This window comes from Elephas maximus, chromosome 9 (assembly GCF_024166365.1).
Source record: "Elephas maximus indicus isolate mEleMax1 chromosome 9, mEleMax1 primary haplotype, whole genome shotgun sequence".
Lineage (NCBI taxonomy): Eukaryota > Metazoa > Chordata > Mammalia > Proboscidea > Elephantidae > Elephas > Elephas maximus.
Genome location: NC_064827.1, coordinates 112,104,794 through 112,248,539, shown reverse-complemented (window position 1 = coordinate 112,248,539; position 143,746 = coordinate 112,104,794). Strand labels below are relative to the sequence as shown.

At 51.5% G+C, this 143,746-nt stretch overlaps 1 protein-coding gene across 2 annotated transcripts; it reads right to left on the bottom strand.

Moving 5' to 3' along the window:
* Nucleotides 1–51,128: 51,128 nt before the first annotated feature.
* PHF2 (PHD finger protein 2) lies at nt 51,129–138,486 on the bottom strand. Of its 2 annotated transcripts, none has more exons than XM_049896570.1 (22): nt 138,322–138,486; nt 94,088–94,173; nt 89,458–89,572; nt 83,413–83,573; nt 78,855–78,996; nt 77,372–77,558; nt 76,256–76,418; nt 75,088–75,175; nt 74,521–74,627; nt 72,496–72,587; nt 71,282–71,371; nt 70,700–71,065; nt 69,879–69,998; nt 69,049–69,167; nt 66,274–66,452; nt 66,066–66,136; nt 64,552–64,715; nt 58,592–58,863; nt 55,847–55,942; nt 55,185–55,294; nt 53,978–54,389; nt 51,129–53,087 (listed from the first exon to the last, which is right to left on the bottom strand). In XM_049896570.1, the coding sequence occupies exons 1-22, from the start codon at nt 138,417–138,419 to the stop codon at nt 52,999–53,001; spliced, it is 3,327 nt and encodes a 1,108-aa protein (XP_049752527.1). In that variant the 5' UTR covers nt 138,420–138,486; the 3' UTR covers nt 51,129–52,998. The 2 variants fall into 2 exon arrangements, with proteins under 2 accessions (XP_049752527.1, XP_049752528.1); XM_049896571.1 differs by having other exon boundaries at nt 64,552–64,712.
* Between the last annotated feature and the right edge of the window lie 5,260 nt (nt 138,487–143,746).

The window sequence follows — 143,746 nt, the reverse complement described above, 5'->3', positions numbered from 1 at the left end:
CAGAGGTGCAAGTCAAAACCACAATGAGATACAATTTCACTCCTACTAGGAGAGCTAAGATTAAAATAATAGAAAATAACAAATGTTGGTGAGATGTGGGGAAATTAGAACCCATAACCATTGCTGGTGGGAATGCAAAGTGGTGCAGCCGTTGGAGAAAACAGTGTGATGATTCCTCAAAAAACTAAAAATAGAACTACCATATAACCCAGAAATTCCACTCCTAGCTATATACTCAAAAGACTTGAGACTCAAAAAGAGACTTGTAAACCAATGTTCATTGCCTCACTATTCACAATATCCAAAAGGTGGAAACAACCTAAATGCCCACCAACGGAGGAACTGATAAACAAAATGTGGTACATACATACAATGGAATACTACTCAGCCAGTAGGAGAAATGAAGTCTTGATACATGCTACAATAAGGACGGAGCTGAAAGACATTACACAGAGCAAAATAAGCCAGTCACAAAAAGATATATATTGTATGACCTTACTTACTTGAAAAGGCAAACATATAGAGAATAAAGTTTACAGTGCTTACCAGGGGTGGGAGGGAGGGGTAAAAGGGGGTTAATGATGGTGGAAAAATCGCATTGATTAAGGGTTGGGTTACACAGCCAATTATTGTGATTGCTTCAATAAGTTGTGCACCTGTAAAAAGTTGAATTGACAAAAGTGTTATAGATATATTTACAATGACAAAAAAAAAAAAGAGTAGCTGCTGAGGCTGCTTATGTACAACCAAAAGCCTTCTGGGATTTGTTCCTTGGTTTGGAAGTTTAGGGTCATGGTTTCATGGGATATCCTAGTTAATTGGCCTAATAACATGTTTAGTGCTTCTGTTCTACCTCCTACTTTCTTTTGTAGTGCCCGGGCTCTTAAACGATTGCAAACAGCCACCCAAGTCATGACAATTAGTCTCTATTCACCTGGAGCAACACAGCAAGAAGGAAAGTCAGGGATAGGAGGAGGAGATGGAATGTGTGGCTAATTGTCTCCATGAACAACTGCCTCCCTAGCCATGAAACTCCTTGGCCATGAAACTAGAAGAACTGGACGGTGTCCGGCTACCATTACTGAACGTTTTGATCAAGAATTCTATAGAAGAATTCTGATCAAAAGGGGTAAAATGTAGAATAGAATTTCAAATTCTCATGGATTCCAGATTTCCTGGAGCCATGGAGGCTGTATGAACCCTGAAAATATTGCCCTGAGATAATCTTCAAACCTTAAACCAAAAATATCCCCTGAAGTCTTCTTAAAACCAAACAGTTTAGCTTAATTAGTAAAAGAAATTTAAAAAAGTCTGCCTTGAGCATTATGCCCTTTTAAGAAATATTTATGTAGGGTCAAACTGATAATACCAACTGGAAAGATTAGATAAAAACCTCAGGGGGGATCCATTGAGAATGAAAACACTTCCTATCAGAACCTTTGGGACACAGCTAACGCAGTCCTCAGAGGTCTATTTATATCAATAAATGCACACACACAAAGAGAAGAAAGGGCCAAAATCAAAGAATTATCCCTACAACTTGAACAAATAGAAAGAGAGCAACAAAAGAAACCCTCAGGCACCAGAAGAAAACAAATAATAAAAATTAGAGCTGAACTAAATGAAATAGTAAACAGAAAGACAATTGAAAGAATTAACAAGACCAAAAGCTGGTTCTTTGAAAAAATTAACAAAATCGATAAACCATTGGCCAAACTGACAAAAGAAAAACAGAAGACAAAGCAAATAACCCAAATAAGAGATGAGATGGGTGAAATCACAACGGACCTAACTGAAATTAAAAGAATCATATCAGATTACTATGAAAAATTGTACTATAACAAATTTGAAAACCTGGAAGAAACGGACAAATTTCTAGAAACACACTACCTACCTAAACTAACACGAACAGAGGTAGAACAACTAAAAAAACCCATAAAAAAAAAAAAAAAGAAGAGATTGAAGAGGTAATTTAAAAACTCCCAACAAAAAAAAAAACACCCTGGCCCCGACAGCTTCACTGGAGAATTCTACCAAACATTCAGAGAAGAGTTAATGCCACTACTACTAAAGCTATTTCAGAGCATATAAAAGGATGGAATACTCCCAAACTCATTCTATGAAGCCAGCATATTCCTAATACCAAAACCAGGTAAAGACACCACACAAAAAAAAAAAAAAAATTACTGACCTATATCCCTCACGAACTAAGATGCAAAAAGCTTCAATAAAATTCTAGCCAACAGAATTCAACAACATACCAAAAAATAATAATAATAATTTACCATGACCAAGTGCAATTCATACCAGGTATGCAGGGATGGTTCAACATGAGAAAAGCAATCAATGTAATCCATCATATAAATAAAACAAAAGAACCACAGGATCTTACCGATTGATACAGAAAAGGCATTTGAAAAAGTCCACCACCCATTCATGATAAAAACTCTCAGCAAAATAGGAATAGAAGGAAATTCCTCACCATAATAAAGGACATTTATCCAAAGCCAACAGCCCACATCATCCTAAATGAAGAGAGTCTGAAAGCATTCCCCTTGAGAACGGGAACCAGACAAGGATGCCCTTTATCACCACTCTTATTCAACATTTTGCTGGAGGTCCCAGCCAGAGCAATTAGGCTAGATGAAGAAATAAAAAGCATCCAGACTGGTAAGGAAGAAGTAAAAGTATCTTTATTTGCAGATGACATGATCTTATACACAGAAAACCTTAAAGAATCCTCAAGAAAACTAGTGAAACTCATAGAAGAGTTCAGCAGATTATCAGGATACAAGATAAACATACAAAAATCAGCTGGATTCCTCTACACCAACAAAGAGAACATCAAAGAGGAAATCACTAAATCAATACCATTTACAATAGTCCCTAAGAAGATAAAATACTTAGGAATAAATCTAATCAGAGATGGAAAAGACCTATACAAAGAAAGCTACAAGACATTACTGCAAGAAAACAAAAAAAGGCCTACATAAGTGGAAAAACTTACCTTGCTCATGGATAGGAAGACTCCACATTGTAAAAATGTCTATTCCACCAAAGCTATCTACAGATACAATGCAATTTTGATACAAATTCCAACGGCATTTTTTTAATGAGATGGAGAAAGAAATCACCAACTTCATATGGAAGAGAAAGAGGCCCCAGATAAGTAAAGCATTGCTGAAAAAGAAGAACAAACTGGGAGGTCTCACACTACCTGATTTTAGAACATATTATACTGCCACAGTAGGCAAAACAGCCTGGTACTGGTACAACAACAGATACATAGACCAATGGAACAGAATTGAGAATCCAGACATAAATCCATCCACATATGAGCAACTGATATTTGACAAAGGCCCAAAGTCTGTTGAATAGGGAAAAGACAGTCTCTTTAACAAATGGTGCTGGCATAACTGGATAATCCATCTGCAAAAAAATGAAACAAGACCCATTCCTCACACCATGTGCGAAAACTAACTTAAGATGGATAAAGACCTAAATATAAAATCTAAAATAATAAAGATAATGGAAGAAAAAATAGGGACAACACTAGGAGCCCTAATACATGGCATAAACAATATACAAAACATTACTAACAATGCACAAACACCAGAAGAGAAACTCGATAGCTGGGAGCTCCTAAAAATCAACCACTTGAGCTCATCCAAAGACTTCACCAAAAGAGTAAAAGGATTTCCTCCAGACCCGGACAAAATTTTTAGCTAAGACAATTCTGACTGGTGTCTGATCTCTAAAATCTACACGATACTACAAAAACTCAACAACAAAAAGACAACCCAATTAAAAAATGGGCAAAGAATATGAACAGGCACTTCACTAAAGAAGACGTTCAGGCAGCTAACAGATACATGAGGAAATGCTCTCGATCGTTAGCCATTAGAGAAATGCAAATCAAAACTACAGTGAGATACCATCTCACTCCAACAACAACAACAAAAAAAACACAAAATAATAAGCATTGGAGAGGTTGTGGAGAAGCTGGAACACTTATACACTGTTGGTGGGAATGTAAAATTGTACAATCACTTTGGAAATCAATATGGCACTTCCTTAAAAAGCTAGAAATAGAGAACTACCATAGGATCCAGCAATCCCACTTCTCGAAATATATCCTAGAGAAATAACATCCTTCACACGAACACATATATGTGCACCCATGTCCATTGCAGCACTGTTTACAATAGCAAAAGAGATGGAGGCAACCAAGGTGCCCATCAACAGATGAATGGATAAATAAATTATGTTATATTCACATAATTGAATACTACGCAATGATAAAGAACAACGATGAATCTGTGAAACACTTCATAACATGGAGGAATCTGGAAGGCATTATGCTGAGTGAAATTAGTCAATTGCAAAAGGACAAATCACTACTATAAGAACTCAAGAAATAGTCTAAACACAGAAGAAAATATTCTTTGATGGTTACAGAGTGGAGAGGGAGGGAGAAGGGTATTCACTAATTAGATAGCCCAAAACCCAGTACCCAGTGACAAGAGCTATTTTAGGTGAAGGGAAAGGCAACACGCGATACAGGAGAGGTCAGCGCAACTGTACTAAATCAAAAGCAAAGAAGTTTCCTGAATACAAATGAACACTTCAAAGGCCAGAGTAGCACGATGGGTGTCTGGGAACCATGGTTTCAGGGGACATCTAGGTCAATTGGCATAACAAAACATACTAAGAAAACATTCTGCATCCCACTTTGGTGAGTGGCGTCTGGGGTCTTAAGCGCTAGCAAGTGGCTATCTAAGATGCATCAATTGGTCTCGACCCATCTGGAGCAAAAGAGAATGAAGAACACCAAAGACACAAGGTAATTATGAGCCCAAGAGACAGAAAGGGCCACATAAACCAGAGACTCCATCAGCCTGAGACCAGAAGAACTAGATGGTGCCAGGCTACGACTGATGATGGCCCTGACAGGGTACACAACAGAGAATCCCCGATGGAGGAAAACAGTGGGATGCAGACCTCAAACATTCTTAAAAAGACCAGACTTAATGGTCTGACTGAGCCTGGAGGGACCCCTGAGGCCATAGTCCCTGGACCTTCTGTTAGCCCAAGACTGGAACCATTCCCAAAGCCAACTCTTCAGACAGGGATTGGATTAGACAGAAAATGATACTGGTGAGGAGGGAGTTTCTTGGCTCAAATACACACATGAGACAATGTAGGCAGCTTTTTGTTTCTGTCTGGAGGAGAGATGAGAAGGCAGAGGGGGACAGGAGCTGGCTGAATGGACACAAGGAATACAGGGTGGAGAGGAGGAGTGTACTGCCTCATTAGGGGGAGAGCTACTAGGAGTACATAGCAAGGTGTATATAAATTTTTGAATGAGAGACTGACTTCATTCATAAACTTTCACTTAAAGCACCTTCAAAAACACAAACAACAACAAAAAAAATCTTAGGGGGCAGTGAGTTTACTTTAATGGAGGAAGAATGACCCAGAAAAGGAGGGTGAGAACGGCTGCTGTCTGGGATTGAACTGTGTCTCCCCAAAATGTGTGTCAACTTGGGTAGGCCATGATTCCCAGTAATGTGTTATTGCCAACTATTTTGCCATCTGATGTGATTTTCCTATATGTTGTAAATCCTAACCTCTATGATGTTAATGAGGCAGGATTAGAGGCAGTTATGTTAATGAGGCAGGACTCAATCTACAAGAGTAGGTTGTCTCTCCAGTCAATTTCTTTTGCAATATAAAGGAGAAAAGCAAGCAGAGAAACAGGGGAACCTCATACCATCAAGAAAGTAGTGCCAGGAGCAGAGCTTGTCCTTTGGACCTGGTGTTCCTGTGCTGAGAAGCTCCTAGACCAGGGGAAGATTGATAACAAGGACCTTCCCCCAGAACTGACAGAGAGAGAAAGCCTTCCCCTGGAGCTGGCACTCTGAATTCAGACTACAAGCCTCCTAGATTGTGAGAGAATAAATCTGTTTGCTAAAGCCATCCACTTGTGGTATTTCTGTTATAGCAGCACCAGATAACTAAGACAGTTGCACAACTCGAAGGATGTAATCAATGTCACTGAATGTTATATGTAGAAACTTTTGAATTGTATGTTTTGCTGTGTATATTCTCAACAACAAAATAAATAAAATTTTTTAAAAAACAGAATTTCACCATAAATGTGTGCAGCCCTAAAAAGGGTATTGTTTGGTTTTGCATACAGAAGCACGTGTGACATGCTCTTCTGTGACTTGTCTCTAAGCCCAGCACCGTGTTCTTGAGATTCAGGGTGGACATGTGTGTAGCTGTAATTAGCTCATTCTCCACGTTCTGCAGTTTTCCGTTGTACAAACACATACAACCTGTCCTCCCTACCACTAATAGGCCCTTGAGCTGCTCCGCTCCTTTGCTGTTAGAACTAGGCTCCTAGGATCATTCTCCAGTCTGTCTCCTGTGGCCTGTGTGGGGACTTGCTCAAGAGTGGGGTCACCAGGGTGTAAGGTAAGCATCTGTGCAGCTTCACGAGAGGGTGCCACACTGCTGTTCCAGGTGGTTCCCATGTCCAGCCACAGGTGCCCATGCTGCTCCATATTCTCACTGATTCTTGACACCATCAGACTTTCAGTTATATTTCTCATAATTTTCAGAATTGTCAGGATATTATTAACACATTCCAAAACATAACCAAGGGAAAAAGACAAATTATAATTAAAAAGAAAAAAAGGGAGAATGAAAAATAGGAGAAAAATATTTTGAAAGGGGGAGAAACGTGGCCCTCCTTGGAGGCAGCGGGTACTCTAGATGGAGCACAGTTGCGATGGTCTGAGGGGAGATCCATTCAAGGCCTCAGCAGTGAGGAAACAAGAGTATACTTTTCATGTCTGTTTGTTCTTTCCATAATAATCCAGGCCCAGATGTTCCTCAGGAACTGCAGCTTTATTCTTTGTGACTCCGTCCACATCCCAGTCAAGTGGTTACCTCACCCCAGCCCTGGGCTCCCCTGTCTGTAGTGATGCCCGGAGCTGGCTCAGCTGACCCAGTCAGTATTCCATCTTACAGATGAGGAAGCTGGGTCTAAGGTACACAGTGTAGGGGCTGGAACTGGGTAACACTCCAGAGGCCACAGGGTGGAACGATAGGGAGGTTTGGGGTGTTAGGCTGAGGCTGATGTGGGGGTTCTGTGTCATTGTCTCCTGGAAGAGACAGTGAGCTTTGAGCTCTCAGGACTCAAGTTGGTCCACCCAGCCCTGGAAATGTGGCCGGCACAGAGTAGGTGCTCAAAAAATATTGTTGGATCAGTAATCAGATTCTCTTATGGTCTTTGCTTGGCTCCAAGGAGCCACTGTTGTCACCGTCTGGCTATGTGACATGGGGAATCTTTTGGCCTCTGTGCCCTCAGGGTGCTCCATCTGCGCAGTGGGGATGACCCCATGTGCTGTGGGATTGGAGTGGAAGTGGAAGTCGACCCCCTAAGGCTGCCTGGCATCAGTGGGAGTGCTCTGAGCATGACCTAGGCCTCACTGGGGGCAAGCTGCCAACCCACAGCTTTCCCTCCCCAAGGGGGAAACCACCATGCAGGTCTCATGGCACCCAGGGCAGCAGTGTGAATCATGTTGTGAAGGGGGAGCAGGAGGAAGACACAGGGAGAGAAATAAGCTGGGGACTCAGGCATGAAGAGCCCTGGGCTGGGGATCGGGAGGCATCAGGGAGCCAGGGCCTCTGTGGAGGCGGGCAGGACATGCAGAAGGAGCGGAGAGCATGGAGCGGGGAGAGGGGGGAATGGAGTGCAGCCCAGAGCGCTCCTGCCGGCATCCTGCCCTCTCTGCTTGTAGCAGGGAACCAGGCAGTCCTCAGGAACAGACACCAGCAGGGCCAGGTGTGCAGAAGCTTGTTGCACAGAGGTACCTGTCAAAGCTAAGGGAGAGGAAGCAGGATGCTGCAGGCAGGGCCTCAGACCAGAATGTGGATCTAGTGAGGTCTCCAAGGCCACAGGGCACCTGAGGAGGAGCCCAGGCAGGGTGCCAGGGAGAATGTGGCCTGACTCAGGTGCTGCTGCAGCCTGCAGGGATCCGGGTTCGCACCCTGGGGTCGGCCCCTGGGACCCATGGGAACCTGGCCTGGCCGCCATACTTGCCTGCCTGGTAGCCCACCCCCACACCCAGGGAAATTCTCCCAACCTTCCAGCCACCCTGAGGGCATCATAGCACAGAGCAGAACTCACACCCTAATGTCTGACCCGGCACTACCCCTCCCTGGGCCTCAGAGTCCTCGTCCCAGAGAGGGGCAACACATCCCTCTGCGTGGGCCTGCTGTGACAGGAGTGAGGGCACGTGGTTGGTGCTCAGGCGGCGGCACTGTCACAAGAACCTGCTGGGCTGCTCCCCAGCGTCATGGCAGTAAGCCCCCACCAGGTACTCCTCAGGTGTCAAGGACCCCTGGCCACCCCACCTAGAGGGCGTCTGCTTGTCACAGATAGCAGAGGCAAGCAGGGCTTGATGAAACAGGCCTGCCTTCCAATCTTGATTCTGTTTCTCACAGGCCACGAGACCTCTGAACATCTCTTGTTGGAGGATGGTTTGCCTGGCCCTGGGGAGGGATGGTCTCGGGTCTCATCGGCCGCCTCTCTCATCTGCTGACCCAGGACTCATAGATCAGACACTGCCACCTGGCGCTTTGCTGGTACCAGGACCCTGGCCCCTGCTAGAAACACTTCCTTTCTTACCTGTTATCATTCCACGTGGCATTGTCAAGTATTCTGAGACGAGAGAGATTATATGCTTGCTACAATCGCCCAGCCTGAATCTTGCCCTCTTCGTGGGCACTAGGACCTATAAGTGATTCCAACAGTGTCTGCTTTGGTTCTCTGAGGATGCGGCTGCAGGTGAATGTCAGGGTGGCCCCAGCCCACCCCCAGCTCAAGCCACAAATACTCAACAACACACCCTTAAATCAGCCTGAGCCCCCTCCCTCCCCCTCCTTGGGCAGAGCCATGTGCCCTTGAAGGGGTGGTCTTCCTAGTGTCCATCAGCAGGGGGAAGAGGAGGCTTAGGAAGAAGGTGGGTCTTCTGGGAGACAGAGAAGGAAAAGGGACCACTTTCTCTTGGTCTAGGGGTCTAGGTGCATATCACCAGGTGCTGGGACCAAATGCTACAAGGCAAGTGTTACTATTACTCCCAGAAGGAGACCCTGAGCTTTCAGCAGCTGCTTCTCTCCAGCTGTAAGCCTGGGATTGAGGGAGAGATGCCAAGACCCCAGCCTTCTCGGGAAATCAAACCCGCGTGCATGTTCTAGGAAATTACTGATAATGCCAGGTAGCGCCAAATGAGGGGGCAGAAAGAAAGCAAAGGGAAGCAGCCATTCTGGGCCCCTTTCAAAGTGTTGGGTCCCCTCACAAAATGGGGCCACCACTTTGGGAGGAAGCAAAAAGGGATAACATTGATGCTGACACCCCAGTACTCCCTATTCCAGAAGCCTTCTGGAGTCTTCACATGTCTATTCAGTAAACCTGAGACAAGTGCAGAAATTCTCCTTTTTTGATGGGGAAACTGAGTCTCTGAGAGCTCATAAGGCAGGACTGGACTTAAGAGCTACAAGTGTCTCACTGTAAACTTCTGACCTCCAGTCCAAGCATCCTACTTACTAGTGACCTTCACCTAGGCACTGCCCAACTCTGCACCTTTGATTTTTAACAGGGAAGAGGATAACAGGACACAATGAGTCCAGGGACTATGAAGAAGCAGACTCACGGGTGGAAGTGACTAAACCACCCCAGCACGTGAGCTCTTGGCACTAGCATCCTCTCCCCAGGTCCTTCCACCCGATCAGGTCTCTAACCTCAGCCTCCTAACTGATTATCCTCAACCTCATGAAGAAGTCATAAACCATGGAGCCTTTCCAGCTATTTATTTTAGTTAGTAAAAATGCCTTGGACTTTGCCAAGAGCCATTTGACTTTAATTGGAAACTTTTGAGGCATTAAGAAAGCGCCGAGGTTTAAAATGTGTCTGAAGGCTCTGGAATCATCGATCATGTGAGTGATGCTTTGGACCAGGTGGAACAGAGGCAACCTTTTAGCAAATCCACCTCCCTTAATAGACTCATTTATAACTCTCTGCAGCACTGGGCAGCTTTTCTCTCCCAGAACTCTATGAGTACAGCCAGACGTTTAAAAGCAGCTAACATCTGGTGACTGTAAACGAGAAACCCAGAAAAAACAAAACACGGTATAAACAGAAGGCAGCATGGAGAGGAGAATGGGGCGTCCCCCATTTTGTGGTCAAGGCAGACATTCCCCTACAATGCGCAGGAAGCTAGAGGAGAGGCACCATCTGCAGTTTGTCTGAGAAACTCCATCCTAACAGCCTTGCTTATGGTGGGCCCCCTGGGTGCCAGCCCCGGGCAGAAAGGCTCCCAGGCCACAGCCATCACATCTGGCCTCATGTCATGATGTGTTCCCACTGGCCTTTGCACAGGCCCCGCCCACCTCACAAGGCCTTTGCTTACGCTCTTCCTTGTGCCTGGAACACTCTTCCTCCCTTTGTTCATCTATGTTAGCTCTCTATTACTGTGTAACAACTTATCCCAAAACTTAGCAAATTAAAGTGTCAAACATTTATTATCACACAGTTTCTGAGCATCAGAAATCCAGGAGCAGCTTAGCTGGGTGGTTCTGGTTTAGGGTCTCTAAAGAGGTTGCAATCGAGGGGTCAGCCAGGGCTGCAGTTTCATCTGAAAGTTTGATTGGGGCTGGAGAATCTGCTTTCAACCTCACTCATGTGGTTGCTGGCAGGCCTGGGTTCCTTGCTTGCTGTTGGCTAGAGGCCTAAGTTCGTTCCACGTGAGCTACCTGAGTCTCCTTGCAACATGGCAGCTGGCTCTGAGAGAGTCAAGTCTTTTAGAACCTAATTTTGGAAGTTACATACCATTACCTCTGCCATATTCTGTCAGTCACACATACAACTTTGGTACCTATAGGAGGGGATTACATGAGGGTGTGACTACAAGGAAACAAGGTCATGGGGACCATCTTTTTACTCTAAACTGTTGCATTCATTCTTCAGGCTTCAGCTGCTGTAGCTTCTTCTAGGAGCCATTCCCTGATCCTTAGGCTAGGTCATGTACCCTACAGCAGGCTCCTGGAGCACCTGGCACTTCTTCCTAACACCATTCTACTTGTGATTTTTTTTTTTCCAACCTCTTTCTGCCCTACTGGATTGCAAGCTCTGTAAGGCAAGGATAGGCTCTATCTCGCCTGCCATTTGCTTACTCCTCTCCCTGGTGACAAGGACATGCCTGGCATAGAGTAGATGCTCATCAAATGCAGGAGTGAATGTGTTGTACATCTATTTCCTAACACCCTCCATTGCCAATAATTTCACCTGAATTTTATAGGTGAAGAAGCTGAGGCTCAGAGAGCTCATAGAGCTCACCAAGTAAGAATTCACAGTAAGTGGCAGAGCTAAAATTCACACTCAGTTCTGTCAAATCCTGGGCTTTTCCCGCAGTACCAACACCATCTCGCAAACAGTTGCCAGCATTGGGGTGGTGGTTGGGTTTCAGAAAGGCCTGTCTTTTACAGGGTGGCTCTGGAGAGAGGACTCTCCTCACAGCGGGATATGGCTGGGCCATGAGCCTTTTCCCAGAGAATCCTTCATTAATTACCCCTGCTCCATCTGCTGAGCTCAGGGGTCTATTCCCTCTCTACCTGTCTTGCCCAATCTGGGGCTCAGGAGATTTTCCTTTATTCCCCCAAGCACAGTGGAGACCAACCAGAACAAATGAGAACAAATTTATTAATGCCTCAGGATTTTTTCCCCCCCTAAGGAATGACAACAGCGAAACAAGCACAGTGACTAAAGGACCCATAACTCACCCAGACTGCAAAGGTGGCAGAGATGGCTATGTGTCCCCTGCAATCCACTCTCCCTTTCATCCTTACTCATAGAGATGCTGGGTGCATGAACAGACTACACTGCCCAGCCTGCTGTGCACCTAAGCATGGCAATATAGAATGATAGCACAGCTATCATGTGGGACTTTGTGGAGGTGACTTAGGGAAATGAGGCCTTCTTTGCCCCTTGTACTACTTCCAACTCACTGGGATGGCAGACGTGGTGGCTGGAGCTCAAGCAGCCATCTTTGATCTTGGGATAGAAGCTGTATGTTGAGGATGGCTGAGCAGAAAGAAGGGCTTGAGTCCCTGACAGTCGTGGTGCCTTCATATCATCCCAGCCTGGCTAGCTCTGAGCTTTTCATATGACCGAGAAATACACATCTACCTCTCTTAAAAAAAAACCAAAAACTGTTGCCATTGAATTGATTCTAACTCATAGCAACCCTATAGGATAGAGTAGAACCGCCCCATAGAGTTTCCAAGGCGTGACTAGTGGATTCGAACTGCCAACCTTTTGGTTAACAGTCAAGTTTTCAACCACAGTGCCTCCCCCATCCAAGGGCTACTGTAATTTTGGCTTTCCCGTCAATTATAGCTGAACTTAATCCCAATTTAAGGAGATTTACCTTTTTTTTTTTTTTTGCCTTTAGCCAAAGGTCTTCTGTCAGGTCCCCACTTCCTCACATTGCTCTGAGCACTTTGTAAGTTGTGCAAGGACTGCTGAAATGAAGCCTTAATTGTGGTTCTGATGACTTCTCACCCCCATTCTTCCTAGGAACAAGGAGGGCAGAGGTGGATTATGTCAGCCCTGCTGGTAGGCTCCAACACACACCCACTGCCCCCTACCTCTATCTCCTCCTGGGACTCAGCTTCTCCATTTATACCCCGGGGAGGGCAAAGGAAAGTGCAGTTATTGAGCACCAACTGTGTGCCAGGTCTGTCGCTGAGCCCCTCACATCAGTTATCTCATGTAGCTCTCACCACTACACCCTAAATGGCTGTATGACTCTACAGATGAAGAAGCTGAGAGTCAGAGGTGTGGAGCCACATACCTGCATCCTCATGATGAGCATATTAGTCATATTCCTTATGCTGCACGTAATAGAGACCAGACTGGATCCTGCCCAGCATCTAAGGGGGCTCATTGCCAAGGACATCTGGAAGGCCTGGCTTCAGGACTCCAGGAATGCAGGGCTTCAAACGTGGATGTGATGATCCATGCCTCCTCCATGTTCCAACTATTCTATGACAGACATTCCTGTCAGGTCACAAGATGAACACCTTCCCAATCCTGAGGTGCATGCTGACTGGACTAGCTTAGGTCATATGCCTGTCCTGAACCAGTTACTCAGGCATGGCTCATGCAATGCATGGACTGGCCCAGACTTAATCAATGCTTTCACTTTAGAGCTGGGGGTGGAGCTCTGCTCTCACCATGTGGGCTGAGAGTGGGAGACAGGTAGATCCCCAGAAGAAAATAGGCACGGTGGCCAGAAAAAGGGAATCTGGCGGGGAGGAGACAAAGCTAGTGCTAGCCAAATTCGCCAGCAGATTTAAGCTGATAGAAGAAAGAATCAGTGAACTTGAAGATAGAACAATGGAAATGATTCACTCAGAGGAACAGAAAGAATAAAGAAAAATGAAAAGACTTGTGGGACTTGTGGGACACCAACATACATATTAAGGGAATCTCAGGGGAAGAAGGAGAGAAAAGGGCAGAAAGAATATCTAAGAAATAATTACTGAAAACCTCCTATATTTGATGAAAGACAGAATCTACACATCCAAGAAACTCAACAAAACCCCAAGTAGAATAAACCCAAAGAGATCTACACTGAGACACTTTATGATCAAACTCTCAAAACCCAGTGATGACGAGAAAATCTTGAAAGTAGCAAGAGAAAGGTGAATCATCACACACAAAGGATCCCCAATAAGATTAAATGCTGATTTTTTTCCTCAGAAACCATGGAGGTGAGAAGGCAATGGAATTACATATTTAAAATGCTCAAAGAAAAAATTGTGAACCAAGAATTCTGTACCTGGCAAAACTGTTCTTCAAAAATGGGGGTGAAATTTAGACTTTCCGAGATTAAAAAAAAAAAAAATCTGAAGGAATTTGTTACCCCTGACCTGACCCACAAGAAATGTGAATGGCAGTCCTTCAGGTTTAAATAAGAAGGCACTAGATAGCAACTCAAAGCTGTATGAAGAAATAAAGATCGCCAGTAAAGGTCATTTCGTTTGTGAATATAAAGGCCAGTTTTAACATATTTTGCTTTTTACTTGTTATTTCCTACATGATGTAAAAGACAAATGCTTAAAAATAATGATAAATTTATGTTATTGGGCACAAAAGGAATAAAGATGCAATTTGTGACAATGACATTAAGGGGGTACAGAGATGTACAAGAACAGAATTTTTTTTTTATAAAACTTAAATTGGTATCAATTAAAACTAGATTGTTATAAATTTAGAATGATGAGAGTAATCCCCATGATAACCAAAATGGTTTACTAAAAATAATAATAATAAATAACCATGAAGGACGGCATTATTGGAGGAAGTGAGAGACAAAAACGTACAATAAAATGGCAGAAGTAAATCATTATTCAATACTTTAAAAGTAAATGTATTGAACTGTCCAACCAAAAGGTGGATATTGGAAAAAGGGATAAAAAATGAATTCAACTATATGCTGTCTACAAGAGACTAACTTTAGAAACAAAGACACGAGGAGGTGAAAGTAAAAGGATGGAAAAAGATATTCTATGCTGGTAGTAACCAAAACAGCCCTGGAGTGGTTATAACAGCGCTGGGGTAGTTATATTAATATCAGACAAAATAAACTTCAAGTCAAAATCTGTAACAAGAAATAAAGAAGAACATTGCATAATGATAAAAGGGTCAGTTCATCAAGACTTTGTAACAGTTGTAAATATATACATGAGCCCTGGTGGTGCAGTGGTTAAGAACTTGGCTGCTAACCAAAAAGGCCGACAATTTGAATCCACCAGCTGCTCCTTGGAAGCCCTATGGGACAGTTGTACTGTGTCCCATAGGGCCATTATGAGTTGGAATCAACTCAGCAGCAATGGATTTGGGTTTTGTTTTAATAATGTTGCTGTTGTTAGGTGCCATCGTGTTGGTTTCAACGCATAACAATTCCATGTACAAATGGGCAAAATGCATGAATAGACATTCACTGAACGTGATACACAGATGACACATAAGCACATGAAAAGATGCTCACCATCATTAGCCATCAGGAAAATGCAAATTAAAACCACAATCCGATATCATTACACACCTATTAACACCAAAGGATAGTGAGGATATAGAGAAATGGGTTACTCATGCATTCCTGGTGGGAATGTAAAATGGTACAACCACTCAGGAAAATACTTTGGTAGTGCCTTTTAAACCTAAAAATGGAATTACCAGAAGACTCAACGATTGCACTCTTGGGAAGTTCCCAGAGAAGCGAAAACTTATGTCTACACAAAAACATGTACATGAATGTTCATAGCAGCTTTATTTGTAATAGACCAAAACTGGAAATAGCCCAGACATTCTTCAGTAGGTGAAGAGTTAAATGAGCTACTTAGCAATAAAAAGGAACAAACTATTGATGCACACATACAAGTGGCTGAGGATGAGTGCAAAAAGCCAATCCCAAAGGCTTGCACACTGTATTATTCCATTTACATGTTGTTGCTGTTGTTAGGTGCTGTCGAGTCAAAACATAACAAAACACTGCCGGTCCCCCACCATCCTCACAATCATTACTATACTTGAGCCCATCTTTGCAGCTACTGCATCAATCCATCACTTTGACGGTCTTTCTCTCTTTACCAAACATGATCCTTCCTGATAACATGTCCAAAGTATGTGAGACGAAGTCTCGCAATCATGGCTTCTAAGGAGCATTCTGGTTTGTAATTCTTCCAAGACAGATACTTTCTAGCACCCCATGGTATATTCAATATTCTTCTCAAACACCATAAATCAAAGGCATCAATTCTTTTTCAATCTTCCTTGTTCATAGTCCAGCTTTTTCATGCATATGAGGAGACTGAAAATACCATGGCTTGGGTCAGGCACGCCTTAGTCCTCAAAGTGACATCTTTGCTCTTTAACACTTGAAAGAGGTCTTTTGCAGCAGATTTGTCCAATGCAATACATCGTTTGATTTCTTGATTGCTGTTTCCATGGGCGTTGATTGTGGGTCCAAGTAAAATGAAATTCTTGACAATTTTAATCTTTTGTCTGTTTATCATGATGTTGCTTATTGGTCCAATTGTGAAGATTTTTGTTTTCTTTATGTTGAGGTATAATACATACTGAAGACTGTGTCTTTGATCTTCATCAGTAAGTGCTCAAAGTCCTCTTCACTTTCAGCAAGCAAAGTTGTTCACCTGTATATTGCAGGTTGTTAATGAGTATTCCTCCAATCACATAGTCCAGTTTCTCAGATTATTTGCTCAGCATACAGATTGAATAAGTGTGATGAAAGGATACAACCCTGATTCAAACCTTTCCTGATTTTAAACCACACAATATCCTCTTGTTCTGTTTGAACAACTGCTTCTTGGTCTATGTACAGGTTCTGTACAAGCACGATTTCCATTCTTCACTATGTTATCCATAATTTATGATCCACACAGTCAAATGCCTTTGCATAGTCAATAAAATACAGGTAAACAGCTTTCTGGTATTCTCTGCTTCCAACTAAGATCCATCAAACATCAGCAGCGATATTCCTCATTCCACATCCTCTTCGAATCCAGTGTGAATTTCTGGCAGTTGCCTGTCGAGGTACTGCTGCAACCACTTTTGAATTATCTTCAGCAAAAATTTTACTTGGGTGTGATATTAATGATAAAACCAAAAAAAGCCAAACCCAGTGCCATCGAGTTGATTCTGACTCATAGCAACCCTATAGGGCAGAGTAGAACTGCCCCATAGAGTTTCCAAGGAATGCCTGGCGGATTCGAACTGCCAACCTTTTGGTTCGCAGCCGTAGCACTTAACCACTACGCCACCAGGGTTTCCAATATTAATGATACTGTTTGATAATTTCCACATTCCCTTGGATCCCGTTTCTTTGGAATGGGCACATATATGGATCTCTTCAAGTCAGTTGATCAGGTAGCTGTCTTCCAAGTTTCTTGGCATAGAACAGTGAGTGTTTCCAGAGCTGTATCAATTTGTAGAAACATCTCAATTTATATTTCATCAATTCCTGGAGCCTTGTTTTTCACTAATGATTCAGTGCAGCTTGGACTTCTTCCTCCAGTGCAATCAGTTCTTCATCATATGCTGTCTCCTGAAATGGTTGAGTGTCGACAAACTCTTTTTGGTAAAGTGACTGTGTATTCCTTCCATCATCTTTTCATGTGCACTGCGTCATTCAATGTTTTGCCCAGAATCCTTCAGTATTGCAATTCAAGGCTTGAATTTTTTCTTCAGTTTTTTCAGCTTAAGAAAAACCAAGTATGTTCTTCCTTTTTGGTTTTCTAACTCCAGGTCTTTGCACATTTCATTATGATACTTAATTTTGTTTTCTTGAGCCACCCTTAGAAATATTTTGTTCAACTTTTTTACCTTATTGTCTCTTCCATTCACTTTAGCTACTCGACATTCAAGAGCAAGTTTCAGAGTCCCTCCTGGTGTTCATTTTGGACTTTTCTTTCTTTACTGTTTTTTTAAATAACCTTTTACTTTCTTCATGTATAATGTCCTTGATGTCATTCCAAAACTTGTCATTAGACAACTAATGGTCTTCAGTCATTAGTGTTCAATGCATCAAATCTATTCATGAGATGGTCTCTAAATTCAGGTGGAATATACTCAAAGTCATACTTGGGTTCTTGTGGACTTGTTTTAATTTTCTCCAGCTTTAACTTAAATTTGTACACGAGCAATTGATGGTCTATTCTGAAGTCTGTCCCTGGCCTTGTTCTGACTGATGATATTGAGCTTCTCCATTGTCTCTTTCCATAGATGTAGTCAATCTAATGCCTGTGTATTCCACCTGCTGAGGTCCACGTGTATAGTCGCCATTTATGTTGTTGAAAAAAGGTTTTTGCAATGAATAATTTGTTGGTCTTGCAAAATTCTATCGTGTGATCTCTGGCATCATTTCTATCACCAAGGCCATATTTTCCAACTACTGACCCTTCTTCTTTGTTTCAAGTTTTCGAATTCCAATCACCAGTAATTATCAATGCATCTTGACTGCATGTTTGATCAATTTCAAACTGCAGAAGTTGGTAAAAATCTCCAATTTCTTCATCTTTGGCATTAGTGGTTGGCACGTAAATGTGAACAGTAGTCTTATTAACTGGTCTGCCTTGTAGGGTTATGGATATTATCCCACACTGACAGTGTTGTACTTCAGGATAGATCATGGAATGTTCTTTTTGATGATGAATGCAATGCCATTCCTCTTCAATTCCTGGCATAGTAGACCATATGATTGTCTGATTCAGAATGGCCAATACCAGTCCATTTCAACTCACTAATGCCTAGGATATAGATGTTTATGCGTTCCATTTCATTTTTGGCGACCTCCAATTTTCCTAGACTCATACTTTGTACATTCCACATTCTGATTTTTAATGGATGTTTGCAGCTGTTTCTTCTCATTTTGGGTCATGCCATGTCAGCAAATGAAGGTCCCTAAAGCTTGACTCCATCCATGTCATTAAGGCTGAATCTAGTTTGAGGAGGCAGCTCTTTGCCAGTTGTATTTTGAGTGTCTTGCAACCTGGGGGGCTCATGTTCTGGCACTGTATCAGACAATATTCTGCTGCTATTCGTAAGATTTTCACTGGCCAATTTTTTTCAGAAGTAGACTGCCAGGTCCTTCTTCCTAGTTTGTCTTAGTCTGAAATCTCTGCTGAAACCTGTCCACCATGGGCGACCCTGCTGGTATTTGAAATATCAGTGGCATAGCTTCCAGCATCGCAGTAACCTGCAAGCCACTGTATGACAAACTGACAGACAAGTGGTGGCCCATGCATATAACATGCATGAAATGAAAAAAATTAATTGAAAAAGAGAACAGATTAGTGATTGCCATGTTCAGTGATAGGGTGGGTGGGGGAAGGTGGGTGTGGCTATAAAACATGAAGGATCTTTGTGATGATGTTCTGTATCTTGACTATGTCGGTGTTAACATCCTGGCTGTGCTATCATACCATGTGTTCTCAAGCTTTAGTACTGGGGGAAACTGGGCGAAGTGTACACGGGATCTCTCAGTATTAGTTCTTATGATGGCACATGAGCCTGCAATTATCTCAAAATTAAAAAAGTAATTTAAAAGTCCCTTCCTCCAGTCTAACAGCATGAGACAGTGTCCTCAGGAGCTGGGGTGCCCTTCTCCCCCACACTTCACACCTTCACAACAGCCCTGGGGTAGGGAGGAGTCCAAGCTGCCCCTAGTGCCATGGCTGGTCTGGAGAAGAGCCAGGGTTTGAACTCTGTCCATCTGTTGCCGCAGCCTGAGCCCTTCTTATCAGACCCCCAAGACGGCATCCAGACCACCACGTCTAGTTGCAGAGTCTAGTCAGGAGGTCAAGGCTGGCCCTGGGGTGAGCCGCAGGGGAGGCCAAGAGGTGGTGGCAATAGAGGAGGGGCCAAGAGGCCGGCAGGCCCCATAATGGTTGCTCACAGCTAGCTGGGTCTGTGTGTTTGAGTGGTGGGTGAGCTGGGGTAGAATCCAAACTGAGCTCAAGAAATACCAGCAGGGAGCATCCAACCATTCCCTCTGACCAGCAGAGGGTAGGACATAGCCCCCACCCAGGGCCCGTGGGGTCCTGAGAGCCCGAGGCCAGCTTGGCACTGTCCACTGAGGTACACTGGCCAAAAACTCCACTTCTTAGGCCTTGCTGGCCCCTCCGCTGTGCCTACCCATGCTGCGGGACTAAATGAGAGTGCTCTGTGAAGCTGACCACGTGAAGGCGAGGGCTCCCCCTGCTCTCCCTGGGGCTGCGTGTCACCCACTGCGGACAGGTCCCAGGGCACAGAAACTTCTTGTCACGGGGACATGGCTTCTGCAGCTCCAGGCGGCCTCCTGCAGTCCCTTCCTTACCCAAGGACCTGGACTGTCCAGTCCTGCCTCTTTGGGGCCCAGACCACCTCCCCAGATCCCCCACCTGGCCTTCAGTCAGAAGAAGCAGGCAGGCCTGGGCCTGCGGGGGGAGCATTACAGTTTGCACTGCGCCCTCCGAGTGCCCTCTGCACTGGCCGCTGGCACCTAGTCAGAGGCTCACTTCACCATTGTATCCAGTTTCAGAGGCTGGGATTCTAAGGTTTCCCAGCAAGCCTCCTCAGGCAGGGGTGCAGGGGGAGAGACAGAGACACTCCAGCATGGCCCCAGCGCTGCTCCCCGGGGCTGGCGGGGTGGGTGGGCAGCACCAGGCCGAGACAACAGCAGGAGAAAACCCTCACATCCCCTTAACCCTTGGAAGAGGAAACCGAGGCTCAAGGTTAAGCGGCCAGGCTCACCGGCGGCTGGACCTGGGGTGCCTCCTCTTCAGAGCAGCCCCCCAGCCCAGAAGCCAGAGATGCCTTTGTCACGGGCAGCCAGAGCTTGCAGGGCTAACTAAGGGCCAGCAGCTGGGGAAGCTGAGACACAGAGGGAGCTAGAGAAAGCAGGTCCCAAGGTGTGGCCAGTGTGCAGGGGGACCCCAGACTTATTCGGCCACATTCTTTTTCTCCCTATTTTCAGAACACGTCTAGAGGGCCCGATAATTAATGATGATAATACATGCTCACTGTATCCCAGGCACTGGTCTCGTCCCACGACGCTGTTACCCTACCCACACCCCCGGTGTTAGATGGAAGGTGTTTGGCACGTTAAAAAAAAAAAAAAAAGCACAGTTTCTGATGAGTTGATTCTGATGCTTGGCAATCACGTGTGTTTCAGAGTAGAACTGTGCTCCACACGATTTTTAAGGCTATGACCCTTCAGGAGCAGATCACCAGGCCTTTTTCAGTGTTGCCTCCAGGTGGGTTCAAACTGCCAGGCTTTCTGTTAGTAGCTGTGCATGTAACCATCAGTGCCACCAGGGCACAGAGTAGGTGTCCTCAGTGTCCTCAAGGTGCTCTCTGGCTTTGCATTAAGGAAGGGCCTTCGCACTACCTCCTGGAGTTGCCTGGTGACTGAGGGCACCTATGTGCTGCAGGGGGTCTGAGGCTTCGCATTTAAGCTCAGAGCCCTGATGGTGCTGGAGGTGGGGTTTTTGCCTTTGGTGATCCAGCCTCCACACAAATCGTCCTGTCAGCTGCGTTCACTTCCAGAGTGAACAGAGGGTATTTTAATTCCCAAAGAAGGAAAGAGAAGGAGGAGGAAAGCATCTCCAGTTTCCATAGGCTGAATTCTTCCAATGAAGGGGAAATTCTCATTCTATTTCCATATGGGAATCCCGCCATTTCACAAGGGGAATATCTACTTCCTACACGGAGTAGCTCTAGAAATAATCCAGGGGCTGTGAGTGGGTAATCAAACTAACCTTTTTTGCCGGGAGCCTCACACAATTTTCACTAATCCTCACACAATCATGAATGGGGCATGTATGCCCTGTTTCCCTTATAAACCGAGCCTCAGAGAGGCAACGGGGTTTGCTCAAGTCTTCATAGCTGTAATGCACAGCAGAGTCTAGAACTGAATCCAGTTCCGCCTAAATATGTCCCCATTTTCTAGGCACGGATGGGAGGCTTCCACAGGCCAGAGGCAGAAGAAATGCTGAATTTGGAAGCAGAAGTTTTAGCTCTGGTCTTTGCCTGCCCCCTCCTCCCCTCACTGTATACCTTTGGTCAAGTCATTTCATCCCTTGGAGCCTTGCTTTCCTCATCAGTAAAAGAAGGATCAGAACCCTGCCTCACAGTGGCTTGCCGCTGAGCTCTGCTCGCAGGCAAGGACTTGAGTCCCTGTGATGTGTAGCCTATGACACTCCTCTGGGGAAATTTCTGGTGGCAGGCTCAATTCAGGCATGCTTGAGGTAGGCACCCTAAGAAAAATAGGTTCTCTTGGTTTCATATATTTTTCTTCCAGAAATGTGTAATAGGGGTGTAACGAAGAGAGCTCCACAAAGTGGAGCAAACATCCAAGAAGGAAGGTGTGGGACTAGTGTCTGGGCAGATGCCACTTGGTGACAGCATGCAGAGGCAATTTCTGTTCTAAAAAGGGCTCAGACTAAGTATCCTCTGAGGACCTTAGGAAGCTTAATGGCCTTTGAGGAGAGGAACAGGAGAGGCAGGAGAGCAGGGATCAGCATGAAGGAGATTGTATAAGCAATATAAGCATTAGCATTGGGCCCGCCTCTCTCCCCTCATGAGCTATGTGCTCTCCATCTGATCACTCTATTCTCTGAACCTCTCTGTCCTCTTACTCCTGGTGCCCACCACCTTCTGAGCCCTTAGAATAAAATCTTTCTGGCCTAGCAAACAGAAGCAGAGGCGATGGTTATGTATGTACTCAGACTTCTATGTGGTTAAAGCTCCCACCCACTAAATATGGCTGGGAATTCCACTATTAAAGTTTTATTCCTTTAGTCTAAGGAATTGTTAGTCAAGAAATATATTTTGAACACCCACTGCACAGAAAGCTCAAGGCCAAGCATTGGATATAAACATCCCCAGGAGAACAACAGTCTTCAGGCACTGAGGGCCTCTTGTCCATCCAGGGTTTCAGATCCTTTCCTGGGAGCACGGTTTAAGAGTGATGGGGAAACTCAGAGAGTGACAGAGGCCCTGAGGGATCCTCGGGTTCCAGAGACAGTTCAGGGGCAGCAAATGCCAATGTCCACATGGGACTGAGGCAAAGGGGAGAGGCCCCATCCCCTATAAAGCTGCCACCCAGGTCAACCACTTGTTACCACGTGGGAACTTGGGATTGGTGTGGCTAGACCTCTTGGTTGTTTAAGAAAATCCAGAGGTCCAGATATTTATGTGAAATCACCTGCATCAGTCAGGCTCCTCTAGGTTATGCTACAGTAACAAACAACCTCCAAATCTCAGTGGCTTAAAACAACCAAGATTTTTTCTTGCTGGTACACTGTGTCCCACATGGTCTGCAGGGGACTCTGACCATCAGAGTCACTCACTGTGATGAAGGTCCCATGTAACTCCTTTGGGGAGAGATACTAGCAGAAGGAGCAGCCCCCATCTCAGATGTCCTTGTGCCAAAAGGGAGAGAGTACTCCAGAGGGCCTCGCAAGTGCAATTCAATGCTCCATCCCAGAAAGGACATGTCTGTCTGCTCGCAACTCATTGGTAAGGCTACTCACAGCCCCAGAAGGCCATGGGGGCAGGAAGTGCAATCTTACCACGGCCTGCTAAGGGAGGAATTCTCAGCTAATCATACTATATAGCGACCCCATCTCCTGATTTCTAAAAATGTTGGCAATTGATACAAAAATATTTTTAATCAGCCTGTAGACTCGACAGCACCGGGGTAGACTAAGCAGAACACGGCTGCAGGAAGGATGTGGTCCAGGAGGACCTGGGATGTAACCTGGGTAACTAGTGCTTAGGGAGCCAGAACCAACCAGATATACAAGAAAAAAAGCTAGGCAGACACACACTCAAGGCCAGGTCCAGCCCGACACTGACCCCTGGCCTTTCCCAGCCACCCTTCACCTCTTCCACATTGCCTGACTTCAGGAAGCCTATGTGACTGGTGCCCCAGAGGTGAATAGTGTTCAACTTGCACATCTGTGCCAGGTGTCTGTCGGCACGGAAAGCCCCTGAGGAGCTGCAAGCACCGGCTGGGCACGGCTGTCATCATCAGCCCTCTCACCTGCAGTGTCTGCAACAACCCTTCAAGACAACGGAGCAGGGGCACATGGGGAGCCAGGCGAGCCCAGGAGAAGAGGGAGCCTGGGTTCCGTCCCATGTGGCCTTTTCACTCTCAACCCCCCCATTGTCCGCCACCATGAAATGTGGAGCTCTGTGTGCCTGCGACCACGCTCTGCCTCAGCCCTGTGCCCATGCCTCACCATCCCCAGCACCAGGCGCACTAGCCCGGAGCTCCCTGCCACATGCCAGCGGCACAGACAGTCGCTGGACAGGGGACCCAGTCAGGGACTCCGCCACAGGCTGAGGCGGTCCAGAGGCGACCCCTGGGCTGGACTCTTCCTTGATAACTTGGCAGTTCACATCACCTGGCCTTCACCATGCCCTCCCTTCTGCCTGCCAGCTTCACCTCATCCTTGAGGCTGCCCTCTTCATAAAAGTTTTCCTGGCTCCTGATTGGCCAGTGTCCCCTCAACATGTTCTTAGGGGCCTCCTTCTGTCCTCTGTCCCTCTGGCTGGTGGAGTTTGACCTCCCTGCCTGTGGTAACTCCATTACATCTGTCTCCTCCTGTGCCATGAGGAGGCCTGCCTGTCCTCATCGCCTGGCCCTCAGTAAATTATTTTGGAAGAAACCAATGAATGAGGGCATCTGGCCCCAGTTTACAGCTAACAGTAATCATTGCCAGCATTTACTGATCATTTAGCACTTGTCAAGTGCTGGGCAGGCACCTCACCTGATGAAACACGGCCCTTTTGCATGGCGCTTCTTGTGCTCCAGAAACTGCTGTCCCTCCATCTGTACAACAGATAGGGGAACTGAGGCACAGAGAAGTGAGGAATTTGCCCAAGGGCACCACCCTGGACCTGTAACCACCTGGAGGAGCACTGGTCCTCTGCCTGTTTCCAGGTGCAGACACTGGGCAGTGGAGAGAGAGGGCTTGGCTGAGGTGACATCTCTCCACAGTGGGTGCTTCCACCTCTGGGGGCTACACCCTTCCCAGAGGGCCAGGCCTCCTCCTTCTCATGGTCAAGAGTCTCATCTGGGGTCCAGTGTCCTTCTGCCCTCCCTTGAAAGTTTCTGATAACCTGGGGGCTCCCCAAAGAGAACTGCGCCAGGAAGCCCAGACCTGCCCTGAGAAGCCCGTCAGCATCCTGCCTGCCCAGTAGATTTCCATAACAGTTACTGCATCCTGAACACCAGCTGCACTGGGCACGCTTCACCTTTTCCTGTGCATCCTGCTGGGAAAAGGCACTGTCCCATTTTACAGATTAGGAAACATGACCACAGAGTTGACATGTGTGGAAGCCACATTCACACCAGGTCTGCTGGCTTCTGAACTGTGGCCCAGGGAGCTGCTTGTTCATCCTCCCAGAAGACCCAGCCCCCAGAGAAGACAGTTCATTTGGTGGGGGAGGGGAACACAGATCTATTAGATTTTTAAAGTTATTTTTTTAGCAATCCATATTCATTGTAGAGAAGTGGAAAAAATATAGTCAAGACAAAAGAAGAAAAAATGACTATTATTCCAACTTTGCAGGAAAAGCCAGCTGTTAACAAGTGTGGCACCTCGCTGTGGTGTTAACACTGTCCCTCCACCCTTTCACACTCCTAGGCCATGTCTTTCTTGCTGGAGTCCTCAGAGATGGGGCCAGCCCCACTGGTGGACATCTAGCAGAGCACCCTGTGACATTTTCCCAGAAGGATCGGGGGTCAAAGGACCCGCACAAACACCCTGACCAGAGGACAAGCCATCTGACACGGCCACAAGTCCAAAGGGCCTCATCCCAGCTACCCTGACCCCAGCTTCTCCTGCCCTCTGCCCCTCCCCACCACCCACCCCAGGCCAGGCACCAGATCCAGCTGCCAGTGCAGGTGCTCAGGGAGCCCCAACCTCCTCGGCCCCCGCGGCTCCAGAGTCAACTAGAGAACATACTCAAGCTGTTGTGTGGGGTTGAGTTTCATTTGGCAAACTCTAGAGAGACTGACAAAAATATTCACGTCAAAACATTTCTGGTGCAAGATTTTGAAAGCATTTGAATTTGGCCTGGGCATTTTTTTCCTTTTTCCCTCTCCCCACCCCCTCCCTTGTCCTGACTTGGAGGGTGGGGAGGAGAGATAGAGTCCAGATGTCCCTTTCCTCCCCCAGGCCCCTCTGGCCCTAGAAGCCCAGGAATCAATGGCCGCTGTGTGTCCTCCTGAGCACAAAGGCCCTGTCCAGTTGAGCTCTGGCCGCCCGGCGTTCAGGCCCCGAGGAAGCAGCCGTGGCCTGGAGTCTGCCCCCTAACCCCGGGGTCTGGGGTAATTGTCTGCAGAGGTGACCCATGGCCTGGCGGGCCGTAATGATTTAGGCAGGATCGATTTCACTTCAAGCCTTTTCTACTCCGAAGAGGCCTAATCGAAAGTAATCTGAAAATTAGGGAAAATAAAAACCATGTCCACCGTTACATAAATACCTATTTCCTCGCATCGGCTGCTTGAAATCACCTCATTCCAGAGCACCGTGACGTTTCCCTGATGGGCAAGGCTGAGCCCTCAGGGGCCTTTTGATCAGGCCGAAGCCGTCAAGGTCCCGGGCAATACAGTCTCACCCCTGAGAAAGAGAGGTGGGGACAGGGAGAAGGAGGAGGAGTGTAGGCAGGGCCGGCCGCCACGGGCCTGACCTTGGCACTGACAGACGCTGTTCTCAGTGGGGTCAGGCCATGCAGGCCTCAGCATGAGGCCTGGGGGTGGGACTGCCCACCTGGAAACCCCACCAGAACTGAGTCATTCACTGACTCATCCATCCCAATTCCTCGATGCAACCTGCAAGGCCCTAATAACAGTCCCCTGGTGACCTCTCTGATCACAGACCTCTGCTCCTGAGTCTCTCAGACACTCCAAGCTGAATCCCACCTCAGGGCCCTTGCATATGCTGTTGCCGCTGGCTGGAGTGCTCTTCCCTGAGTGTGCACACAGCTCAGACCTCCTCTCTATTGTGGTGCCGGGAGGAAAATCACTTCCTCAGAGATGCCTTCCCTGGCTCCTCCTGGCTAGACCTCATCACCACCTGCACCCTGTCCCCTCACCCCGCCTGAGACCTGGTGCTTCCCGTTGGTTTCCTGTCCATTGCACTGCATCTGTGAACTCCAGTATGCAGGGACCATGTCCAGTCTGCTTGCCATGGAGTTCTCAAAAAAATTTTTTTCGTTCAATGTTAGAATGCAGTCGTTTAAAAGAGGGGAAGGGCTTGGGAACAGAGAGACCTAGGGTCAAGTCTTGTCTCCATCACCCACCTGGTGTGACCTGGAGCACACCTGCCTCCTCCTGTGGAGCCCTGGGACAGCACTATCTGACAAACAGCGCCGTTCTGGGGCTGGGAGGGGAGAGTAGAGGCCCAGCCTGTGCCAGCAGAGCACATCCTCAGTAAATGGCCATTAGTACCATTACCTGTGGTGATTTTAAACACCGCTGCATATTCTTCGACATTCCTTCCATTGAGACATGGAGTCTATGTTGCTTCCCCTTGAACATGGAGGGGCTATGACTGCTTTGATCAGGAGAGCAGGGGAAGGGGACACAGTGTGACTTCTGCGCTAGGTCATAAAAGGTCATGCAGCTCCTACTTTATTCACTGGAACACTTGTGGCTGAGTTCTGGGCCCCCATGTAGAAGCCCACCACCCTGAGGCCACCATGCTGTGAGGTAGCACAAGCTACTTGGAGAGGACATATTGACAGTGCCAGCTGGGCCTAGCCTTGGAGTCATCCCAGCCCAGATACTCTCTCTGGGTCCAGCTAGTGCTGGGCCTGGTAGACGTGACAAGGAGCAAGAGTCTGCCCTTAAGGAGATGACTCACTCACCCTGTGTCCTTTACCAGGCATTGTGGGTACTCACCCCTCAGTCATATCCCTCAGCACCCACTGCTTCTGCCAGCACTGGATTCAACTCCAGCACCTGGGATTCTCTGTGTGGGGACTTCATCCAGCCGCCAGAGCCCAAGTCCATGCAGTGTAGGTCAGGAGCACCCAGATATGCACGCCTTGGGAGCAGCCCCCTCCAGTGACCAGCAGGAATGGCAGACCCTCCCCCAGCTCCCTTGGTCCCTGGGACAACTGAGGTTCACATTCTACATAGGCTGCCAGGGTTCCCACAGTGGTAACTAGCTTCCTAACACCCCCTTTGCTCGGTGCCTTCCCTTCTCACTCGCTTCTCACTCCCAATTCAACAACTGCCTCAGGCTATGCTTCCAGGGGGCCCAGCCTCCAATTCTTCATTGGTGACTAGGGGACCAGCAGGCCACCCTGCCACCTCTGGGGTCACTGTGCTGCTCAAACGACATGCTGGTGGGCCTCTGCTGACCCAGGTGAGCATAGGGATGGCCACACCACATTTTGCCTGCAGAGCCAGGAAGTCGGGTATCCTTCCCCAATGCCAACAGTTCATTTTCTGGCCCCAGAGGAGCTGTCTTTGTGCCTTCCCTCAGCCTGCCCAGTCCAGACCCCTTTGTGTGCAAGAAGCATAAAGTGCCCAGGAAGGAGCAGGTTCTGTCCCTGGGTGTCTGGGCAGGGTAGGTGGGAGGACAATGGAGTCCAAGGGAGTCGACAAGGTGGCCCATGCTTCTAGTGAGTGTCCTGGCTACGTGCCCCACGGAGCGGGGGAGACTCAGAGGGCTCCTTCCCAGCCATGTGCAGCCCCACACCTGTGGGCATCCGTGGCTGTGGGGCCTCCTGGGCTTGGCCAGGGGTACCTCTAAGCCTGGCAGCCCTGGGTTCTGAGTGGCTGCTGTATTTCCTGGTCTGCCTCCCCCACCAGGCCAGGTCCCAGAATTTGTGGCTGGTAAGCACGTCACCCTGCTTGGGGCCTGGCTCACAGCAGTTGCTGGGTGAGGCATGAAGAGACTGAAGTATGAGCTGCTACTTGGTTGGGTACACATGCACGTTCTCTGGGTCTGGACATCCCAATCCTCCCAGTGTGTGACCGGTGGGCGCACATGATCCCAGGAGGCTACATGAGCACACTCGTTCTGGTCTCTGCCATCCTTGTGAAATGCGGTCAGTGGGGGCTACCCTCCTCTACCCCAGATGGAGACCTGACAGGTCCCATGGCTTTTCTATGTTCCCGAAGAAGTGAGCCAACCTACACTGACTCTCAGTTTCAGCTGAAGAACCAGCTACCATCCTGTGATCAGTGAGTGGTGGCCGCTGCCTCTAGGGCAGGGAGGGGGAAGGGTGCATTTTTGGCCCTCTGCTCACCTCCTGATGCCTCCAGTGGCTCAAGGTGAGGGGCAACACAGGTCTCATCTAGAGGGGGCATGAACTCCAACCCTCAGTGTCCCCCCTAGAGGGGGCATGAGCTCTGACCCCCATGGTGTCCCACCTAGAGAAGGTGTAGCCTCTGACACCACAGTGTCCTATTTCGCAGATGCTGGCCTTGCTGTCTGGGGCTTGGGAAATGTCCCTTGCAGACCCCAGGCTAGCAGCCCAGAGCAGGGTGTCAGAGGGTGGCCATGGTCTGCAGGGCGAAGTGGGCTCCCTGTGCCAGCCTCTAGTACTGCTCCAGGGCCCCTCTCTGCCCTCCCTCAGCCCCTCCAGGAGGTTGGCCTCCCAGCTACAGAGGAAGGGCCTTGCGGGTCCCTCAGGGCGTCCCATGGTGGGCCCCTCAACGAGTTCGAAGCAAGGAGGTAGCAACTCCCCAGCTTTCTCCAAGGAAGCCTCCTCACAAAACCCTCCCTGGCCCCTTTCCACTGACATGGCTGGGCTGAGAGGTCAGTGCAGGGGACACGCCTCACATGTTTTGTGTCAATTCTGGACCTGGCTTAGAAATTTCCCATCTCGGGTATTTGGGAGCTTAGGTGGGAACTTGCATTTAAACGCCCTGCCACACAGGCAAATACTCCCCTTCCCTCCAAGATCACCTGGTTCTCACTGGAAGGAACCATGTGAGAAAGCCCGGGCTGGTGGTGTCACAGAAAGGCTGCTGCAGGTTTGGGGCAGAGGGCCGAGCTGTCCTTGGAGGTGAGGCCAGCAGCCCAAATGTGGCAGGGGAAGGAGTTCTGGCTGGTGGGGCCCGAGGGAGGGTCTGAAGCAGGAACGTGACCTGAGCAGTTGGGCCTCAGGACTGCAGGCAATACTAGGGTGGGCTCTGGGAGAGTCCGCAGGAGCTAGCCATTAGAAGTTTTCGGGCCTGAACTGAGCCAGGGAAAGGTCCCCAAGGAAGACTTTGAAGATCAAATAGAGGATGAACAAGAATTAACAGAAGGGTTGGGACAGGGCCTACAAAGGCCTTAGGGAACAGAACATACAAAGGCCTTAGGGGACAGGACGTACAAAGGCCTTAGGTGGGAGGAAGCTGTCAGCTAGCTCTCTTCTCTCAGAGAGAAAGTCCCTTCCATAAACCTGGCCTGTCTGCATGGGGTAGAAGCCTAGTTGGCAGCTTTGAGACCCTCGAAGCTTTGGGTGGTGGGTGCCTCGGGGACGGGCGAGACTCCCAGGGCCATGCCCATGTTTACCCGCAGTAGTCGAGGAGGAAATTGCATGTGAAAGCCTTGGAGTGGAAATGGTGTTTTGTTGCAATTATCCGTAAGCCTGGTGTTTACATGGGGGTTTTACAGAGAATTCAAAGCATATCTTCCTGTTGCTTTGGCAGCGAAGGCGTATCAAGTGAGTGTTCAAAAGGGCCGAACCGCTTTTGCAAAAATAAAAACCAAATGGCTGAGTAATTTCCACCAGAGAAGAACTTACTCTTGCAATTGCACGGTCTATTTAGCATGCTTTCATAAAAACCTTTTAACGAATCAGTCTCGAACCCCTGCATACAAGGCCCACCCCACCTGTCAGGCTTGGGTTTCCAAACACAGGTACCATGGCTCCCGAGATTGGATGCAGGCTTCTTTCTCCTGCACAGAGCAAAGTCCAAGGTGCCTTCCAGGACCAGGCCTGGAAAGATGAGGGGATGGAGCCCCCTGCCCCAGAGGAAACCCCAGAGGAGAGGGAGATGTGCTTTCCAGAAAGACGGAACAGCAGACCAGTCCTGGGACACCAGGCCCACAGGAGGCCCTGCTTAGCCTGGGGGGTCAGGAAAAGCTTTCTGGAGGTGAAAATGCCTCAAAAAGAGCCTGGAAGAGAAAACTGGGAGTGGGACAAAGAGCAGAGGTCAGGGTCCCTGGGTGGAGAGCTTGAGCAAAGGCGGGGCAGCGGTGACAGAGGTTCTGTAAGTTTGGGGCATATCGTCCAAAGAACGGGGCGAGGAGGGAACGGTGCTTCCACAGGGAAAAGATTCCATCCTGGAAGAGGCTGCCTGGGCCGCGCCATGCAACTGCAGGGCTGTTAAGGTTATTAACAGGACTGGACTTTAGCCTTAGGCAACGGGGAGACCCAAGAAGGGGTTTATAAGTCAACCTTGTTGAGGCGTGATTTACACACCATGAAATCATTCATTTTAAGTGCACAGTTGGGTTTGATTTGACCGCCGCCAGAGCAAAGACATGGGTCATTTCTATCACCCTGAAAAGTTCCCTTCAGGCCCCTTTTTAGTAAACCCTCACGCCACCCCTCACCAGGTGATGACCCATTTTGTCACAACTAGGTTAGTTTTGCCTGTTCGAGAATTTGACATAAATGGAATCATTATCATGCCTACTGTTTTACGTTGGGCTTCTTTCACTCAGCATAATGATTTCGAGATTCATCCCTGTCGCTGTGTGTATCAGTAGTTCATTCCTTTTGATTTCTCAATAGTATTCATGGATGTGAAAACTACCTTTAAGCCCTTGGCTACTAACCAAAAAGTTGATGGTTCGAATCCACCTGGTTACACTTTGGTAGCAAGGCCTGGTGATCTGCCTCCAAAACCCTCTGGAGCCCCGTTCTAGACTCAACAGAACATGTTTGTTTTCATATTCCATGGTATGGATGTTCCAGGGTTTGTTTATCCATTTCTTTGTTGCTGATCCTTGGAATGTTTCCAGTTCAAGTGCACTATAAATCAAGCTGCTATGGACGTTCAAGTACAGGTCTTTGTTTGGACACAGGTTATCATTTCTCTGGGGAAAATACCTACGAATGACTTGGAAGCGTGTGTTTAACTTAACGAGAAACTAGGAACACGTTTTACAAAGTTGCGCCCATTTTATACTGCTATCTGCAATGTCTGAGAGTTCCAGTTACTCGGCGTTTGCCTCAGCACAAGGTATTGTTAATCATTTTCATCTTAGCCAATCTATGAATACGTGTTGTTGTTGCTGTTGTTAGGTGCCACTGAGTCGTTTCGGACTCATAGCGACCCTATGTAAAACAGAACAAAAAGCTGCCCGGTCCCGCGCCATCCTCACAATCCTTGAGCCCATTGTTGTAGCCACTTGGTCAGTCCATCTCATTGAGGGTCTTCCTCTTTTTCGCTGACCCTCTATGTAGTGAGTGGTATCTCGTTATGGTTTAATTTGCATTTTCTTTGAGAATAATACTACACATCTTTTTATGTACTTATTGGCCATTCGAATATCTTCTTCTGAGAAGAGTCTTGCAAATCTTTTAGCCATATTTATTGTGTTGTTTGCCTTCTTATTATTGAGTTATGTATTTTGGGTATGAAAGTGTTATTTAGGTATATTTTGTGTATTTATGTAATTTGGGATATAAAAGTGCTATTTAGATATTTTTTTTTTTCCCTGAACTATGGCTTGCCTTTCTTTTTAACTTTTATTCTAAAATAATTGTGGATTTGAAGCAAGCTGCCAAAGGATGTATGGAGAAGTCCTCTATACCTTTCACTAAGCCTCCACCAAGGTTAACATCTTGCATAGCAGCAGTACAAGGTCTAACCAGGAAACTGACATCGGCACAGTGCATAGAACTTAATCAGATGTCATCAGTTATACAAGCAGGCCTCACTAGAGGATTATCAATTGTAACGATTTTTTTTTTCAAATAACCACCTTTTTCTCATTAATTTTCTGTATTGTTTTCCTGCTTTCAATTTCATCAATATCTGAACTTATCTTTATTATTTCCTTCCTTCTTCTAGCTTTTGATTTATTTTTGCTCTTTTTCTAGTTTCTTGAGTTATAAATGTAAATTATTGTTTTGAGACGTTTTCTCACTTTTAATGTAAGTATCTAGTGCTATAAATTTCCCTGTCAGCCTGGCTTTTGGCAGCATCCCGCAAATTTTTATATTTGATATGTTTGAAATGAGTTGTAGACGACACCAGATACTTGAAACAATTTTTATTCACTCTACCAATCTCTTTAAATTGGGGTATTTACACTATGTGCTAGGTACATTTAAAGCAATTATTGATATGTTAGGGTTTAAGTCAGTCATTTTATTATTGTATTCTATTAGTTCTTTTTGTTTCACATTCCTGTTTCTTTTTTCTCACCTTCCTGTGGGTTATTTGAACATTTTGAAAGTTTCATTTTGATTCGTTTATAATAACTTCGAGTATATAACTTTGTACAGTTTTCTTAGTGGCTGATCTAGGTATTAGCATACATTACTTACCACAGACTACTTGTGTAGATGTTTTACTAAATTGAGTGACGTGTGGAAACCCTACATCCATTTAGACTTTCTCTACCCTCTCAGCTTTTTTCTTTCCTTTTTTTTGTATTGTGGTGAAAATATACCTGACAAAATATATGCCATATCAATAATTTCTACATCTACAATTCAGTGACACTGATGACATTCTTCAAGTTGTACGCCCATTCTATCATTTTCCAAATCATTCTACCACTATTAACATAAGCTCAATGCTTCCTAAACAAAAACTTCCCCTTTCCACCTCCCTCCCACCCCTGGTAACCGTTAACAGTCTTTGGTTTCTATGTATTTGCGTATTTCATATAAGTGAGATCACGCAGTATTTATCCTTTTGAGACTGAAGTATTTCCCTCAGCATGGTGTTTTCAAGGTTCATCCACGCTGTGGTATGCATCAGGACTTCACTTCTCTTCATGGCTGAGTAGTATTCCATTGTGTGTGTATACCACATTTTGTTTATCCATTGGTCTGGTGATGGACACTTCAGTTGTTTTCACCTTTTGGCTACTGTGAAAGGTGCTGCAATGAACACTGGCGTACAGATTTCTGATTGCATTTCAGATTTCACTTCTTCTGAGTATATACCTAGGATTGGAATTGGGGGGTCATATGAGTCGGAACCGACTCGACAGCACTGGGTCTGGGTTTTTTATGGTGATTCTATGTTCAACTCTTTGAGGAACTGCCAAACGATTTTCTATAGCGGCTGTACCATTTTATATTCCCAGCAAAAATGGATGAGGGTTCCAGTTTCTCCACAACCTTGCCAACACCTGTTGTTTTCCTTTTTTTTGTTACTTCCATTCTAAACACAATGACAATTCTGCTCTGTCCTATAGGGTTGCTACGAGTCAGAATCAACTTGATGGCAATGGTTTTTTTTTTTTTTTTTTTTTTTAATGGAAGTGAGGAAACCCTGGTGGCATGTGGTTATGAGCTACAGCTGCTAACCAAAAGGTCAGCAGTTTGAATCCATCAGACGCTCCTTGGAAACTCTATGGGGCAGTTCTACTCTGTCCTATAGGGTCACTATGAGTCAGAATCAGTTCAATGGCAATGGGTTTTGCTTTGTTGTGTTTGGAATGGGATTAAGGCAGTATATCTTTGTGGTTTTGATTTTCATCTTCCTAATTTTTTTAATGGCTAGTGTCATTGAGCACCTTCTCATGTGCCAATTGGATACCCTCTTTGGTGAAATGTCTGTTCAAGTCCTTTGCCTGTTTTTTGATTGGGTTGTTGATTTTTTTATGGTTAGCCTCCCAACTTTTAAAATATAATTTTCCTAAGTATTTCCTCTACGTGCACTGAGCACCAAATCCTAGGATATTACTTTTGCTTCAACCACAAAAGATAAAGAAACTTTTGAAGTAAAAGATAGTTTATTATGTTTACTTCTATTTTCACCTATTTTGTTGTTCAAAAAGCCTTTGAAGGCCCCAGTGCTTTTCAGTTATCATTTTCTTTCTGTTGGAGAGCTTCCTTTAGCTATTTTTAAAGGGTAGGTTTGCTAGCAACAAATTCTCTTCGTATTCCATTGTCTGAGGATGTCTTTATTTCCCCTTCATTAATGAATAATATTTTTGCCAAATATAGGATTTAGAGATGACAGCTTTTTTTTCTCATCACTTGGAGAAATGTTGTGCCACTTTCTTCTGACCTCCATGGTCTCAGATAAAGACTCTGCTGTCATTTGAATTGGTGCACTTTGGTAGGTAATATTTCTCTCTGGCTTTTTTTTTTTTTCTTTAGCTTTTAGAAGTTTAATTATGATGTCTTTTTAAAAACTTTTTTCTTTTTTTATTGTACTTTAGATGAAGGTTTGCAAAACAAACTAGCTTCTTATTAAACAATTAGTACACGTATTGTTTTGTGACATTGGTTGCCAACCCCATGATATGTCAACACTCTTCTCAGCTGTGGGTTTCCTATTACCAGCTTTCTTGTCCCCTCCTGGCCTCTCACCCTTGCCCCTGGGCTGGTGTGCCCATTTAGTTTTGTTTTGTTTTATGGGTCTATAAGCCCTGGTGGCATAGTGGTTAAGTACTACAGCTGCTAACGAAAAGGTCAGCAGTTTGAATCTACCAGGCGCTCCTTGGAAACTTTATGGGGCAGTTCTATTCTGTCCTATAGGGTCACTATGGTTTTTTGTTTTAATCTTTGGCTGAAGGGTGAACCTCAGGAGTGACTTCATTACTGAGCTAAAAGGGTGTCCAGCAGCCATACTCTCAGGTTTTCTCCATTCTCTGTCAGACCAGTAAGTCTGTTTTTTTGTTTGTTCGTTTTTTGTTTTTGTGAGTTAGAATTTTGTTCTATGTTTTTCTCCAGCCCTGTCCAGGACCCTCTGTTGTGATCCCTGTCAGAGCTGTTGGTGGTGGTAGCTAGGTACCATCTAGTTGTTCTGGACTAATTACGATGTGTTTTAATGTGGATATTTTGGGGTTTAATCTATTTGGAGTTCATTCAGCTTCTTGACTCTGTAAGTTTATGTCTTTTAATTTTCTTATTAGGAACTTTCAAAGAGCAAAATATTTTTATTTTGATGAAATCTAATTTGTCAATTATTTATTTTATATTACATTCTTTTTGTGTCTAAGAAATCTGCTACACAAGTTCATGAAGATTTTATCCTATGTTTTCTTGTAGGATTTGTGTAGTTTGAGCTACTACGTTTAGGTGTATGATCTCCTTGGACTTAATTTTTGTGTGTGGGGTGAGGTAAGGATCAAGGTTTATTTTTCTTTTAAGGAGATAGCTAGTTCTTCCAGTACTATTTGTTGAAATATTTTCCTTTCCATATTGAATTGCCTTGGTACTTTTTTTAAATCAGTTTACCATATGCAAATGGGTTAATTTCCGAACATTCTACCAGTCTCATTTTTCTATATCTTCTGCATTGTCATTGGAAAGGTACCCCATCATGAGTCAGAGACTGTCTGTCTTGCCTTTTATTATCAGTATCTTTTAAATCTGATCTTTATTTGGCTTTGGGGGTTAAAAACATTACATATAAACATAGATATATTTTAATACATACATATGTACATACATAAAAAATATACAAAATATGCACACATTATGCAAGCCAAATCTATGTTTCAAGTTATGAAACTAGCCCTTCCTAGCATTAAAGTACTCACAGTAGTCTCCTCCTTGCTGTTCCTTTAGGTTTTCAAAGAGGCTGTGTGCTTTCGTTTGAGTTTTCAGTAAACTCATAGGAATCCTTTTCTGGATTTGGTCTTCTATCCAAATTGTCGACAGGTTCTCCATCTTGTGGATTGGCCCTTGTCTTTTCTTTGTTAAAATTTCTGATCTTATGCCAATTGCTCCTTTAACTGCCTTTGAAATCCTATCCTTATCCTTAATGATTGTTGAAATAGTCGAATGAGATTGTCCTTCCCCCCAAGGGATTTCACTGACTTTCTTTCCATTATCATAGCCCTTAATGATCTTCATCTTTACATCCATGTCTAGAGTCTTCCTCACCTTATTTTTTGGATTAGAACTTTCAGCGGCATGACTTCTTTTGCTGGACGTATTGTTGGGGGTATAAGCAGTGAAGGTGTTACAGTTAGAGAAACTTGAACAACTCAGCTTCGAATTAACAACGGATGCTTCTTACAGTACAGTATGCCGAATAAGATCATGCTATAGTCCTGGTCTACAATGAAGTCTTTTTTATTATAGGCCTGGTCTACAATGAAGTCAGCATCAGTGTTGTAACAATGAAGGCAGAATATTAATGGCTGTCAGGCACACATGCAGTTCAACTGCCAAAGGTCGTTAGAATTGAACATTGCCCGACTTTCTGTTATGACTCCCAGCACCCACACCAACACTGAATTCATTCTAGACCATGCCTAGCCTGCTTTATGGAAGTGTTTTGAACAGTAAGTCATAAAATCGAACATCTGATAATGAACATCTGAGAATAACATCAGCAAGTTACGCACTGCAACATTGTATGTAGTGTGTATTACTAACAAAAATATGTACAAAAAATAGACAGTCAAAAGTGCAGTTTTTTTGTAACTCTAATATGTCCAAAGTCAGGGACTACCTGTAATGCCATTTTTGAATGTTGTCTAATCTATTTAACTTTTATTTTCTTGCCTTATTGCATTGGCTAAGACCTCCAATATAACATTGAATGGAAGTGCTAAGAGAGGATATCCTTACTTCAATTTTATTCTCAGGGAAAAACATTCAGTCTTCTCACAGTTGGGTATGCATAGATGTCCTCTATTTTATTTCCAGTTTTCTGAAAGTTTTTCTCTTGAATAGATGCAGAATTTTATCAAGTGGTTTTTTTTTCTTTAAGTCTATTGAAATGATCATACAGTTTTGTTCTTTATTCTCTAAATATGATGAGTTACGTTGATTCGTTTTAGAATGTTAAACCAACCTTTTCTTCCTGGGATGAACCCCCACTTAAACATGATGTATTATCCTTTTTTACATATTGCTGGATTTTATTTGCTAATTTTTTGGGAGAATCTTTGTGTCTGTATTCAAAAGGGATATAAGCTTTCTTCGTAATGTCTCTAGTTTTGATATCTAGTTTTGTAACATCTTGTAATGCTGACCTCATAAAATTACAAGTGTTACTTTTCCCTGTATTTTCTGAAAGAGCTTACATCATGGATTGAATTATAAAAAAAATGCTCCCCTGAAAATGTGTATCAGCTTGGTTAGGCCATGATTCCCAGTATTGTGTGGTTGTCCTGCATTTTGTGATTGTAATTTTATGTTTAAGATGATTAGGGTTGGATTGTAACACCACGGTTGCTCAGGTCACCTCTCTAATCCAACGTAAAGGGAGTTTCCCTGGGGTGTGGCCTGCACCACCTTTTATCTCTCAAGAGATAAAAGGAGAGGGAAGCAAGCAGAGAGTTGGGGACTTCATACCACCAAGGAAGCAGCACAGGGAGCAGAGCGTGTCCTTTGGAACTGAGGTTCCTGCGCTGAGATGGTCCCATACCAAGAGAAGACTGATGACAAGGACCTTCCTCCAGAGCCGACAGAGACAGAAAGCCTTCCCCTGGAGGCGACACCCTGAATTTGGACTTGTAGCCTACTCGACTGTGAGAGAATGAACTTTTCTTTGTTAAAGCCATCCACTTGTGGTATTTCCATTATAGCAGCACCAGATGACTAAGACAGTTTACTTGTTATTTCTTTATAAACTGTTTGCTTGAATTCACTAGTGAAGCCATCTAGCCTGGGATTTTCTTTGTGGTAAGTCTTTTTAATTTTGAATTAAGTTTCTTTAATAAATAGAGGACTAGTAAGATTTTACATTTCTTCTTGCATCAGTTTTGGTTATTTGTGTCAAGGAATTTGTTCATTTCATGTAAGCTGTCAAATTTATTTGCTTACAGTTGATCATAATATGCCCTTATTATTCTTTTAACGTCTGCAGGATCTGTAGTAATGACCACTCCTCCGTTTATGATATTGGTGATTTGTATCTTCTCCATTTTTTTTCTTTGTCTAGCTAGAGGTTTATCAATGTTATTTATCTTTTCAAATTTTTTGTTTCATTGATTTTCTCTATTATTTTTCTTTTTTTATTTCATCGATATTTGCTCTTATTATTCTTTTCCTTTTTTCTAGCTTCTTCAGGTGAGACTTCGGCCATTGATTTTTGACCTCTCTTCTTTCGTATTATAAATCTTTGTAGCTGTTTTTTCCTCTATCTACTGCTACACAGGAGCTTTGTCTTACGTATTTTGTTACGTTGTGTTTCCATTACCATTCAGTTTGAAATATTTTTCTAATTTTCCTTGTGACTTTTTTTTTGCCTCATGGATTATTTAGAAGTCTGTTGTTTAATTTAAAATGTTTGGGAATTTTTCTGATATCTTTATGTTAGTGATTTCTAATTTAATTTTATTGCAGTCAGAGATCATACTCTGTCTCATTTCAATTTTTAAAAATTCACTAAAACTTGTTTATGGCCAGCATATGGTTTATCTTGGGTACATCCTATGTATACTTAAAAAGAATGTTTATTCTGTTGTCGTTGGTATTCCCACTGCTGTCGAGTCCCACAGGGTTTCTAAGGCTGTAAATCTTTATGCAAGCAGACTGTCACATCTTTCTCCTGTGTGTTGTTGGTATAGTGATCTATAAATGCCAATTAATTTATGTTGATTAATAGTGTTGTTTATGTTTTTTATATCCTCAGTGATTTCCTGCCTACTTGTTCTATCAATTACTGAGGGAAGAGTGTAGAAATTTTTAACTGGAGAGGAGCTAGATTTGTCTATTTCTCTTTTCAGTTCTGTCCATTTTTGATTCAGATATTTTGGAACATTTATTGGGGACTTACTTACTGAGGATTGTCATGTCTTCTTGGTAAACTGATCCTCTTAATATTATGAAATGTCCTACTTTATTTCTGGTAATATTCCTTGACCTGAAGTCTATTAATATGGCCATTCTAGATTTCTTGATCAGTGTTTGCATGATGAATCTTTTTTCATTATCCTGACTTATCTGTGTCTTTATTTTTTTTATATAAAATATACTTCTTATAGACAGTATATCTGTCTATAAGTTACAGTAGATAGTTGGCACTTGCCTTTTTATCCAGTCTGACAATATCTGCCTTCTTATGGGAATTTTTAGACTATTTACATTTAATGTGATTATCTGTATGGTTGGATTTAAGATTACTATTTTGCTGTTTGTTTTCTATTTGTCCCACTTGTACTTTTTTTTCCCTCTTATCTTGCCTTCTTTTGATTTACGTATTTTATGATTGATTCATTTTTATTCACAGCTCTACCTCATGGTTTTACTTTTTCAGAGTTTGCTCTAGGGTTTACAATATGCATCTGTAACACAGTATTACCATAGTCCACCTTCAAATAATATTATATAACTTCGGGTCTAAAAGCTCAAACAGTATCCTTTTATTTCTACTTTCCTATAATTTTACTCCTACTAAAACTCCCAGAGGAGCTGACCCAAGTGGGAAGGAGTGAAGACCCCATCCTGGGAAGGCCGGGACTGCTCAGCCTCAACAAAAGCAGCCTCAGTGACCCAGGCATCCTCCCAAAGACCTCAGGTTGAGAGGAACAAGCAGGGTTTGGAGAACCAGAGCAGAGGTGAACTCCATGCTGGGGACCATAGGGAGGCAGATCCCAGCTCTGTGTGGGGAAGAGGTTTCCCACACTTAGAGCCTTCAAGAGATGGGAAATGTAAGGAGCGAGCTCCCTTCTTGAGGGTATACAAGCAAGGCCTCAATTTCTCGATTCACTAGGGGGCAGGAGGGATTCAAGGATTCTCTAGCACAGAGCTGTCCAATATGTGGCTGTTTAAAAATAAAGTTAAAATTAAATCGAATTAAAAATTCAGGACTCAGTTGCACTAGGTGTATTCCAAGTGCTCAATAGCACTATCTGAATATTGCAAACAGTTGCATTAGATGACCGTGCTCTGGGGAGTGGGAGGTCTCTTGAATCCATCCTATCCTCTCCACAACCCTGGCCTTGGCCCCAGCTCGGGACTATTGCCACCTCCCTTTTTCGTGGTCCTTCTCCCCCTTCCAGTCTTTCCTGTCTGTTCCCCATCCCTGCTTCTAGAGGGAGTTTTCCAACCCAGTAATCTGCAACACCTTGCTCAACATCTCCCCATACTCCTGGGGCTTCCCTAATCTGGGGGGATGATCAACCCTCCCTACAAGTCTGCACACGGTTGCTGGGAGCAACCCCAGTTTTTAGGTGGGACCCTGAGAACACCTACATTTCTTGCACAGTGTCTCTTGGCAGACAGCTGGGGGCAAAGGCCACAGCCCCAGAGTTAATGCCCTTGGGGAACCTTCTCTCCAGGCCGCCCCAGGAGTCGATCCAGGAAAACAGGCTCCAGCTCTCTAAGTCCAGCTGCATTTGGGGATGAGACAGAATGTCCAGGAAGAGTGTGGGATGGAGGGCTAAACTGCTGCTTGCCTGGAGTGGGGTTGAAAGGATGACATTTGAGGCTCTGTGTTTGGGGACTGGGAGCCTTAGCCCTTCCCATCTGGCTATGCCACTTTCACTTCTGCTCTGGGTAGGCCCTGTTGTACCAGGACCTGGGCAGACAGCCATGGTTCTGCCCAGTCTCTCCCAGGTGGATGGTCTGACTCCCACCCTCTTTGCCTGGCCTGGCCATGCCCCTATCCACCCACCACCCTCAGGCCATAAATCAGCCCCAAGCCAACCATTGGCCTCAGGGCCTCAGCATATCTGCCCTCAGGCTGACTGAGTCAAAGGAAACCTGATAACTCAAGACCCCAGAAGGGGCCATCCCAGCTAGCTTGTCTGTCAGCTGGGCCTAACCCACCCCTGCCAAGGCTCAGTGCAGGCTCCTCTCTCACCCAGGACACTTGCATGGCCCCAGGAGTACAGACCCCTGGCCCCAGAGATGCCTCACGTACCAAGGAGCCCCAGCCTGAGACCTAACAGCCGTTATTTCCTTCATATCCCCACTCCTGTGCTAGTCCCTCCACCTGGAGCTCCTTTCTCCCTACCCTTCCCCAGCTCTCTGGGGGCCATGCTCCCTTCCCACAAGACTCCATTCAAGCATCTCTTTGTTTAAAAGCCCCTGCTTCCCCTACTTGGCCTTCCAAAGGATGTCAACCCCTTCTTCCTCCAGGGTCCCTAGCCATTCAGTCCATTTGCCCAACCCATGAGCCATGAGGCCAGGGCTGATTGGCCCAGGGGCCCAGCACTGCCCAGTGTAGGACCGAGGACAGAGAGTGGCCTCGGTGGTGACATGTCCTGGGAGTTGAGGCACAAGAGGATAAAGCGCAGGGAATGTTGGGATCTGGTAGGCAATGGGGAGCCAGAGAAAGTGGTTGAGCTGAGAGTGACCAGAGGAAATGGTGTTTCAAAGTACGGGTAGGTTTGAGAGCAGGATGAGCTCAAAGGCCTTGGGGGCACCCAAGTACACCCCTGCTCCCAATAGCTCTTGCTTCACTGAGAGAGGGTTGGGCCTGGGAAAGGATTCCAACCCAGGTAACCCTGGATCCCTCACTCTACCCCAGGCCTGGTCACTCTCCACTGAAGAAAGGGATCTAGTGACAAGCTATTCTGGTTTGTCCAGTACAGAGGCAATTCCGGGATGCAGGATATTCAATGCTAAAACCGAGACAGCCAGCCTCAACCAGGATGTCTGGACACTCCAAATTGAACTAAACCAGTTGCCAAGACTGTCTCTGAGAGCCCCTAGGAAGTGCTCCCTCCCCTGGGTCCTCCCGAGACCTCACCAGGACCCTCTTGGAGTCTCCTTTCTGCCCCTATACCCCACAGGCCCCAAATCTCAGGCAGCCTATGTCTGCAGAGCCAGGATCCCAGGCTTGGCCTGCAAGGCCCCAAGAACTGGGCAGCTGAGGTTCCTGCTCTACCCACCACCCCCTCCCACCATATCCCGTGTGCTCCAGCTCCATTCCTCTGCAGTGCTCTTCCCTCCTGGAGCACCCTCTCGCCTCTGACTGCTATGTCTCCTTATAAGTCAGCCCTTCTGATGCCACCTGCCTTGTTTCCCTCTCCTTTTGGCTCCCTCTCCCTGCATCTTCAATACCCAAGTTTTTCCTTTCTCCATGTGCTGAAGTCACACAAACACACTCAGTGCACTGCAATTGTTCTGTGCAACCTGGACCTGGTGCCAACCAAAAACTGTCACCACACTGTGATCACCTCACACCAGGCCTGATCCTCTGGAAAGTCCTAGAGTCCTGATGATGGGAGGGCAAGGTGTGGGCAGACAGGAGACCAAGGCCCTCCCAGTGGGAAGTGACTGTGGGGGGAGCCTGAATAGGAAACATCGTGAGGCGACTGTCTTAAGGCTGTATGGTGCTGGATTTGCAAAGCAGGATCTCCTTCCTGCTAAGAGCCTTCTCATCTGCACCTGCTGAGTGCCAGTGTCCCCTCCTCACCGCCATTGCTCCTAGAAACCCCACAGGAGCCAAGTGCTGAGAAACTGATTGAAACTCTTACAAGTGGTTAACACAAGATCAGCAGGAGTAACCCACCAATGTTGTTGTTGGGAGCATATCTCCAGACTTTCCTCCTACGGAGCAGCAGGTAGATTCAGACCACCAACCGTTCAGTTAGCAGCCAAGCACTTAACCATTGTGTCACTAGGGCTTCTTAACCCGCCAATAAGCCAAACCCATTGCTGTTGAGGCGATTCCGACTCGTAGGGAACCTACAGGACAGAGTAGAACTGCCCCATAGAATTCCAAGGCTGTGAATCTTTACAGAAGCAGACTGCCACATCTTTCTCTTGCGGAGCTGGTAGTAGGTTCGAACCACTGAACTTTCAGTTAGCAGCAGAGCGTTTAACCACTGCACTTCTAGGGCTCCTTTAACCCACCAACAGGGAGAACAAATTTCCACTTGATACACACCACAGATACCTGGATACTGATGGGGCCCAGCTTATGGGGATCCCAGCCCTCAAGCATGACTTACAGTGGACTGAGTCAAATGGCCTAAGAAATAAACAATAAGGAATAAGAAGTCAAAGTAAATAATGAGGAACTACCAGTGGGTTTTTCCCTAGATGGAGTCCCTGAGTGGTGCAAATGGTTAGCACACTTGCTGCTAACCAAATGGTTGGAGGTTTGAGTTCATCCAGAGGCACCGCGGAAGAAAGTCCTGGCAACCTGCTTCTGAAAACTCGGCCTTTGAAACCCTGTGGAGCACAGTTCTGCTCTGACACACATGGGGCCGCCAGGAGTAGATGCTGACTTGACAGCGGCTGGTTGTTGTTTTTTTTTTTAAGGTGAAATAAATTACCTTTTTGAGGACAATTAATGATACCAGTGAATATTGTGCAGGTACCTCGATGAGCCAGGTGTCCCTTCATCTCTTTAATCCTGTCAGCACCGGGGAGGTAAGAGGAGGCCCCTGTTACAGAGGAGGAATCAAGAGCGAGAGCACAGTCAGGCAGTTTTCCTAAACCGGAAAAGGAATGGACCAAGAAAGGAAGGAAAGAAAGACGCAGGAAATCCAAATGTGGGAAGTAGCAGCTGGAAGCTTACTCTGCAAAATGTGGGAGACCTGCTGCCCGGTCACAGAGCTTCTCTTGACGAAAAGACACGGGGATTAACTGCGTCCACATGAGCTACTACTGATCCGAGACAACACACAAGCAAAATTCTCCCTCTTCGTGGTAAAAGGACACACGCTGTAACAATTTAGAGGTGGCCTCACACGCTTACTAAATCCACCAAAATAAGTGAAAACACTAAAGTGTGGAGCGGGCAGTGCTATCGGGCTGCTGTGTGAGCACCACACGCCTCCCGGCAGGGCTGTTTCCTTTCACCACCTGCACCCCAAGGAAGTTGTCCAAGAGAATTTTAATCAGGGCAAAGACACTGGCCGGCTGAGTGTGCATTGTTCCCGCGTGTGCCAGGCCCCAGCGCTTCAGGCACCCCCTGTTGGGCTTCACCTCACTCTCATGGCCGCCTCAGGGGGTCACAGTGACCCTACCACATTGCAGCAGGAAGTCGAGGCCCAACATCACACAGTTACCACCCCACCATCAGCCCTGGAGGCTCCTTATCCAGTTCCGGGTGCCCCACATGCGGAAACGGGGCATACCCCCCTCTTCTGTTCCTAAAAGCCCAGGACAGATCCGCTGTTTGGTAAACACAGTTTGCGGGGGGCGAGGAGGGATTCCAACTTTGAAATAACACTGGCTGGGCTGTGGGGCCGTGGGCCGGCTGGGCCGGCAGCGGACAATTAATGACAAGAAGGCTGCTTTGGGGCTGGGCGAGGGCCCAGCCGTGGCCGAGTGTTTACACGCACACTAGTCTGTTTGGGGCCTGCAAATCCGTGTCAGATGTTAATGGAAAAGCATCATTTTTCTGCCGAGGTGGCACCCCTGGCGTTGTTTGGATGAGGCGGCCAGCAGGACTCAGCCTGGGAAAGGCCTCGCAGCAGGCGGCTGACGAGGCCAAGGCTTTATGGAGGCCATTTGTCAGGCTTTCTGACAGCCTGGCCTGGGCTCACCTCCGCCGTCCTCTTGCCTGCTGGCCACTGCCCGCCCAGGGTCCAAACGCCACAGCCCAGCCCTCTGTCCTTCCTGTCCTCAGGCTCTGGGAACATGTCATGGGCTGAGCCCAGCCTGCAAACATGCAAGTCACAAAAAAGGATCCACTCTGAAAAACAAAAGGAGACACACACTGGAAGCTTCATTGGCTTTGGTACAGTTGAGTGTATACTGGGACAGACGCCTGGCTCAAGCCCTGACTGGTGGGCACACATGGCAACTTGCCCAGGGTCTGGCCTCCACCTGCAGCTCCACCTCAGCCCACTGCACTGGGGGCGGCCCTGGGGGGTGTGTTCCTGCAGAAGCTCTAGGACAAGCCTGACCTCCCTGGGCTGGACAGTGTCCTGGGACATCTGCCCTTATATGTAAGCTGTTCTCTGCAGGCTGCCATGGTGTGGCCCCTCAGTATGTTCGAGAGGACACAGGGCAGGGCCCTGGGGTAGGAACACATCTCCTGCCCCAGTGCCATCAGGAAGCCAACTGGAAATGACCATAGGGGGACATGACCCACTCACACATCAAACCAGGCCCTCGGGGAGGGTGAGGGGAGGTGAGAGGCCATCCTGGCTCCATGTTGCTCACCCAGCAGAGTGTGGGAACGAGGGCCCATGGGAAGGAGAGGAGAAGGGACCTGCGTGGAGTCTGGCCGTCGCTCTCTGAGATCACACAGGCAGGGTAGGCTAGGACCCACCCAAGGCCCTTTGACCAGCGATCAAGCCTCGGAGTCAGGAGATAGCCTGGGTCAAGGCTCTGAGGGACAGGGCCTCACCCTAACCCTGGCCCTCTCCGTCATGCCCCTTCCCACGCTGCTTCCCAGCTCTCCCCAGGCATTCAACACTGACTTCTGCCTCAGGGCCTTTGCACTGGTTATTCCCTCTGCCTGGAACACCCTTCCCTCCGGCCTTTTCGTACCAGACTGTTCAGGGCTGTGTTCAAAGGTCTTCTCAGAGGCCTCCCAGCCCGGACTGGCCAGTGGCCCACAGCCCCAAGTCCATAGCATCGCCCCTTTGTCACCCATTGGCAGAGGTTTGGGGACTTGACAGTGACTTGCATGTGAAAGCACATAGCAGGTGCTCAGGAGATGTGGACGTGTTAAAACCTGGTATGTCACACTGGCGCATGGTGTGTCTGACTGCATGTTTTGTCTCGTCATCACCATTGGGAATTAGCATTAAGGGGACAGGGCTTTGTGAGGGCCGGGGCACAGGTTATGTTTGTCAATCTGCATCATCGTTGTTGTTGGCCCTGGGTACCTTTCGACTCTCTCTCCCACCTCTCCCTCTCACAGCACCTGCAGCATCTAGAGGTCATGGGCACAGAGTCCAGAGACCCTCTGTAGCCATGTGTCATGGACAAGGTTTGCCCCCTGGCTAGTCTTAGTGTCCCCACCCTTGAAGCAGACTCCTTGCTCAGAGCTGCGTGGCGGGCCAGGAGCAGAGGTGGAGGGCTCCTTCAGAAAGACTCTTGGCCTGGGGGTGGGCCCGCACCAGGGCTCTTTAGATAAACTTTAAGCCCGCCTCGCAGCCTGGCCTGCTACCCTTACCCAACCCCCTCTCCTCCCCCTCTCCTGGCTGGGCCCCACCCAGCTCCAGCCCTCTCCAAGGCATCACCTGAGGTCCCTCTGCCCCCCTCCTGGCAGCCCCCACCCCCACCGCCTTAGTGCAGCTTCTTGTCCTGCAGGCCCGCGGGACCTCCCCACTCTCTCCCTCCACCAGCCGTGACTCTGCATCTCCATTTCCTCATCTGTAAAGCAGAGACAGTCACAGGACCTGCCTCAGGGTGACTGTGAGGCTGTCGTGAGACACGGGGGTTTAAAGCAGTCCTTGGCACATGGTTTCAGCACTCAGCTGATCACGACTGCTCCCTCTCTCTCAGCACCAACAACACATGCATCACTTGTTCCTACCTGTGGGTATGTGCCCCTCGCCCCTCGGATGCCACGCCAGCCCATATCCTTGTGTGGTGCCCCCCACTGGCTCCAGCCCATAGGCACTGGGCGTTGAACAAGCCAGGAACAGGCCCTGGTCCACAGGCGCCTGGCGTTCCTGGCCCTCGTCTGCCCCCTGGTGGTTGCATGGGCATTATAACCAGTTGTGTTCCAGTGGATTGTGACTCGTGGAGTCTACATTGGACCCTATATCTGCAACTGCAGGTTCGGGCAGAAAGGTCTGGACACCTAGACAGGAGGAACTGTGCCAAGTAGCCGGTGTTTAGAGGTGCTGAGCTCCCCACCACTGTGAGATGATGGGAACACGTGCCTGATGGGGCATAGGGTTCAGGGAAAGGCTGTGCTCTCCCGCCTGGAGTGGCCCCAGGCCCTTCCCTGAGCCGGCCCCAGCCCCACCTCTGGCTTTGCCTGTGGGGCCCCATCCTGGTCACTCCCAGGTCAGGCTGCTGGCCTGTCCCAGGCCTTTGCTTTTTTGGTTGAAAGTGTCTCCATCCCCCATGGCTAGAACCCAGGAACCTCCCAGACGTGCGCTTTCCGCCTGGAGGTGTGAAGGATGGTTTTGATCCCTGCCACTGCCCACCTATGGTGTAAGGGAGCTGGTGATAGAGTGGGCCCTGAGCTGGCTTGAGCCCTGGCCCAGCTGTGCCCAGCCATAGAGCTCCAGGGCAGTCAGCCCCCTCCTCTGAGTCTTGGTGTCCTCCTCAGTATGTGGGCTAAGACAACACCTCCTTCTGGGTTGTAGTCGGCCTTGGGGCAGGGGGAGGCTCCAGGGACACAGCACAGCGCCCAGCAACACAGGGCGTGACTGTGGAGTCCCGCTGTGCTTTGGAGAAGTGGGGTTAGGGCAGTGTGTTTATTTATGCTGTGTTTACTGGGCAGGCCCCTGGCTGCACCTGCCGAGCCGCCCGGTACCATTTAACGGTGTCTCAGGCTTTTTTTTTTTTTTCTCAGTCTAAGCCAGGGTACGCTGCAGGTACAAAAAGCCCCAGAAGCCCAGAGGCTTACCACAGGAGTTCCTGGTTTGCTTTTGCAAATTCTGTTGCTGGTCAGACAGCTCTCTGAGGCAGCCTTCTTACTCAAGGGTCAAGGGTGCTGATCTCAAGGGCTTCAGGGCTGCCACACAGGCAAAGGGAGAGCTGGGTAGTGGTGGTGGTGCACAAGTTCGTGAATGTCCCAGCCCCTCACAGCTCATAGGTCAGAAGGGCTGAGCAGTGATAATGAGTGGTCAGGTCACCTGCAGAGAGCTCCCCTGGCACTGTGTCATTAGCGTGCAAGCTGAGGCTGGGTTAGGCAGGGCCTGGGAGGGTCTTCTCTGAGTCCTCTAGGCCTCTTGCCCACGTTATGCCATCTGCACTTCATAGAGTTGCAGTGTTGGAGGCCACGGCTCGGGGTCTGGGCCCAGACCCAAGAATAGCCATCCTGGCTGCCCATGCTGTGAGTCCTCAATGCCTGATGCAGGCTGAGGACAGGGCAAAGGTGAGGGGAGGGTGCCCCACGGCCATTCAGGTAATCAGGGAGAGAAAAGCCCAGACAAAAAGCACCCTGGCTGAGGCCACACTGGATAGTCTGTAAAAATGGACCACACTGCTGGTGGGGGGAGACAAGCCAGGTCACAGAATCCCTGTGGACCCCAGAGCTGACCCTCCTGGCCTACCCTGGGGAGGGACAGTGCCCCGTCTGTTCACCTGCTAGGTGAGGGCCAGGTCCGTGGGCCTGTTTCTGAGCCCCACGGTCCTCTCTACCAGGCCACAGACAAGGTCCCAGAGTGGAGGAGAGAGGGGCCTGAGGACTCCTGTCCTGGGCTGCCTGACAGCACTGAGCAGGGAAGAAGAGCAGCAGACTCCCCTGCCCAAGGTGTCTACCAGCTGTGCAGCACACCCAGCAGCAGAGGCATTACAGATATCACCCTAAAGGGCATGCCCACAGGCCCGTGCACAGACACACGCACAGAGGACCCAGCCAGGGAGAGCAAGACGCCCGCCCAGGCCACCACTTCCACAGGAGGCACTAAAGGGCAGCACAGCCAGCTCAGTGAGGGCGGCCCTCCCTGCCTAGAAGTCCTCAGGTCCTCACCTCTCCACGGCCCTTGAGGAGGTCCCAGTTCTGACAGCACAGCCTCAAGGACACTAGGCCCAGGGGGCTTGACCAAGCGGAGCATGGTGGGGGATTTAGGGCCCCAGTCTGCAGAGACTGTTCTAGGGCTACCACCCCAGTACACCTGTGGAGCTGAGGGTGAGGCGACCCCTGGAGAGTCACAGGGCAGAACCTAGCTGGATCTGGGCAGGCCAGCACTGCTGCCCAGAAAGGCGTGAGCCCCCATCCTGGGAAGCTACCCACCTCTTGCTGAGACCCAACAATGCCAGAGACACTCGGCCACCTGGCAGGCCAACTTGGGCCTAGGACGCCCCCTGGTGGCAGCTGCCTTCTGGGCATGGAGCCCAGACCCACCCCACCCCACTAACCTCAGTCTTCAGTCCTGGAGGGCCTCCTCCTGGGGCTCAGCCTCAGTGCAGGAGTGTCTACCCCTGAGCATCCTACAGAGTGGCAATGAAACCAGGGCTCAGAGAGAAGGGGCCTGTCCAAGGCCACACAGAGCTCTGCTCAGCATCTCCGCTGGGCTCCCACAGGGGGCTCCAGGCTCAGTCAGGGTGTCCATAGGGCAGCCTCCACCCACCTCTGCCCACATGGGGCTCCAGGCTCAGTCACGGTGTCCATGGCAGGTTCCACCCACTTCTACCCACAGGGGGCTCCAGGCTCCGCCAGAGTGTCCATGGCAGCCACCACCCACCTCTACCCACAGGGGGCTCCAGCCCCAGTCAAGGTGCCCATGGCGGGGCTCTACCCACCTCTACCCACAGGGGGCTCCAGACCCAGTCAGGGTGTCCATGGCAGGTTCCACCCACTTCTATCCACAGGGGATCCAGGCTCGGCCAGAGTGTCCGTGGCAGCCTCCACCCACCTCTACCCACAGGGGGCTCCAGGTTCAGTCAGGTTGTCCATGGCAGGTTCCCCCGACTTCTACCCACAGGGGGCTCCAGGCTCGGTCAGGATGTCCATGGGGGCTCCACCCACCTCTACCCATGGGGGCGCAGCTCCAGGCTCCGTCAGGGTGCCCACGGCGGGCTCCACCCACCTCTACCTACAAACTGGGTGCCCTTGTCTGGCCCTTTAGTCTCCAGCCGCTTACTGTAGTAACTGGGAGGGGGGGCACTTTCAGCTCATGAGATGACTTGAGGACCCTTCCCAATGCCCACCTACCTCCCTGTTACATGCTCAGACCCCACCCACCTCCAGGGCCAGGATCTGCATCAGGACCTGCACCTGGTGCGGGAGGCCCGCAGCCAGTCTCTGTGGTATTAACCTAATTCCCGGTCTCACTGCACTCTCGGCGCTCAGAGTGGCTGCCTGTAGGTAGTTAACCAGTTGTCTCTGATGTTGTGTCTGTCCCCCTACTGTGGCCCTGCCACCACCCGCCATGGGTGCACTGAGTGCCCCTCATTGTCCTCGTGTTGCCCCAATGCCTCTGTAAGGGGCTCCAAGTTTTTGTTTGTTTGCTGGTTTTAAGTAGGTGTAGACTGAAGCCCTGAGCGCACTTGCTGAGTGCCTTCTCTGTGCCAGGTCCCACCCTGGGGTGCACACAGGTGTGCCCACTGAACTCAGACCATACCTGTGCCTGTGAAGTTCTGAGGAGGCCTAGGGGCTCAAAGACTACCCTCCCCCGGGCCCACCAAGAGCCTCTGCCCCCTCCAGCAGCCTAGCTGAGGGTGGCTCCAGCCCTAGAGTGCCCAACAGGCAAGGCCAGACTGCCCACTACTCACAGCCAGCCCCATGATACCCAGCCACCTGCCCACCAGGCCATCTGCCCTCTCCTGGAAGAAACCCCACCACACTCACCGTCAAGATGAATGACACAAAGGCCACAAACATGGTTCTGTACAAAACCTGAAATATTTTTACTTTTTTAAAACTTTGATCTAAGTTGTCTTAGACCTCATGGACTTGATACAAGAGTAATATGAATTGGGAAATAAAACACTTTAACAGCCACGATAAACTTTGTTAGAAATGTACATGTTGCCAAAATAATAATAATAATAAAATTAAAAAAAGAGAACAGCTGGATGTCCAGGTTAAGTTATATAAATGCTCAACAAGGACAGGGGCAAAGAAACTTTAAAAACACCAGTTCTGAGTAAGTCTGGGACCCCATGAGGCTCCTCCTCCCCCAGCCTCATGGTTCTTGGGACCACGTCCCTCCTAACAGGACACATGGGCGTTAATAAGGCCTCCGCGAAGCTGTTTCTTGTGGATGTAACATCCGGATAATGGGTATATAAACAAAGCTCTTAAGAAATGTACAAATATAAAAAGCTACAAACATTAATAAATTACATCATCACAAAACACAGAAACACTTCACAAGGTGCTAGTAAAATAACTGTAGCCCAACCCCCTCATCATACAAGGAAAACAAAGAGCTGGTATTAAAGTTGAAGACTCGTCTTTAAAACGTGTCTGCAACACATCTTGTGTGTAGGATTCGCTTCTGTGGAGACAGAGGATAAGGCTGCACAAACATCACTTGTTTTTCAGGCAATACCTTAGTTCCTAAAAGGAAAAAGTAAAGCTAATAAAAAGAAAGAAGGAAAAGAAAAGCATTGGAACCCAAATGTTTTATAATACTCGGCAAAAAACTCGTATAAATGTTAATGAAGGACTCTATAGAAAGAAATCTCTAAAGATACTTTGACTCTTATAAAAAAGAAGTTATTTAAAAAGCTATTTACACGCTACATTCTATGAAAAATATGTTTCAGGAAATACATCTAAAATTAAAATCCAGGATTGCCTGAGAAACAAATCCAGCCTCTCTGTGCCGATGGGTGGACACACCTTTCAGGTAGGATCCACGCACTCGACACCAGACGCTAGCACACAGAGACAGAGCAGTGTCTAATCCATTCGTCCTCGGCCCACCCCGTCCACTATCCTGGCCAAGCCAGTCCCAGGGTGGGGGTGCCATGGCTGAGAGTGCTTCTCCAGGAGTGTGGGCCACCGGGCTGGGCCAGGCCCACCCATGTGGCTTAGCCTGGGGCCCCGGACCCCGAGACGTGGCTGAGCCCGCGCCTTCCCAGGGCCCCCACAGCGGCTCCTGTCCGCTAACACCCCGACCTTGCTGCCCGTCCTGGTGCCCTTGTGCTTTCCCCGAGAACTGCTCCTGTGCATTCAGGGCACGGCCCCCCATCCCTCCTGCCACCCACCCACTGGGAGGATGCTCTCTGGACTTGTCTGAGAACCACTCTGGAAGAGAAGGGGGCACATTCACATGCCTCTTTCTCTCTTTCTCTCTCTCTCTCTGGTGTCCTTTGCCTTTTTTTAAGCCTCTGGAGGCTACCAGACTGTGACCAGCTCAGACTTTGGGCCTGGTGAGCTTTGGCTCACACATCCTTCCTCGAAGGACTCATGCTCCCCACAGGGCTGCAGAAGCCCTGCAATCACACCCACATTCAAGGGGTGCCTAGAGACTCTCCGGAACCTTGAATGGTCCTCAAACTAACAGGGCAGCTTTTGGGGAGCTGGTCACTCTAAGCAACTGGAGATAGGACGTCTCTATTCAAAACGAGGGACAACTGTGCTCGGCACGGTCCTCCTGCTCCAGGTAGGAACACTCGTGTGTGGGGGATGGTGGCCAGGAAAAAGCGAGCCCTCCCTGGGTGAGGTGGTGCAGCCACAGTCCTAGGGGGGCAGATGCTTTAGCGGGGCTCCAGGGGGTCCTGAGCGGAGCAGAAGAATCCTGGCTTTCCAAACTTTAAAGGAGCAGTTTTCCATTCCGATGGATTTTCAAAATTTTCCCCAGCCTTTGCTTGGCGGTGGCCATGCCTTTTTTTGTACGTTTACCTAAAGGGATGGGGGGAGGGGGACACAAAAAGAAAGATGAGTACAATGGCCAGAGAAGCAGTATCTAGCCCTGCCAAGGCCAACAAACAGGGCAGCCCTGGGCACTCACGATCCCTTCTGGAGCCCTTCCCCCATAAAACGGGCTGTGAGGCCCTTGCTCTGGGGTCCCAGTCTGCCTCAGAAATCACACACTACTGACAAAGCACCCAGCTCACAGGCTGGGCCAGAGAGGGGCAATGGCAGTGGGGCCAGCAGGCTGGTGATATGCAAAAGCCCAGATATCCCCAGAGGCTTTCACCCCAGGCCATGGTGGGGGTCAAGGGTCTGGCTCCAGGACAGCACCATCCTTGTGATGTGGGGCTACTGCCCCACCTGTTGGCAACACAGTGGCCATCTCAAGCCACTGCAAGCCAGCATTCTACACAGTCATACACGGATGACCTGGCCAGCTACCTGACCTCCCACTCCACACAGAGCAGCCACCTACCCTGGGACTTTGCTTTCCCATACCAGCCTCGCCCGAGTGCCATTCCCTGTCCCTGACAGACCCCCATCCCATACCGCCTCCAGCCCACCCCACAGTGAGGACGGGGTTCTGAGGAGCTGGACCGAACTTCTAGGCACCCAAAAAGCCCCTTTCCTGGCTCCAAGCCCAGTGAGGGCCTGTGTCTCTGCATCTCTAGAGATCACGTCTTCCACACACTGGCTGGCTACATCCTCCGTGTGTTCCCCTGCATGCCTGGATGCCCTGGGGGCAGCACTTCAAATGAGGGGGATCAGCACCAGGTCTCAGTGCTCTGCGATGCTGGCCAGCGCACTCCGCTTGCCCCTGACGCTGTGACCTACACAGACAGAAGCCCGGCCAGGGCCATCCCCCAGTAGGCACGTACCTTTGGCAGCGGTATTGTTGTTGGGAGATGAGGCAGAGGGCCGCCTCTGCGTGAGGAAGACCCCCGGGGCCATGGGCTGGGAGGCACGGCCAGCCAGGGCCCCTGCAAAGGTGCCTGCCCCCGCCGTGTACTCGTGGTCCGCCAGGCTGCTGCTGGGCACCTCCGGCAGGGGCTCGGGCGAGCTGCTCTCCTGGGATGCCTGGCTGCTGGCCGTGCTGGTGCTGGCTGGTGTGGTGGAGACCAAGGAGGCAGAGGTGGAGGCTGAGGAGGTGGAGGCTGAGGCGGTGGAGGCCAGGGAGGCGGAGGCTGAGGAGGCAGTGCTGGCGGGAGTGGTGGAGGAGGTGGAGGGGGAGGTGGTAGTTGGAGTCAGCTTCTTTTTGGTGTTCTTTTTCTTCCTGCTTTTCTGCTCCTCCTTTGAACAAAATACGCCCGTGACCCAGTGCATTCTCAGTCCTCAAAGGATGATGCAGCCCTAACAAGCCTCGGCCCAGATGCCAGCAGCGCCAGGAGCCCCAGCTGGGGAGCCTAAGCAAGGGGCCCTGAGGACCAGGAGAGGCCAGCTGTGCCTGCACACCAGCCCAGGGCTCCCCAGGGCCACACAGAGGCTGCAGAGTGTCTGAAGGACTGACGCCCCGCTGTCCGCCTCTTTCCCTGTGCATGGCGCACCTCACTGCAGGGATTGAGGTCAGACACAGAAGGCACCAGGATGCACTGTCATCACTGGGAGGTGGCTGGAGGGGCTTCACAATGGGGCTTCACCTGAGGGGTGGGCAGGTAGGACAGGCACTCCACCTAGTCACCTATTCTGGGCCCCTGTAACTCAAAGGGATGACCCTGATGACTCAGCGTGAGAACACTCACCTTGATTCTATCAGTTCCCTTGGCCCTAAACCAGACACACCACTCAGGTACCAGGGAGTCAGTGAGGGGCTGGGCTGGAGGAGTGGGGCGGGCACGAGATGGCCACTCCTCCCTGCTCTGAGGGGACAGCGCCCCCAGGAGCAGAAGGGTCTCTGCACAAAGACACCTCCATGCCCAGTCGTGGGTCCTGGCTTCCCTGCCACCTCACAGCAGTTTTCAAGGAGAAAAGTGCCATCCCAGTGGCTGGGGCAGAGCGGCCCCTCTCCTCTTCCCATGGGTCCCCAAGCCCCTGACGTCTAGGGGCCCAGGGGGTCTGTTCACAGGACTGACAGAGCCCTGTCCTCACCTGCTGGGAGAGCTTGGCCGCAGCAGCCGCCAGTCCAGTCTCAATGGAGGCCACTCTGGTCCCCTCACGCACAGGCCTGTCCTGCCGTGGCACTGATGGGCCAACCCTCGCTGCAGGGAGAGAAGGGTCAGCCACCTTGGCCATGCACTGTGGCCCATCCTCCCTCTGTTGGGTGGAGCCCCTCCTGCCCCTGCTGAGTGAGCCTGGGGTACCAGGTTTCCAGGAGTTCAAGCCACCTCAAAACAGGGGGTCACACGGCAGACCTGGACAGGAAACTGAAACCCCAGAGCCCATAACAACATCAGGGGTCAGGTGCAGCTGAGCGGGGGCTGTGTGGGCTGAGGCCCCTACCTGTCACCTGCCCACCTGCCCTGGGCAAGTGACCCACAGCCACCAAAGAACAGAGAGTGAGAAACCAGGGAGGGGGTAGTGCCCCACCACAGGGAAGGGGACTGTGGGGGTGGGGAGGCTCTCCATGAGGGCTGGTAGAAAAGAGCAGCACCCTCCCTGCACTGGGGGCCAGGGTGGGCACAACCTGCAGGGACAGTTGGCTGCACGGCCTGGGCACACCTCCTCAGAGGGCAAGAAGTGCAGTCCCTAGCTCACATTCCTCCCCATCCTTCCAGGCTGCCACTGGCCTGCTTTACAGAAGGAAGGACTACCTGTGGGGCTGTAGGGAGCGTCGTCTGAGCCTTTCCTTTTCTTTGACCGGGACTTGAAGACAGGGTTGTCTTCGTCTGACTCCAGAGAGGGATACACTGCGAGGAGCAAAGGGAAGGAGAGGCCCGCTAAGCACCAACAGTGCGCCCGTGACAGTGCACCAGGGGACAGGGCACTTGGAGCATCCCCATCAGCAAGGGAGTGGGCAGAGGGCTGCCACCTCCCAGCATGGCTGCCTGCAGTAGGCGGGTGCAAGGTGGTCGCCTGAGTCATGGAGTCCAAGACCCTTTGATGAGGGGTTAAGTGGGGCCCAGAGGGGGACAGGTGCCTGCCAGACAAGAGGCCTCACCTCCATGGCCCAGATCTCTGGGTCAGACTTTCGGCCTCAGGACAATGAAGCCCTGGCTCTCTGGTCTGAGGTCCCCTCAGGCCTTGTTCAGTCCCATGGGCACCAGCCGCACCCAACTCCCATGGCCCCTAGACCCACTTGGCCAGTGATGGTCCCACTTAGTCCCGGCCACACTGCCCACTCAAGGCCCCATCCTTTACAGACCACCCTTCCTCCTCCTGCCAGATCAGGCTGCACCGAGTGAGGACAGGGACACTGTGGGCCAGCAGGGTCACCAAGGGCTCTGGCCATTCCATGGGACAAGGAGCTGGGGCCACCTGGTCAGACCCAGGCAACAGAGTTGGGGGGTGCTAAGGAAGGAAAGCTGAGGACCCCTACCAGGCCTGGGGCCTCGCATCCCTTCTCAGAGCCTCGCCCCACAGCCACAGAGTGGAGAGTGTGGCCTGCCCCAGTGCCCCCGGATGCGCTGCCCAAGTCCAGGGAGTGAGGTGGAGTCCCAGAGCAGTGCTGCTGCCTGGTGGCACATACAACGGGACACAACGGCACACAACGGCCTTCTCCCAAACCACATCCCTGCCTGCATCTGAGGCTCCCTGCCCCACCAGAAGCCCTGGGCAGGGCCCCAGGCCCCAGCCTGGCCTTGGCACCTCTCTGGGCTCCTGCTCTCTGCCTGGACACAGGCGAGGCTACTGGACCAGCCTTTCTGCACTCTGCATCCTTGCCCACAGCTGCTCAGCAGAGCCCAGGAGACTGCAGGCCCCACAGTGTAGGTGCAGCAGCGAATGGGGAGACCAGGACAGGCAGCCCCATCCAGCGAGGTGGCTGGGCTCCCAGCAGGGTGAGCGCTCCCAGCCCCTGGATATCTGCCTCGCAGGGTCCCCGCAGACAGTGCCCCACGCTGCAGACTGGCCACTGTGAGGACCTGCCCCAAATGCATCCCCATTCCACAGCCCCACTCTGCCTGAATCACAGGAGCTCTTATAGGCCTGGAATCCCCACCAGTGCTACAGGGCGTGGATGTTGAACCTGCACGGCTGCTAAGGCCAAAATCGCAGGACCCACGATTCTAGGGGAGGTAGCAGGGACCGGCACCCCACCCAAGGAAGCCCAGGAAGAGGGGTCCTCCTGCACTGTCAATATGCTTGTCAACTGAGGCCCCAGGCTCAGCCCAAATCTGCCCTCCAGATGTGGGCAGCTGGCCTGCTCGCACGGAAGGGCTCCAGGAACAGTAGCACAAACACAGTGCTCTCAGTCACCACCCACCAGGCCCCACACAACCGCCTGGCCCTTCATTACACAAAGCTAGTGTGGAGGAAGGCCCTGCCCAAGTGTATACAGGCACCACAAGGGAAGGGACAGCGTGCCTGGCCAGCACACCGCCTGGCCCCAGGGTACCAGATCATCCCTGGGCAGCAGCCCAGGTGTGGAGCAGACACAGCCCTGGTCCAGGGACTGGCAAGCGGCACCATGCTTACAGCTTCTCAGCGCAGCTCATCGAGCAGGCCCTTCAGAGCTCTGGCCTGAGCCCAGTACTGCTCGGCCAGGAGAGGCCCACAGTGGGATCCTGGAGGCTGAGCAGTCACTAACTCACTGCGTGACCTCAGGGACTGGCCACAGAGCCACTCTGGGCCTCAGTTTCTCCATCTACACAGAGGCAGACAGGGTGGATGTGAGGATCTCAGAAGTGCCTGTAAGCACGGTGGAAAACAGTGTGCAGTCGCTCCAAGAGTTCATACATGTGACCCAGCAATTCCACTTCTAGGTGTATACCCAAGAGAACTGAAAACATACAACCACGCCAGACTTGCACAGAAATGCTCACAGCATTATTTCTGATACTCTAAAATTGGAAAACCCAGATGCCCATCGACAGAAGACTAGATAATCACGACATGGTCCATCCTTACAAAGGAACATTATTGTCATAAAGAGGAATGAAGTGCTAATACAGGCCATGAAACGATGAACCTTGAAAACATCAGGCTGAGCGAAACAGATCAGTCACAAAAAGATAAATACCGTATAATCCCACCCACATGAAACGTCCAGAATAGGCAAATGCATCAAGACAGAAAACAGGATGGTGGGTTTTGGGGGCTGGGGAAAGGCAATGCGGAGTGACTGCTAATGAGTAGGGGGCCCTCCTTTTGGGGAGCAGAAAACGTTCAAGTGCTGCACAGGGGTGCTGGTTGTACAACTTCATGACTACACTAAAAACCACTCAACTGTACACTTAAAGGGTGAATTGCATGAATTCCATTTTAAAAAAATGATGCCCAGGATCCCCAATGATATTTGTTCTTGGAGAGGACCCAGTGTGAGCTCCTATGCCGAGGAGGGGGTGGGCAGGCGGGCGGGTGGACAGGTGGGCCGGCAGGTAGGTGCGGGCAGCACTCACCATAGTCCGAGTCCTTGAAGCAGGCATCTAGGTGGTCCTGCTCCTCGTACTCGTCCAGATCCACGCTGTTCTTGGCGGTCCTCTTCAGCAGCCGCTTCCCTGCACTTTTGCCGCCAGCCCCATTCTTCCGGGCGCCGTGGGCCGCCAGGGAGTTGCCCTTGGCCTGTCCGGCGCCCCAGGCCGTCTGCAGGCAGGAGTCGGAGGCCTGCAGGTTGGCCATGGACAGCATTCCCTGGATGGCTTCCTGCGTGCTAGGCGAGGCTGGGGGCTGGCTGGGGTCACAGACAGAGACAGGCATCAGCCCTGCGGCCACACCCATGGGACGGCCAGGCCACCTCCCCTCCCCACTGGGCTTGTGGCAGAGAGGGGGCCAGAAGCCTCAGGCAGGGCGGGCTGGGGGCCTGACACACGGAGGGCCAGGAGAGGAGACACTCAGAGGGAGGAGGAGGAAGAGGAGGGAAGGGGAGCCCAGAGGGAGGGGGAGGGTGGTAGACGCTGTGGCTGTGCACGCCCTGCAGCCTCTGCTCCTCCCTTTCAGCACATAATCATGCCTAAGTCTCTCCTGTCTTAAAACCAACAAATGAACTCAACCTGGGGGCTCCCTCACCCAGATGTCCACCCCCATGCTGCCCTCTCCTGGCCTCTCCCACCTCCCAGTGGCGGCCTCCATGAAGCCCCTGGCTTCTGCCCTGCAGTCTGGGCTGGATGCCCGGGTGCAGCAGGAGGGCAAGCCCTGCCCTGGTCAACACAGCTCCCCACAAGGCGCAGACACACCAGCCAAGAGCTCAGAGACGGCTGGCCAGGTAGGCACCCGCAGTCCTATTCTAGTCCCACCCCTACCTGCAGCCCTGAGGCCTGAAGCCCCACCCAACCCGAGGGCAGCACAGCCTGGCTACACCAGTCGGTCCATGCTTCCAGGTACTCCTGGGTCCAGGCCGAGGGCACCGCTGTCCCCTGTCTGCCCCTTCCTCCCCTCCCCAGCCACTGGAGGCAGGGCCAGGAGGTGAGTGTGGGCTCACAGAGTGGCCTCCGCCACCCTCCTCTTCATCAACACTCAGCCTGTGCGTGTCCACCTGTCACCAGGTATTTGTGAGAGTTCATCATCTCTACCCTGCTCCACGCAGCAAGACACAACACGCTCCTTATGCCCAGAGGAAGAAGCAGGCCAGGGAGTTCCTGCCAGCAAAGCTGCCCTTCCCACTCTCACCAGCCCCTGCTGGGCCTCTGCTGAGCACTCCACAGGTGCCACAAGCAGCAACCCCAACCAGGGACACAATGGGGGACCATGAGGCCACACAAGCCACCTGCTTGGAAGGGAACGGATTCTAGTCTGAGGCCAGGTAGGCCAGGGGTGCTATGAGGGGAAACCCAGAGGAGGAGTTCCCTGTGTGGTCCTGGGACCCACCAAGGCAAGAAGGGACAAAAGTCATCTGGGCCGTGGAGAAGCCCCTGCTCTCTGGGGGCCCAGCTCACTTTGGAAGGATGCCACCTCCACCTCTGTCCCGGTGCTCCCCATCACTGCTTCTCCTGCTGTGCTCCAGCACGAGCGAGCACGGAGGTCACAAAGCCAGGGAACCATGTGAAAATCAAAGTCTCCCTGGAAAATCCCTTAGGCAGGTGCCACCTCACTGCCCACAGGCATCTCTGGAGGGCCCGCAGCCCACTCCGGTCCCTGCACAGGCCAGCAGTTCCTCACCTGCCATGGGCATTTTGACAGCCATTAGTATTGGCACTGGCGCTGCCATCATCATGTATGTTCTTTGAGCAAGGACAGACCTTCCCAAGCCCAGAATGGGGGCCAATAAGAGCAAAGCACCTCCCCCCTCTGGAAAAAGCATTCCCAGGTGGCCCAGGCACTCCACCCCCCACACTGGGCACAGAAGGGTCTCTCCAAGGTGGCTGTCACCTCACGCAGCCTCGGGGGCATGTGGAGGTGGGCATGCCGGGTGCCTGCAGCCCCAGTCTAGACAGACTCCTGGAGCCACTGGTGGGCCCCTCAGCAGCCCAGAGCCTGTGGGGGCCCTGGACCCAGAGTGAGTGAGCTTCCACCCAGACTGCGTGGCTGCCCGGGGGATGTGGCTCCATCCGTGCAGCACAAAAGGCGGGAGCTCTGAGCGAGGCCAGTGTTCACAGGTTAACCAGTCAGCAGGGAGAGGAAGACTGTAATCCTCCAATTAGCATTCCAAATCTGCGCCTTCCCCCTAGCAGTAAACCCTAAGCAAACCATCTCCGAGAAATTAACATGTTTCCCTCTGTACTTCTCAGCCCTTTTTCCAACCAGTGCATCCTTGCAACAGCGCAAATGGACCATCAAAAGCTGACTGGCCTCCCCACAGCAGGCGGGGAGGAACTGCCGGGGGCGGCGGGCAGTGAGCATGGAGGGCCAGCTCCGTGTCTGCAGCGCCGCTCTGAGAGGTGGGCGCTGGTGGCTCCGTGTTTCTCATTATCGGGCCTCCCAGACGCCCCACCCCCATTGAGAGCAGGACCCAAAACAAGAAACCACTTGCAGGACACAAAGCCAGAGCACCTCCTCTTGGACCCCAGCACAGGGCCCCCTCATCCTCCTTGGCTTCCAGGGGTCACCTGGCTGGCTCCCCCACCTGTTTCCCATCATCCCAGGGCCCTAGGCCCACCTGTCCCTGGCCCCTCCAACCTTTCCATGGACCTCATGGGGACCCAGGGGTATCTGGAGAGCTTCTCCAGGGACTGAGCTGCACAGGGGGCTCACGACCAGTCAAATATGGTATCAGCTGTCACACAGTTCTTTCCACAATAGTGGCACTCCCCACCCCATCCTCGGCTATGAGAAGGAGCCCCAGCACAGGCAACAGTCCCCTCGGCAAATGCCAAGGCAGACAGGGCTGAGGAAGAGGGCAACAAGGTCCAGCCCCCTCCCAGCCAGCCCTGCTAGGCACGGGCCCCACGCAGGTCTGAGGTGCACTTCTGTCCTGAGGGGCTCCAGTCTAAGACACACAAGGACCTTGAGGAGAGCCAACAGGAGATGCCCTGCCCCCACAGTTGAACCCCAAAGCACCGCAAACACCTCAAGTCACGTTTCACTCCGTGAAAGAAGGCGTACTATGGCTGTCTGTGAATGGAATGCTGTGTACACAATAGTCATCTATGAAAGGAAATACAGTAATTGGATTCGCAAAGGCTCTTTTCAATCAAGCTCTTAATCCGCCTCACCAAAGCCCTGTCTGTTCGTTCGAAAGCAGCCTGCTTGCCAGCCCGCACCACCCACAAGCACGGCCATCTCCTTCCCCCCACTCACACCGTCCAAAGCTGGGCTTCATGCTGGGCCACAGACAGTGTGGCCACTGGACTTTGATTTTAGAAAACACAGAGGCTTGGTAGGAGGGAACAGGAGGAGGGCAGATCTGGGAGGCATAGGCCTGGGCCAGCAAGGCCACACCGCCTTTCCCGGCCAGTGGGTCAGAATGCGTCCAGGATGAAAACGTCTCTGGCCACACAGAGGCCTCAGAGAGCTGCAGGCTAGAGGCAGCCGGACCATCCAGCACACTGCACTGCCCTCTACTCCCACCATCCCTCCCATCTCAGGCTGCTCCTCCTTCTGGAAGCCCTCCCTCCTGGTCCTCCACCCCTAGGGCCCGACCCCCATGACTTCACTTAGGGACTCTCATGCCCATGGGGTGGCTGCTCCCTCCTCACCGCCCAGTTTCTGGGGCCTGCACCCCCATGTGGGCAGGGAATGCCTCTCTCAAAATCATGGGAGGGGACAGGTGAGCACAGCTGAGCTCAGCTTCCAGAATCAGACAGAGGGGAATGCTGGCCCCGGCTCTGCCACTTTATGGCACACTGTGCTGAGCAAGACGCCCAAGCTCCCCGGGCCTCAGTCTTCCCATCTAAGCAGTGGGGATCTGCTGCTGTCACAAGCACTAGAGGGGACTGTGGCTAGGGAGGTCCTGAGGGACCGTCACTCCCCACATGTGCTGGTGTGGGGCTGGGGGCTGCAGGCCCTTCCCCTCTGCTATCGCTCTTATGCACACATGGAAATCCTCATAAGGTTTCCACTTGAAGAAAAAATAGTCCCCCTGCTGAAAACCAAATTGAAAGCCTGTGATTTAGAGAAAATTTAACTGAGGGACCATCGTGAGAGAAATGAGCAAAGCCCAAATGGGATTAATCCATTTCTCTCTAATCAGATGACTGAGGCTGGGCAGGCCTATGGCTGAGCAGGCCCAGGTCCTGGGCACCCACCCACACCTCCTTCAGGCCCCGTTCACACTTGGAACAGACAGAGCCGCCAGGCAAGAGCAGCAGCCACAGCCCAGAGTGCTTTCTGACCAGCCCAGTGGCTGAGGGTCTCGGATCTCACAGGTCACCATCCTCCAGGCTCCCTGCACAGTGTCAGTGCCCCTCTCCAAGGCCAGGTCAGAACTGGACACCACAGTTCATGTGTGGTCAGATGGACACACAGGGCGTGGGGTGGGGGGGGGACCATCACCTCCCAGCACTGGGCACGTTGCCTCTATTAATGCAACCTATGACAAAACCATGGGGTGGGCCAGTGGGTCCCAGCCAGGGGCACTCTGAGCCCTCTCTCACCCTGCCAGTCCCATCTCCTGCCCTCTAACTCCGAGCTTGGGTTTTGCGCCATGTCTTGCCATAATTGCTGGTTGTGGCTGTCAAGTCCTTGTGATTGAAGCCAAAATGAAAGGACGCTTTGAGGGCCATAGTGGGCATTTCAAGGTACAGGCTGGCTTGGTCCCAAATGCCCCAAATAGGGGCGGTGATCAGGGACCTTCACAAGGTCCATCCTGTGGGCTGTGGGGTGGGGTCTCTGCAGAGAAGCCAGCCTCCAGGGTCCTAGAGGCCCCAAGCCCTGTGGGCCCATCTGAGCCAAACATTCCACTGCACCAGATACCCTCAGCCCAGAAGCAGAGCACACAATGGCAGGGTCCTCACGTTAGTCTCAAAGGAGAGCACACACTAGCAGGCTCCTCACATTAGTCTCAAGGCACCTGGGAAATGACAGCAGAGTGGCTGACCCTCCAGGCCTGGGGGCCTACAGGCCTGCAGGAGCCTCTGCCTGGCCCTGCCTCTTGCTGTGCCCTGCTCCAGGTGTGGTCGCCCCTCAGACTCCACCCATCCATGGCCCCACGAGGAGTTACCCCTTAATCCTGCACCCTTTGCCCCCACCCCCACCCCCATATGGCTGGGACCACATCAGGGAGGGGCGTGTTCTCCTGCTCTGTGCCCAAATGCTCCAAAGGGCCCACCTCAGCCAGCTCCAGACCCCCACAATCAGTGCCGGTACACAACCTGGTTCACCTGGCACCACCCCTGCCGGGCTCAGCTTGGCTGCTGGCCTCCCTGGGCAGCCTGCCTGGTCTCTGTGACACAGGGCCTCTGCTCGCCCACCACCAGGGGTCTCTCCACATGCCCAAAACAGCCCAGCCCCAGCCAGGCAGGGCTCCAGGGCCCACCTCTACGGAAGCACTGCTTGCCCCTGACCCCACATCCCCGTGTGTCTCTACCCACAGACCAGAGATGAACAGCCAGCTCCTGCCAGGCTCACGTTCCCTTGATGAGGGGAAAAAGGGAGGAGGACAACCCTTCTCCCTGGTCTGGCTCCATCCTCTTGATGAAAGAGCAGGGCCACTCTTCCCAAACCCTGACACTGTGCCCAGTGGACATGTCCATGCTCCAGGCCCAGCCCCAAGCTCTACCAGCTGGAGCCCCCACACCTGTGCCCATAGCTGGCAGGAAGACTCCAGCTCCATAGGCACCCAGCGGCCTGCCCTCCTCCCACACCCACGCCCACCTGCATCCAGGAATCACCCCTGCTCAGGCTCCCAGCATGGCCTCACACCCCTCACACCACACTGTGCAGCCCAGTCAAGGGAAAGAAAAGCCCAAGGCAGGCACTGTGTGAAGAGCAGTGGCCAAGTGGGTGGCCGACCCAACCTCAAAGCCAGTGGCCACGTGGGGTCTACCTGTTAGGGTTGTATTCGAGCGCGCCGACCTCCTCGCTGGCCTGCAGCAGGTCCAGGATGCCTGCCGCCGAGCTCCCGCTCTCCTTCTTGGCTTTTGCGTTGCGACTGGGCTTGGCGTCCGTGTCGATGTGCAGAGAGTCCTCATCAGAGGAGTCGTCACTCTGCTGTGAACACCAACAAAGGGACAAACACCGGGTCAGAGATGGAACCAACCCAGAGAAGGGGCTTGGGACAAGGGGGTTGTTTATTCCCTTCAGGGAGAAAAAGATATTTGTAAAGTTTTTAAAGAAGCACCGCTGGGTTCTGACAAGGCCTGGAGCCAATGCTGACCAAGCTGACCTGGCAGGGTGGATGGCCAACACACACTGGGACAAGGCCACCGGCCAGAGGTGTTCAGGGATGGTGGAGGGCAAGGCCAGAGAGAACGCCACTGTCATCACACCTATATTGCTCATAGCAGAGGAACCCTGGGCTCGAAGACACCCTCACACTGTGTGTTGTTGTTAGCTGCTGTTGAGCCAGCCCCCGACACATAGTGACCCCGTGCACAACAGGATAAAATGCTGCCTAGTGCTGCACCATCCCCACGGTCAGCTGTGGATCAGGCTGTTGTGATTCACAGGTTTTCACCAGCTGGTTTTTGGAAGTGGATCACCAGGCCTTTCTTGCTAGTCTGGAAGCTCCACTGAAACCTGTTCAGCATCACAGCAACATGCAAGCCTCCATGAGGTGCAGAGCCCCAATATTTAAAACAGGCCAAGGAAAGCTGGCATGGTGACTGGGGAGAGGGAAGTGTTCCTGAAGGCCCTTGAGGAGCCCCAAGCTCCAAGGACCCTCGTTTGACAAGCCCCCATCTAGATAACCCCCCTCCCAGAGCTTGACAGCCCTTCCAGAACCCTCCAGGTGGCCCTGCTGGAACATCCCTCCTCCAGGGCTCCCCAGGGAGCGTGACCCTGACCAAAGGACAGCAGTCTTTGCCCTGGCCATCTTAGCGACAGTCACCGAATCTCGGGTTGGAAGTGCTTAGAGGTTGTCATGCACATCTGTAACACAAACCCCCCAACATGCCTGGCTTCTGCTTTCCTTCTAGCCCCGACCTATGGGCAGGGTTTCTTGCTGCATTTGTCACCTGCATTGCAGACCTTTATGTAGTACCTACGGACTGGCCTCTCAGCAGCTGCGGGGGCGGTCTGCAGGCCTGCCACACTGTCCGAGGCAGCTCACCCCTGTTACGGGCCTACTCAGGATCATGATGGCCGAAATCCAAGGGGACACACAGGGCGACAGGGGCTGTCCACCCCAAATCCAGAGCGGGTGCCACAGCCCTCCCCCACGGAGAAGTGTAGGGCAAGGATGAGGATACCCTCCCTCCCCACATGTCATGTCCTTTATACAGAACACCTAATCGGAGACCATCAGGCAGGTGAGGCCCACAAGCCTGACAGAGCTGTAGGGCAGGCACCCAGAGGGCCTGCTCCCAGCAGGGCCGCACACACCTGTGATCAACAACCCACCTTATAAAACACTGAGTCGAGCTTTGGCTTCTTAACAGATGTGTGGAGCATCTCTTTCTTATCCAATAGAACTGCAACAAGAGCAGACAGGAACCTAGCGGCACGGCTCGGGAGAGGGCAGGCTGTTGCAGAGCTGAGGCTGCCACACCTGACCCAACACTAGTTAGTCCCCACAAGGCTGGCACATGGCAGAGCAGGCACAACTCACAAGACAAGTCCCTCTTGGTAGTGTTCCTCCTCCTCCTGATGGGGAACTCGTCGATCTTGAGCTCGCCGTCATCCGACACGTACTCGTACTCGTCACGCACGGGCTTGGGCTTGTCCTCCTTCAAGTTCTGCAGGGCCCCAAACACGCTGGGGCTCGTCTGCGGCTTGAGGCCTTTGGAGCTACGGCAGCAAAGGTCGGCAGGGGTCAGCTGGGCGTCCCAGGGGATCATCCTGTCCAACCCTGGCTCAAGAGGTCAGGGAATGCAACCCACAGGGACGGCGAGCTCATGGCCAGAGGACCACAGAGAGCCAGGACAGGGCTGGGACCTACATACCCTGCAGCCCCTCCCCGGTGCTGTGGCCCCAGGCGAGGACAAGACACACTGCTAGCAGAGCCTGCTTAGGCCGTCTAAGCACCTAAGTGAGGGTCCTCCCAGCTGTCCTGGGGCCCCACGAGGCTTAGCGAGGCCTGGCCTCTGCTGACATCAGGTGAAACAGAACCAGCGCCAACATGCATGAGCTTTCTACCCAGCTATTTTGGAAAACAAATCCAGGGCCACAGTGCAGACACTCCTTCCTGGGGAGGTGGGGGGCCACTGCAGACCGGGGGGCACACACCCCCTCCTGTGCTTGCTCCAGCCACGAGCAGCCCCACCTGCGCATCCCACATCTCAGGAAGGCAGCTTCCTTCTCCATGGAGCAGAGGGAAAGGCTTTTTCACTAGGGTGGCAGGCTCTGCAGAAATGTCTGGGATTTCAAATGGGTATGGCTCCAGTTTTGAGCAATCAGAAAAGCGGAACACAGTCAGAAGAGGGTGCCCGGCTGGGCTGCCTCCAGCGCTTTCAAAGAGAAGGGCCCGGAAGCATGCGTTGTGGCACTGCAGTCCTGAGAGATGTGTGCACATGCACGTACAAACTGCTGGACTGCTGTATGGACTGTCCTCTCCTCTCTTTTCTAGACTCTCTACAGCACAGTACGTGGCTGATACAGTTTAAAGGCTCGCCAGGACTTAGACGCTGGAGAAATCCAGCAACAGGCTCAAGGCTCTGAAGTTAGCGGCAACAGGATGTTAGACCATGCAGACCACATACCCCACTCTGCCATCAGCTCAGATGGTGATGCCTGCTTTCCGCCACCACTCAGGCCCTGCCACACCCACTCACGTCCACTACAAAAAGGGGTGCCTGCCGCACCTGCCCCCGTGCCTGTGGGGCACGTGCGTGCACTGGCCAGCCCGACACCCGAGGTCAGCTCCATGGGCCACAGGCCAGCCAGGGCCCGCACACCCCTCTCTAGGGGCTGCACTGCACTTGTTAACAGACGCAGACCCATTCTGCAGCTTCCCGTCCTCTGCGAGGCTCGGCCCACTCACGAGCCCTCACCAGCCTCTCTCACCTCTCCCCGGATAAGGTCTCTGGCCTCTCCAGCTCTGCCATGCCTTCCAGGCCCCTCATGCACGCGCAGGCTCCCAGGCTGGCCCCTCCTAGCCCAGGTCCCCCGTGCACTGCCCTCTGCCAGCTGACCCCCCCGCCCCTTAACCTCTCAGTGCTTCACCACCTCCTCCAGAAGCCCTTCGTGACTCACAGATGCGCCAGGCCCTGGGCACACAGTCTCAGGGTGCCCATCACCGTCATCCCTCTACGTGGGTTTATGAGAGCAGTGGGTCAACACCAGCTCTTCCCACTAGCCACAGGGCTCCCTCCCCCACTCAGTTCATAGCCCCAGAGTCAATGAACGCCCCACCCTTGCTGGCTCCTCTCCGCTGGCCTCAGCTACATCCTGAGGTGCCCCACCCCAGCTACATCCTGCTGTACCCTCCAGACTTCCACCTCGCTGTCTGTCCAGACTCCCACGCTCTCCAGACCATACTCTTCCTGAGGGCAGGGCCCAGGATGAAGTGTGCGCCCAGCACAGTGGAGCATGCAGTGACTGCCAGCTGGGACAGGAGTGAGGGGCCTCATCCAGGAACTCCTCTGTGAGGGTGTGTCAGCCAGAGTCTCCACACGTGTGTGTGCATGCTGTGTGTGCGGGGGGGGGGTGTGATGTGTACACAGTGTGCACGTGAGTGGTGTGCACGTGTGTGTTGTGTACGGTGTGCACGTGTGTGTTGTGTACGGTGTGCACGTGAGTGGTGTGCACGTGTGTGTTGTGTACGGTGTGCACGTGAGTGGTGTGCACGTGTGTGTTGTGTACGGTGTGCACGTGAGTGGTGTGCACGTGTGTGATGTGTACACAGTGTGCACGTGAGTGGTGTGCAAGTGTGTGATGTGTACACAGGGTGCACGTGAGCGGTGTCTGTGTGTGTGATGTGTACACAGTGTGCATGTGAGTGTGATAGGTCCATGATGTGTATGTGGGGGACGTGTGTACATGCATGGTATGTAGGTTTGTGGTGTCTGTGGTACATGTGATATGAGCATGGTGTGTACACGTGTGGTGTGTAGATATACGTGATACATGCACAGTGTGTAGGTGTGGGGTATGTGTGTGGTATGGTGTATGTGACAGGTGCGTGGTGTTTCTATGCGTGGTGTGTACGTTTGTGTGGCATGTGTATAGTGCACATGTGTGACACGTACATGGTGTTTGTGTGGTGTATGTGGTATGTGTACGGTGTGTAAGTGTGATACGTGCACAGTGTATATGTATGGGGTGTATGGTGTGTGTGGTATGTGTGGGAGTGATGTGTGTACAAGATGTGTGTGTGGTACGTGTCTGTAGGGTGTGCATGTGGTGTTTACGTGACCCACCTTTCCTAGTCCGTGCATTTACATACCCCAGGAGCTTCTTGTTAGAGAAGGAAAATGAAAATTTGTTGTCCTTATTTCCTGACAGAAGAGGCTTCTCCAGTTTCTGCTCTTCCTCCATTTTCAGCAAGGAGTCTGGTTTGCTGTTCTGGAAAGTAAAACCAGGAGCATCACTGAGCCCCACACAGCAGTGGGCTGGGTGATATAGAGTCTGGGGCTCAGGAAGAGCCGTGAGAGACACAGCCCAGGGGCAAAGGCACCGGGCCACGCCACCCCATACGGTGCTGCTGCAGCCAGAACACACCTCAGGAAGGTTCCTGACACCTGCTAGGCAGCACATGAGGGGCCTGTGTGCAGACACCTCCCCCTACCCGGCACCCGCCACAGCCCACGGGGCCTGTCCCCCCAGCACAATGTAAGCTCGGCCGGGGAGATGGAGATTTAAGGAAAGTTGCCATTAACTTAGTGGAGGTGGCATGCTCAGCGTCTACACACCGTGATGAGCTCATGCGGAACCCACAGCAAGTCAGAACCAGAAGACAGGAGGCCTATAGAGGTCCGCATGACTCCCCTACACCACACACACTCTCACCGACCCATTCATACACACACCCGCACACTCCCGAGCTTCCACACACACATGCACAACCTCACAGGCACACATCTCTCACACTCCCATAGCCCACACATTCACACACACCACCACACACCCACCCTCCCACCCCATCACACACCTACCCTCCCACCCCCTCACACACCTGCCTTCCCTCACAAATGCACCCCTTCACATAAGTGTGGATTCATCCACATGTGTGTACTCACACATGCACAAGCACACACGCATGCACACGCTTGTCACCTTGTACTTCCACTTGGCCTCCGACTTGCTCTTGGTTTGTTCTCGGATTTCCAACCTGTCCACGTCGTTTTGCTTATTAGCCACATCCTTGTTGGGCACACTCAGGACACTCTTTGTAGCCTAGAGAACAGAGCAGCCATGACACAGAGGCGGACGCTAGAGCTAAAAGGCTGCCCAGCATCCTGACCCCATGACCCCTGCACCAGAGTCCTTGACCACGCCGCTTGCCCAAGGCCTGGCAGTCCACTCACTCATTCACGTGTGCACCTGTCATTCATCCCCCTTGGCTTGAAAAAGAGAAAGCAATGTGCCCACTGCAGCTCTGTGGAGTGTGTCCTGGGGGAGCCATCGGTCCCTGGTGAGGGGATAACAGCCTCCTCCCGGAGGAGATGGCCCTTCTACCTTGAGCCATCTCGGCCACCCCTGTTGTCTCAGTCCAAGGCCTCTTCCACAGACACCTTCTCTTTGTCCCTGGCTACTTTCTACTCAGTTGTGAAGACTTGGCTAGGTAACCCCTCTGTGGAGACCACCATCCATCCACCCTACTCCTCCTACTGCAGGCCTTTCTGGCCAGGTCACCTGTTTCTCCTCAGTGCTCACTGCTCTGCAGCTCAGTGTGGCCAGAAATGAGCTGCTCTGGGCTGGGCCTCAACACAGCTGTGTTGGCAGGACAGTGCCTTTGCAGGGCAGACCGCCCCCCACCCAAAGCTCTTCTGTGCCCCACACCTCCCCAAGGGCCCTCGCCCCACCACTTGCACTCCAGAGGGCCACACCCAGCCTCCCACCCTGTTTAGCACCTGGAAGCCCAGCCCTGCGCCCACCTTGCCCTTCTTGGGCGTCTCGATCTTGGTCAGAGCCTCCTTGGTGTGGGCCTCGAGCAGGTCCAGGTTCGGGATGGTTGGGGAGCCTGTCTCCTTGCACTTCTTCCCTTTCTTCTTGCCACTATCCTTGATCCTCAGCGTCTTGGGAGGTTTTGGGGGCTTGGGGAGCTTTGAGGGCTTGGGGATTTTGGATGGCTTGGGCATCACAGTTTTGGGAGTCTTTTTTTTAGACACTTTCTCCAGGAGGGACTGAGATGGGGTGATCTCAACGGGAGACAGGGGCTCTTCCTTCCCTCTGTCTGTGTCACAGACCTCGTCCGAGGACACCACAGCATTCACTTCTGGTCGGGCAGCTTTGGAGGCATTCTGGGGGCGGTGGAAGAGGTCAGCCCCTCCCTTGCCACCTGCCCCACCTGGTGTTAAGTGCAGACCATCTGTTCTGTGCACCACAGCCGGGAGACCGTGCTGAAGGTCATGGGGGGAGGGGCTGTCCTGGGCACTAGGGGCTCCCTGAGCTGGGGCACTGGGACAAGGAGCCAGGCCTCCCCCCATCCTGGGGCCGCCACCCAGGAAGGGCCTTACCTCACTGAGCCTGATCTCTTTGGCAAGGTCTTTGATGAGCTGAGAAGGCTTGAAGTGCTCTGGGAGCTCATCCTCATGCTCCGCCAAAGCCTGGAACACAGCCAGCAGTGAGCCCCGCGAGCTAGGGGGGTGCCCACACCCACCAGGCCACACCCTCCCGTGGGGGTCCACATGCCTGGCCCACGTGCCTGCTGAGCGCCAGCTCCGGAATAACCAGAGCAGCCCTGGCCGAGCTCTCACAGAGCCTGCTTGTCCTCCAACAGCCCTGGAGAAGGCATTCCTATCACACTGCCCAGGTGAGAAAATGGAGCCCAGAGAGGTTCAGTGACCGTGCCAAGGTCGCACAGCTGGGGAGATGCAGCAACATTCCAGCCTCATGACCTAGCCCAGGGCCTGTGCTTTTGGCCCCTCAGCAGGGACTCAGGCCTCACTGGGTTACAGATGGCCAAGGGGCCCAGTCAAGCTCAGCCCAGGCTAGGCCCTGTTTCTCACGGCAAGATGGAGATCTTGGCCATAATGACTCTGGCCCAGGCCATCAAGACCCTCCCATCCCCTCTGTGAAAAACATCCTTTTCCAGACGGTGAACAGGGGCCAGGCTGCCCTCTGAGCCCTCATGGGAAGCTGGGTCAGGCACTGTCGCCCAGGAAATGGCCCGCTCCACCAGACATTGTCCCCAAGGAGAAGGCACTGCTATGACCTCCGCTGCACAGGTGGAGAACCTGAGTCCCAGGGACATGAGGCCTGCACAGCTCCCCCAGAAGGCTGTGAGCAGCAGCCAGCCCCATCCCTTCTTCTTAGGCACAAAATTGCTCCAGCGGACTTTGTGGCTGATACCTCACACGGGATGGCACCTGGGCTACTCCAAGCCTTGGGGCCCGGAGGGAAATGGTGGCTGCAGGTGCAAAGCCCCCTCCCTGCCTCCTAGAAAAGTACCAGGGTGTTTCCCTGCATGGTGTTGCCCAGTCTGAAAGCCAAGCAGGAATCCTGCACTGCCCTAGTCTCCAACCCTCCCCTGACCAGGAAGGAAGCCCAGGCCCAGTATGGGAGTGGGTGGGCGCCCAGTACAGGTGTCTCACCTGGGCAAAGGGGCCCTCTGCCAGCCCCACCTGGCAGCACTGCCTGCATACCACACAACATTCCCCATCCACCAGAATGGCTGCCCCATTCCTGAGCACCTTCCTTCCACTTCTCTGCCCTGCGGCCAGGTGCCTACCTGTTTCTTAGTCCATGATCTGAAAGCACCATTGAGAATTTTAGCTCCTTGGACTAAATGAGGCGGTAGCTGCTTCCCAGATTTGTGAGAACCTGGGGGAGGAGGGAAAGGAGTAGCTTAGGGGACTGTGCCCACCTCGCTGCCTCACCCCAAAGCCTGAGCCTACATCACGCCCAGCCCAGCAGCCATCACAGCCCCTAGTGGCGGCAGCAGCAGCAGCCAGAGCCTCCACCCACAGGACCAGCCCAACTGCCAACGGTTCCTCTTGGAACCTGGGAGGGTGCTGAAATGGACAGCTGGGACGGCACCCGTCCTCCTGTCCCATCAACAGCGTGGCTACCAGGCCCCGGCGCAGGAGCCAGCCCTCTCCCGCAGTGCCCTGCTGCCTTAGCCTGAGTCCCCCCACGAGGACACCATCTCCCAGTCAGTCACAGGCCCTGGTTTGAGGCCCACACTCATCAGGCACATCTTGTTCCACCCTCAGAACAGCTCTAGTGGCAGGTCTGAGAGCCCTTCCCAAGCTGAGGAAGCCAGGCTTGTCCAAGACGGAAGCTCAGAGCTGGCACCTGTGGGGGGCTCCGACACAGGCCTCCAACGTCCCAGCTCTACACTAACCTTACCCACCACGACCCTATCTTCAGGAACAATCTTCTCAGTCTCATGAGCAGCTAATGCTGTCACCCTGCTGCAGAGGGGACCTGAGGAGCAGAGAGGCCGGGCAACCTGCCTAGAGCCACCCAGCTGGTCAGCAGCCCCAGCGGGCTTGAGCCCAGAGAGGTGGCTCAGCCTCTCCAGGAATGGGTCCACCCCCAGCTCTCCTCCACCCCCCGCTCTCCTCCTGTGGGCTCTCCTTGGTGGGCCAGCTCCCCTCCTACAGGCCCCTTCTGTCAGGGTCCAGCTCAGGGCTTCCAGTTTTGGGGAGTGGTTGATGAATTCATAGAAACCTGGCCGGGAGAGATTAAGGAGCACTTTCAGCTTTCTCGTCTTAAACTAGAGTCAAAGTGCAAAGGGCTCCTAATAAAAAAGTCTTGCTTTCTGACTTTTATCAGGAAAATAAATGCAACTTCCCAGGGATGTCACCACTTAAAAAGAAACTACAAATGAAAGCAAAAATCCTTCATCTAGCCAGTTTCCCTCGCGCTGCCGTGTTAAGTGTGAAGACCTGAGCAGAAGGGCACCAGGCAGCTGGGGCCGAGGGCTTCTGACTGCCCACAGGCTGGCCAGAGGAGGGCCAGAGAGGGTGGGCAGGGTGATGAGGCCCCACTCCACACTTCACCCACCTCCTCCCCTGTGAGCCTCATGGAGGGCACCCCTGATACACCCACACATGCGTGCACATACACGGATGCACACACACTGTACATGCCTGACAGGCACACGTGCACATGCACACATACTACACAGATACACACGCATATGTGCATGCTTACATGTACCCATGTGCTCATATGTACACATCACACATGTACACTTGCATGCACGGGCCACACATGCTCATCACATGCACACACCACACACATTCACACACACATGCACGCACACACACACTCCCACTTCACAGAGGGGCTATCAAGAAGGTGCTTAAGTTGGCTGTTACAAAGCCAGGGCAGATCCCGGCTCTCATAAATGACAGTGACTGTGTGGAGTTTACCCTCCTGAGACATTTTTGAGAGCAAAGGGGAAATTAGTGCTAATTGCATCAAGGCCACAGGCACAAGGCTGAATGAACGCCTAGGCCTCCTACCACTCAGCCCAGCCCCTTTCTAAAATCCCAGATGGCCCCTCCAGGCAGGAGAGGCCACGAGGAGCTGGCACAAACTGTAATCCAGCGCCTGTGGTGCGCAAACAGGGAAACCGAGGCCCAGGGAGGGGAGGAGACCTGCTCAAGACCACACAAAGGCAGCATTCAGAGCACAAGGAGGAGGCCCCGCCCAGCTCCCAGAGCCCTGCCACAGCAGCAGAGCCATGGCCCTCCCACCCGCCGCCCGCCACGCTTGCATGCTCCGCACACAGCCTAACCACTACCTTTGAACGCCTCCAGCAGATGCTTCCCCATGTACCAGCAGGCAGTTTCGAAGTTCGGAAACTGTGTCAGGCTGCCAAGTTTCAACCTTCTTTCCACTTCATATGCTCTGCAAGCCACAGCAAAGGACACTTCAGTGCAACAAGGACCGCCCGGCAAGGCAGGGACCCTCCCAGGCCCCAGGCTGCAGGCCTCCCCTGCTGGGCCCCGAAGTCCTCTGGTGAAGGCCACCCAGGCAGGGGCTGTGGGGTTGCCTTTACTAGAGAACAAGGTCTGGGACCGGAAAATAGGGGAAGTGCCAGCCTCTTGATTTTCCCCAAATCCCCAGAGGGTGGCCTGAACCATCCCAAAGCCAGAGCCCTGCAGGTGGCCAGTGAGCCTCTCACAGTCAAGGGAGCCCACCTCCTGCTTCCCCCACAAGCACACAGAGGCCTCGAACAAGTGGGCCACACCCAAGGCCCCCACGTGGGCCGGCGTAGGGCTCCGGTATAGGTGCCCATCACACTGACCCAGTGGGGGAGACCTGCCCAGCAGAGCCCAGGATGCAGGCATAGCACTGGCAGCATTACCTCATCTGCGTCTCCACACTTAGGCTGTGGAGGAAGTGTCCTGCAAAGGCCAGGCAGTCCACAGGCGTAAGTGTGGCGTAGATCCAGCCTAGGAGACAAAGAGACACTGCTAGGCCCTGCTGTGCCTCGATGATCCCTGACCAGCTGCCCAGGAGCTCCTGACCCCACCCTACCCTCCATACAAAGAAAGTGGGCTGGGCCTTCCAGGCAGAAGAGGCCATTAGGAGCAGGTTAAACTGTTTAATCCAGCCCCTCCAGGGCAGCCAGGGAAACCAAGGCAGGGAGGTGGGGTGGCTCAGAGTGACAAAATGAGCCCTGTCCAGTCCCCAGATGCCTTGACATCCCTGACCTCTGCTCACAGGCTGAGGAGAAGGACAAGGCAGGGCAGCTGCGTCTCCTGGGGGTGGGGGGCTGTGACTCCACCCTGGGTTATCCTAGGAGGAGGACCTCAGGGTCCAGGCCCCGGGACCCTTCAGTTCTTCAAGGAGTAAGTTGTGATTGTGAGAAAACAAGGAAGGAGGAAGGGAAGGAGGGCAGGACCCAGAAACTATGAAGGATTCAGAAGGCCTCGTTTGGACCCTGATTTAAAATGGAAAAACCACATACAAAGCGGGGAGGATATCCGGGGGAAAGAAGGAGGACAAGGCAGTAACTCTGTTACCCAGAATAAGAAGCCTTTCGGAGGTAGACAGTGAAGTCTCCAGATGAACCGCCAACACCGCGTGGGGGCAGTGGGGGGTAGGAAAGCGGGAGGCTGCATGCTTTCTCCGCCCCTCCCCTCCCCGAGTATCTCTGAAAGTCCCTGATGAATGTCCACAAGCGAGCCCCCTCTCCTCCCTTGCCTCTATAGGGCTCCCCTGCATGCTCATGAACCAAAAGCCTCACCACCTGTGGGGAATGGCGGGTGGAGGACAGAGGTGTGCCCGTGTTATGGCAGAGCAGGGCAGCCCAGGTTCCTGTGAACCAGGCCCCCTTAACTGGCTCCCTCGGCCAGGTCTGGTGGTAGTGGGCTCAGCAGGGAGTCCCAGTGGGGGCCCAGGCAAGCCAGGGAGCAAGCAGGCCCAGGGCAGAGGAGGAGGAAGCCTGTGTGCGGGGCAGGGACACAAGAGCCCCAGCACAGGCCCGAGGAAGGCCTGTGAGGAGCGGCGGGGAGGGCCCAGCATCCCACCTGATGGGATGAAGAGTGTCTGGCCCTGTTTGAGGGTGCACTTGTAGCATTTGTCCACCTGGTCTGCAAAGAACATCTCGCTGTGGTTGGAGGCTGACTGCCAGCGTTCGTAGAGGGAGAGGTTGGCCAAGGCCGGCTTGATGAGATAGAAAATCTTCTCCCCCTGTGACGAGAGAGGCCGCTGTGGGAGGTGCGGGGCCACCATGCCCCAGGGAAATGGGGGTGCAGCCAGTCACACCCCAGGGGGTGCTGGGGTGCAGAGCCCACCATGCCCTGGGGAAATGGGGTGTAGCCAGTCACACCCCAGGGAACGCTGGGGGTACAGAGCCTACCATGCCCTGGGGAAATGGGGGTATAAAGCCAGTCATACCCCAGGGGGTGCTGGGAATACAGAGCCTACCACATCCTAGGGATCCTGGGGGTACAACATCTGCCATGCCCCAGGGATCCTGGGGTTACAGCACCTGCCACACCCCAGGGATCCTGGGGGTATGGCACCTGCCACACCTGGGGATCCTGGGGGTACAGAGCCTGCTATGCCCCAGAGACAGTGGAGGTACCTGGGGATGGATCCCACCTTGTAAACTAGTCCTGGCCTAGGACCATCTTTCCTTACAAAAAACCACGGGGCCACATGTGCTTTGCAATTCAGACATCTGGATGTTAGGAAGGTTCTAAGTGGATGTGACGGTCACAGGGTCTGGGCACACCCACCATCACACACTGTAGACAGGCACATGAGACGGGACCAAACTAGGCCACAGGCACAACAGGCTCTTCAGACTGCTCGGGCCTTGGGCTGGGCTGGACTCATGGCCCATTTCCTAACCCTGCTGGGCTGGTGTGGAGACCCTAGGCCTCTCCTTCAGGAAGTCTCCCAACACCTCTCTCCCCATCTGAGCACCAGCCACACGAGCAGCACTGATCATGACTCATGTGGGCTTCTAGCAGGTTACTTCATGAGACTCACTGCCCACCCGCAGGCCAGAATCCCACTCCTGCAGTGGAGCATTGGCACAGCTGGGGCTGTAGAGGCTCCAGGCAGCCTGTACCCGGCCATGGCTTGTGGCCAGCAGTGCAGGCCAGCAGTGCAGGGGGGATCGCAGCCTCACTCACCTTGAGCACGTGGTACCAGGCGGACGCGCCCCCCGAGTCGATGTGGAAGTCAGTGTAGCTGTCCTTCACACAGATGAGGCAGTACTTGGTCACTTTGGGTTTAGCCAGCAAAGCATCATCGGGCCAGTAGTTCTCTACCCAAGACAGTTTTTTCACAATGTCAGGCGGCTCCACAAAGCTGGACATTCTGGTGGTGGGGAGAGGAACAGGGTCAGCATGGTCCGTGCCGCCACTACTGTGTGAGAACCATGTGAGCAGGAAGGTGGGAGGCACTCCGCGAGGTCCTCCACACTACACTTCAGAGCTGGGAGGCGGGCAGCACTGCTCCCGGCTTACAGATGGGCAAGCTGACATTCAAGGAGTACCGGAAGGCGCCAGCCACACCTCGGGTTGGTGGCAGTGGCAGGCATCAAACGGTGGTCTCCGTGCATGGAGGAGGGGCAAGGAGAAGGCCAGGGCACCAGCCCCCGGCCCCTCTCACAGCGAGGCAGTCTTCCTTGGATACCTAGATGGTCCCAGCTGGCTGCACTGACGTAGGATGTAAAGTGACAGGCACTCAGCAGATACCATCTCTCCTGCACCACGCAGGCCTCCTGGTGCCACCCTGCTCTCCAGAGTCACGGTGAGGTGCTCACTATGCCCTACCACCTCCCACCAAATCCGGGGAGCGTGAAAGGGTGCAGGCAGACTTTGATCTGATTAAAATGTACTGTCCAGAATAACATGGAAAACACTGCATCTAAACTCCAAGCCCAGCGACCCCCATGGTGACCACTCCACAGCTCCAAAACAGGCAGATGAACTGGTACATCAGCTGTCCCAAAGGAACCTGCTACCATGGCTACTCGGACAAGGCTGGGCCCAGTCCAGAGCCAGGTCCTGGCCACCCCCTGGCTCTAGTCCCTCACTCACAGACCCTCTCCTCCCCGCAGGAGCCATCATCTCCCTCCCCGTGCCCTTCCTCCTGACCACTGCCCACAGAGGAGCACCATCCTCTGTCCAGGCCAGCCTGGGGCCATGCCACCCAACTCCACCCAAAAATACAGCCCCCAGGAGCCAAAGCCAACCTGTTTTCCTATGGTGAATGCCTCTGAGACCCCTGGTAAGGCCCATGCCCAGAGCAGGGCTCCCACCTGAACTCCATACAAACCCTATCCCCTCACTTGGTCATAACTCACGGGAACCCACCCATCTAAGCAGAGGGCAGGCCCCCAGGCCTCTGGGGCTAAGAACAAGGGCAGAGTGCATGAAGACGGGGGTTTGGGACAAGCTGAGCCAGCAGCAGATGCAAGGCACATTTGCTCGCTGTACAGCTGGGTGCCTGCACAGTTTGGGGGCCATGCTGGTCCCAGCAAGACTCCCTCTGCAACAGCCCAGGCTACTTGCCAGGCCCAGGAGCTCAGGGGTAAGCCACACACAGGGCAGGGAGGTAGGGCGCAGGGCCAGGCTCTATCCCTGCTCCCCCTGCCCCCTGGCCACTTACCTGGTGTCGGAGAACTCGAGGTTAGTGACGTTGAGGACTCGCTTCCGGTTGGTGCTGTAATAGTAGTCCACAAACTCCTTCAGCTTCATCTTGCAGTCCTTTTGCTTGGTGACGTCCGTCACATCCACGCTCCGCTCTGGGCCTGCGGAGGCCGGGCAGGAGGTAAGCCTCGCCCAGGGAGGAGCCCCAAATCCCCACTAGGCCATGACCCTGCCACCTGAGGGTAAAATGTGTGCATGCACACTCACACACACTCAAGAACTCACACACGCACACACCCATGCCCTCACACCCTCACAACTCACACTCATGCACTCACACTCACCCACTCATACACTCACACCCTCACACACACATACCGTCACCTACTCACACTCACACCCTCACCCACTCACACCCTCACACTCACCCACTCACACCCTCATACACTCACATACACTCACACCCTCACACACTCACCCACTCTCACCCACCTGTGCACTCACTCACCCACTCACACCCTCACCCACTCACACTCTCACCCACCTGTGCACTCACACCCACTCACACCCTCACCCACTCACATACTCTCACCCACCTGTGCACTCACACACTCACATCCTCACACACCCATACACTCACACTCTTACCCACTCACATCCTCACCCATTCACACCCTCACCCACTCACACCCTCACACCTCACAGCCACTCACACAAGCACATGCACACACTCACACTCAGTCGCCTTCACACTGTGACAGCACTGCGAGGGGAAGGCCTGGACTCTGAGGCTCTGGTTCTACTTTCTGACTCTCTTCCGTGCTTTAGCAAGGTGCCCACATCCTGTTCCTCGGGTGGTCCTGAGCACCCAAGGCACAGCTCAGCAAGGGGCTGAGTCAGGGGCCCTCAGGGAAGGTGGCCAGATTTGCACATGAAAATATACAGCTCCCAGCTAGATGTGAATTTCAGATAAATAATGAATAACTTTTATATCCACAGATCTCAGGATAATTGAATAATTACTTAGGAAAGTTCTTTATAGAAGAATCATATTAATAAAAGGAGGAAGAGCGATAGAAATAGAAAATTCACTTGGCAGCAATCCCCATTGGCTGGTCAGACCATCACAGGTAAGGCTGTGACAAATGAGGCTGGACCAGCGGGGCCCCGTGACCATTCTATCGGTGGGAGGCCAGGTGGTGCAGAACCCTGAGGGAAACCAGCACACCCACCACCTGTCAGGTAGGCCTGCCTCAAAGTGCACTGTGAATGGAACCCAGCCTCCAACCATGGCTTGCAGGAATGACTGGGGACAGAGGGATGTGTTAAATGATAGGTAAGCTGTCACCAAATCCATGATGTGGGAATTCTACAGGCCCAACAGCCCTGCCTCTCCAACCAATCCACACAGCGGAAGAGTGGGGCCGGGAGATTTATGGAATAAAACAGACTGAAGAGACATGAAACCAAAGGCAATGTGTGCATCTTGTTTGGGTCCTGATTCAAACAGCCAAAAGGAAAAAGATATTTTTGCGGCCCCTCAGGAGAACTAAGCTGGATCTTGGATGACATTAAGGAGCTATCACTAATGTCGAGTATGATGATGGAGTTGTGAGCATGTTTTTTAACCATCTGCTGGAGATGCGTACTGGATATTTGAACTGGCGATTGGATAGGTGAGCTGATGTGTGGGTAAAGATTTATCCTAAAATACTCCAGCAGAAAAAGAGAGATACCGGGGAGGCAGGAAACAGCAGGGAGCCAGGGGCTGTTGCAGCCAGGGTAGGGCACGTGGGTTCATGTCTCTCCTTTGGGGTGTGTGTGTGAAAGTTTCCACAATTTGGGGAAAAAAAAAAGAGAAAAAAATTAAGTTTTTCTTTTTTTAAGCCCCACAGGGCATTTTTAGGGCAGTGAAACTATTCTGCATGATACTGTCATGGTGGACACCTGACATTATATATTCATCAAAACATATAGGACTGTATGGCGTGGGGGGGTATATGGGGAGTTCTCCGGACTTTCTGCATCATTTTTCAGTAAACCTAAAACTGCTCTTAAATAACAAAGTCTATGAAAGGAATAAAAAATGTTAGGTCCCATCAAGTCGGTTCTCACTCATAGTGACCCTATGCACAACAGAACAAAACACTGCCCGGTCCTGCACCATCCTTACAATCTTGTTATGCTTGAGCTCATTGTTGCAGCCACTGTGTCAATCCACCTCGTTGAGAGTCTTCCCTTTCTCCGCTGACCCTGTACTCTGCCAAGCATGATGTCCTTCTCCAGGGACTGATCCTTCCTGACAATATGTCCAAAGTATGTAAGACACAGTGTCACCATCCTTGTTTCTAAGGAGCATTCTGGTTGTACTTCTTCCAAGACACATTTGTTCATTCTTTTGGCAGTCCATGGTATACTCAATATTCTTTGCCAACACCACAATTCAAAGGCATCAATTCTTCTTTAGTCTTCCTTATTCACTGTCCACCTTTCATATGCATAAGATGCGACTGAAAATACCACGGCTTGGGTCAGGCGCACCTTACTCTTCAAGGTGACATCTTTGCTTTTGAACACTTTGAAGAGGTCCTTTGCAGCAGATTTACCCAATGCAATGCATCTTTTGATTTCTTGACTGCTGCTTCCATGGCTGTTGTTTGTGGATCCAAGTAAAATGAAATCCTTGACAACTTTAATCTTTTCTCTGTTTATCATGATGAAGTTCACTGGTCCAGTTGTGAGGACTTTTGTTTTCTTTATGTTGAGATGCAATCCATTCTGAAGGCTATGGTCTTGGCTCTTCACCCAGTAAATGCTTCAAGTCCTCTTCATTTTCAGCAAGTAAGGTTGCGTCATCTGCATAACACAGGTCATTAATGAGTCTTCCTCCAATCCTGACGCCCCGATCTTCTTCATATAGTCCAGCTTCTCGTATTATTTGCTCAGCATACATATCGAATAGGTATGGTGAAAGAATATAACCCTGACTCACACGTTTCCTGACTTTAAATCAATTGGTATAACCTTGTTCTGTCCGAACAACTGCCTCTTGATCTATGTAAAGTTTCCTCATGAGCACAACTAAGTGTTCTGGAATTCCCATTCTTCACAATGTTATCCATAATTTGTTATGATCCACACAGTCGAATGCCTTTGCATTGTCAATAAAACACAAGTAAACGCCCTTCTGGTATGCTCTGCTTTCAGCCAGGATCCATCTGACATCAGCAATGATATCCCCAGTTCCACGTCCTCTTCTGAAACCGGCCTGAATTTCTGGCAGTTGCCTGTCAATATACAGCTGCAGCCGTTTTTGAATGATCTTCAGCAAAATTCGGCTTGTGTGTGATATTAATGATATTGTCCTATAATTTCCACATTCGGATGGATCACCTTTCTTGGGAATAGGCATAAATATGTATCTCTTCCAGTCAGTTGGCCAAGTAGCTGTCTTCCAAATTTCTTGGCATAGACAAGTGAGCACTTCCAGCATTGCATCTGTTTGTTGAAACATCTCAGTTGATAATCCGTCAGTTCCTAAAAACCAAACCCAGTGCCGTCGAGTCAATTCTGACTCATAGTGACCCTGTAGGACAGAGTAGAACTGCCCCATAGAATTTCCAAGGAGCACCTGGCAGACTTGAACTGCCAATCTCTTGGTTAACAGCTGTAGTACTTAACCACTATGCCACCAGGCAATTCCTGGAGCCTTGTTTTTCACCAATGCCTTCAGAGCAGCTTGGACTTCTTCCTTGGACTTGCTACCTCTTGAAATGGTTGACCATAACTGATTCTTAATAAAAAAATAAGTTAAAATAATAAAAGCCTAGAGCCATCTCTTCCTGTATGGAGAAAGTGATTTCCCCTTTCCAGCAGGGACAGCTATAGGCAGGGGTGGAGGACAGGCCAAGCCTGGTGCCGCCACTCGTAGCTGTGTGAGCCACACATGATCCTGTTTGGAAACAGGGTTTGCTTCATTATGTTAATGAGGTCATGCCAGTGTAGGGTAGATACTAAACTTAATCACTTCCGAGCTATAAAGGAGCAGAATGGACCCAGAGACATGCCCAGGGAAAAAGGAAACAAACGATGGGGACAGATGCATCTATGAGGATTGCTGGCAGCTACAGGTAGCTCCCGACTTAGGATGTATTCAACTTAAATTTTATCATTAGTAATATATTCTACATACAGTGTTGTAGCACGTAATTAAATGATGTTATCATTCTCAGATATTCACTCACAGACGTTCAAAGATCGGGTTTATAAAGACACTGATAATAAAAGGCAATACTAATGAAAACTATTAAAAAAAAAAAAGGTATTCAACGTATCAGAACCAACTTACATCAGGGTTATATGAACAGAACCCGTGGTAAGTCAGGGACTGCCTGTACTAGAAACTGAGATGGACAAGGAAGCACCTTCCCCTGGAGCTGTGCCCTGGATTGGACTTCCAGTCCCTGAACTGTGAGAACTTCTGCTCGGCAGCACAAGGTCACAGAGACTCCAAGGTCCCTGGGGAGCGTGGGTACAGGGCCAAAATGTCTGGCCACTGGGCCAGGAAGGACACTTACCCACATAGTTCTCGACATCGCTGACATAGAAGGTGGGGGCTGGCACAGCCAGGCCTAGACCATCCTTCCTGGGGACGAGGATGGGCTCGGTGAAGCCGTGTTCCTCCATGTAGCCCAGTGTGAGCTGGCTGCCTGGCACGCGGACCACCACGTCCTCCGCGCTGCAGGGGGAAGCACAGGGGGAACATGGTCAGGGCTGGCTCACTTACCACAGCCCTGCACACCTGTTAGTCACTGTCACAGGCAGGGAGATGGACACAGGGCCAGGCTAGATGACAGACACCAGTCTACACTCCAGGCCACACCTGTCCCTGGGGTCACCTGAGGGCTGCAGAGGACCAGGGCTCAGCAGGCTGGGACACAAGTGCCACAGGGCAGATTTGGCCCTGACTCCCGAGGCTCCACAGTTGGGAAAGGAGGTGGGGAATACAGACACCTGGCCCCACGCATTCAAGGTCTAGGGAGGTCCTGGATGAGGGCAAAGTGAGTCAGGAATGGAGCAAGACTCAGCCACAGTTCTCTGCACAGCACAGAGACAGGGGGACACAAAGACAGAGATGGGGTGGCAGAAAGAGAGTGAGACAAGGAGGCAGAGACAGGGGAGACAGAGACAGACACAGGAGACAGGGAGAGACAGGGGAGACACAGACAGAGGAGAGACACAGAGGGAGATGGGGAGAAAGAGAGATGGGGGAGTCAGAGGAAGACAGAGAGAGACAAGGGGACAGAAATAGACAGGGGAGACAGAGATGGGGGACACAGAGAGTGACACAGGAGATAGAGAGAGACGGGAAGCAGAGAGAGACAAGGAAGACAGAGAAAGAGACGGGAAGCAGAGACAGGGGAGGCAGAGAGAGAGACAGGAGAGACAGAGAGAGGTGAGTGAGATGAGGGAGACAGAGATGGGGAGACAGAGAAACGGAGGAGACAGGGAGATGGGGAGACAGAAAAATGGGGAAGACAGAGAGAGACAGGTGAGACATAGAGACAAGGAGACAGAGAGAGATAGGGGAGACAGAGAGAGACATGGGAAACAGAGAGACGGGGGAGACAGAGAAAGACAGAGGAGGCAGAGAGAGATCTCTCTCCACTCTGCTTGCCCCCGCCAGCCCCAATTTAATAATGGAGCTGAGACCCACCCTGCATCCAGGAAATGAGCACCAGAAAGAATCCACCAACTAGCTGGTACCCAACAGACTCAGAGCTCCAGAGTTATTAAAAGGGGATGGGCATCTGGGCTGCGGAGCGCCTGTCCCGGGAGCCCGCACTGCACATGTGTGGAGAGATTCCACACACGGTCATTGCATCCTGAATACAGCTCTATCACGAATTACTGTGTCCATCCTACAGAGGAAGAAACCAGGGCCCCGGGGGTGTCATCAGCAGGGCTAAGTAAGGGATCTCCTCTGGTTCCATGTCCTGGGCCTGGGTTCCTCACTGAATCCCAGGATCTGCTCCAGCTCAGCCACAGTGACCTCCATGCCTGGGCAAGCCCTTTGTATACCCCGCTGGGACTCACTAAGGTCCAGGCAGCACAGATGCCCTCCAGCTGGAGAGCAAAGGCTACAAGGTCACAGCTGGCAGCCGCATGAGAACTGCTGTAGAGAGTGCCCCGACAGGGAAAGCCACAAGACCGCTGAGTGCACAGCCCCTTGTAGCAGGGGTTCAGGGGTGCCAAACTGGGAGAGAGACCAGTATGGAGCCCTGTGTATACAGCTTTTTCTCCTGCAGATGCACAGCTGGATGGTCCTGCCCATTCCTGTCTGTCCCCCATGAAGGTGGCATCGGGCGGCCATCCTGCAGGCTGGCAGGCCCTACCATCATGGCCAGCCCCCAGGCTGAGTGTCTGGCAAAGGCCCTCCAGATGGGTCCTGGACTGCCCTCCACCTGGCATTTCTTACCACCCCAGGGGCAGAGGCAGGTGAGAGGGACCCACAGGGAAAGGGTGTCACACTGCATCAGCCCTTCTCAGACTCATTTTGGGTAGGGTGCCCAGAGGGGCTGTGGGTGTGCAGGCCACACAGCTGATCGTCCCCTTGGCCCTGGTCACTGCCTGGCTGCCTCTCCTTCCTCCAGCACCTCTCCCTTTCTTCCCTCCCTCCTCCATACCTGTGAGGTGCCAGGTACTGCCCTGGGTGCACTGGGCACCCCTGCCTGGTGGGGCTGGGGACCAGCTTTAATTAGCTGAGTACACAAGGACACAAAACTACAGCTGTGACCAGTGCCATGGGGAAAACGGGAGGATACAATGAGCAGAGCACCATGTAAGTAGGCACAGTTTAAGCTAAGCCTTGAGGAGGGAGAGGAGGAGCTAGAAGAAAAGTGTTCCTGGCAGCAGGAAGAGTGCCTGCAAAGGCCTTCGAGGTAGGAGAGCTGTGAGCAAGTTTGAGGAGTTAGTGGAAGCCAGGGTATTGCAGGGCAGAGAGGTGGAGCAAGCACTGAGGTCAAGGAGGGGCAGGTCAAGCCTGGGAGGGCTTGTCAGCTGTTTAGGACAAGAGCACTGGGAAGCTGCAGGGCAGGTTAAGCAGGCAGCTAGCAACCTGCCATGCATGTTAAGAGGTTCTGTCTGATGCTGTGCAGGGAAGGGATTATAGCAGGACCAGAGTAGAACAGGTGACTCAGCCACACAGGTGCCTGGACTAGGTGGCCATGGACAGGGGGAAGGTGATTCATGCCATCTTGGCAATAGATCAGGCAGGGACAACAGAGAGAACAGGAGAGGGCAAAGTTGACTGCCAAGCATCTCCTGTGAGGGACTGAGGGGGCAGGGCCATTTGTGGAGGCCAGGGGAAGAGGCAGAAGTAGGGGCGGGGGCAAGCAGGAGCTGTGTTTGTGACACATTTGGTCAGAGATGCATGCTGGGTTCTCCAGTGGACATTCCAGTGGGATATACCAGTCAGGAGTGCAGAAGAACTATAGGCTGGTAGAGAAGCTGAAGAGCAGCTGGCCAATGGATGTTATGAGAGACCAGGGGAATGGATGTAAAATCTGAGGGTGGGGGCAGGGGCAGAGTCCTCAACAAGCGCTCAGGGAGAGAAGTCAGGAGACGAAGCCAGAGAGACAGGAGGAAAACCAGAAGAGTGTGGTGTCATCACCTCCAAGAAAAGAGGACTCCAAGGATGGATAGGCTGCAGTGTCAAATTCTGTCAAGAGGACAATTAAGATAAGAATTGAATATGTGTCCAATCATCTCCATAAAACAACTGCCTCCTTTGCCAGAAGAACTGAATGGTGCCTGGCTACCAATACTGAACATTTAGATAAAGGATTCTACAGAAGGATCCTGACCAAAAGTGGGAAAATGCAGAACAGGATTTCAAATTCTCATGGAATCCAGACTTTCTAGAGCCATTAAAGCTGGATGACCCCGTGAAGCTATTATCCTGAGGAAATCTTTAAACCTGGAACCAAAACTACCCCCAGAAGTCATCTTTGAACCAAATAATAGTTTAGCTTAATTAGAAAAGAATGTCTGCATTCTTTTAAAGAATTACCTATATGTGATCAAATTGACAACCCAAAAAACCCAGCGCCGTTGAGTCGATTTCGACTCATAGTGACCCTATCAGCAACGCAAAAAAATAGATGAGAAGCTTGGGAGGGCAGTGAGTTTATGTTACTGATGGTGAAATAGTTTGGAAAACATGTTGAGCAAAGTGGCACAACTTAAAGAATGTAACCAATGTCACTGAATTGTCCATATAGAAATTACTGAAGTGGTGTGTTTTGTTGTGTATACTTACACCAAAATAAATAAATAAAAGATGAGGACTGAAGAATGTTCACTGTATTTGACCACATGGTAATAAAAATAAGCCAGGAGTGAATGAAAGGAAAGAAGGAAGAATATGCGCAGGCAACTCTTTTCTGAAAAGCTCAAAGAGTATCAGTCAAGATAGGGCAAAGTAAGCTAGGTAAGCCACAGAGATGCTTGCCATTTACCAGGGACATAGGTAGAAAGTCACCTTTAATAAATCAGAATCTCAAGCCGTCACCTCACTGGTGGGAATTCCAAATTTATACTATACCCATGAATTGGGAACCTGAAATTGGACCTGGAGCTGTGAAACACATGAGGCCCCAGCAAAAGGCAAACAGAAAACTACCTTGTAGGAACACCTCAATAGCCCAGGGCATACCAGCTCCCACGGAAAATAATCCCTCTGAAGAATCACTCCTCACATAAGGAAGTGAACCACTGGGAGGGAGAGTCAGCAGATGCAACCAACAAAAAAAGTCAGTCCTAAGAATTGAGGATGATAGGACAACATAAACAGAGCTTTTAAGATGAATATATTAAACACATTCAGAGAGATAATGGGAGGATTTAGACAAAGAACAGGGCAGCGTGAAAAAAGAACAGGCAGCATTGAAAAGGAATTTAACAGAAATTCTGTAAGTGAAAAATATAATGATTGAAATAAAAAGCTCAGTGGATTATGAAATAATAGCTAGCTGAAAAAATTACTTAATTTGATGGGAGGTTTGAAAGATGATAAAATGGGGATGTGCTATTAAAAGAGAAAACAGAACATTTTTTCAGAACCAAGTATGACTCCTCAGATTAAAAGCACTAACTCAGTCCTGAGTAGGATAAATAAAGACAAATGTACATCTTACTATAACTGTGGTACTTCAAAGATGACAAGCAAGCCAAGCAATGACAAGACAATCTTAAATATTTTCAAAGAAAAAACCAGATTATTTACTCCTCGCTCTCCAAAAAAAAAAAAAACAGCCATTAAGCTGACAACAGACATTTCATCAGCAACAATAGATGTCAAAAGACAATAAAGGATATTTTGCAACAAGAAGGAAATCAAACCTAGAAGGAAGTAGTGTGATGCAAGAAACAACGGAAAATCAATCAACAGATTCAACACAATACCTATCAAAATCCCAGCCAACTTCTTTGCAAACTGATCTTAATATTTGTATGTAAATACAAGGAAACCTAGAATGGCCAAAACAATTTTGAAAAAGAAGAACAAAGCAGGAGGAACCACACTTCCCTATTTCAAAACTCACTCTAAAGCTATAGCAATCAAGACTGTGTGATATTGGTACAAGGAAAAACACTGAACAATGGAACAGAATTGAGCTTATAGAAATGAACTTTTACATTTGTGGTCTCAAATGATTTTCAACAAGGGTACCAAGATAATTCAACGGGGGAAAGTACAGTCTCTTCAAACGGTGATGGAACAAGTGGATCTCCACATGCAAAAGAATGAAGTTGGACCCCTACCTCACATCATATATAACAATTAACTCAAAATGGATCAAGGACACAAATATAGAAGCTAAAACTATAAAATTATTAGAAGATAGGGATAAATCTTCATGATCTTGGATTTGGCAATGGATTCTTAGATATGACACCAAAAGCACAAGCAATCAAAGGAAAACAGATAAATTGGACTTCATCAAAACTAAAAACATTTGTGTTTCAAAGGACGTCATGGAGAAAAGTGAAAAGATAGCCCACAGCATGGGAGAAAATATCTGATAAGTGACTAGCATCCAGAATATGCAAAGAACTCTTATTTGTCATAAAAAGACAAATAATCCAATTAATGGGAGCGGGTTAAAATACTGTGGAATTGGACTTCTGGTTTCAGGTCCAACAGGCTGTGCTGAGGGCTGCTCTTAGACAGTACCTGCCTCCAGTTCCTGGCCCATGAAATAAGAAGGGCTTCTCCTTCAGAATCACCCAGGCAGTGCACCAGCAGATGGGGTCCTTCTCTCCCACCCTGCGTCCAAGGAAAAGCCTTCTCCAACAATACCCCCCAGAGGATGTGCTGGAAAGGAGGCTCCCTCTCTCCTATGAGAAGCGAGGAGAAGTTGGGCACCTAGCCAGGAGTAGCAGTATCACTAGTGGTCAGTCACATGATGCTGCCTCCGGTAGACACAGGCTCCCTCCTCTCCCACGCCCTCCTCCCACCTCAGGCAGGTTCTCCTGGGCCCCTTGATCCCCCTTCAGACATGTACCCAGGGTGGGTCAAGCAGTGGCCTCTGGGACCCTCCCCGCGGCAGGCCGCCCACCTGGGGAAGGTCCGGCTCCGCAGCTCCTTGATGAAGAGCTGGCTGCCGTTCTGCACAGGCTTGACGTCAGGTGTTGGCCCCGGCTCGTGCTTGTGCCAGCTCCGCTTCTTCTTCACTGGGGGAAGAGGGACAGGGGTCAGTCACTGCGCCCTCCATGTGGGAGACCAGGCAGGCAGGGCGTAAACCCTAAAGGGCGAAGGCCAGTACCTGCAAATGCAACAAGACTCAAAACCTCCTCACAGGCCCTCTGGGATGAGACCCACACCGTCCTTAGCTCCATCACCTTCCCACCACCTCCACAGTCTCAGGATATTCTCCCACCACTCACACCTCCCACCTTCCTGATCTCAGCCTGTGGCACCACTGTCCAATGCTACTGACCTAGAAGCTAGGGGTCTCCAGGGACCCCTCCCCATTCAGGTACCTAAACTGCTGAAGCCTCTGCAGAGTTACCTCTTGATAAGGTCCCCAGCCAAGGTCCCGGCCTCACCGCTCCTGACCTGGTGTCACCACTCTCCTAACTGGGCTCACTGCTGCCATCTCCTCACCCTCAGCTTTATCCTTAAGGGTGATAAGTCTTGTCACTCCCCTGTCTGAAAGCCATCACCCCCAGAGTCAGAGCACACAGAGGTAAAACTACCCGATTTGTTCCTTTCCTTCCTGCCTACAAACACATCCTCTCCTGTCCACACCCTGGCTTCCACTCCTCCCCCAGGCACATTTCTAAGTATCCTCTGGGCCCAGCTCCAGCACCTCCAACACTGCTCCTTCAGACTGTCCTGCTGGTCACGTCCTCCTCTCAGAGCACCTGGTACACACACCACGGGCCCCCAATACACACATGCACATATGCTCATATACATGTGTGCACACTATTAACACACATACACATGTGCACACATGCACATTCACACACACCACATACATGTGTGCACAGATAAACACACACACGCACTACACATACAAGTACCATCATGCACACACACACTCGCACCACACACATGCACAAGCACACACGCATGCCACACACATCACTCACACATGTGCACACACTACGCATACATGTACACACATGTACATACACCACACATGTATGTGCACCTATACATGCATACACACTCATACTACACACATGTATGCACACAAGTGCATGCACGCACTACACATGTACACACGTGCACACACACTTGCACTACACATGCATGTGCATGTATACATGTACACACATGCACACACTCATACTACACACATGCACAAGTGCACACACACTACAGATACACGTATACACATGCACGCACACACCACACACATGCACATATACATGTACACACATGCACACTCACATTCATATACACACATGCATGCACACAAGAGCATGCATGCACTACACACTTGTACACACATGCACACTCACACCACACGCACATGCACACATGCACACACTTGTACCACACACATGCACGTGCACCACACGTACCATACACATGCACGCATGCATACATGTGCACAGATGGGCACATGCATGCACACACTCCTACAGAGTTGTGTGCCCTGTGAGGGGAGGGAATGATTTCTTTTTGTGCCATCTCCGTCCCTGATGCCCAGCCTGTTGCCCAGTCCTGGGTAGACACAGTCATTGGTGAGCACAGGGTGCAGCCATGGGCAGATATGCCCCCTTGGGGCTGCCCTATAGGATCTGGAAACAGGCTATAAAACACTGAGACCAGACCCAAGACCAGAGCTAGAAGGGGCCCCTCCAGGAGCTGATGAGCCAGGCAGGGCCTAGACTGATGCCTTCCTCCCAGGCGGGGGCCAGCAGGGCACTGCAGGGAGGGCAGGTCCCAGGTAGGATGGCTGGGGGCTGGGAAGCCCGTCTCTCTCAGTCCTCCAAGCCTCCAAGGCTGTGCAGTAGGAAGAACTGATGCTGTGACAGTGTCCCCTGAGCAGCCTGGGGGGGTGGGCTCACCGTCCCCTGAGGAGGGGTCATCATTCCAAAACCACCTCTCCTTCCAGGAAGAAGAGACCCTTTCTGGCTCCACCATGAAGTTACAGACTCACAGGGACTCGTAAGTAATTCCCATTACTACATCCAGCAACAGCACGGTATTTTAGTTCGTACGAACCTCCACAGCACATCTGATCTCTGTGACCAAGACGTGAGTGGGTATCATGGAAACTTAGTGAAATTCACAGAGTCAAGGCTCAGAGCTGGGATGACTCAGGCAGCACCAGGCCCAGGTGGGTCTGAAAGGGGCACGTGTCCAGACCTTCCTAACCAGCCTCTAAGGTCTGACCCTGGCTCTACCATTTTCTAGCCAGGTGGCCTTGAGCAAGTCACTTGACATCTCCGTGCCTCAGTTTCCTTGTGTTTCATGCAAAGACACTGTGAGATTTAGCTGTGCCCCAGGGCTCTGTGGAGCACTATTCTCCTAAGTCCCTTTCTGAAGGCAAGGCCACCCAGTGTGGAGGCATCTGCTCACAGGGTGGAGGCTGTGTCCCGAGCCTCGGCTCATGCTTGCACCCTGCCCCTGCACTCACAGCGTGCAGGGTATGTCCAGAGCCTCGGCTCACGCCTGCACCCTGCCCCTGCACTCACAGGGTGCAGGGTATGTCCAGAGCCTCGGCTCATGCCTGCATCCTGTCCCTGCACTCACAGGGTGGGGGGTATGTCCAGGGCCTTGGCTCATGCCTGCACCCTGCCCCTGCACTCACAGGGTGGGGGGTATGTCCAGAGCCTCGGCTCATGTCTGCACCCTGCCCCTGCACTCACAGGGTGGGGGGTATGTCCAGGGCCTTGGCTCATGCCTGCACCCTGCCCCTGCACAGAGCGGCCTCAGCCTAGTCACGGCCACCATGTTGCAGAACACCCTGTGTGGACACCAGCACACCCAGCCCCATCACCACCAGGCGGGGGATGCTCAGGTCATCACACTGCCACCCCTCAGTGCCAGCATGAGCCAGGCGAGGCCAGAGGGCCAAAGGCACTGGACCCACCCCATCCTCCTGGCCCACAGGCTGCCAGGCCCACCTGAGCTGAGCCTGCAAGGCGGGGGAATGGGAATGGCTCCAGAGCAACAGCCAGCCGGGGCCTGCTGGAGCAGCTCAGACCCAGGGGCCTGCTGGAGGAGCTCAGACCCAGGGCCGCAAGCCTGCTGGACCGTCCCTGGTGCACTGAGGCTTACCCCGCAGGCCTAGGGGACAGAGGATGGGGAGGGCACCCCTCCAATGTCTCCAAGAATATCTGCCCCTCTCCTGCTGACTGAGGCCGCACAGATGAACTGGTGGACAGAGCGTGTGCACAGAGGTTCAGAGTTTACAAAACTCCTCCCAACCTTGTGGCCTGGGGCTCAGGGGTGCTCTGTGCATTTCACAAGGGAGGACATGGAAGCAAAGGCCGAGCTGTCCCCCCTGAGCTATTGCCCTCACAGCAATGGGCTCACCCCCCGCAAGAGGTGCAGCGGAGGTGCTCAGAGGCTCACAGGGGGCGTGGCTGAAACTGCAGGGGCAGCACCTGCCTGCAGGAACACACTGTGTAGGGCAGAGGCTGTAAGAGACAGGCGGTCACAGCACAGTGGAGGGCAAGGGCAGGGGGTTGGGAGCCTTCGAGGGCCCAGCCCCAGCCTCATGATGTGGGGCCCAGCAGATGGCTTCTCCCCTCAGCCCACCCTCACCCAGGAGTGCTCACCCCAGACCAGGCCTGCCTTCCAGGGCATCCCAGCATCCCTTCATCTTCTCCCAAGCACAGGCGAAGAGACTGAGGCCAGAGGTGTGGCACCATCCCCAGGCCACACAGCTAGAGACAAGCAGAGGGCAAGGATGCCCCAGGCGTGAAGCGACTTATCCTGGAAGGCCAGGGTTGCATAGTGGGGAAACTGAGGCACGCAGGGGGGCAGACTACTAGCAGACATGTGGGGAAGGTGTGGGCACACAAGGAAGAAAGGAGACACACTTCTGATTAATCACCTGAAGAACTCACTCCTTGGCAGGCCTGTCAGGAAGCCCCAGCCCTGACCCGACCCAACAGGTGGCTGAGTGGGCTAGCACCACTCGATGATGAAGCTAGAGCAAACTATGCTCAACAAGGCCTGGCTGCCCAGAGCCAGGGCAGCTGCTCCACACAGGGCTGGGAGGAGTCCTCGAGCTCCCAAGTCTGAGGCTCCCTACCATCCCTCCTACCCCCACCAGCCACAGCTTCAACCCAGCAGTCTAGGGAAGGCAGACAGGACCGCGCCCATGCCCCACTGGAGTCCAGGCAGCCCTGAGGGGCCCTGAGAGGTGTGGGCACCAGACCCCTTGTTCAGCACCTGGAGGCCACCATGCAGGCCTGGCTGGACACACAACCTCCTCCAGCTCTGCAGCCCTGGCTAAGGGTGAGAAAATCAAGAAGTTAACAACTAAGCTGGTTAGCTCCTCAATTCCTCCATCACAGAGCAAATACGAGAAGACGCAGGGGGCCTGGTGGGGCCGCAAGGGACTGCAAGCCAGGTCAGTGGGGCTCCCAGGCCTCCTGGCCAGTGGCAGAATTCCAGGCAGAATGCCCTTGATGTGCTCCTGCTACCTGGCACTTCCACCCACAGAGCTGCTGGCGGCCTGGGCGAGAAGGAGGCAGTGGTGGGGGCTCCTTACTTACAGGTCGACTTCCCGTGGGTTTTCTCGCAGTTCGGGCAATGGTATATGTCGATATCTGGTGCCTCCTCCTCTTCTACCCCAACACAGCTGAAATGGGATGAAACAGAGACCCGTCACTCGCACATCACAACCCTCAGAGTCTTCCCATCTGCATGGCTGGGGCCTGCTCAGCCTGGAAGGCGTGTGCTGGAGGCACAGACAGGAGGGCAGGGGCCAGGAAGGGCTGCCAGGAGCCCACACGGAGAAGATTTCCCAAGATCAGGATCGGGCAGGGAAGAGAGGGGCCCGGGAGTGCCCAGCAAAGCATGTGGGGAGCAGGTGTTGGGGCTCCAGGGCTACCACAGAAGAAGCAGTAGAGACAAGGCTGGACTGGTGCCAGGGGCTCTGGACATGCCGTCATGAGGACCGCCTCGGTGAGGGTCTTCACTACCCTTTCACCACACAAACTGGGGTGGAGAGGGGAGTGTACAGGAAGAAATCACAAAACCCAGAACTGAAAGAACCTTGGAGCCCACCCCATCTACACCTTCCTCTGCAGATTGGAAAGTGAGGCCCAGCGAGGGGATGGTGCCCAAGGCCTTAAAGCGAATGGGTGGAAGAGCTGGGTCTCCCAACTGCCACGTCTGATTTCCTCTGCCACCCCCAGCATGTTGTGCAGCCCCCTCCACACACCCCGACGGCTCCCAGCCATGTGCTCTGCTGAAGCCCCTCTCCCTTGCTCTGTGAGTGGGGAGGCCTGAGCACCTGCCAGCCCTGCAGGAGCAAAGCTCCATCTGGCTCATCTTCAGAAGTTCATGGCTGAGGCCCAAAGCCCCCCTGGGGACACACTCAGGACCCTGAGGACGCCAGGGTTCCCAGAGCCCTGTGCAAATTGCACAGACACTCGAGCACAGGACCAGAGCTCCCCTCACGCAGAAACTGGTTGCTCTCAGGCCCAGATCAATGCAAGAAATGACAGGGCAAGCCCTGAGGGACATGACACACAGCGCTAAAGAAACTTCTGTAGAACCAGCGCGGTCCATTGAAAGTATCATGGTCCAGCGTGGTGTGCTGACTCTTTGTTAAAAGTGAAAGAAGAATCGCTATCTATAACATATGAAAGGGCCTATACAAGAGGCAAGAATACAACTGATAAAGGGCAGAAACGGGAACAGAAAATGCAGTGAGCAAACTGGGAAATGTCTAGCCTCCTAATGAACACACAAATGCAGGCAAAATGACAATAAATATCAATGGGCATTTCCCAAGGGGCAGCCCCAGAATTCTGATGTTGGGGCGCCCAGGGCGGCAAGCTGTTGGAAGCTTCAGATGTGTAGCATACAGAGTGCTTTCACTCAGGGCACTAAAAAATCAACTTCTCCACAAACGCTTTTAGTCCATTTAGTGTAAGAGTTTCCTTCCTTTGTTTTATTTCTTATTTGGGGGCTCAAGGGAGCTGACATGGATTTCATACCAATTAAAAATTAGTAGGCTTCAAGACCTAGTTTTCAACAGTGGATTCATGGATATGACACCAAAGCACAAGCAACAGAAGACAAGATAGATAAATGGGGCCTCGTCAAAATTAAACACCTTTGTGCATCAAAGGACCTTATCAACAAAGTGAAAAGATGATCTACAGATTGGGAGAAAATATTTGGGAACCACGTATCTGATAATGTCTAAGGTCAAGAATATATAAAGAATTCCTACAACTCAGCAATAAAAAGACAGGCAATGCAATCAAAAAATGGGCAAAGGACTTGAACAGATATTTTTCACAAAAAGATACGAATGGCCAATAAGCACATGAAAAGATACTTGACATCATCAGTCATTAAAAAAAAAAAAAAACACAGCTACCACTAAGTCAATTCCAACTCATGGCAACCCCACGTGTTTCAGAGTAGAACTGACTCGTCAATGGTAGTGACCTTTCAGAAGGTGAGCCCCAGGCCTTCTTTCCAAGGTGCCTCTGTGTAGATTTGATCTGTCAACCTTTTGGTTAGTATCCAAGCGCTTAATCATTTGTGCCAAATAGGGACCACTGGTCATTATAACCCAAAACCAAACCCGTTGCCATCGAGTTGATTCCGACTCATAGCGACCCTATGGGACAGAGTAGAACTACCCTGTAGAGTTTCCAAGGAGTGCCTGGTGGATTTGAACTGCTGGCCTTTTGGTCAGCAGCCGTAGCACTTAACCACTATGCCAGCATGGTTTCCAAAACCAAACTCATTAGGGGTCAAGTCAACTCCGGCTCACAAAAAAAAAAAAAAATGCAAATCAAAACCACAATGAGACATCACTCCATGTGCACTGGGATAGTTATCACCAGGAAAACAGAAAATAACAAGTTACAGTGATGATGTGGAGAACTTGGAATCTTTATCCACTGCTGGTGGGACTGAAAAATGGTGCAGTCTCTATGGAAAACAGTTTGATGGTACCTCAGAAAGTTAAACACAGAATTACCCTATGACCCAGCAACTCCACTTCTAGGTATACACCCAAGAGACTTGAAAGCAGGGAATCCAACAGATACTCGTACACCAAGGTTCACATTATTCACAAGAGCCAAAAGGTAGACACAACCCAAGTGTCCATCAACAGACATATGGATAAACAAAAGGTGGCGTATGCATAGAACAGGATATTATCCATCTACAAAGAGAAAAGAAGTTCTGATACATGTTACAACATGGATGAACCTTGAAAACATTATGCTGGACAACCAAAGCTGCTCACTGCCACCATCACCTGGGAGGGCACTCCCCATGAGCTTTTTATTTTGAAAATTTAAAAACCTACACAAATGTTGAAAGACTAGTAAAATGACCACCTCTATTCATTTCATGCAGATTCTACAGTTGTTAATCTTTTGCCTTATTTGTTTTACCTCTCTCTCTGTTTTTCTGAAACGTGTAAATGAGTTACAGACATTGAGACCCTTCCCCTAACACAGCAGCCTGCATCTCCTGAGAACAAGGGCATTCTCCATTGTAACCACAATACCAACACCCAACAGCATGGGCACTCATGAAATGTATTCTCCAACGAGTATACAAATACACATATTCAGGTGTCCCTGGTTGTCCCAATGATGGCGTCTACAGCTGTTTTCATATTTGATCCAGGATCGCACGCAGCTCAGTGGCCAGGTCTCTGGCTCCTCTGTCTCTCGTGCACTGGCATGGAGGCTCCAGCGGGGGACTTGTACTGGGCCAATGCCAGTCTGTCCGGGCTCCCTCAGTCAGATTCAGGTGCTGTTGAATGTCTTCCTGTGTGTATATATCAAGGGTAATGCATGTCCTCCCATGCGTCTGTCCACCTGTCAGGTGGCACAGGTGTTGGAGCCCTTGGTCGGCTGTGCTGACTCTGGTCTCTGGGGTAAGATATGCCCACCAGAGCACTCTGCCACTGGGTACTAAGAAGTGACTCCAAAAGGGGTCACTGCTCCCGTTGTCCCTGACCCACAGCCTTGCATCCGGGGACTGTCCTGCCACGATCAGTTCGAACATTAGGTTTCTCACTTCACAATACATTCTGGCAATCACTCCAGATCAGTCCCTAGAGACTTCTGGAAAGGCCTTGGAAATGATGATTTCACCTTGCCGCCAGACTTCCTGTCTCTGAACCTTCAGGGCTCCACCTGTGTCTGAAGACAAGCCACGTTAGGGACATGCCATAGCAGGGCACCTTTCAGGTAAAGCAGGAACTATAGGTAAGTGCCTGCTGAAGCCCCGGGGAGTCAGGAGGAGCTGAAAGCCCCCCTCACTCTCCCCAGGGTTTCCATACCAAGCAGGGGCTGTAACTTCAACTAGGGGATGACAGAATCCGTTCTAGAAAACCGGCGTAAATGTGTGGCAAAAGCCCCCAACTTGCGTTCCTGTCGACATGCTCTGCACCTGACCACAGGGTCCGCCCTTAGGGTGCTGACTCCGACACACTTACTCAGGAATTCACTTCTAATCGCATGTCTGGAATATATTTGCCTGAAGTAGTCTTAAAGGAAACCGCGACACAACGAGCAGGAAATCACTAGACAGTGGGGGGGCATCACTTATCTTTTACAAGACTCATGTTCATCAGCTCAAAAACCAAGTGCTCTGACCAGCACATCCCCAAAGTCCCCGGCAGCCCTAAAACTCTATGGCCAGGGCACCTACAGGTCCTAGCACCAGCCACTCCCCCAGCCGTTGCCATTCCAGGGCAGGGAAAGCCCTTGATTCCCTGCCACCACCGCTGGCCCACATGACGACCTCGATGAAGACATGACGTGGGCGAAGGGGAGCCAAGCAGAAACGGAAGGGCGAGACCCGGTGACCACTGGGCCCCGTGTCTGAAGCTTCTCATGTGGACTTGGTTGGGATAATACATTTCCAAAGATTATCTTGTTAAAATCTTACTTCTAAGAACAACAGCACTCCTGCTGTTGTGCAGGGGGGTAAGCAGGGTGCAGGCTGTCGCCCTCCTTAGGGGAAGCTCCACTTCCCCGCGGCTTGTGGTGGGCTCACCACAGCCTACCTCGTGAACACAAAATTCAAAATGATTCAGAATAATGGAATAGTTGTACCATGAATCCAAAAAGCATCAATACCAAAATAAACTACTTCTTTCAGACGAGTCGCATACGCCTGAGGGAAACCTCACTCTCTTCCTGAGTGTACACTAAGAGCATATTAAACAATAAGGCTTTTTTTTGTAGGGGGGAAAAAAAGGTCTGTTTGACAAGTAATTTAAACCATGAGTTTAAGTAAACTGTTTACAGAAAAGGATATGCAAATGACCCTTAAACATACAAAAAGAGGTTCAACACCACTTATGACGAGAGAAATGTAAAGTAAACCTGCAGTAAGACTGCCCACCTATCAGACTGGCGAGGGCCAGAGTGTGAAGAGCATTAGTGTTGGAGACGCTGCGCACAAACCAGCTTCCTCATACAGTCCTGGTGGAGACATACATGGGTACAACCCTTTGGGTGGCAGCTACTGATATTTAAATGCACACACCTTTGTGTAGTGTCCTCTTCTGAGCCCTGCTGACAGGGATATTAGCACATGTGTGCACAGGGTGCTGAATGCAGCAGCAAAGTGTCCACCACAGGAGGAAGACATGGCAGTCTGCTCCTGTAAAGATTACAGCCTTGGAAACCCTATGGGGCAGTTCTACCCAGTCCTATAGGGTTGCCACGAGTTGGAATTGACTCAGCGGCAACGGATTTGGGTTTTTGGTAAGTGTCCATCAGCAGGAGACTAGTGAAGTACTTTGGAGTGCCAAGAAGTACTATTGTCCACAAAAGACCACAGGTGGCAGAACAGTGTAGGGTGTACACCCACAACTATGTTCCTATGTGATCAGACAGCTCTCGAAGGACACATAGGACCCTGCTCCCAGTGGCCACCTCTGAAAAGGACTGGTGACTGTGGGCCAGTGGGAGGGGAATAGATTTGTAGTGGAGTCAAAGGTTTGGCTGTTGAATTTTTTCCTACGTGTACACATTGCTAAGGTCCCTGGGTAGCACAAATAGTTCGAACTCAACTGCTAACCTAAAGGTTTGTGGCTCAAACCCACCCAGCAGTACCGTGGAAGAAAGGCCTTGCAATCTTCTTCCATTAAGATTAGAGCCAAGAAAACCTTATGGAGCATGACTGCTCATGACACCCATGCAGTGAATAACATGACACATGATTACTGAGCATTGCACTAAGCATGCAGGTCTCAACGGTGCAGGAAAGGTCAGCCTTGGCACCCAGACGACTCATCTTCTGAAACTACCTAAGGAGACTTCGAGCCTAAACTACAAGGACCCCAAAGTCACCCAAAGACTCATCACCTCTCCACACCACATGGGATCTGAAGGGTCTTCCAGGATCTTACAAAATAGTATAGACAGCCTATGCACAGGCATCACCAACATGCAGCCTGCAGGGCAGGGTGTGGGCAGAGTAAGAAACCAGAGGTGTGGCCCCCCTGCCCAGCAATCATGCGCTCACTCTTGGCAGGGTGGAGGTGGGCCAGGGCTGTGAGAGACAGGACAAGGGGGCAGCAACTGGGCCAGAACAGCACCCGAGGAACACACTTTATGAGGTGTGCACTTGTTATTGTCAGATCTTCGGGACTTTCAAGAAAAGCTGGGAATGCACATTTTATGTGAAATCTGCTGATTTCTATATATTGCAACTAATTGCAAACTGTATTTAAAAACCCTATGTGAACCAACACACTGGGTCCAACAAACAGGCCCAAGAGCCTGATGGGGCTGGCCAGCAGGCAGTGTATACCTCTGTGCCCCAAGTCACCTGGCCTGCATGCCCACTGCCCTGGAGGTGCCCTCCCCAGAGGAGGCAGCCCCCACCAGCCACTTGAGCCCCTCCACATTACAGCCCATGGGGGCTGAGCTCCTCCTCTTGAGTCCTTCAGCATTCCTGTATGACCTGATTGTGGAGGTAATGTCTGGAGAAGCAGCCCCTCCCACCTCCCCTCTGGCCTTCCCATGGGCCTGGGGTCTGGACATCCTGACAGAAAGGCACTTAGCACTTGGGGACCACACCAGTCCTAGAAGACTCCAGAGCCTCTGCAAGAGGGTCCAGGTCCAGTCCAGGCCCACAGCATCCAAACGGCAAGGAAGGAGGAGGCCAGCCTGCTGCTGCCCCCTGTGCCTCCCTCTGCCTCCTAGTGTTCAAACTACAACAGGAAAACCTGCACGGTCGCCTCTCAGGGCCAGAAGAGACTGCAAACACTAAGAAACCCAAACCAAAGTACCCCAAAAACATGGAGTTGTTCAGTAAAGTAGCCACCTGAAATGGACCAAATTGTGTACCCTCAAAATATGTATTGAAATCTTGGCTATATGCTGTTTTATTATTTAATCACGAGATTAAATCAATTGGCCTTGGGCACAGCAGCTTAACTTACATAATATAATGTAAAATCAGTAAGTTGAGGTCATACCAATGTGGGATGGGTCCTAAACCTAATCACTTCTGAATTATTAAAAGACCAGAATAGACCCCAAAATACACACACACACACACACACACACACACACGGGGCAGATGGATACACGTGAAGATCTCCAAGGAACTAAGGAATGCCCAGGAGCAGAAGAAACACAACCAGAACGCTCCTTAGAAGCCAGCATGGCAGGACTTCCGCTCACTTACTTCAGAGAAGTCATTAGGAAAGACCAATCTCTAGGAAAGGACTCATGCTCGGTAAAGGGTCAGCAAAAACAAGGGAAACCTTCAATGACATGAATGGACACAAAAGTCACAACAATGGACTCAAACACAGCAACAATCATGAAGATGGCACAGGAACCGGCAACATTTCATTCCGACTCAATGGCACCAAACGACAACCAACAAAGAAGGAATATATGTGGCTGAGACCCTGATTTGGACTTTTCGCCTCTAGAAACCTGAAAAAATTAATTTCTGTTCTTTGAAGCCATCCAAGGAGCCCTGGTGCCCTGGTGGTGTAGTGGTTAAAGCATTCAGCAGTGCGAACCCACCAGCTGCTCCGGGGAGAAAGACGTGGCAGTTTGCTTGCGTAAAGATTTACTGCTTTGGAAACCCTATGGGGCAGTTCTACTCTGTCCTACAGGGTCGCTATGAGCCGGAACCTGCTCCATGGCAGCGGGTTTAACGCCATGCTGTCGAGGTCTATGTGTTGCAGCAGCGCTAGGGAACTAGACGCCGCCCAGTGGAGTGTTTCACACCCAAGCACACGCTGACACAGGATGTGTTCATGTTACGGTGCGGAAAACAGCACCCACAGCACATGTCAGCATCCACAGGGAAAGGACTGGCAGGAAGAATGCCAACACACTCCAACGTCGTGTCACCTCTGGATGGTGCACAAGGGGATAGTTTTATTGTTCTTAAAATTATTTTCTGCACTTCCCAAATGTCTAAAATGTGTATGAACTACTTTTACAATCAGGGAAAAAAGTAACAAACATCGTAGCTGGTTCATGGGAATGTATAAGCCTGGAAATATCATTAAAATTTAAAATACATATTTATCTTTGAGCCCAGAAATCCATTCCAGGAATCTAATAGGAAGAAAAGCTGCAGCATGTAGAGTCATGTACCCGGATGCTGAATTGAGCTTTCTTTGTAGCAGCAAAACCGGAAACAGTCTAAATACTATCAGTAGTAGGTGACTGAATAAATTGTTCAACATCGTAGTATGAGATATAAGAATGCATTCCATTAAATGATTTAGGGAGAAACAGACTGAAGTCTGCAACTTACTTTGAAATGTATCAAAAATGAGGCAAGCGGAGTGAAACGTGTGTGGCAGAACCTAGGTGGTGGCACAGGCGTTGGCTGCAGAATTCTTTCAGGTTTGCTGTGTGTGTCACCATTTTCACAACAAAATGTTGTGGGGCACAGGTACCAGAGCTGTACCCACACGCCTAGAGGGATGATCACGACACAGTCGTAAACAGGAAAAGCAAACAACAGAGAGATGTTTTCGACCCCAAATTTTGAAAACAACAAATCACAAAGAAAAAGCCCTGTGCAGTGTCCGTGTGCTTCCTCATGGAAAGATCCTGGAGAAGCGTGTGGCGCTGGCACTGGCCACCTGGAGGAAACGCTGGGACGCAAGGGAACAAACCCACCAAAGTGGGAAAGTCCCAGCACAGGAGCGCTAACTGAAAACTTAGCACACATGATTCCATCTCGGGTGCTACTTAAAACAAGTGAACAGCGAGCAGGCAAATGGGCAAGGACTAGAATCAGGAACAAACTGGGCCATGGGACTATGAAGCACACTCTTTAATTTTAAAATCCTATAAAAATATAAGGAATTGCTATCTCTCCAAATGTAAAAGGAAGGCCTCTTTCCCTCTCCAGCACCGTGGGCCCAGGTATGAAGCACCAGCCTCATATGCGGTCCTGGGGGTCCAGGCCCCCTGTCCTCACTACCACTAACTGGTGCACCCCCCACACCATCTGTGTACCTGACCTTAGCGAGACCTTCTGAACTTTAAGGTCCCTCCCCACCATGCCTCCCTGGGCTCCAGCATCTGCTTCCTTGGGCCAGAACCCCCCCAGAGGAGGGGCTGCCCAATGAGGGTCTCCTGGCCCCCAGCTGTGTGGGCAGTGAGGGTCCAGCACAAGAAGTACTTCTAGGGGGCCCACGGCATGACTATGTCTGCTGTTAGAAATGCCAGCTCTTCTTAGGGCCAACCATGTCTTCCCTCCATGGACACTCACTGGCCAGGGCCCTCGGGGTCGGGGTGGGGGGTTTCCTGGACCAGGAGCACTGAGAGGAGGCAGCTAGGGCTGGGTCTTGCCCCTCCTGTCCTATGTGGCACACTGACACAGAATCTCAGGGACACAAGGCCCCTGCGTGGTTATCCACCAGGCCTGGGTGTCCATTCCCTTCTCTGCTGCCCGCAATTGCACCCTCGCCAGCCCAGGGAATTCTGTTGGCCCTCGGCACCCAACAGCAGGCATTCACCCCCTCATCACTCCCCCGCCCCCGCCCCACGACCCCGACAGGGTCCTGAGGCTCTCGCAGGGCTCCAGCCTTAGGCACTAGGTGAACTAGAAAGTTCCTATCCCTCACCAGCCCCACCAGCCTGTGACAGTGCCAGAGCCATGCCTCAGGGGGCCTTTGGGGGTAATATCACAACAAATGAGCCATACACCTATACTTTTTATCTTTTGACCAAAGAATCTCACACCTGGGAGTCGGTCCCAAAGACGAGATTCAAAAGAAGATAAAAAGAAGTTTTTTTCTGCGCAGCCATGTTTCAGGAAATGTTATTCCCAATGCTCTTGGTGCCCCACAGCAAGGAGGGCCATGACCCCGAGAAATCTGAGGCAGGTGAAATTATGAGGACACGCGTACAGCACGTTACGTATAGCTTCATGTAAAAATCGCACATCCTCTCCGTTCAGGCCGAAAGGGGCTGGAGGAGCTAAAAGGAGCGGGGTTAGGATGGTAGGATGTGGGTGGAGATGCTGCTGAGGATTAACTTACTAGGACAATGCTGCAAAGCTGGTTTAGTCATCAGTGCCTGTCTTAGGCTGGCTTCTCTAGAGAAACAAATCCAGTGAAGCGTGTGTGTGTATACATATAGAAAGAGAGATTTATCTCAAGGATTTGGCTCATGCAGTTGTAGAGGCTGGCAAATTCCAAGTCTGCTGGTCAGGCATCTGGCTAGAGACTTCTCCTGACTCATGTAGCTGCAGGAGCGGATGAACAACCCAAGATCAGCAGATAAATGGCAGACTACTGGCTCACGGGCTGCGGAGGCTGACGAATCCCAAGACCAGCAGACAAAATGGCAGGCCTGCTGGCTCAAGCCTCAAGAACCAGAGGTCAGATGATGATGAGGTGGATGCAGGATCCACAGCAAGCAAGCCAGCGAGCTTTGCCAGAGCATCCATATATACACATTAGATGCAGGCCACACTCCTGAGGAACCTCCCCCTAAAACTGATTGGCTGATCACATCAGATTACATCATGGCAGATGACTATATCATCACATAACTGCTAAATTACACCATTACATAACTGCCAAACTACATTATTACATAAATGTCAAACCACTGAGAATCATAGCCCAGCCAAGTCGACACACAACCTTAACCAAACTTTTTAAAATCCTGCCATTGCTTGGTCCTCAGTGTTAAATACCTAAAAGACCTTGTCAAGGAACAAATGAACTAAGGGATGAGCCCTGGCTGAAGGGCTAGGTGGCTCACTAGAAGCCTGGCCCCTCAGCTGGCATGGGGAGGGCTCCTGGGGTCTGCAGAGCAGGGAGAGGGCCCATCCCAGGCAGGCTTCTCAGGCACCAAGGCCTCGTGACAGTGCTAGAGCAGGTGGAGCTGTGCTCAGACAGCTCTGGGTTGGACTCTGCCGCACAAAGGCTGTGTGGGCCTGATCAAGCCCAGTCGAGGAGGGCGGGCTACAACACAAAGCTTGGAGCACGGAGGGAGGAGGCAACCCACTACCCAGGTCTAACCAGGGCCTGCTCCCTCCAGCCGGGCACACACACCCACTACAGAGACTCAAGACATTCAGTTACATATACAGCTGAGAGCTCAGAAGGAAAGGGGAGCCCCTGAGATAGAAAACAAAGATGGTGCTGAAAACAGGAGCAACAGGCAGGGCAGATGAGGCTGTGGCTAGCCTCAGAGCCCTAGGGTCAGAAAAAGAGAGAGTGATAACGTGCACCCCCAACCCACATACACATGAAGCCAGGCCTTCAAAGGACTATGCACTCAGTGAAATTCCAACCAGGAGATGACGGAGAAGCTCACCTGCCAAGCCTGGGCTCTGAGTAAGGAAACAGGAGTCTCCCTCACCAATCCATAACCCCACCCTCCCTTCAAGGGCGAAGGTGACAAATTAGCATTCACTAGGCCCCGAACCAAAAACCCACTGCCATCGAGTCGATTCCGACTCATAGCAACCCCGTAGGGCAGAGTAGAACAGCCCAGATAGTTTCCAAGGAACAACTGGCAGATTTGAACTGCTGACCTTTTGGTTAGCAGCCGTAGCACTTAACCACTATGCCACCAGGGTTTCCATCACTAGGCCCAGGAACCCATAAATTAAGGAGTCCCCAGCTGGCAAGAGCCTTGCCAGACACACACACTCCGTCCCTGGAGAGTCCTGTTCTCCATAGAAGCAGCTCCCAGTTCCCACAGATGAAGCCTCCCACAAAATGAGCTGACAGCCCCAAATATCCAAACACAAGGACATGATCTACCATAAGTAAAAGTCAGCAGACACTACAACTAGTAGGTTTAAACTGCCAAGAACATAATGTAGAAGAATCATCCAGTTTTTGTCACTGGGTACCATGGGGACAATTCCAACTCATCGGGACAGAGTAGAACTGCCCCATAGGGTTTTCTAGTCTGTAATCTTTATGGAAGCAGATTGCCAGGTCTTTCTCCCATGGAGCCAGCGAGTGGGTTTGAATCACCAACCTTTCTGTTAGCACCCATTGCACCGCCAGGCTCCTTAATCATCTAATTGTTGTTGTTGCTGTTGTTAGGTGCCATCCAGTCAGTTCTGACTCATAGCTACCCCACACACAACAGAGCAAAACACTGCCCGGTCCTGTGCCGTCCTCACCATCATTGTTATACTTGAGCCCATTGTTTCGGCCACCATGTCAATCCATCTCTTCTTCCCCTTTTTTGCTGACCCTCTACTAAGCGTGATGTCTGTCTCCAGGGACTGATCCATACTGATAACCCGTCCAAAGTACATGAGACGAAGTCTCACCATCCTTGCTTCTATGGAGCTTTCTGGTTTTACTTCTGCCAAGGCAGATTTGTTCGTTCTTTGGCAGTCCATAGTATATTCAATATCCTCCCCCCTCCCAGCGTAATTCAAAGGTGTCAATTCTTCAGTCTTCCTTATTCATTGTCCAGCTTTCACTTGCATATGAGGCAAATGACAACACCATGGTTTAGGTCTGGTGCACCTTAGTCTTCAAGGTGACATCTTTGCTTTTCAACACTTTAAAATAAAGAGGTCTTTTCCAGCAGATTTGCTCAATGAAATGCATCCTTTGATTTCTTGACTGCTGCTTCCACTGGCGTTGACTATGGATCAAAGTAAAATGAAGTCCTTGACAACTTCAATATTTTCTCCATTTATCATGATGTTACTTATTGGTCCATTTGTGAGGATTTTTGTTTCCTTTATTGTTGAGTTACTGAAAGCTGTGGTCTTTGATCATTATCAGTCTAAGTGCTTCAAGTCCTCTTCACTTTCAGCAAGCAAGTCTATGTCATCTACACATCGGCGGTTGTTAATGAGTCTTTCTCTAATCCTGATGCCACGTTCTTCACATAGTCCAGCTTCTTGGATTATATGCTCAACATACAGATTGAGTAAGTATGGTGAAAGGATACAATTCTGATGCACACCTTTCCTGTCTTTAAACCACACAGTATCCCCTTGTTTGGTTCGAACTGCCTCTTCATCTGTGTACAGGTTCCTTAAGAGTACCATTAAGTGTTCTGGAATTCCCATTCTTCACAGTGTTATCCGTAATTTTTTATAATCCACACAGCCGAATGCCTTTGCATAGTCAATAAAACACAGGTGAACATCTATCTGGTATTCTCTGCTTTCAGCCAGAATCCATCTGACATCAGCAATGATATCCCTGGTTCCACATCCTCTTCTGAATCCATCTTGAATTTCCAGCAGTTCTCTATCAATGTACTGCTGCAACAGTTTTTGAATGATCTTTAGCAAAATTTTACTTGTGTGTGATATTAATGATGTTGTTGTTGTTGTTGTTCTTGTTGTTAGGTGCCACTGAGTCTGTTCTGACTCATAGTGGCCCTATGTACAACAGAATGAAACACTGCCAAGTCCTGCGTCATCGTCACGATCATTGTTATCCTTGAGCCCACTGTTGCAGCCACTGTGTCAATCCATCTTGTTGAGAGTCTTCTTTTTCGCTGACACTCTACTAAGCATGATATCCTCTCCAGGGACTGATCCTTCCGGACAACATGTTCAAGGTATGTGAGAAAAAGTCTCACCATCCTTGCTTCTAAAGATCATTCTGGCTGTACTTCTTTCAAGACAGATTTATTCATTCTTTTGGTGGTCCATGGTATATTCAATATTAATGATATTGTTTGATCATTTCCGCATTCGGCTGGATCATCTTTCTTTGAAAAGGCATAAATATGGATCTCTTCCAGGCAGTTGGCCAGGTAGCTGTCTCCCAAATTTCCTGGCATAGACCAGTGGTCACTTCCACTGCTGCATCGTTTGTTGAGGCATCTCAATTAGTATTCCATCAATTCCTGAAGCCTTGTTTTCTACCAGTGTCTGCAGTGCAGCTTGGACTTCTTTCTTCAGGATCATTGGTTCTTGATCATATGCTACCTCCTGAAATAGCTGAACATTTGCCAATTCTTTTTGGTACAGCGACTCTTTGTATTCCTTCCATCTTCTTTTGATGCTTCCTTCTTTGTTCAGTATTTTGCCCATAAAAACCCAGTGCCGTCGAGTCGATTCCAACTCATAGTGACCCTACAGGGCAGAGTAGAACTGCCCCATAGAGTTTCCAAGAAGTGCCTGGCAGATTCGAACTGCTGACCCTTTGGTCAGCAGCCGTAGCACTTAACCACTGCGCCACCAGGGTTTCCATTTTGCCCAAAGGATTGATGGATTTTGCCCATAGAATCCTTCAACTCGAGGCTTGAATTTTTTCTTCAGTTCTTTCACCTTCAGAAACGCTAAGCATGCTCTTCCCTTTTGGTTTTCTAACTCCAGGTCTTGGCACATTTCACTATGATACTTTACTTTGTCTTCTCAAGTTGCTCTTTCAAATCTTCTGTTCAGTTCTTTTACTTCATCATTTCTTTCACTTAAGCTACTCACTGTTCAAGAACAAGTTTCAGAGTCTCTTCTAACATCCATTTTAATGCAGGATATAAAATCTGTTTTAAATGACTAAAGTAGTCCTAGGTGGCACAAATGGTTAAGCGCTCAACTACTAACCAAAAAAAATGGTTGTTTAAACCCACCCAGAGGTGCCCTGGAAGACAGGCATGGTGATGTGCTCTGAAAGGTCACAGCCTTGAAAATCCTACAGAACGTACATGGTTCTATTCTGCAGCACATGGGGTTGTCATCAGTCAGAATGAACTCGAAGGCAACTGATTTGTTGTTGTTTTAAAATGATTGAAGGAAAAAAGATTCAAAATGTGAAACACTCACACACACTAGAAAAAAATGATCAGAAAAATTTGAAAAGGAAATCATAGCTTCTAGAAATTAAAAATAGCATTAAAATTTAAAACTCGGTGAACAGTTAAAACAATAAATTAGATACATTTGCTTAATAGCTCCATCAAGTTCAGAGAATTGGTGAGGTGGAAGAGAGAGCTGAAGAAATCACCCAAAATGTAACACAGGGAGCTAAAGAGACAGAAAAACGTGAAAGAGAACTTCAGAGCCATAAAAGAGAATGAGAAGGTTCAGCCCAAGTAAAAAGAGTTTCAGAAGGTGAGGAGAGAGAATGGGAGAAAAGCCAAGAGACGCTTGATGGAAGACTTGCCCACGCAGCCCCAGAAAGCACAATCCGAGGCAGGATGGATGACAAACAGCTGGAGAAGCACATCCCCCCATCTCCCGGGCCCCAGCGCAATCCTCCCAGTGAGGAAATCCATGTACCAACTGGGGCCCTCCTCCCCATGTTCCAGGATACTCCTCTCATCCCTTCATCTCTCCTCACCAAAATCGGCAATGTCATTCACTTCCCCCAGGGCTGCCGGCTGCTTCAGACCTGGAGAGTTCTGGGGAATGAGTAATCCCTTCATTATTCCGGGTATAGAGGTCAGTCTGCCACACCCACGCGCTTTCAGCATATGCCTCTGTGCCCCTTTCTGGCATGCTGAGTAGGTACTATGGCTCTCCCTGGCACTGACTCCCATCCTGTGACCATGGAGACACTCCTGGCAACAGTACAGACAAGTACCAGTCACATACAGGGCGGGGACAGTGATCCAGGAGTCCCCACAGAAATAGCACCTCAGTCTCCCTCAGCTTCTTCCTCTTTAAGCAGGAAGAGCCCTGTGCTTGAGCTCAAGAATGCAGCACACCCAGGGCACTGGGAATGTTTGCAGAATGAGCAAAGGAGGCCGCCAGGCTGCGGCAGCCCACTACTCTTCACCCTCTCCACCTTACAGCTCATTCCCCCATTCCCCAAGTCCGGATGCAGCCAGAAATGAGCCAAGGATAAATTCAAAACACCCTCAAAAACTCCCCTCCCTTGCGTGATCTGAAAAGACTTTGCGAGGCATCAGAAGTGGCCCATCAGATGGGACCAACACCAGGACACAGACCAAGGTTCCCCTGCCCCTCCACCTGCCAGGCGCCTCATGTGACAACCTGCCAAGTGGTGTTACTTCCTTTCACAGGTGAGAGACAGGTGCAGAGGTGAGGGGCTCACACCCAATGCTGCAGGAAAGGCCCGAGGCACTGTACCTGGCAGGATCAGCTTACCCAGGGTAACTTTGGTTCCGACAAGGGAGGCAGATTTCAGACCAAAGGAGTTACAGAGGTTGAACTCTGGAAACTTGTCTCTTACCCTCTGTCTTAGTCATCTAGAGCTACTGTAACAGAAATAGCACAAGTGGATGGCTTTAACAAACAGGAGTTTATTCTCTCACAGTCTAGGAGGCTAGAAGTCTGACTTTAGGGCACCAGCTCCAGGGAAAGGCTTTTTCTCTGTTGGCTCTGGGCGAAGATCCTTGTCATCAGTTTTCCCCTGGTCTAGGAGCTTCTCAGCACAGGGATCCCTGGTCCAAAGGACTGCTCCCGGCACTACTTTCTTTGTGGTATGAAGTCCCCATGTCTCTCTGCTTGCTTCTCTCTTTTGTATCTCAAAAGAGATTGACTTAAAACACAATCTAATCTTGTAGATTGACTCCTGCCTCATTAACATAATTGCCTCTAATCCTGCCTCATTAACATCATAGAGGTAGGATTTACAACACATGGGAAAATCACATCAGATGACAAAATGGTGGACATTCACTCAATACTGGGAATCCCAGGCTAGCCAAGGTGACAGATATTTTGGGGGGACACAATTCAATCCATGACAACCTTCATGCATTTTCTTTCCTGCAGGAGGAAGCTCAGGGTGTCCTTGGCCTGAGGGTTTGCACAAGGCAAACCTAAACCTCAGGGTACCTCCCCTTCACCTGGGCTGGTGCACTTCTAGCCCACACTGCTCAGCTCCTCCAAGTCTGGGTCACCCACCACTTGAGACCCAAAGCCAGGCAGGCAGCTGAGGGCTGTAATGTTCACAGTTGCTGACTGCCCCCACTCAGGGCTACATTAGACCTAATGCTCTGCTGTCTCCATCTTGAAATCCCAAGCACTTGATAATTCTACACTTGAACCTGTATTTTGTACACAAATCCTGACAGGACGATGGAGCAGGCACAAGAGCCCACGATATGCATGTCCACCTCTGGTCCTTGCGGCCCCATTCACGCACAGCATCTGCAACGCCCACAAGCTCAGAATTCCGGGAACCACGACGTGTGGGAGCCCCTCGAGACAGGTGAGCATGGTACACCTACCACTGGGCAATGAGCTGGGCGCTGAAAGACCAGAGAGGACATGAATCCTGTGCCAATCAGAACTTGCTTCAAACACAGAAAGAAGGCGATGGCCGCCTAAGAACCACGACCGACCCAGGAGCCCCATCACGCACTCCTTCCCTGTGTGAGCCAGCCATCACCTATTCTGCAAACAGGGCAGAGGAGGAAGGGGGGTGGGTGCCCACAGCCCCTCTTCCTGCCAGCCCCTCCTCACTTCCCAGTGAGCCCAGGGACGGGGCACAGGCAGAAGGTAAAAAATGGGCGATTTAGCTGTGTGCAGCCTTTTTTTGGGAGGTGTGCTCCTGTGTTACTTGGAGATTAAAAATTGAATTTTAAAAAGAAGCCTCACCCGCCCTCTGCCAGCAGCTGGGAGTAGGTTTGGATGGCTAGTTCAAGGGGCCCCTCTGACCTCATCCCAGCCCTGCAGAGGCTCAGGAGGGGGGCGTTCACCTGGCCAAGCACCTGTGTGCACCAGCACCACAGTACTTCTGTCCTTATCAACCCCACGGGCTGCACAGCCCCCGCAGAGAAGCCCAGGGTGTGACTGCTGCACTTGGGGTTGTGGAGTAACTCTCCGTCTCGCCCACACCTCCAGGCTGTCCTGATGCACAGTCACCCGTGGCACAGGCAGATCTTAGTTTACCAGACCCGGTGCCAACATGGAACCCCAAGGCAGGGGCAGTGCCTGGACCAGGGCAGAGCCCACAGCCAATTCTGGACAGAGGGACTCCAGCCCACCTGGGTTACCTGCTGAGTTTGGAGGAGGGGGAGGCACTTGTGAGGGGGACAGGATGCAGCCTCCCTGGAGTGTGAAACAGGAGGGGTGCCCCAGGGACTCCTGCGCACCTCAGGAGGTCCCCCCTTCTGGGCCCACAGAGGAGTGGGGGGAAGCAGGCCCAGTGGGCCCTTGGGGAGGGGAGGGATTTGAAACTTAGAAAGACGCGGAGAGGCAGGAAAAGAGGGACACTGTTTTAAAAATCCCCTGATCTTGGTGGTGTGGATAGTCCCCACACAGTTCCAGAAAGGGAGGCTGAAAGAGCCAACAGGAGGAACAGATGGAAAGGGCTTCAGCAGCAAGATGACGGAGGTGCCCACAGAACCCAGAGGGCATCTTCCAGCCAGTGGGAAGGGCGGGGTCTAGGCAGTGGGGGTGGGGGAATTCTAGCCAGTGGGGGAGGGAGATTCTAGCCAGTGGCGGGGGGGGGGGGGGCGGAGATTCTAGCCAGTGGGGGGAGGCGGATTCTAGCCAGCGGGGGGAGGTGGATTCTAGCCAGTGGCGGGGGGGAATTCTAGCCAGTGGGCGGAGGCGGAGTCTAGCCAGTGGAGGGGTGATTCTAGGCAGTGGAGGGGGCAATTCTAGCCATTGGGGGTGGGAGATTCTAGCCAGTGGGGGGAGGTGGATTCTAGCCAGTGGGGGGGGGGCGATTCTAACCAGTGGGGGGGCAGTTCTAGCCAGTAGGGGGAGAAGGATTCTAGCCAGTGGGAGGAGTGGGATTCTAGTGGGGTGGGGGGCAGGTTCTAGCCAGTGAGGATGTCATGGAGGTTCCCTTCTGGGAGATCCTAAACACCCAATTACTGCCTCTACGCCTCAAAACACACACACAGTCACAGCAGCAGCTTGCTACAGCCCTCCATGGACCCAGCACTGGGCATCCGCGGCAAAGGCAGACTGCTCTGCAGGCGAGGGAAGGAGGCTCAGATGGGGCAGGGGCTGCCAAGGCCACCCAGCTCGCCGGGCCAGCCAGAGGCCAGAGGAGGCCTGGACTGCCTGTCTCCAGTACTGGGTAGCCCACCTCCGGCTCAGCACCCCTCGTATCCTCCTGATTCACTTCCCTGCCTGGCTGGCTGAGGGATCTGGATGGAAAGGTGGGGGTAGGAGCACAGGGTCTCCTCCACAGTGCCGCCCTCCTTGGCTCCCTCCAAGCTCTGCCACCAGACGGCTCAAGGGCTCACCGGGTCACCGGAAGCAAGGAAGGCACAAGACAAGTCCCAGAGTACCTGCCACCTTTCCACACCCCCATAACAAGGTACTCTTCTTTGTTTGTTTTCAAGACTTGGCAGAAATACTGAGGCCCTAAGGTACAATTCCATCACTACCTGTCTGGCAGTTTGTACTGCTGTGGTAGCTATGCCACCAGCAGGGTCATCCATGGAGAACAGATTTCCACAGAGCTTCTAGACTAAGAGTAGGAAGAAAGGCTGGGCAATTGAGTTCTGAAAATTTGCCAATTAGATCAGCCAATTAAACCTTATGGATCACAACCTTATGGAGTCATTGTCTGAATCGCTTGCTTTGGGCACGTCATCAGGAGGGATAGATCCCTGGAGGAGCACATCATGTTTGGTGAAGTAGAGGGTCAGCAAGGATGAGAAAGAACCTCAGTGAGATGGATTGGTACCGTGGTCACAGCGATGGACTACAACATGCTGGCAATTATAAGGATGATGCAAGACCAAGCATTTCATTTCAGAACATTTCATTCAGATACACATAAGGTCGCTATGAGTTGGAGTCCACTCAATGGCAGCTGTTTATCTAAGTACAATTTACCTAATTCTGGGCAGAGTGCCCAGGGAAACACCCTCCACCATCTGCACCAGTATCCTCCCAGGAAGGAAGCTCCTTGGGGTGCTCAGAAGCCCAGAGAAGTCAGAACACAAGGGAGAAGACAGGCCCTCCAGCACCTTCACAACCTAGCCTCCCACTTCTGCCAGGGGAAGGAGGGGTGAGGGAGCCCCCACCCATTCACCCTGCTCCATCCAGCCCCTCAGGAAGCTCTGGGGCCAGCGTGACACGGCCCCAGGAGCCCACTCCCCCTCCAGGATAAAACATGGTCCACACCATGGGGAAAAAGCCACGTTTAAGAAGCACAGATTTTTAATTCTAGAAAAACACTCGACATCCCCAGTCTGACCCTCCACAGACACTGCAGGTATTCACCCCTCCTTCGCTCACCAACAAGCGGTCATCAGGCCTCACCCTGTGCCAGCCCAGCGCTAGGTCCAAGCCAGCTGGAGACCATAGGGGCCCACCAAGAGCTGATCAGTGCACCGATGTCCAGCGTCATTAGCTCCATACCTTCTCTGACTGCTGGCAGGGTTTGTGCAGCTTCCCTCCCTCCTGGGCACAGGAGACCCTGATAGGAACACCGCAGCCCCCAGGGACAAACCCTCTCACTCTGCAGGCATCCAGAAGTCCTGCCCCTGGACTCAAGTCAGCTTCCCGCTACAGCAAGGTAGACAGTCCCCCAAGAGGAGAGACAGCTGGTAAATGGGCAACTGGGAAAACTCAGTCCTGCCAGCAGCCAAGGAGAGAACAATTCAAATAAGAATGAGTTGTCACACTGAAATATTACAGTACTACCCAGCACCTGTGAGGCCAGAGTAAAACTAACACCATTCTTGCAAATTAGCCCATTAGGTGAAATACAGAAACTGGATTGATACCAGAACGCTGACTTTTTGTTTAATGAAACCCATCTTAGGAAATCCAGGTCTAGCTTCTTCGGGACTACTCATCTCTGCCAGTCCCACCAAGATCAAGGCATCTTCGGAGACACAACCTGATGCAGAGCATGAATATCTGCAAAGGGTATGTCCACGGTGGGTACCTTATAGCTGCGCGCTGCCCTGTTCACGAAGGACGCGTGAAGTGTGCCTGCCCTCATCAGCAAGGGCATCAGCACACAGGGCATTCCAAAGCTGGGCTTCTGTCGGTCAATGTCTGCACAATGAACGTGGTCAGGAAATATTCTCTGTGACTCCGCATCCTGAACTTCTCAAGGCTGACATTATATTTTCACATTTCTTTACTGTCATTCCTAAAGTAAAGCCCGTTGAAAGCAGTTCCTCATATTTTGGCCTTAAGTTACCCTACTCTCTACTTCCAGGCCAAGTATCTGTAAGTAATCATTTAATACCAGTAAGTATCTGAGTATCTATAAGTATCCTAATCTCTGTAAGTAACCATTTAGTATCTGTAAGTATAAGTAGTTACTTAATATTGACTATAAGTAATTACTAAGTGTCATTAAGTCTCCAAGTACAGTAACTATAAGTAATCGTTTAACCCGCTCCTAGTGCAGGAGAAATCACCACTTGAAGGAACAGTATTTAACAGCTCCAAACTGGAACTCACTTAAGCTGTGGTTGTGCCACTCAGCCTGTTTGGGGAGTCCAGTGTCTGCTGGGTTTTCCTCAACAGCCCCAATGGGCCACAGCCATACCCACCTGACAAGGCACCCATGTGTGTCACAGGCCTCACTCCCCACACATGGGACTGACGTCACCAGGACCTGGTCAGCCGGCGGTGATCAGGAACAGAGCTGCGCTCTGGACAGGGCAGGCTGCACTTGGCACACACAAGGCAGCTGTCCTCGTATGCTGGGCACAAGAGTGGGGCTCCACATGGAGGTGGGTACTCATGCTGCTGACCCCTGTGGCGCTGGGGAGTGGTGCTGCTCTAGGTCCCCACCCCTGCATTGGCCCTAAAGGAGAGGCAGAGCCCTGCTGGGCTTTAAAATGCCCCCTGAATTCTCACAGGTGAAGACCCCACCCTCTGGTCCCTCTGGCAGTTCTCACCATGGGGACTACCCATTAGCTCCAGAAAGACAGGTGTAGCGAGGCTAGTGTATATTAATGGAGGAGCAGGTTACATCAGAAGGGAGTGTGTGCTGTGCAAATTGATGCGGTCCTTGGGACAGGACAGAGGGCAGAGACTCCCAGCTCACCCAGGCCTTTAGAGTGGGAGGCAGGGCCCAGCTCCCCACTAGGCAGCAGGTAGTTTGGGGACAGCAGGGCAGACCCCGGTGCCTACGACACCAGCAAATGGGAAGCCCAGGCAGCACACTCTCCAAACTCTGACATTCTCATTTTCCTGCTTGTTTTCTTTCTGATGACAGAAGTAATATTACGCTGCTAGAAGACAAGTTGGAAAGTGTAGAAAAATATAAAAGTGGTAGGAAAAAAATAATCATAACCTTATTAACATACTGGCATATTTCCTTCCAGCATATTTTCTACCTCAACTAATTAACACCAACTATTAGTCGGAATCCACTCTACGGCAACAGGTTTGGTTTGGTATTCTATGAGAAGGAGTCCTGGTGCCGTAGTGGTTAAGAGCTCAGCTGCTAACCAAAAAAAGGTTGGCAGTTTGAATCCACCAACTGCTCCTAGGAAACCCTATGGTACAGTTCTACTCTGTCCTACAGGGTCGCTGTGAGTTGGAATCGACCCGACAGCAATGGGTTTGGTTTGGTTTATTCTATGATATGGAGTCCTGGTGGTGTGGTGGTTAAGCATTTGGCTGCTAAATGAAAGGTCTACTAACCAAAAGGTCAGCAGTTTGAATCCACTAGCCGTTCCTCCAGATAAAGATTGGGAGTCTGCTTCCATAAAGATTTACAGCCTTGGAAACCTTATGGGGCAGTTCCATTCTGTCCTATAGGGTCACTATGAGTCAGAATCGACTCAAAGGCAATGAGTTTATCCACAACGTTGGATCTTGCTTTTTTTCATTTAACGTTAGAACATAAACATTTCCCGTATCATTAAAACCTTGCTGTAAACCTCATTGTTGATGACTGCATAATTTTCTATGGTGTGAATACATTATAATTTACTTAACACACCCTCAGTCATCTGAGAGTCTGGGCTTCTTGATAAATTAAATGAATATTCAAAATGTCTCTTTACATCTACTTTTTCAAACCCATTGTGGTAGATTTTGAACAGATTCCACGTAAAGAGCAGGGTCCCTTTAAAAATCAGAAGCAGGTTTAGGAGTGGCTTTTTTTTTTTTTTTACTCAGCCATCTCTAAGGAAACCAACTGTATGCAGATGTAGAGCAAACAGGAGCAAATACCTCCCAGAGCAGGGGGCCGTCTGGGAATTACACCTTCGGTCTGGATGGAACCCTTGGAGACTCGCCTGAGGGCTGTGAAGACACACTGGACTAGGAGCACATTACAGAAGCGGGGAGTCACACAGGGGAGGTGAGGACTAGGAGCACGTTACAGAAGCGGGGAGTCACACACGGGAGGTGAGGACTAGGAGCACGTTACAGAAGCGGGGAGTCACACACGGGAGGTGAGGACTAGGAGCACGTTACAGAAGCGGGGAGTCACACACGGGAGGTGAGGGCTTCCCAGCCCCCACCCTGGCCCTTAGAAGGCGTCAGTTCCGGAGAGGCACACGCCTAGCAGGCCCTTACTAGCAGGGTGTTGGGGAACTGGCCCTGAGGGTCAAGTGGCCAGGAGAAGAGACTCTTTCCAGAGTGGCTGCAGCAGGAGAGGGGCAGGCCCTGGGATGAAAGGTGGCAGTCAGCTCAGGGTGGGCCCCCACAACTGAGGGGCGAGTTACTGGTGAGCTGCAGCTTCCATTCCCCAGATCATTCTAAGATTTGTTCTTTGCCTTTTTGTTTCTTACATAAAGGACAAGATAAGGAAATGGGGAATCCACTCTGAGAGCCATGTGGGCTCTTGCCCAGACTCTCCAAAGGGCAAGCTGCACTGCTGGAGCAGGCACAGCTCTCTGGAACAGCCTCTGTGGGGTCGGAGAAGAGTTACCAAAAGTTCACTCATGTCCAGGGGTGTGCTATGAGCTGGAATGTGGTGCGCCATGGCCTCTCTAGAGACACTTCCAGCACTACAAGGATGGCCTGGAGGGATGGGGGTTGGTGTAAGGGCACCTGCTTGGTCACCTCTGGCCACCTTGGGGTCCCTCTAAAATGGAAACATGCCTACCTCATAAGGTCCCCATGAGGGTGCAAGATACAACATGCTGTGTGCGACATGCTAACATTCAAATCAGGCCGCTCCCTGTCCTCTGCCTCAGACAACAAATACCACTGACAGTCTTGGGGCACTGGCAGCCTCCTTCCCCTAGTGGTAACACAGACAAACTGCAGCCTCGTCCCCCTAGTGGTAACACACACAAACTGCAGCCTTGTCCCCCTAGTGATAACACATGAGAACTGAAGGAAGTTAACTTCTCCTGGAAAGGCACTTTGGATGCCAGGCTCACTGAACCATTGAATTGCATCTCCTTAATGTTTTTTAATGATGTCCTGGAAACCCTGGTGGCATAGTGGTTAAGTGCTACAGCTCCTAACCAAGAGGTCGACAGTTTGAATCCACCAGGTGCTCCTTGGAAACTCTATGGGGCAGTTCTACTCTGTCCTATAAGGTCGCTATGAGTCGCAATCGACTCAACGGCAGTGGGTTTGATTTTTTTTTTTTTTTTTAATGATGTCCTGCTCTGCTGAAGGCTGTATGGTAGCTCAGGAACCAGCTCGGAGAGCTCTCTTACCAAGAAATCGGTAAAATCAAGTTGCTAAGTGCTTATTCAATCTGTATGCTGAGCAAATAATCCAAGAAGCATCAGGATTGGGGGAAGACTCATTAACAACCTGCATTATACAGATGACACAACCTTGATTGCTGATAGTGAAGAGGACTTGAAGCACTCACTGATGAAGATCAAAGACCACAGCCTTCAGTATGAACTACACGTCAACATAAAGAAAACAAAAATCCTCACAACTGGACCAATAAGCAACATCATGATAAACGGAGAAAAGACTGAAGTTGTCAAGGATTTCATTTTACTTGGATCTACAATCAACACCCATGGAGGCAGCAGTCAAGAAATCAAACGATGCGTTGCATTGGGCAAATCTGCTGCAAAAGACCTCTTTAAAATGTTAAAAAGCAAAGATGTCACTTTGAGGACTAAAGTGCACCTGACCCAAGCTATGGTGTTTTCAGTCACCTCATATGCATGTGGAAGCTAGACAATGAACAAGGAAAACCAAAGAAGAATTGACACCTTTGAGTTGTGGTGTTGGCAAAAAATATTGAATATACCATGGACTGCCAGAAGAACGAATAGATCTGTCTTGGAAGAAGTATAGCCAGAATGTTCCTTAGAAGCGAGGATGGCAAGACTTCATATCACACACTTTGGACATGTTATCTGGAGGGATCAGTCCCTGGAGAAGGACATCATGCTTGGTAAAGTAGAGGGTCAGCAAAAATGAGGAAGACCTTCAGCGAGATGGATTGACACAGTGGCTGCAAAAAATGAGCTCAAGCAGAGCAACGATCATGGAATGGTGAGAACCAGCAGTGTTTCATTGTGTTGTACATAGGGTCGTTGTGAGTCAGACCGGACTCAATGGCACCTAACAGCAACAAGTGCTGCTGGGGTAACTTCACCAAGAATCCAGTCCTTAACTAGTTAGGCAGCATATACACGCTATGTTACACAGGTCCATGATCAACAACAGGAGGAAAGTACAAAACTAGGTGCTACCAGGGCTGCTGTTATCCAAGCATCATTCTTGCTCCACTGTAGAGGCCACTGTCTTTGTAACGGTCACTTGTGAGCGTAAGAAGAAAAATCCCAGATGCCCAGAATGCTCGAGCATTAGCCCAGGGGCATGGCTCGGGAGAAAGCCTAGTTGGAGCACCTCACTAACAGGTGGGACTCACAGCCCACAGAGGCTGGGGAGCTCCAGGCTTCCGCAGACCTTCTGTACCCTCATAGGCCTCCAAAGACCAGCACCAGGGAAAGGCTGGATGTGCTAGGCTTAGCCCTGACTCAGAACTTCACCAGAGGCAACAGGTCATGAAACATGAGAAATGGGGACTCTGCTCCCCATTCCTCTGGTAAAGCAGAGGAGGGGTGCCCCTATAGCCCAGGTTTCTATATCTCAGTCTTTGTTTTTCTTGTCCTTTAAGGTAAAACAATAAAAAGGCAAAGAAGAAATGATGTTTCTCATGAAGCAGAGAGACACTGCAAAGAGCCAAGTGCAGACTGGGTGGAGAATCTAGTGCAGGGATGTGAGCAGGTGTGCGGGGGGATCCTGAGACCCCAGGCCAGGCATGTGGTCATCTATCAGGCTGCTCTATCGTGCCACTTGAGCCTCAAGCCTGACCAGGGGCCTCATGTCCAGACAAGGAACCAGACTCGAATGGGTAGGTGGCCCGCCAAGGCCACCAGCAAGCAACCTTGTCACCAGGGTCAGGGTGAGGGACAAAGGCTCTGGGGCTGGGACCTGGAGGGCCCTGAAGATCCACACAGCTGCTGTGCCCAGGGCAGTGATACCGCCCAACCTTCGCTGACGCCCTGGGGGGTTACAGCCCCAGGGCCTGTCGCTCTAGCTCCTGGGGATAACTGGCCCACATCCAGCTAGTAGTGCTGTCTCGTGGGAAGCCTGACTCCCGGAGGCTCCAGAGAGCAGACAGACTTTTCCTACATACCCACAAGTCTTGCTCAGGACTCAGACATTAAGTCGCCACCCCAGAGACAGGACCGGAGAAGGATTTCCAGGCTGTGTGCAGGGGAGGGTTTGGATGATATGGGCCCCTGCACCAGGTCTGGATTCTTCTCAGGATACTATCAAGCCACCTCCTGAGGCCAAATTTTGCAAAAACGATGCCCGTCAGAGAAAGAAGTGTGCAGAGAAAGAAGTGTGCAGAGAAAAAAGCGCTAGGCTGAGGGGAGACAGGGGCTCCGGCCCCCACGCCCCCCACCAACTCACCGTGTAGCTTGTTTCCCCACTTGCAGAGAAAAGGGCTTGGATCACTCTCTGAGACGCCTCCCAGCCCCACACCTCAGTCAAACGACAAGGACAGAAGGCTGGGGTCAGCTGAAATGACACCACACCAAAGCCTGTGCTAACCTAGAGGTCGGCTTTTATGGGACACGAGATCCAAAAGGCTACTCCGCCAAGCTCACCGTGCCAGCACCTGAGACGCAGGCCAATGGACACCTGTCCCACTGCCAGCCCCACATGGTCCCAAGAGGGGAACCATCCAGACAGTGTGTCAGAGTCATCGAACGGGACACCTAAGCCAGGAGAAATGCACAGGGAAAAGCACATTCAGAAGAAATATTCCGCATCCCACCAGACTCCTCAGGACTTCCAGGGTCACCAGGAACGAGGGAGTCTGGGAAAGCGACAAGCAGCCGAAGGAGACTGCAGGGCTGTGATGCAGCATGCAGTGTGGTCTGGGGGAGGGGGATGGGCACGAAGAAGCCTCCAGGTGGGATGCAGGGACCAGGTGGGGGAGGGGTGCTGGGCAGGGAGAAGCCTCCGTGGGGAGCGTGGGATGTCTAGCAAACAGATGAAGTTTCGACTTCCACAGAATCGGAGTACTGTACAGGTGTAGGGGCATGAACTCAGGGGGCCAGCCTGGGAGTTTGCGAGGTTCAGAGCACCTGCCGAGAGAGCACAAGGGGAGATGGGGACAGCCCACCCCAACCCTGCAAGCATACTGCCTTCGACCACTCCTAGTGTCAGCCCAACCTTCAGCAGAAGCATCTGGGCCATTTACAAGATCCTACAATAGTGCGGGAAGAGCAATTTAAACGTGAGCAATCTCAATAATTAGATAAAAGCAAACAAAAACCATAGTGAGATACTATTTTTCACCTTCCAGATGGACAACGATCAAAAAGTTCTAAAACTTTGTTGTCTAGCGTGCCCAGAAAGACGCACAACCTATCCGGTAATTTGAAAATCTGAAACACCGTAACCTTAACCCAGCAACTTTATTTCTTGAGATTTACCCAGCAGACATGCTTGCATACAGGCACAAAAGCGCAGAGACCAGGACAGCCACTGTGCAACATTACTGCAGTATCTTCAGCCAGCCCTGCCGCTATTGCAGCTCAGGATCAGACACTGCTAAAAGCCAAGCAGGAGGAGACTGGAAGAGTGTGTCCCGGATTGTCTATGTGACCGAGCCTGCACGGGCACAGACGTGACAAGAAAGAACCCAGACCACCGTGTGCACAAAGCGTGGTGTATGCTGCTGTTTGTTCAGAAAATGAAAAGAGGGGGTGGTTATAGACATATCAACGTCATCTAAACATGAAATACCCCTCAGGATGTTTTCCTAAGGAACTCAAAGCGAGTTCCCCCAGGGAGAGGGACACTGAAACTAGGATATGAGACATGATTTCTCTACGACTTCTTTCATACTTTTTTTGTTTTTACCATGTGCTGTGTTCTGTTTGCCAAATAATTCAATTAAAGTTTTCGATGAACAAACAGTTATTCCTTATCAAAGTAAGTATAAGAAAAGAAAGGGTAGCTAGCTCAATCTAACCTGACCACAGGTGCAACACATCGGGCAGGAAGACTGTCACTTAAAACGAGCATCTAAAATTGCCCTCAACTGGGAGAGATTTTGCACCCAGGGGACGTTTGGCAACATCTCGAGACATTTTTGGCTGTCGCAACTGGGGAACAGGGTGCTACTGGCATCTAGTGGGTAAAATGCTGCTCAACATCCTACAGAGTACAGAACAGCACCCTCAACACAGAATAATCTAGCCCAAATGTCAGTGGTGCCGGGGCTGGGGAGCCCTGCTCTAATCTAAAGACTGCCTCCCTAGACCATCTCTGGTTTGGGGCCAGTTTCAATTATTAGAAAGTTTTTTTCTTAAACTGAACCCAAATCTGCCTGCTTAAAGACTTTCCTTCCCCCACGTTTTAATTTGGCACTTAGTTCACTCCAGACTCTGCAGTTAGTGTGGGTGTTTGGAGATGGGAGTCAGCGGGCCAGGCTGCACTCCCAGAGGCAGAGTGAGGCAGTGGTCTCTGTACCCTGAACGCACCTTCACCAGGTGTTAGAGGGCCACCGTGGTCTCCATCCCCTGCATGCACCTTCACCAGGTGTTGGAGGGCCACCGTGGTCTCCGTCCCCTGCACGCACCTTCACCGGGTGTTGAAGGGCCACTATGGTCTCCGTCCCCTGAACATACCATCACTGGGTGTTGGAGTGCCACCGAGGGGAGGCACAGCACAGCACCAAAGAACTAGGGAAGGCAGGTGGCCCTGGTCCCAGGATGAAGGCACACCATCCCTAGAACAGGGGTCTGTGGACCCCAAAAAGTGGCCCCACTGTCTCGCTGCCTCCAGCACCCCTCCTGTACCCCTCCTCCATGAGCATATACTCTGAGATGACAGGCACTGCTTTCTGTACTGCTGTGTGAACTTCAGGGCCATGGGACCACCCTGGGCAGAGCCGGCACAGAGCACCTGCAGGGCAGGGCTGTGGCAGGGGCCCTGGCTCTCAGGGAAGGGTGTCCTCGGCCTGTTTGCTCCATGACATCCAAAGACAGTGAGTCTCCTGCTTATCTTTGAGAGTGGCTTTGTCTGGCCTGGGAAACCATCTCCAAAAATGCTTGTTATTGTCAGCTGCCGTCAAGTTGGTAAGGCTTGTGGCAATTTCATGTACCATGGAATCAGACCACTGTGATCCATGGGGTTTTCACTGGATGATTTTTGGAATATCTCCACACCTATCTTCCTAGTCCAGCTTAGTCTAGAAGCGTCACTGAAACCTGTTCAGCATCATAACAACACACAAGCCTACACCGACAGGCGGATGGTGGTTCTACACGCGGTCACTGGGCAGGAATCGAACCCGGTCTCCCACATGGAAGGCGAGGATTCTACCACTGAACCACCACTGCCTGCACCAAAAAATAGTTGGTGCCCACATTTCCACAGCCTCCCAAGCATTTGCAAACCTCTTGCCCCTAAGGAACCTGTGTTCTCACAACGGTGCCCCCATCCATGGCAGTGCACCTGGCCCTCTCAGCACAGTGGAGGGTGCCCGTCTACAAAGGAGGGGAAGTGAGCTGCCGCAGACCACAGAGGCTGCCTGCCCGTTAGCCACCAGGCAGGCGGAAAGCGTCGGCACCTGTCTTTTGAGGGGAGACTCAGCCCAGCCCTTTCTGAAGTAAACAGGCCCTCTGAGCCCTAACCCCACACACCTGGCAGGTTGGGGATGCTGCAGCTCAGAGGAGAGAGAAACCATGATGTGGAGTGGCTGTCCCCTGACTCACAAAATGGTACTGCCCCACCAGTCCCAGCCCACCCCCACAGGGTATGTCCCCTCCAGAGCTCCAGCCCAGGGCCATCTCCATGTGGAGGGCCAGGGGCCAAAACTTGAATGCCCACCTGATGGGCAGGTAGCACCAACGGCATGGGGGGGTTTGGAGGTGTGGAGGCGGGGGTGGAGGTGGGTGTTGGGACCAGGTTGCCCCAAAGGTTTCCAAAGAGAAATCAGAAAAGGAAGGTTTTATGTAAAATTTCAGTTTTAAATATTAGCAACCAATTTCATTTTTCTGTGTTACCCAAACCAAGCAGCCTGTGGCAGTGCAGACCCCGCAGACACTGCCCAGATGGTCTGTCAGGCCTGCGTCCCTCCATGGGCTACTCTGCCTGCAGGGGCAGCCTCCAGCCCTAGGCTGGCAGGGAGGCAGGACAATGCCCAAGACGTGTAGGTGGCAGCTGGTGTTGGGGTCTGTTTTGGGTGCTCTGAGATCCTTTGGGTCACCCGGCCTGAGGGCTCAGTCACTGGGGGTCACACATGCATATGGCCAGGAGGGATGTCTGCTCAGGATGCAGGACTCCAAGCTGAGTGGCCCACAGGCTCTGCCCAGAAGAGGGGCAGTGCCAGCTACGCTGGGGCAGCAAGGATGGCAGTCTCACGGGGAGCAGAGGCAGAGGGGCTGAGGTAGGACGGTGACGAGGGGAAGGCACTAAGGCCGCAGGAAGCTGGGGCAGCGCAGACTGCTGAGAGGGGAGAAGGAGGGTGGGCGGGTCAGATGCATGTTGGGGGATGGCAGGGGGCTGAGCAATACACCCAGAGGTGATAGTCACGCAGGGAAGATGGTAACCATGGTGACATTACCATGAGAATCTCGAGGTCAAAGAGCAGCCATGCTTCCATTTCTCTGACCAACTGCCACCCTCTGACAGGCATGGTGGAGCTCAGGGCAGGAGCAGGCTTGGTCCTCCCAGGGAACAGGAACCCCAGGGACCTGCATCCCCCACCCCAGAACCCCCGTCCATCACCCCAGGGACCCACATCCCCCACACCAGGGACCCCGTCCCTCCCCCTGCAGGGTCCTGCATCACCCATCCCAGGGCCCCTGTCCCTCCTCCCAGGGGCCCATATCCCCCACCCCAGGAACCCCTGTGGCCCCCTCAGGGACTGGCATGCCCCACCTCAGGACACTCACCCCTTTCCCCAGTGTCCTCTGTCCTTCCCCCCAGGGACTCCCATCTCCCACCCCAGAGACCCCCATCCCCCACCCTCAAGACACCCATCCCTTCTCCCAGGTTCCCCTATCCCTCCCCCCAGGGTTCCCTTCTCCCTCAGGGCCCCACATACCCCACCCCCTAACTGGTCACTGGTCTCTGTGTCCATCTGGCCCCACGGCCTACTCCTCCTGGGCGCCCTAAGGAACCTTGTAAAATGTAAATCAAAGCTTGTCTCATGTGCCCCTGTCTCAATCCAGGCTGCACTGAGGGCAAAATCTGAGCTCCCACCAGCCTGTGCACCCACACGGCCTCTCCACCCACAGTGTCTCCCCTCATGCCTCAACCCTCCTGCCGGTCCACACTGCTCCCACCCAACACCAACCTGGTGGTTCCCTCCCCAGTGGGTCCACCTTTCCCTGGCTCTCAGCCTGCAGGGACGGGGGCCGGCACACACGGGAAGAGCCGTGGTCTGAAGGAGCCTCTCTTTCACTGACAGCCAGAAGCTGGGCAGCCTCGGTGCAGTCAGACCCCTACCACAGGGCCCTGACTCCAGGCACCATTCCCCACTGCACCCAGGCCCTCCCGACTCTGAAATTCTGTGGGTCCAAGACTGCCTCACTTGTGACAGAGTTTGCAGTCACAGCCAGAAATGTCATCAAGGCCTTCAAAACAAACAGAGACTGCTCACACCCACCCCACCTGCGTTTGGTTAGGGTACAGTCAGGCTGGGGGCCCGTGTAGCTGCTGACGCCTCATGCCTGCACACAACTGCCAGAAGATGGGAAGTCACAGTGGGAGAGCGCCACCCAGTGCGGGGCACAGGTGGCCGTGAGCACGCAGGCCCGCCCCCACTCCCACAGTTTCAGAGTATAGAAATTTGCCCGGCCCCTTTCTCCAAAGCGGCTGAGGAGAGGTTGCCTCTAGCTGTCAGGCACTCAGGAAGAGAAAGTCCATGGGAACCAGTGGCAACTAACTCTCAAGTTTAACACATTCAGCAAGCAGGAGGCTTCAATGTAGACCTAACTCTCATCAGGCTCGAGACCACTGACCTGCTTCAGGCCAGGCCAGGGGCCTACCTGGTGCCCCACCCCTCAGGTCTAGAAAGCTGTCACAACACCCCCCTGCCTCTCCCCAGACCTTGGCTATCTGAGGATAGACTGGATCCGGTTGCACTTTCTGGATCTCTGCCAGATGCCAGGGCTCCTGAACCCAACCAGGCTGAGTCACGGCCCGCGGAGGCAGTCAGCCCAGGAGAACGATGAGGTGGGCCCTGGACAGGGAAGGGGTCCCTGCAGCCCCCGGTGCAGGCTGCCTTAGCCCTGTGTGGACATCCCCAGGAAGCACTTGCCAACAGCAGCTTCCCGTGGGGCCCAGCTTTCCCAGAGATGCCCGCCTGAACCTGCTCGATGGGGCTCTCTAAGGGGACAGTAGAGTAGTGCAGTCACAATGTGACAAGGAGACCTCGAGGTGTCAGTATCCACTTAGTCCTTCAGCTTGTCTGGATTGTCCCAGAGGGGGTCCACTGGGCCAGCTAAGCCCCTTGTCCCAGGCCAAACAGATCCCTCACACTTGGCACCCACGATGGTCAAGCACAAGACTATGTTGCCAGGTACTACTCCCCCGCCCACCACTGGCCCACACTCCTCCGAAACGGGCCCACCACAGACTCCCTGGTAATGCAGCCAGTCCTCAGCCCACCCTGTCCAGCCATCCTCAGCAGCTCCTTCTTCTGGTCCTCAGATGCCTTGTAAGGGGAAGGAGGCTGGGCTCGTGCACCCATGGTTCAGTTTGGGTGACCAGGTGAGCAGCAGAGCTCGGTATCCCAGGACCACCTCCCCACTTTGCCTTCACTTGCTGGCCTTGTGGCCCCCTAGGCCACCCCAGCACAGGCCCTGGGTGGACTCTGGCACTAGGCAGCCCAGGCTCCCTTTCTCATACTCTCCCCCCAGCTGCCAGGCCCTGGGCCAGTTATCCTCCTTGTCCTCACCTGGTACCCAGCCTGGCAGGGCTGTGGGGCAGCGGAGAGGATGCAGGTCCACCACCCAGCCCACAGCTCAGCACAGACTCCATACTCCAGGAGAGATGCACCCCCAGGTCTCCCTGCAGGCACCCTGGCTCCTGAGCCCCCCTGCAGAGCCCCATGCCCCTGAGGCCAAAGTGGTCCCTGGATATGTTCCCCCAGAAGCTCGCTGCTCCACACTTCCCATCCCTGACACCCCGTGCCCTCTTCTGAGCCTAGTGCCTCCCCAGCTCCCAACCTAGGGCAGCTTGACTAGTGCCTCCCACTCCATGCCAGCCCATCAGTCTCTTAACACCATTCATCCTGGCCTCCTCACTTTTTTGTGCTGGACTTGGGCAAGCTAATCTCCACGAACCTTGGTTTCCTCCTCCATCCCATGGGATGACTCCCTCAGCTCTCAGGGAGGCATAGAAGCCAGCAAGGGGGTACGCTCCACATAGCTGAGTGCTCCTGAATTTGTTCACTTACCCTAGCCCACACAGCCTGACCTATGCACCTCACCCACCATGGTTCCCTCAACAGTGAAGGGTTCAGCCAGGATGGGGTCCAACAGGAGGGAGTACAAGATGGAGACCCCACAGTACACGCATGGTTCCCACACGCACGGGTACAGGAAATGCCCAGCCCAGGTTCTGACACAGAGGCAAGACCCACAAACACTTATGGTGGAAAAAGGAAAATAGTGAACCCCCGCTCAGGTGCACAACAAGCACAGGGGGTGTGTGTGGGATGGATGGGGACTGATCTCTGGGTATACGTGCATCCGAAGTTCAGGGTCACCACAAAGTAGAAGGTAAGGAAGTAAAGGCACCAGCAGTGAGCTATCCAAAAAGGAAATCCAGAAAATAGTTCCATTTATAATAGCACCCAAAATAATAAAATACCTAGGGATAAATTTAACCAAGGAAGTGAAAGTCCTGTGCACTGAAAACTACAAAGCAATGCAGAAAGGAACTAAAGGAGACCTCAACAGATGGCACGACATTCCATGTTCACGGACCGTAAAACTCAATAACTGTTAAGAAGACAGTATTACCCACAGCAATCTATAGGTGCAACACAATTTCCATCAAAATTTCAAAAGCCTTTTTTGCAGAAGGAAACCCTGGTGGCATAGTGGTTAAATCCTACGGCTGCTAACCAAAGGGCTGGCAGTTCGGATCCACCGGGCGCCCCTTGGAAACTCTATGCGGCAGTTCTACTCTGTCCTATAGGGTCACTATGAGTCGGAATCGACTCGATGGCACTGGGTTTTGGTTTGGTTTTTGCAGAAACGGAAAAACCAATCCTCAAATTTATATGGAACTGCAAGGGGCCTCAAACAGTCAAAGCAATTTTGAAAAAGAAGAACAAAGTAGGAAGACTCACACTTCCTGATCTCAAAACATAATGTAAAGCTACACTAATCAAAACAGTGTGGTACTGGTATGTTATTCTGTGCCATGGAGCTGATTCCAGCTCATAGTGACCCTATAAGACAAAGAAGAACTTCCCCATAGGGTTTCCAAGGCTGTAATCTTTATGGAAACAGATTGCCATATCTTTCTCCAGAGGAGTGGTGGGTGAGTTAGAACTGCTGACCTCTGGGTTAGCAGCCGAGTGCTTAAACACTGTGCCACCAGGGTTCCTTGCCACTGGTATACAGACAGACATACAGACCAATATAATAGAACTGAGAGTCCAGAAATAAACTCGTATACCTATGGTTAGTTGATTTTTGTCAACAATGCTAAATTCATTCAATGGAGAAAGAACAGGGTCTTCAATAAGTGGTCCTGGGACAACTGGATTGTCACACGCAGAAGAATGAAGCTGGACTCATACCTCACATCATATATGGAAACTAACTCAGAATAGATCAAGGACCTATATGTAAGAACTAAAATCATAAAACTCTTAGAAGAAAAAACACAGGGGTAATGCTTTTGATTTGGCAATGGATTCTTAGATATGACACCAAAAGTATGATTAACAAAAGAATAGATAAATTAGACTTCATTATAATTAAGAACTTTTGTGCATCAAAGACATTATATAGAAAATGAAAAGACAATCCATAAAACGGGAAAAATTTTTTGGGAACCATATATCTGATAAAAGTTTAATATCCAGAATATATAAAGAACTCTTACAATTAAACAACAAAAAGTCAAACAACCCAATTAATAAATGGCAACAGACTTGAATAGACAATTCTCCAAAGAATATATTCAAATGGCCATTAAAGCCCATGAAGAAGAGATGCTCAACACCATTAATCACTAAGAAAATGCAAACCAAACTCACAATGAGGTACCACCTCACACCCACTAGGATGGCTATAATTTTAAAAAAAGGAAAATAACAAGTATTGGTGAGGACGTGGAGAAATAAGAACCCTCATACACCGCTGGTGGAAATGTAAAATGGTGCAGCCACTGTGGAAAAGTCTGGTGGTTCCTCAAAAAGTTAAATATATAATTATCAAATGACCCACTAACTCCATTCCTAGGTATAAACACGAAAGAACTGAAAACAGGAGCGCAAACAAATGCTGGTACACAAATGTTCATAGCAGCACTATTCATAACAGCCAAGGTGAAAATAATCCAAATGTCTATCAACATATAAATGGATAAACAAAATGTGGTATACAGTGACTAATTATTCAGCCATAAAAAAGAATGAAGTTCTGATATATGCTACAATGTGGATGAACCTTGAAAACATTATGTTAAGTGAAAGAAGCCAGACACAAAAGATCACATATTATATGACTCCATTTATATGAAATATCCAGAATAAGTAAATCCATAGAGATAGAAAGCAGGTTAGTGTTTGTCAAGGGTAGAGGGAAGGGGGAATGGGGAATGTTTAATGGGTACGGGGTTTTCTTTTGGGTGATGAAAATATTCTGGAACTAGATGGAAGTGGTGGTTGTACACTTTAGAATTGTTAATTGTCAATGAACTGTACACTTTAGGATGGTTAATTTTATGTGATAGGAAAATCACCTCAATTAAAAAAAAAAGATAAAAAACTGTTTTCTCCATTGCTAGAACAAATTCCACAAAGACCTTCAGTTCTGATGCTTTGAGATCAAGGCCAGTCACTGGCTACGATTAATGTGCGTATAAATGTTCTGTGGGTGATCCAGCTCTTTAGGGTCTTCAGGAGGGAAGTAAAGAGATCCTTCCTCTAAAGCACAGATGCCAAGCCCCATTCTGGAGGGCCCACAGCTACGGAGCCCCACTCACTAGGAAGCCAGCAAGGCCAAGAACCAAGGTGGGAAGAGACTGGGAATGAAGTTGGAGAGAAAGTGTGAGAGGGGCCAAGACAGAGATGCTCCTGTAAGCAAGAGGCAGCAGTGTTTCCAAGGGAGAGGATGACCACCACACACAGAGAGACGCAGGGGCAGCAGCACCAGGCTGCGTGGTGAGAGCCACGCAGTCATGAGGGGACCACCTTCCAATGGCCTCACTGCTGTAACAAAGTTTCTCAGACCATGTTGCATTTTTGCAACAGTGGACACAAATGAAGATATCAGCACCTGCACCCTTGCAGAGGGGAGTGTATTCACCTGCTGCTGGTTAGAGGGTGGTTGGATCAGGAGACTGCAACGGGTTGACATTTCTCACATGTGACATGTGTCATATGCCATGCTCCATTGTTCCTCCTCCCTCTGTTCTGGGTGCATGCCTGTGACATAGGGGTGATCACATGGCCTGTCCTGTCTACCATCCATGCTCCAAGTGAGGACCAACTAAGACAGGGAGCACAGGCTAACACCTTAAAGCACCACACAAACATCGGCTCCTGCAGCACTGCTCATCATGGTGAGCGTGGGGTTAGTTTTACCTACTACGCCCTGACTTTTTTTTAATAGACTTTATTTTTTTTGGAGCTGGGCTAACAGAAAAAGAGTGCAGAAAGTACAGAGAGCTCCCATATACCTCCTCCCCACTACACACTGTTTCTCCTGTTAACATCTTGACTTCCTGTGGTGCACTTGTTATAGCTGATGAACCAACACGGATACATTATTATTAACTAAAATCCACAGTTTACGTCAGGGTTCACTCTTAGTGTTGTCCACTCCTATGGGCTTTGACAAATGCATTATGATGTCATGTGTCTACCATTACAGCGTCAGACAGAACAGTTTCGCTGCCCTAAAAACGTCCTGTGCTCTACCTGTTCACTCCCCAACCCCCGAGCCCCTGGCAATCCCTGGTCTTTTCACTGAGTCTATAACTTTGCCCTTTCCAGGCTGTCACATAGTTAGTCTCATACAGTATAAGCCTTCTCAGCCTGGCTTCTTTCATTTAGCAATATGCATTTAAGGCCCCTCCATTTCCTTTCCTAGCCTGATAGCTACACCTTGAGTTTTGGGAGTTAGGTTCTTTCAGCACACTCCATAATGTGACATCATTTTCTGGCTGATGTCACTCCCAACTGTACATTTCCTCATTCTTTTGGAATAAGGACATGGCAAGACACCAGGAGGACAGAGGCAAGAGGATAGCCAAGAGAAGAGGTGTCCGGAGGTGCCAGTGTGCATACCACACCCCAAACCTTTGCCCAGATTTAGGCAAGGCCGTGAACTAGGAAACATCTGGAACTACATTCAAGGCCTGAATGGCCCCAAACAATGGGAGCCCAGTCCAGAGGCTTTACACTGAGCATGTTTCTAGCCAAATACTTTCAATAAAAACAGCCTGGCTATTAAAATGAGTCTCCCACCAAATTCCTTACTTCAAAACACACCTCCTTTGGAAGAACTGATAGGTAGGGACTTCTACTTTACCCTCCAGGAGAAGGTGGCGGGTCACTTTCCCCACCTCTTCCCGAACTTCTTAAACTCAGTCTCACTTGGGCACATGGTGAAAAGTCTTCATTTTAAAATGATTAATTGTTATTCCTAAACACTCCACAGCTCTATATCCATGTTTATCGGTCTCTTTTCCATCTCTTTTTAGGGATTAGAGGTTCTAGGATTTAATTGTCAGCTTTAATCACCTAGAGTTCAAAATTGAAAGTTCTGCCTCTGGCAGGTCCTACTTCCTTTCCCAGGATACACACATGCACACACATATATACACATACGCACACACACATGCACACTGTCACGCATACCTGTGTACACATGCAGACGCAAACGTACACATGCAAGTACAAACACACTCAGGCTGATCAATGACAGACCAGACACACTGAACACGGGCCTGGAGCCCCACTCAGTGTTTCCAGGCATCTCTAAGGGTTGAGGACTCCAAGAATTGGCTCCTGCCCCAAGGAGCTTATGGTTAGGTGAGGTGGGGGACATGACAAAAGTGCACAAAGGTCAACACAGTCCTGAGGTGCTGCCCTCCGTGGACATGGACAGGGCCCTAGATGGAGGGCAGGCCGAGCCCAGGTGGACGTGCAGTAATGGGAGGGCTCCATTCCAGGAATATCTTGTCAGCTCTATCTTCAGATCATTGCCAGAATCTGAGCCCCTTCCCCACTCCCCTGACATGCCTCCTCGCTAGCCTCCCTGCCTCCACCCTGGCCCCCAACTGTCCCCACAGCAGCCAGAGAGGTCTGTCAAAACCCAAGTCAGCTCACATCCCTCTGCTCAGAGCCCCCCGTAGCCCCACAGCTCTCAGAGAAGTCGAAGTACTGATCACACCTAATAGGCCCCCAATCTGGCCTCCCTGCCTTCTCTCACGTCCGACTCCCACAGCACCTGCAGTGCACTAGGGTCCACGTACATATGGCCCTTCTGGTCCTGGGTTTGTAATTCCGCCAAAAATACTGGTTGAGCCACAGTCCATCCGGTGATTGGTCTATTTTACTCACCTTGCAAGGACTGGCTGGTTTACTAGTCAGAAAGCTGGTGTGTAAAACCACCCAATAGGATTGAGTAACTTGAAGGGATTACTCAGTTTGTGGTCCTGCTGAGAGGGCCATGCCTGAAATTATATAAGCAGCCAACTCCACAGAGGTTGTGAGAGGGAAGGAGGGGACCTCAAGACCAAGAAGAGCCTGGAGCAGAGTGGTATGAACCCAGGGTTCCTGCGTGGAGAACCTTCTAAAACAGCTGTAATACCTCAGACAGTAAGAGGCCCAGAAGGGGCCCAATGGCAGAGCCTTCAGCTGAGAGGCCCAGAAGTCCCCAGTGGCAGAGAGCTGGCAGTGAGAGGGCCAGAATGGGCCTGGCAGCAGGGCGGAGGGCTGAGAGGGCCTGCACGGCTAAGTAGGTTGCTACACCGGCTATGAGGTGGGCCAGTTAGCAGCAGAGAGGCCAATGGCAGGGAGGCCAAAGGCAGAGAGGCCTGCCGGCAAAGAAGCCTGACAGCAGAAAACAGCTAACAGAGCTGAGCCGGCTGCTACACTGGCCATGAGCTGGGCCAGTTAGCAGTGGAGAGGGAGACGGGAGACAGCAGCTGAGAGCTGTCCTTGTTGAAAGCTGTCCTGCAGTGAAGAAGGGAGGGTGTGCTCTCTACTTCAGGGGAGCCTTCTAGACCTTGCACATGCGCTTCCTAACCCTGATTTCCCAGCTGTTCCTGTTACTTCCAAGTTGATTCCGATCCTGAATTGTAGCCTAATACCACCCTAGTAAACCACATAATTGTGAGCATGGTCTGTGAGTTCTGTGTAGCCATTGCAAAGAATTATTCAACCCAGCAGAGAGGTAAAGAGTGCCGTGGGGGGAACAGCTGGTGTCAGAGATGGTGAAGTTGGAGAGTGGCAGTATATCTGACCTCCACCTCGTAGGAACCAGCTTTGTGCTGATCCTGGTTCTCATCCCTCAGGAATTTAGGCAATTTCTTACCTCACATTACAGTACCTTATTCACATCTCATTACACTGCTATGAAATTCTCTATTTACAAGTCTGACTCCCCATAGGAGAGGTCCAGAAAAGGGCAAAGGGCCCACCCTATTACCTTAGGACCCGGCAGCCAGCACTGGGCCTCACACAGAATAGATGAGAAATGAATACTTACTGAGGAATAGAGGAAACTTTTGCCCCTGACATTACTTGCACATCACCTCTGGTTGCAAACACTTTAAAATCAATTTTACGAAAACCTTTGAAGTCTAATAGAACAAGAAGGCCAGGCAGCTATGGTTTAAGAAGTTTTGATACTTTGATGAAATCATTCCTGTTTCCCAAAGATAGAAATTCTTCATATTAGGCTGGTGACAGGTGATAAGCCTGGGTCATTAACCAAGAGCAACTGCTGCAGTCCTAGCACTGCAGGTGGGAGCAGGGCACTGGGTCTGGTCTCCTTCTGCAGAGGAAAAGCAAGGCGCAAGATGTGACCACAGTGCTTGGCCCAAGGGGCCTCGTACAAGGATGGCAGGTGCCAACCCCTATGCGGTGCCACACTTCCCTACCCAACAGAAAGGCCAGACACCTTGGGAGAGGACAGATCCCCCCGGCTTCTGTCTGCCACAAAAGTCATCCCTTCTGAATCAAAGCGTGCATTTCCAAAGCGACACTGCAAAGGCAGGCTGGTCTGGCAGTGTGCCTGGCCACTCCGGGGCCAGGCGGGGCTTCAGAGGAATCTTGTGTGGCCTTGGCGATAAGGCAAGTGAGGCATGGCACACACATGCCGGGAGTCACTCATCCTACACAGGGCTGCACACCCCCACGGACTGGTTCAGGGGTCAAGCTACTACGAATGATCGACTGTCCCCGGCCCAGTACGCCAGAGGGGTGCCTGGGAGAAGGCTGGGAGGAGGTGCTCTGAGGGCTTCCTGCTGAGGCCAAGAACCCTAGAAGCAAACTCTGCCCTAGAAAGCTGCTGTTCCAACCATGTTCTCAGCTGGCAAAGAGCCAGGAGTCGTCTCTAGCAAAGTGTAGCCAGTGTGAGAATGGGTGGCCTTAGAGACTATCCCTTGCTGCTCTCCCCAAAACGACCGGCAGGAGGAATGTGATGGGGCTGCAGGAGGGCACAGACTAGGGCACGTTATTGTAACAACTACGTGCTTGTTTTCACAGTCACTGTCTATGGCCAAAAACCAAAAACCCGTTCAATTTTGAGTCATAGTGACCCTACAGGACAGAGTAGAACTGCTCCATAAGGTTTCCAAGGAGCACCTGGTGGATTCAAACTGCGGACCTTTTGGTTAGCAAGTGTAGCATTTAACCACTACGCCACCGAGGCAAGTCATACTAATTTTCTATTTCAGGGAATGATAGGAAGTTTCCTTTAATAAAGAGAAAATTCACAAGACTAAGGAGACATGGCAATGAAATGTAATGTGGAATTCTGAAACAGAGATAGGGCATTACGTGGAAAAACTGGTCACATAAATCTGAATAAAATCTTTATTGATCTAAACTCAAGTTTCTGTAGTTTAGATCACCATAGTATCCCAATGTTGATTTCATGGTTTTGATAATGGTGCCGTGGTTACGTAAAACGTTAGCATTAGGGGAAGCCGGGTGCAGGGCATAATGAAACTGTACTATTTCTGTAACTCTTCTGTTAAGTCTAAAATTATCTCAAAATAAAGTTAAAAAATATTCAAAGTTTAAAAAGATGAGTTGACACATTAAAACATATGAAGTAAATAACAGCACAGGTGTCGTGCTAATCTGGCGATAATCACAGGACCCTGCGAGACTCTCTTCAGTTTGAGAGGCACGGGAGCACATCCTTCGCCTTCATTTTACAGATGAGGTCCCAAGAGATCAGGGGACTGGCCAAAGGTCGTGAGGGTCCTAACCCCTGACCCTTCTCCCTACTGCTGGCCCTGCCCTGAGCCACCCAAGGGGCTGGGGACTCCAGGAAGCTCCACTTTGGAAAGTGACAGTCAGACACGTGAGAAGACATCTCCCGCAGCAGAGAGGGAAGCACGGCCCCCTCTGACACCAGGGTCACCCCAAACAGCTGGGACTGAGTCTGCAGCAGATCAAATTCCTGCATCTGATCAAATCAAAGCCCTCGGATAATAAATTAAAAAAACGAGGAGATAAGGCCTCTCCCAAAACACAATCTTTAAGGTGTCAGGACTTGCCACACCTCCCTGTCTCTGCCTGGCCCAACACAGCAACTAAAATCAAACCCCTAGGCCTGTTCATGGCCCCTCTCCCCTTCCCTGGTGCTGAAGGCTAGCCTTGAGTGCTTCTGCCCAGAATGGGCCTCCCCTTCCCAACCCAGAGGAGAGGGTCCCCTTGGGCAGCAACATAAAAGGCCCCCAAGCCCCTCCCACCTTCCTCGGCCTGGGCTCTGGGAACTCAGCAAGGGGTGCCTGCTTGTGGGCGAGGCCCTGGGTGGGGTGAAAAGAGGGGGCCCCTCCTCTCTCAGAACTACTCTGGATCTGAGGTGTCCTCAAAGGCTCGAGGCAGGCTCACCCTTAGTCCGGCTCCGGCTTCCAAAGGGCCAGGTGTGGCTGTGCACGGGGGCACTGTTCTGGGAAGGGTCGGTACTCATGGCTCAGTCTCCACCGTTCAGGTGACCACCATCCTGCACATCCCCAGGGAGGTGGCAGGGGTGTCCCCACTGACACAGTGCCCACCACACTGTGTCCCCGTTTCAGCACTCGACCAGAACTGGGGCAGTGCTGACAAACACAGGCAGGTACTGCCACACCCTAGCCACCTGTTTCCCCACGGTGAGCGGTGAGCCGGGAGGACTAGATTAAAGGTGCTGCCTATTTTAGGGGCCAATCGCAGAGACCCAGGATTAAAGCCAGCAGAAGCATGTCCTCCCAGTAGGACCAGGACCTCAGCACTACACAGCCCCTTTCCCCTCACCCTGCCCCTGGGGTCTGAGACTACAGCCCCAGAGTGCGTCCAGCCCCGGCCAGCCCTGCTGGGTCCTCTTTGGGCACAAACATCCCACAGGCAAAGTCGGATGCGAGAGAACCTGTTGGAGCAGTTTGGGCTCACAGTGTCACCTCCTCTTCCTCCTCCTCCATTTACTTCTGGGTGGGAAGGGGCCTAGGCTTTTGAAAACTAGGCACAGGGCCAGGTCATTGCCACCGGCAAGGGCCAAGAGGGCTGGGCGTTCAGTCTCTCCAAGCTTTACTTGCCCACCCCCCTCCCCAAAGGACCAAGTTAAAACCGGAATGTCCCTCTCTGGAACAGCGAAGAGAAACGGATTAAAACGAAGGCCGGGGAGGAGGCGGCAAAGCCACATCACCCCCCCCCCGCCCACACACACACACACACACACACACACACACACACACACACGCACACACTATCTGTCACCAACACCCCTAACAGTGACGGCAGGCCAGTCCAGTAGCCTCACTGGCAAGGGGAGGGTCCTGCCCGCCGGGACGAGGTCCCGGGAGCTCACGGGCCTGCCTGAGAGTGGGCGCGCCCTCGCTCAGACCTCCGGCGCCCCAGCCCGCCCGTGTCGGAGCCCGCCAGTCGCGCCCCTCCAGGGACCCGCGCTGGGCTGCGCGCCCGCTTCTCCCGGCCCTGGCCGGCCCGAAGCCCGCGCAGGGAAAGTTCCTGCAACTTCGCAAGGGGAGGAGACGGGCGGGGGGGGAGGACGGGGCGCTGGGCCTGGGCCTCGGGTCGGCGCCGCGCGCCCGGCCGCGGCGTCCTGATATGTCCGGCGGCTCCCGGGCCGGCCCGACTTGTCCCCGCGGCGCCCCCAACTTAGACCCGGGCGCCGTCCCCGCGCTGCGGCCCTAGCAGCGCGGCCCGGGCCGGCCTCTAGGCGCGGAGCGGCGCCCGGGCTCGCAGCCCACCACCCCTGTCCACCGGGCCTCGGCTTTTGTGCGCGGTCCGCAAGGGTCCCCGGCCCCGGGAACGTCTGCGTGGGAAGCCCAGCCCCTGGGCCCAGCGCCCCCGCTCTCGGCACAAAAGGGTGCGTGGCCCGCGGCAACAGTCCCATCGGCCCCGGGCGCCCCCCAAAATGTGTCCGAGCCGACCAGCTGCCGGCAGGCGCTGCCATCGCTCGCGTCCGCGGGCAGGGCCTGTGGGGCGGGCGCAACGGCCCGGGGACGCAGGGCTGGTCCGCGCGGGTCGCAGCGGGCCGAGCCGGGCCCGGCGGCGGACAATGCGGCGGGCCGCCGGGGCGGGGACGCCGGGCCGCGCGCTCACCTGCCGTGGAACCAGTCCTTGCAGGCGTCGCACTCGATCATGAAGCGGGTAACGTCGTAGGGGAGCCGGCAGATGCAGTACACAGGCACCGTCGCCATGTTAGCTGCGCCGCGCCGCGCCGCCGCCTCCGGCTCGCTCCGCCGCCGCTGCGCTCGGCCCCGCTGGCGGCGGCCTCGGGTCGGCCGCGGCGGGCGGGCGGGCGGGCAGACGGGCGCGGGGCGGGGGGCGAGGGCCGGGAGCACCGCCTCAGCCGCCGCCGCGGCCGCTCAGGCGGGTGCCGCCGCCGCCGCCGCCGCCGCGCTGGGAGGGAGGGCGGGCGGACGCCGCCGACAAACAGGCTCCCGCCCGGCGCGGGGCGCCCGCGGCCACACAATGCCGCCGCGCCGAGCCCGCGCGGCTCCGGCCTGGCCGGCGGGGTCGCTCGGGATCGCAGCGGCGGGAGCCGCGCGCAGGCCGGGCGGGGGGCGCAAGGACGCGAGTGTGCGCGGGGGGATCGGGCTGCGCGCGGGGACACAAAAGGGAAATGGACGCGCGGGGGCGGCGGGGCGGCCGAGTCGGCGGCGGGGAACCGCGGCCCCACCGAAGGGACCCCCGGCCGCCGCGCGGCCTCTACGTCAGCGGCCCGGGTGGCGCCGCCTCCGCGCCCCGCCCGGAGCTCCCCGGTTCCGCTCCGGCCCAGGCCCGCGGGGATCCCAGGCCCGGCCGCTGATCGGGCGGGGCGCGCAGGCGGGAAGCGGCAGCGGCGGGCGCCGGAGCCTGCGGAGCCGCGGAAAAGGTGGGCCGGGAGTCCGGGCGCGGGAAGAGCGGCGGAACGCTCTCGTTCGGCCGCCCGGCACAGAAGCAACTCCTGAGCCCTAACTTTGTTGGGGTTGGGCTTGCGACCCGCGGCGGGCAGGGGGAACCAGGGGGATTCCCTGGCCGCTCGTCCCGCCGCCTCCTTCCCTCCCGCCTTCCCGACCGAGTTTCTGGTTCAAATACAACTTCCCCCTCTGCGCTCCTTCCTGGCTCCAGACGGCCCGCCCTTCTTCACATGACCCCCCGCCCAAGGTGGGCACCTCCTGGGGGTGGCAGCCCGGGCTCCCGGCGGACTCCCAGATGCTCGGCCCAGACAGGCCCCCGGGGGAGCGCGCTTGTCCCGGTTTCGTTCCGTAAAGAGAGAGCGAGTCCTTGGAATTTGAGTCTCTCCAGAGCTCCCTGGACCCGACCAGAAGCCCTGGTTAGAGCCCCCAGGTGACCTAAGAAATGGGGAGGAAAGCAGGCCCGGTATCTGCATTCTTGTCTCCCAGAGAACGGCGTCCCGGCTGGTGGCTGGTGGCAATTAGGGTGGGAGAGCGAGAAGGAGGGACCGACCGACGAGGAGGTTCTGCGATGCTGCTGGCACCTGCAGCCTTTGTCCTGGAAACGACTCATCGCAGGTGGTCGGGCTTTTAGTGGGGGGGGGGTACCCCCAGCTTTGAGGGTCTCTTGCAGGACCCTTCCCCAGCTGCTGTATCCTTAGGGCCTCCGTGCTGGACGGCCACAGCTGCAGGGGATCCAGGGGTGCTAAGACTCAGTAGGAACCTTCCCCTCTGACCACTGATCAGTGCTCTTCATTACCCCAGCTTTCCCTGTCCTCCATCAGCAACATCTGCATAATGCAGGGGGGTGCCAGTAACCACAGACATACCAGACTCTGAGGACCTTGGAGGCCACCTGGTCCAGCAACACCTCCCAGCACCCTTGACCACAGCCCCTTGGTGATCACCCTGCTTTGGCCTGCAGTGGCCCTGTCCTAAGGGGCAGGTAGCTCAATGACAGTCAGTCATCTTGAGTCTGAATCTGCCTCCTGTATTTGCCACCCCTCCTCAACAGGCCCCCAGCAGGCTCAGGGCCTTAGCTGGGAGGGCTCTGCATGAAGAAGATGAAGGTGGCAGGATGGGGGGGGGGGAGCAGGAGATGGAGGGGGGGAGGATGAGATCCCTACCCAATACCTCTCACTCCTCTGGGAGCTGTCCATCCAGGAGTAAGGACATCCTGCCTTCATTCCAGCTGTCACCCTCCTGGTTCTGGGAAAGGAATTGCAGATTAAGCCACCATCCACCATTAACACATTCGTGGGGATTAGTGCAGATAAATAGTGCTCTGCCGAGAGAGCCGATGGGTTATCAGAGCCTGAGATGAGGTGCAGAGGGCCAGTGCTGAGGTGGGCACCTCACCTCCCCCCTCACAGCAACACTGAAGCAATTAAGTGAGCAGGGCCTGATTCTCAGATGTATCAGTCAGTCACTAAACTAGAAAGTCCCAGAGGCGGCTCTGAGGCAGGAGACACCCTGAGTGGCAGTCCAGGCTCTGCTGTTAACACCCAGGTCACCTCAGGCGATCCTCAGTCTGCTAACACTTCCATGTCCTTGTTCATAAGTGATGATAATAGTTGCCCATGCTAACCAGCTTTCTGTAAGGATTTACAAGTACTAAACCAGCTGTTTGTAAGTACTTAGCATATTACCCGGGTCATGATAGCTATAGTTACAGTCAACACTCACATTGATGCTGTTAGGGCAGCATTTCTGTGCCATTTTACAGAGTAAAAACTGAGGCTAAAGCAGTTAAATCACAGCTGGCTGGTAAGAGGGAGGAGCGAGGGAGGAACCACTCTTCTCCTACACCTGGGCCTGTGCTGCCCGCCTTGGTCATCTCCCAGGCACCATGGACACGCCTGGGAAAGCCCATCCACCCTCTCACCCAAGTCAGGTACGGGCCAACCTCTGCGGTGCCCCTCTGTCCACCCTGCCCACCTCATCCCACCCCTGCCCTCAGATGGGCCGCCTGCCTCCAGCCATGGCTGCCTGCAGCTACTCTTGGGCATGATGTTGAGGGTCTTCCATGTTATTCAAACACCTCCAGCAGCTCCCTATAGATCAAATAAATTAGATAAAGTAGAGCAGGGCTCTTTGGGGACGCCACACTCTCCCTCTAGCTGACTTCTCCACACCATCCTAATGTTATCTCCCAACAGAAAAGTCTTAGTTTTCTCCACCTCCTCCCAGTCATCTCTAGCTCGGTCCCTCGTTCACTCATGTAACAAATATTTGTTGAGCACCTGCCTACTGTATGCCAAGCAGTGTCCTAGAACCGAGGGCTCAGCAGAGTCCCTGCTCTCGTGGACCAAGGAGAGGAGGAGGGCACAGTGATAAGGGGAAGGCTGGCACAGAGGAGGGGGACAGGGAGTTCAGAACCCAGAAGGGGAGCTGGGAGCAGCCTGGAGGGCTGAGGCAGTGCAGGGAGAGTAAGTGAACATTCTCATGCCTGGCCCTCAGACAGCGGAAGGCCCAGAAAGCATGGCGGTAGCCCGGGAGGTTCAGACACCAGGCTGGCCATGGCCTCATCTCTGGCCCACCGTGCCTGGACTCTCCCAGCCCTGATCTCTTGCTCAGGAACTTTCTCTGACGGACTGCCTTTGCCTCCGAATCTGCCCGCCAAGGCTTTCCCATTTCTCCGGGTAAGCTTAAATTCCGTACCCACTGGTCTACAAGCACCAGGAGCCTACCGCAGGCCCCCGGTGGCCTGACGTGCTGCAGGTGTAAAGCAGGTGGGCTCACAGCTTCCCCCACCCTCGGGCCCCAATGGGAGCTCCACACACACTGCTTCAAGCCTTGAGGACACAGACGTGTCTCTTCACTTTATACCGATTTGGGAAACACATGTTCCGACACATGCTATTCACACATACACCCATCCGCTTATCCATTCAACAGACTGGGCTGAAGGCCAGGTGCAGGGAAATAAGGCAGACACTCCAGCTCCCAGGAGCTCATATGCCAGAGTAGGTGGGACACAGCTACCTGAATAACAACATTTAAAGCCATGATAAATGCTACAAGGAAATAAGGTGATGCGGGCATGAAGCAAGCAATGGCAGGTGGGAAGGGAGATAGGAGAGCCAAAGGAAGCCTGATTATGTGAATGAGTTGATGAAGTTAAAAGACAATGAACTAGTCTAATTCTATGAGCTGAACCGAATGGGCCCTGCAGATGGGAGTGGGGACAGGAGCAGGGTTCTGACGGCCCCCATCTCCCAGGCAGTGCCATTGCTGGTGACCAGATATATTGCTGTCCAGACTGGGACCGTTTGGGGAGTAAAAAGGGTGCTGTTAGTAACATACCAGACAGGGGCAAACAGGGTGAGGGTGACCCAATGCCCCCACGCTGAGGGTAGACATGCTCAAATGCCAGGAAGGGCACATGGGTGAGGAGTGGGTGGCTCTGCTGTGGGCCCCACTCTGCCATTTGCTTCATGAGCTGACAGGGCTGGGTGCCAGACACTGCACTGGGCACACCTCACAGGGCTGCCCCAACCCATCTTTCAGGGCTTAGAGACTTCCCTTGACACCTTTCTCCCACCCCCTGCCTGTATAAGTTTCCTCTTCCCTCTGCACTTTTCCTTCACAGAATGTAATACAAATGTTGTTGAGCTTTTACCTGGATTTTTTCTTGTGTACATGTGTACTTGTGTGCCCTTCCCTCCTAGGGTGAAGCTCCTCAGTGCAGGGGGCTCAATTTTGTTCATGACTGTGCCCTCGGCAGCACCAAGCACAGTGCCTGCCCACGGTAGACCCTCTGCAGAGTGAACAACAGATAGATATCTGTGAGTCCCTGTGTCAGGGGAGATCTGGAGTCCTTGTTTCCAGATGCACGGTTTTGGAAACACTTGCGTAGGGTCCACCGTAGCCTCTTGGTCAAATATCAAGTGAAGACAAGCTCCACAGCCTGAAACCCACCGTCCACTCCACGGAGAGGCAGGACCAGAGCTTTTATCCCCAGGTGATTCATTCCAGAAGGAATCCTCCACATTCTGGTCAGCCAAGCCCCCTTCCATCACTGTTCTGGGCTTTGAGGAAAAAGAAATGTGTGCAGCCCAGAGCTAAGTCACCCTCCCAGGGCTCTGGAGTCTGCTGGCGGTGGCCCTGCTGTGAGTTCAGAGATGCCTGCACAGCATAGTGTCTTCACTTGTGAGGAAGAAGGCACGAAGGTGAGCCCTCAAGGGGAGCTGCCCCAGGCTCACCTACAGCCTGCCCTGTCAGGGAGGGAATAGCGCATGGAGCGTGGCTTTACCTGGTGTTCGTGGAGGAGCAAATGGACACATGAGGAGGTCACCAAGGGCAGTGCTGAGGGACCTGGTGGGCAGGCCGCAGCAGGAGAGGCCTCTACAAGAGTCACACCACAAAATGGTGAGCTAAGTAGCAAAGAAATGTCCCTCCCAGGTGTGATGGGGACCAGCGATAAATTCATGCAGCGCAGGACTCAGAAGGATTGTTGTTAGTTACCGAGCTGGCTCTGACTCATGGAAACCTTACGTGTAATAGAACAAAACCTTGCCCGGTCCTATACCATCTCCATGATCTTTGACATGTTTGAGCCCATTGCTGTGGCTGTTGTGTCAATTCAT

What these genes read in the sequence shown, in the direction of transcription:
- PHF2 (XM_049896570.1), bottom strand. Translation starts at nt 138,419, where the DNA reads ATGGCGACGGTGCCTGTGTACTGCATCTGCCGGCTCCCCTACGACGTT. An exon ending in CGATGTCGAGAACTATGTGG is followed by an intron (nt 78,997 to 83,412) that starts GTAAGTGTCCTT and finishes CGGCCTCCGCAG; the next exon opens with GCCCAGAGCGGAGCGTGGAT. An exon ending in CGCTCCCTACAGCCCCACAG is followed by an intron (nt 55,295 to 55,846) that starts GTAGTCCTTCCT and finishes CTCTCCCTGCAG; the next exon opens with CGAGGGTTGGCCCATCAGTG.